At 40.3% G+C, this 144179-nt stretch overlaps 5 protein-coding genes across 14 annotated transcripts in view; 1 reads left to right on the plus strand and 4 right to left on the minus strand.

Moving 5' to 3' along the window:
* Positions 1-22489: 22489 nt before the first annotated feature.
* On the plus strand, positions 22490-77967 carry tnrc6c2 (trinucleotide repeat containing adaptor 6C2). Its single transcript, XM_085161692.1, is given in 32 exon segments — positions 22490-32000; positions 32277-32377; positions 33337-33358; positions 44395-44799; positions 55581-55780; positions 55782-55910; positions 55912-55967; positions 55969-56013; positions 56015-56064; positions 56067-56099; positions 56102-56179; positions 56182-58023; positions 59008-59211; positions 59804-59970; positions 60062-60139; positions 60579-60636; positions 60883-61025; positions 61751-61894; positions 62670-62810; positions 63303-63422; positions 63654-63737; positions 64361-64643; positions 64984-65022; positions 65025-65147; positions 66090-66278; positions 66824-66973; positions 67203-67313; positions 67815-67846; positions 67849-68032; positions 69427-69500; positions 69779-69918; positions 70510-77967. Coding segments are annotated over 31 exon segments (5736 nt in total). The 5' UTR covers positions 22490-32000; positions 32277-32314; the 3' UTR covers positions 70859-77967.
* A 3224-nt stretch (positions 77968-81191) lies between these two features.
* Positions 81192-87471, minus strand: LOC146516717 (uncharacterized). Of its 2 annotated transcripts, none has more exons than XM_085161706.1 (4): positions 86251-87471; positions 85146-85499; positions 83363-83490; positions 81192-82941 (listed from the first exon to the last, which is right to left on the minus strand). In XM_085161706.1, the coding sequence occupies exons 1-4, from the start codon at positions 86309-86311 to the stop codon at positions 82756-82758; spliced, it is 729 nt and encodes a 242-aa protein (XP_085017832.1). In that variant the 5' UTR covers positions 86312-87471; the 3' UTR covers positions 81192-82755. The 2 variants fall into 2 exon arrangements, with proteins under 2 accessions (XP_085017832.1, XP_085017831.1); XM_085161705.1 differs by having other exon boundaries at positions 83363-83466; positions 86251-87470.
* A 7727-nt stretch (positions 87472-95198) lies between these two features.
* LOC146516718 (uncharacterized) lies at positions 95199-102504 on the minus strand. 2 transcript variants are annotated; one of them, XM_085161704.1, is made up of 5 exons: positions 102412-102504; positions 97757-98110; positions 97051-97440; positions 96011-96120; positions 95199-95577 (listed from the first exon to the last, which is right to left on the minus strand). In XM_085161704.1, the coding sequence occupies exons 1-5, from the start codon at positions 102416-102418 to the stop codon at positions 95380-95382; spliced, it is 1059 nt and encodes a 352-aa protein (XP_085017830.1). In that variant the 5' UTR covers positions 102419-102504; the 3' UTR covers positions 95199-95379. The 2 variants fall into 2 exon arrangements, with proteins under 2 accessions (XP_085017830.1, XP_085017829.1); XM_085161703.1 differs by lacking the exon at positions 102412-102504 and adding an exon at positions 99151-101460.
* Positions 101679-109654, minus strand: znf207b (zinc finger protein 207, b). Of its 5 annotated transcripts, XM_085161694.1 has the most exons (12): positions 109477-109653; positions 108872-108998; positions 108606-108744; positions 108266-108448; positions 107330-107405; positions 107123-107175; positions 106880-107007; positions 106298-106396; positions 105268-105513; positions 104726-104882; positions 104183-104359; positions 101679-103908 (listed from the first exon to the last, which is right to left on the minus strand). In XM_085161694.1, the coding sequence occupies exons 1-11, from the start codon at positions 109515-109517 to the stop codon at positions 104208-104210; spliced, it is 1401 nt and encodes a 466-aa protein (XP_085017820.1). In that variant the 5' UTR covers positions 109518-109653; the 3' UTR covers positions 101679-103908; positions 104183-104207. The 5 variants fall into 5 exon arrangements, with proteins under 5 accessions (XP_085017820.1, XP_085017821.1, XP_085017819.1 ...); XM_085161695.1 differs by having other exon boundaries at positions 101679-104359; positions 106880-107004; positions 109477-109654; XM_085161693.1 differs by having other exon boundaries at positions 101679-104359.
* A 7425-nt stretch (positions 109655-117079) lies between these two features.
* Positions 117080-144179, minus strand: part of rhbdl3 (rhomboid, veinlet-like 3 (Drosophila)) — a 51263-nt gene continuing 24163 nt past the window's right edge. For all 4 annotated transcript variants that reach the window (XM_085161700.1, XM_085161699.1, XM_085161702.1 and 1 more), the window contains 7 exons: positions 143403-143561; positions 138383-138607; positions 136809-136957; positions 127983-128095; positions 120301-120401; positions 119527-119587; positions 117080-118561 (listed from right to left, as the gene is read on the minus strand). In XM_085161700.1, coding sequence (XP_085017826.1) covers positions 118290-118561; positions 119527-119587; positions 120301-120401; positions 127983-128095; positions 136809-136957; positions 138383-138607; positions 143403-143561 — 1080 coding nt within the window. In that variant the 3' untranslated portion in view covers positions 117080-118289. The remainder of the gene's footprint in view (positions 118562-119526; positions 119588-120300; positions 120402-127982; positions 128096-136808; positions 136958-138382; positions 138608-143402; positions 143562-144179) is intronic.

A 144179-nucleotide genomic window follows, 5' to 3' on the forward strand; every position in this document is an offset into this window, starting at 1 on the left:
ACATAGTAAGAGGATGAAGATCAATGTGATCAGTGGGATAAAATGTGCTATTGTACTTTTTTTTGTCTGTGTGTGTGTGTGTGCAGCAAAAAATCACACACTGTGTCCTCGGACCAAGTAATGAGAGTCCATAGTAGAGAGAGCTGACATTCAGTAGTTTTTCTTCTTCTTTTAGTCATTATTTTGCTTTTTCTATACAATTCCAGAGATTTTATTTGGAGTCTCATTCTTTCAGTCACTATGAGCTCATAACAGAGATCAAGATCAACTGCTAGAAGGTTTAACTTTTTCCTCAGCTCGCTCTTCACCACATTTCAGTGCACTACATTCCTCCTAATGTCACACCAACGAATCCACCTGTCAGTCTTTTGTTACATTTTCCTTCACATGTGAACAAGGTTCAGAGATACTTTAACTGCCTCACTTCGAGCAGCGACTCAGTCCCGACCCTGAAGAAGCAATACAGCATGTTTCTCACAGAATGTAGCCTCTTGGCTAATTTATAATACTGCTTTTGTGTCCATCTATGGAAGGCCTGTGCAGAGGATGTTATAGTCTACAAACATACAAAACACCAACAGCGTGTATCTCCACCTGGACGATGATGCGTATAGGTCAACAGCTGATAAAATTATCATAACAATCCTCGAGACACCTGTTGTGATTTGGAGCTATATAGAGATAAAATTGAATTGAAGTGAATAAGAAAAAAATACATCTTGAGAAGTTTTAACACTCTTTAGCTCGTTGTTATGCTTTAACTTTGTTCTTCTCCGTAGCTGGCTGAAGGACTTGTAACAGCACGAACAAGAGTAGCCCACAGACTGATTGTTTGTCACACTGCCCCCTAGTGACTGTAAGCTGCTATAATGGCCTGTAAAATTGTCAGAAAAGTTTGTTTTATGGTACCACAAATGTGTCGATTCTGGTCAGGTTTTCACCCACCCCAGTGCACCCCACCCTTCTGCACAGTCCTCCAATATCCTGACTGCACATTGCTGGAAGCGGATGATGTTAACATCTGCCAGATTTTGTTTGGAAAAGTGGGCCGAAGAGCGGGCATTCTACCTTTGCAGGACCATAAAACCAACTTAAGCTGTGCATAGAACTGCAGCATCTTCCCACTCAGCTAAAAGCTGAACATCTTGGTTTGAAGCCAGCAGAATTGCATCCTCTGCAAAAAGTAGAAGGGCATTTCTAGGGTAGGAATAAGTGACAAATGGCACCCTTGGCTGAGAAACGCATAGACTGGAGACGTGACTTCTTGATGAGATTATGAAACCTCAACCATACAGAACCATCTGTCCTCAATGACAAGAAGACCAAGCAGTGCAAATTCTATGGTTCTCACAGCACTCAAAGGCAGGGGGTGGTTACACTAAATATTGATGGAACAGTGTGCACTGTGTTTGAAGTTTGCAAATTACTTTACTAACTTTACTTTTAGTTTCCAAAGAATTTGCTCGATAATGTGTATCTGATTCATGCTGAACACATGTTCTCGGTCATTACTAAGTAGAATATAAATCATATTCTGCTGTGAAATTTCTAGAAGTAGCCATTTACAGCGTCAGTAATAATCATAGGTTGTCACACATGTACTGTTCTTGACAGAGCTGCATATAAAAATGCCTGAATTTGTCGGATTAGACATTCATTGGTCTTTTCCCTGCCAGCTCCCTACTACAAAGTATGTGTGATGTGTAATTGAGCCCATGCAAGAAAAGAGCAGGTAACTATGCAGAGAACTCAAAGAAAGCAAGTGGGAGTTGTGTGTCATGTATTCCGCCTCCTGCATTCACTACACAGGTGCTAAACCGAACAGAGTTTTTCCATTAGTGTGAATTTCCTGTTGTGTGCTCTATGCTTGAGACAGTCTGTAAACGGCTTTAGTGTTTGAAACATCACCAAAAACCTCAGACTTCTGTCAGAAGTACAAGACAGAAATCAAACTTGTACTCTTAAAAGTTACTTCAAAATTGTGCTACTGTCTCTCATACTGTGAGATGTGGGCTTCCCTACCATCATATGGAGACGTGGGAGCTCAGAGTAATGTGTGTGTTGGAAGGTGGGGCGGTGGGGGTGTTACAAGATCGCAAAAGCAGATTATCAGCACGACCGGAAATACGCTTCGTAAACCGCAACAATGGCTTTATTGAAGACCCGCGTGATCTCAGTTAGTATTGGGCTTTATATTGCAGCCAGCGGAGATGCATGAGATATGGACGAAGTCTTCAATAAAACAACATGCAAAAGAAATGACGTACATCCACAATCTAGTCTCCATCAGATTCATCCAACACATATCTAGTATGTCTTGTCATTAAAAATGCATCTATTTGGCTTCCCTGCAACGCAGTCTTATAACTAGGTTGTTGGCATGGCAAAAGTACAGCCAAGAATTATTTTCTCCGCTTCCATTTTTATACAACAAGAGACTCAGTCAGCAGCTCCAGGACACTGCTACCTTTTTTTACACGCATCCTCGAGCCACGGAGAAAAAGCTCCTTCCAGATAAATTGCTCCATTATTTTACTTCTTCGTCCAAACTCCTGTTTCTATCCACACACATTGGTTTCCTGCCTGCTTCGAGGTTCAGGCTTCCTCCCTTGATGAGCAGCTAAATTATTTCAATTAAAGTGTCACCTGTCAGTCTTACAGCTTCAGGTGATGCTTTGTAATGTTGAGCCAACATCAGAGATCCCAAGCCAAACCAAACTGCCGGCGGAATTCATTTCAATCATCTCCACAGCGAGCGGCAGAACCCAGGGACTGAGACAATCCCCCTGCCTCCACTGCTACACACACCTCCTGTACTGTCTCACCTCCGCCACCTCCTCCACCCATCCTCCCCCTCTTCCTAACATCCCCCCTCCCTCCTGTCCCCTCACTTTAATTAGCTGCAGATTAAATTAAAAGCTATATGTTGGCGTTAATAGATTTATTTTGAGACAGGGTCTATAATTACAGGTTCTCAATGGAGAGATCGACGCTGTGAGGCTAGAGGCTTCCCTCACTTCATTGTCTGGCTCTCTCTCTATGCGTGTGTATGCATGTGTGTCTGTGTGTGTGTGCGTGTGCATGCATGCACTGCCCGTGTTTGTTGTTTCCGTGTGTGTAATCACCACCCTAAGCATAATAAGCATTGTTTAAGACAGCCAGAGGTTAGTGAGCAGGCACCACTCACCGAGCATGGGAATAAAAGATGATGCAAATAGATGTCGTCTCGCCATAATGAAACACAATTACAGCTTTATTAGAAGATGTAATTGCTTTGTTAGAGCATCTCAATTTGTCCTTGTTGTGCGCCGTTTACTCCTGCCATTATACAATGCACATGCTCATCCATACTTGACCTGCTATGTAATACGTGACATCCCCCTTCAGTTATTATTCTACAAGCATGGAGAGAGTTGTCTTTATTGTTTTCACGGAGAGTAGTGAGCTCTCACTGGTAATGGGAGGCTTGCTATGAAATACACTGAGCGAGTCTGAAGGCTTTGGCTGTATCACTGGCTTTTGGTATTCTGCATCATAACACACACACTCACATATGCACAAAGGTAGACACAATCTGACAAAAACGCTTCCACAAAACACACTTCAGCATTTCTAGGTGCACAATTTTTAAGACTCACTCAAACACTGGACCCACTCTGCTTTACACGCACATGCTCACCCTTCTCCCACCCAATTCATTTAATGGGGGGAAAATTAACCTGCCACACTCCAGTATTTCTTTCACCCCCCATTTTTTCCCTTTCAGTCCACTGTATGCATCCTAATCAGGGCCAGTAGAGTGCCAAGAGCCGTCTGTCTGTCAGTTGTAACACCACAAGCGGCTGACTGGCTGGCATCATGCCCAGAGGTGTGAAATGAGCCCACTGGGGGCTATAGTCTGGCGTGAGCACTAGTCAAACCGCTCAGGACATCATAAGAGAGGAAAAGGGATGGGTTAGAGGCAGAGTGAGCGCAGTGAGATGGAGGCAAAAAGAAGAAGCGGATGAGAGGAGAGAGAACAAAGGAGTGAGGGAGAAAGAAAAATATAGAGCCAACTCATCTGGAGAATGAGGGAGAGGGGAAAAGAAGGGAGGAAGATGGATAAAGGGGGGAATGAGAGATGGAGAGACATGGCTCATCTGCTTCTGTTTTCTGGCTTCTGAGAGATTGCAGGATTTCCTAGATCAGCCAGCTGTGGAAGTGAATTTTTCCCCCTGCTTGTCTCCTCTCACTGCCTCTCTTTCTCCACCTCTCACTCACACTTTCTCCCAATCCCTCATCACACACTGCCTCTCACTGACCAGTGGATTCAATTCCAATTTCTCTTTCAATCCTACTGTGATGTTACATTATGCTTCTGTATCCCCTGTCTGTATGTAACCATATTTTTATACCTACAGTACATAATTCCTAAGAGCCCATTTTCATAATTAAAGCCTTTCAAAATAAATGAAATGATATCTTTCCAGTGGTGCTGATCTCAACTTACATTATGATGTTCGTTAATGTCATTTTTTTGTCCTTCAAAAGAGGCCAAAGAACACTAAGAGTTGTCTGGTTAGTTCACCAGTTCATTTGTTCATCCAACAGTTCATCATTAGACAGACTGATGTAATGAATTAGGTCTTTTTTTCACCTTTTAGGTAGAAAATGTTTGCAGCACACACTTCTAAAGCATCTGAGATGTTTATTTCCTTAAGAGGTGTCCAGTCAGAGAACATTTTTGTCTCTGTAGGTATCATTAGTAACCCTTCATGACAACTATACCAGGCATGGATATTTTTATAACCCATCCACTTGGATATTAGACACAGGGAGCTCTTTTCCATGAACTCTGTGGGTTTTTGTCCTTTCTAGATTATTCTAGTGGAATTGTCTGATGTATAACTTGTCATTTGTCAATGAGTAATGACTAATGAGTTTGCTATGAATGTAGTAGCCATGTGCCTTTGAAACCCACATAAATATTGACCTCGTTGGTGTAAGGTTTAATGACTAAAATCCTTCTAGAAAGAACTTCTTTTTGTCATCACAGCTGTATTTTTAAATTTGAAAGTTTAAACAATTATCATGTCATATAGGTCATTGCCGGTTTTGGACAATATGTAGCTTAATCAGAACTTGAAGAGAGTATTAATATAGTTATAATAATACTGTTGCTTCCCTTAATTAATTCTTTGATTTGGCTACATGTTGTCAAAGCAGCATCATTAGTAACTAGACTATGCAATTTTTGGAGAAATCACAGTATTATTGTTGCTACTGGCCAACTCAGTCTGTAGTTTGCCTCTGGTGCAGTTAAAAACTTGGAGGTAAAAAGGTTGGCTTGCAAAGTTGAAGGGAAATGGCTCATAGACACATAAACACACGGGCAGCTACTTTAATGAGCCACAAGTGTGCTGTACCTGAAATATCAGCTACTCTGTATCTAATGGAATTGCTCTGAGTGGTTGAAATAATTTTTGTCATACAAGTTTTTGTATTTGAAGTGTAGCCACCCTCACTGTTCAGGAACATTTACCTCACTTTAGTGAAGCTGTTCCTCTGCGTATGACGAAATGTTGGAAGTTTCTGAGTTCATAAGGAGAAAAAAACATTTATAAAAACTGTGTTGATGTGCAATTCACAATCAATCCATCCATCCATCCATCATCCATCCATCCATCCATCATCCATCCATCCATCCATCATCCATCCATCCAGTTCAATTCAATACAATATAATTCAATTTTACTAATATAGCACATTAACAGTTAAAGCCCATACACACCCATCCATCTAGCCATCCAATTGACAATAATGACAAAAAGTGTCATTGTGAAAAATTCCATGTTGTACTTTAACTCACAACCTTGAACGTACAGCAGACGAGGTCAGCAAGTGGTGACTTTGCCACTGACCCACTAAAGACAAGGTGAACGAGGCCTTGCTCTCCAATCAAAATCAATGGGATTTTATCACAAGAAAAAATTGAACGTTTCAGAAGTGATCATTTTGAGAATCTGAATAGAAGCCAGTCAAGCTGTTCATTATGAGGTATGAATGGTCTGTCTACGATAAATGGCGTGAGACTAACTAGGTGGCGACAAATAAGAAAAATGGCTGACGAGAATAACCCGTGCTGGGATTGCTGCTTTGTAGCAGTCCCACCAAATAATTGCCAAGAGCTAAAAAATACTGACTGATTTAAATTGGGGCTGAGTTAAGTGGGAGGAGTTAGAAAAACGTGATCAAAGTCACCACAGTCCTGATCATCATCGCTAACATCTGTCCTGAGAGGAGTTCAGTAGGCAGGAGGCTAGGAGAATGCACTGTGCAAACTAATATTTGTCTTTAAGTACAAAAAAAGCAAATATCAGGTTGTAAATGTTATCATTGCAGAGAGTTTAAACTCTCTGCTCAGAATAAGTGATGATGCATAAATTTTCCTGTAGTTGAAGCAGATACTTCCTTAATTTATCCTTGTTGTAGATTTATTATCAGAGTGCTAACTGGCCTGTGACCATTTCTGGTCAATGAATGCCATTCTGATTATCACGCAGGCTACATGTCATCTGTCAACACTGGTGAACTGGATAGTAAAGGTTAATATCTGTCATAAACATTAAATCTCCGCTGAAGTCATTAAAACGTCTGATCATGTTCTGTTTTATTGCTCACGGCACTCCCATGAGGTAAGCGCAGCGATCACTAAAAAAAACAACACGGATAAACAGAAATGAGACTTGTGTTCTGTTTTTGCTTTGTTCTGTTGTTTCTTTATTAGTTTACCCACTTTTAGATTAAACTGGAAAACAGCCATTTTAGTCTTTGACAATGAAAATGAAAAAACTGTCAGAGTGAACATACAAGGCTAACAGTAATCTGCTAAAGTGATGGCATTAGCTTACAACACCATTGGTTCCAGACCTTTATGCATTTGAAAAATGGATTTGCAGTGTGTCTGGGACAATGGCTTCTCAGGGGTAGGTAGTTACCTGCATCATTGTTGAACTCAATGCCATTCTGTGTGAAATTCATCAGCTTGGCTCTATTTGAAGCCACAGCCTAGACAAACAAAGCCTCCCCAAGGCGCTCTACCTTTTGTGTGGGTTCTTCAGACAGGAATAAGTGCCTCTGAAAGCTGAGGTAGGCTCTACAAAGAGTCATCAGTAAACGAGAGTATGTCGTGATATAGCATTTCTGCCAGTGGTAAATCTAAATTAAGCAGCAGAAGCATTGCCAGACGTACCTGGAAGTCTGAGTACTCAAGGAAAACTTACCTAAATATGGAGAGAATACAAACTACCGCCAGGAATTTTTATCCTTAGTCTGTCAATAACTGAACCATTCAGTTACCTCTCCCACAATACTACAGACTAGCCAAATGGGATTCTGTTCATCAGTAATGTCACAAGAAATCATATTTTTTCTTCATGAGGAAAAATGCTTATCTGTATTAATTTGAAAAAGCCTTTGATAAGTAGCTAGCCTCTATCTTTCCATGCTGGCCAGCTGTCAAAAACTCTAACCAGCTATCCTTCGAGATTGCAGTTTGCCAGCCTTCCTCCATCTATCTTTCTCTTCTTCTGGACGGATGGACAGCAGATTAGGCCTGCCTTCACTGCAGTCCCCATACCCCATCCTGCGCTAAGTGACCTATGATTAATTGCACATTATTAACTTAACTGAGATAGTTCTCCAGATACATAGGCGTCGATAATGTCTGATTCCTCTTTAATAGGCCACTACTGACAGTATTCATAATGTGCCATTTGCCCTGATCTCTCCCTAATGTATTCCCGCTTTGTGAAATTTCAACTAATTTAGGGGTGGGGGAAATGGGCCAAAGGGAACAGCAGATCAGGAGTGGGATGATACTCCCATCGGTTAGTTAGCCCACAGGCACAGACTCATGCCTTTTGGGGATGGAGGGAAAAAGCAAAGTTTGCTCATGTGTGAAATCCTCATTCTGGGGTTTTTTTTCATGAAGGAGATGAAGATCAGCAGGTTTACTGAATACAGCTTCTCCATGTTTTACAATAATGTATTTAGAAATTATTGCTCAATTTGCATCTCTCTTTGGTGTTTTTATTTAACTGGATGAATCGTTTCCTTTTCAGTGTTAATCAAGCTAATAATTTAGACTGATGAGCAGCTGCTGCACAGTCTTATACATTTGTGTCGAATCGATGTTGATTGCTTTATTTTGAAAATATTGTACTTGACATTTTTTTGCACCATAGGTATTTTTGCTCAGTGATTATTCTGCTCTATCCAACTTGTAATCATGCCATGACTGCGCACGCGCGCGCACACACACACACAGACACCCCCCATATCTCCAAATTGCTGTCCTTACAGCTGTCAAAAACACTCCAGTCAAACACTTCAGCTGACCATCTTCTTTTCCACTTTTGTTAATCTTCTTCTCTCCAATCTGCTGTGTTCATCAACCCGCACAGGTTATATCTTCAAATAAGGTGTCCACACAAGAGTGACTTCATGTCTGTCTAGCACTCACACACACACACAGACACACACGCATCTTAACCAACACTTTCCAGTCATTCTAGCAGTATCTCTTGAATTCCTCATCACTGTTAGACATATATGTGTGTTTCTGTGCACATCTGTCTCTATTATTTTTTTCCTATATATCAGCATTTATATGTGTTGCAAAAGAGCAGCAGGGTTTATCTTTCTGCCTGTATGTAATGGGGCACTAACAAAGGTGTCGTCCACACGGCCCCAGACTGCTCTGCAGCAGGTCTGTAAACATTGTGCCACTACAAAGGGAAAACCCTTGCCTCCTGCGTGCCTGTGTAAATCCCACTGCTTTCACCAATTAAAACCCAGTGATGAAACAAATGGCTGATATTTGCCACTAGAAAAAGAGAGAGAGAGACACAACACACACACAGGGAGAGAGAGAGCGAAAACATATTACTTAGTTGTACGGCAACTGTGGGTGGTACAGTATGCATGAGATGACGTTTATGACTGTTTAGATAACCATAACCACAGCAGGCGGTGATGGTAATAATGCTATGTTAACAATAGCCCAGGTGGGAATATTACACATTGAAATGCTACCATCTAATTGCCACTTCTATTGTTTTGTAATTAATGCTTAATTAGCAAGCTTGCTTCAATCAGCGGTGGGGTCGTTAAGAGGGGTGTCATACATGCGATAAACAAATGTTACCTCTGCGAATGCAAATTGAGTTGTTTTTTTTTTTTTCTTTCTCGTGCCCTCTTTCTGTCCTTGTGCTGCCAAGCATGAGAAGTGAATGCACCAAGGCATCCATCTTGAGAGCTGGATGTGAGTGCTGAAGGGCTGAGTTGAGACAAGGTTTCTCATGTGGTGCTTTACTCTACTGGTGATTTAGTTTTTTTCCTACCTTGTTTATTTCTAAGGGAACTCTGTTTTTGTCAAGATTTGCGGGTGGCAGATAGTGTGGAGTGGAGAGTGAGGACCCAAATGCAGCGGAGGCAGGAATTAACTTAAACAAAAGGCGAGCCCTTTATTCAGGCTGATTCTCAAAACAGAGCGAAATAAGAAAACCAAACTAAACGAGAAACTAATTGTCAAAACTTAAACTGTGAACACTAGGGAACTTGGCCCACTAGGACTAGAGAGACACAGGAGTCGGTGAACAGTTGCTCTGACAAAGGACCGAGGAAAACAGAGACGATATATAAACTGAGGGATGATTAGGGAAGTGGAAACACATGAGAGCACAGCAGGAACAAATTAGATATAACGAGACAGGGGAAGCAAACCTTGAATACAATGCACATGAGACAAGGACTATCAAAATAAGACAGGAAGTAGCACGAACACCGAGACACAAGCTTAAAACTAAGACGGGAATAAACAAACATGCAAACACACAACAGACTGGGGAGACAAAGGATGAAACACAGAGAAGAACATGGCAACCGGTAAGGAAGACAGAACACCGAGACACAGGGGAAGAGGGTGGAGAGGCACAGGTAGGTAAATAAACATAGACAAGACACTGACTTCCACAGGAGACACTGAGGAAAAAGAAACGGAGAAAGGGAAACACTAAAGGGAACTCAACCAGAACCACAAGAGATAAAGACAATAATCAGAAAACCCATAAATGCAAGAAAACAAAACTAGGAAAGTAAAGTCACTCTAAGAATGCAACAGTAATGATTAAATAACATTCAAAACACCGGGTCTGCAGAACCATGACAGTTTTGGTCTTTTCTGTTCTCTGGGTTATTATTTAGACAAGCATCCCCTAAGCAACTGGGCTGTCATACTCCAACCTAAGCAGAGAGGCTGGCGGGAGCAAGGGAGGATGGATGGAATGGGTGGTGCAGGCGTTGGAGAAAAGGCTGTGTGCATAGGTTTATAGATGGGGGGAAGCAGAGAGTTGAGGTAGGGAGAAGAAGGAGCATACAGCATGCAGCTGAAAGAGGCAGAGAGGAGTGGAGGCGTGAAATTGGCACTGCACTGTCCACCACCCACGGCCCCCACCCCTCAGTCTCAACCTACTTGCCCCCTCCATTCTGTTCCACCAAGGAAGGGACAACTGTGGTGTGTGTGTGTGTGCTGGAAGGAGGGGAGACCTATGAGTATAGGTCCTATACATGCTCACCCTGAAGCATCAACAACATAAAAAACGCAGGCAAAACCCTCCAACACCTGCACATTTACCTGACGTGGTATTCATATTATTAGTTGTTCCTGCATGCATTTGTATATGAAAGAGCTCTTCTCCTTTATTCAACCTTTCCTCAGCTGTTTGTTCATTCTGACCTTGAGACATCCCAGTGAGATATATGGAACTTCACATGCATCAGTATCATTAGTATCTTTTTTTTTTCTCCTTACATGCTTATCTATCTGCAGCATGATTTCAGTGATATGCACGGAGACAGCCGTATTTGCAAACACATGTCTACACACATGCACGAGCCACCTTTTTGTCTTCTACAGCCTTATTAATCAGTGTCAAATTAAATCAGGGTCATGGGGTGTGAAGGTTGGGGGGCATAATAAGCTCATCAGGCCAGTGAGAAGGTGCTCACCGCTGCTGTGTTGACTGTCATCTCAGGTAATTATTGCAACATCCACAACTATGCTGTCCAGTCTCTATGATTTCTCCATTGTCACTCCATTAGGAACTTACCGAGACAACCTGCAGTCGGGTTGACTCACTCCAAAGCAAGCCAATATGAAGCTGATAAACTGTGGTGGGAGTTTATTGCAGGGACTAATATGGTGTATTTATTAGAACACATCCTAAAGCTTGAGATGAAAAAGGATGGCAAACAAGAAATGGCTTTCATAACACAAGAGGAGGTGGAAAAAACGCTGTCTATCATCCCATGTGTTAGGGTAAGCAAACTGTCTATTGTGAGTATGCTGTTGTTATATCATAAAGCGCGTAGCAGGCAGGGAATTTATGTGTTAACAATAAAGATTCGTTCATCAAAAAATATCATATTAGGAAACTTGCAAGATGTCCAACTGATGAACACCCTGTTGTCATTTAAGCCATTTTTATTTGATAGCATCTCAGTCTTTTTCATATATTGGGTTTGATGATATTTTTCTTGAGAGTGAACTAAAGAAAAAACTGGACTTTGAAGAAACTTTATGATGACCTTGGTCTTTGTATGTTGGGGGAAAGGGACTATAATAACAGATTTCAACATCTCATTCCTTTTTTGTCTGTGTTTCTCTCTCAGTTGTCTACCACTGCAGAGTTTCTTATAGGAGGACATCATTTTCTCTTTTTTAGTGGGTTTGGCTTTTCTTGCGTTAAGAAACTGAACAAGATCAAATTACACTGATTCTGTGGTAAAAGCAGAAATAAATAGGCTGGTTAAGTTTGATATTTTCATATAAAAATTGTAGAGCTTTATTTCTCATGTTCAGATTGAATTTCAAATATAGTTTGGAAATTCATATTTGGTTTATGTTAAGTGTAAAGTTACATTTTATTGCACAGCCTTAAATGGATTAAACTGTAAATGTAGCATGTGTAAGTGTGGTCATCACATAGTACTTACAGCTAGCTGTGAGTCATTGTGTCTACAGTTAGCTGGTGTTTGGATGAGCGATGTTCCTTTATCTTTGCAATGTTTCCTATACCGCCGCTGCCACATAACCACAAGCAGAGTATTTACACCTGCATGCTGAACAGTTTGCTAGGTGTTCTGATAAATAAATGCTGCTCTAAACATTTTCTCATCCACAGAAGTTGTTTTTGTTTTTTTCAAAACCATTTCTGGCGTACGCAGATGTTGCTTTGCAGAGCCGTGTCGTCAACTTTTGTGATTCGGGTGCAGGTAAGGTTAGTTTCAGATGATTTTTCCATGTAGGCTGTCTTTGTGCATCATTGCTGCGCACGATATGTTGAAGCGGCACTGCCAGTCCTGTCTCAGCTAAAGCTTCCTGTGGATTCTCTGCAGTTTTTAGCTTTGCCTTTCTGCCCAGCAGGCAGAAAGTCAAACTTATCTGAAGTTTGACTTGGTCTTCTAGATCATTCCATGACTGCAACACTGTGCACCCTCTTAAGCTTCAATATTCTCACAAAGGCTAGAACATTTCAATAAACAGGCTCTATTTCTTGCTTGTGTCTGATAGTGTGCAATTTTTTCCCCCTTTGTGCCTTTAGCACCTATTTTTTTTTCTTGACGACTCCAAATGTACCCACTGTTTTTTTTTATTAAAGACAATTTTTGAAGAGTGCCATTTTCAAGATGGAAGTGCTTTAAATTTCTTTTGATAGACTCACCCAGCTTTTTAAACATCATTTAATTTTCATGTTCCAATTAGTTGTTTAGAGGAGCCCATGGCTGTTGAGTGTTAGCATAAGGTTAAAGAGTATCAGGCTCTGAATTGTCATCTGTTGACAATTCCCAATGAATTCTTAATTCTTCAGCTGCCTGGCAACTTCTGAAAAGTCAACTGAGGTCAAACTAGTTAATCAAACTGCAACAATAATTGTTTTTTAGCCCATGAAATTAACACAAAATGTGCATTAAGAATACTGTTTTTTGGGGTGCCTAAACTTTTCCATTCAACAAGGTGTATTGTAACAAATGTGTATGTACACTGTATGTATGCATGGATGTGGCCTGTGTCTATATAATGTGGGCATCTATTTTAAAGGCAGTTTAGAAGACATATAGATCCCGATGCCATCCATTTTTCAGTTTCCATTGTGCTTCCATCAGACAAAGATTTGAAATGATACACTTTGACTTTCCAGTGCTGCCTTCAGCACCCAAGACGAAAGAGAACCAACCTCCCATTGTTATCTCTCTTCTTTTATTCCTCCCTCAGTGGTCAAAAGAAGGGAGGTAATTCCAGCCAGGTCCTACTTAACACCTTCAATTTGTCTTTTGCTTCTCACACCCTTGCACTCCCTCCTCCTTCTCATCCTCCTCCTCATCCTTTCCTCTCCCCACTTCACTCCCCCCCCCCCCCCCTTCCATGTCTCTCCATCTATCTTTCGATCTCCATCCCTCGCCTTCTCTCTCACTCTGTCTCTTTCCCTCATTCCCAGTGATGGCTTTCCCTCTCTCAAGGTGATGGAGGCGGGTGTGTATGGGTCTCAGAGAGCACGCCTCAGGGATTATACAGCCCGCTCGCATGAAAGATTCATGATGCTCAGGAGTGTGTGTGTGTGTGTGTGTGTGTGTGTGTGTGTGTGTGTCGCTCACGCTTAGGCACTGACTGGAAAAAGGGAACATGGAGAGACAGAGAAAAAAGGAAAGGAGGTGGGGGGATGGAGGGTACAGAGTGTGAGACAAATTGATGGTGCACACCAGGGCTAGCTCTCCAGGCTGTGATTATACTGCTGGCTTCTTTGTACACACTTTTGGATGCCATCTTAGTCAGGTCTGTCTTACAGATGACAAAAGTTTTGAACAGAAATAAACTGCATTGACTGGACTGGTGGAAAATACCCAAACATGAGCTACATGAATGAATTTTCAACAGGAGAAACGTGATTGGAATAAAACCCTATCACAGTCAGTGCCAATGTGAATACATGTAATAACTGTCTAAAAACGAGACCTTATCCAAAATGCTATTTGTTTGAACGGACCGAGAGAGAGCTGCGCGATGAACTATCAATTAAGAAGCAGCCATAGTCAGAAAGTGCATTAACTGGATTATTATAAACTAAGAAACAGGTATTATGTATTCATTATGTATTCAAAAACATATTTACATAAATCCATGAAAAGTCTAGTGTTTCATCAAAGAATCAAATATTCTCTAGACAACTGAACAATTAATAGACAAAAATTAATATTTTTCAAACCAATTCAGTACCTTGCAATGCAAAAGTCATCATTTTATACAATAAATCTCATCAACGCCTGATGATTTCCTATGATGTGGAATCTGCTTACCTTTTTTTGGACCTACTGACTTATTTGATAGCCCATGCCTATTGAACAAGATCCTACCCAGCCTAATAAGAAAAAAATTGGGCCCAATCTAGCTTTAAAGTCATCAGTCAGGTCTTGGACTGAACCAGTAAAGACATCTGATATACATTTTTACAAAGAACTGCCATGTAGTGCACACAGACAATTTAAAAGACCTGTAAATCAAATGCCAAGTTTCCTTTTCACAGAGCTGTGCAGGTGCTCGGTCTGAAAATAGCACTGTGGTAAAAAGCAAGCATTTTGTTTGGGTAGTTGCACTGTTACATGAGATGAAATGCAATCTGGAGGTTCAGTTTGACCCATACATCCACAAGAACACTAAACATAGGTTTATAATACAATGGAAAAAGAAATGGCTTCCAAGAAAAAACACCTAGAAGAGCCCTGTGCATCGGGACTCCCCACTGTGCCAACCCACAGGTTTCACAGAAACAAATGAACAGGCTATGTTTCAAGCAAGTAAAGCTGATCTGAACAAAGCTCACACAGAGACCGACACGAATACATATTGTGTACTGTCCAGAGGATAAGTGTTTACAACATATATATATATATATATATATATATACATGTGTGTGTGTGTGTATATATATATGTGTGTGTGTGTGTGTGTGTGTGTGTCTATATATATATATGTGTGTGTGTGTGTGTATATATATGTGTGTGTGTGTGTGTGTATATATATATATGTGTGTGTGTGTGTGTGTGTGTGTGTGTGTGTATATATATATATATGTGTATATATATATATATATATATATACACAAAAAAGGGCAAAAGGAGATTAGTAATAAAAAACTGGAAGAAAAAGCTGGGAAATCATCAGGTTAATCAGGGACTAACAAAAAACGTACAACTGATAGAGTTGGGGAGTTGAGTAGAAAGAAAACTAACTTTTTCACTGCCCTCCTCATGTCTCAGCCTTCGTCTTTCTGTCTTCCTCTCTTTGTATGTACATGGCTCCCTTCTTGTCAGGTTCATGCCAGGAAAGGCCGTCTGGCACAATAAGTAGCATTTGCTATGAGCGTCTCTGCCAGAGGAAGTGTGTCAGTGCCAAGTGTCTATTGGTGTAGGACAACTCTATTCATATGCCTTCACCTTGGCAGTCTTTCTGTGAACGGAGAGAGGGGAGGAAGTGGTGGTTGTGTGGCGGTGAGTATGTGTGAGAAATATGAATGTGTTTATCTAAACCTCTTTCGGTGGCCTAATGGCCCTTTCCCGGCCTGTTCTCTCTCCCTCTCACCAGCATCTTCAAACACATTGCATTATTGCCACTTTTGATTGCATTTCAGATTAGAGAGTGCTGGTGGCGAGCACATAAGAGTCAAACAGAGGGAAAGAGAAATGGTGGCAGAGAGAAAGAGATGGATGAGGACCAGAATGAGAGAGCCCGAAGAGAGGCGGGACAGAACGAGGGTGGGGAGGGAAAAAAGAGATAGACAGACAGACGGCGAGGATGAGAGAGAGAGATAGAGCTTAAATGAGGGACAGAGAGAAAAGTGGAAACAGGAAAAACAGAGGAAACTCTGGTGGAGCATATTATATGGCCCTTACCCCCCTCTGGTAAAGCAGCAAATGGGAGCGGCTGAGTACCCACTATTCCAGTGACCTTGGAGGTCAGTTGGAGGAAAGCAGCATTAATCAAACTGACGCCCAGGCTCAGGCGGATGATAGCAGGCAGCAATGCTCACAACAACTATGCACACATACACACTCAGCCGACTGCCATCCCCAGCACCCCCACCACACCATCCCTGCTTATATATACATCTACCTCCCTCCACATTTATTTGTATTTTTCCTCTCATTCTTTCTTCTCTTTGCATTATACCCTCTTTTCTTTCACCTCTCTTTCCCTCCCATTATCCATTTCTCTCCTCCTTCTTCTTTGTATGCCCTAAACTCCCTCCGGATCTCCAGCTACACACGGTGAATTAACCCATCTCCACCCTGTGTTAATGGACTTCTAAATATCAGCTCTTGCCTGTAGATATGCCACCAACATTTACATTGGTTCTGGGATTAAGTCAGTTGCCTTCTGGCCACTTGCAGACATATAGATATCAATTTGCTTGTGTTGCTCATTGGTACATATTCCATGTAAATGGCTGGTGGGGTGTCAAATATGCATATTCTTCTCTGTGTCTGGAAATGTAATGTTTGTATAGAGGTGTGTGAAAAATGATATCCAGTGCCAGACCTCAGACTTGTATATCCATATGGGCTTTATTCTGCCCTTTTCCATAATGTCAAACACGCATGTAAATACAGAAACAGTCATTCATATAATATTACATTGACAAGCAAGTCAGTTATTTTTTTATTTTTTTTAATTGCAACATGTTTGCAATCATAACAAGATGGGTAGATCGCCCTCTCCCCTTCCTGTAGCTGGATACAGCTACATTAGGACCCCTTCACTCTTTACACTGTGCAATAAAAGCCAGCCAGAAAAGTATAGTCAACAAGCACGTACGTGTGGTGTTTCTGCGTGTCAGTCAGTACAAACCAGTCAATACACCCAGGGCCCTGCTAAAAAAGATGCGTGTGTGTTTGTTGTTGTGTATGGGAGAGAAAAGTGTGTGCGCACGCGTTTGCGTTGAGAGCTGGGGGTTGGTTAGAGGAGTCTGGGTTAATCTGTGACCGCTTGTCTGTGCCGATGATAGTATTGATCTGATGAAGATCATCTGAAGGTCAGGATATGTTGTCTTTGTTCAGGGGGCGCCTGGATCGTGAGGCGCTGGCTGTCTTTTCGCTGTCTGTATAACTGCTTATAATACTTCATTTTTTAGTAGACATTTTTTAAACAGAAAGTGAAAAGTGAAGAAAAATAAATCTCCAGCTTTGGGCCAATACTAGTATGAGATTAAGTGGAAAACGTGCTTGTATCGGTGTTTTGACAGCATTATTATGATCAGTAGATTACACAGGCTGAAAAGCAAATATTGTTATGTTGGCATTTTGTGATTGACACTTCTACTACCTTCCCTTTCTGTGGGTCATTATCATCATTTCAGAATGATGAAACAGAAACTAGGCTTGTTAGTACTTAATTATTCATTTGAATCCATAAAGGCAATCAATTAAGCTTAAGTGTGCAATAAATCTGATTAACCAGTCAGTTCCCAAAACACCATAAAATCCATGCAGGTCTTATATGCTGGTAATGAGTTTGCAAGTAGGGAGGGGGAAGGGGCTAATAAGTGAGAGTGCTCACCCACAAACACACACACACAAACCTTGGTGCGTAAAGCACAATTGTGCTTGATGCATTTTTTTTTTCGGGTGATAATTTGATGTATTAGCTTTTGGGGATGAAAGATAAGCAGGGCTTAATGTATGCTAATATTAAGGTCTGCAGCTTGTAACAAAATAAAGCAAGGTCATCAGAAAACGGCGCATGTGTAATTAATAGATGAATTCATTACAAAAACAATGACTCAGTTTAGAAACACTCATTAACAAGATAAGGCATTTGAAATGGAAATACAAATGTTAACGGTAATGTGTTGACAATCAGAGCGGCTAAATTCAACCTTGAAACGTTTTTAATGCAGTCCGTGCCCATTCGATTGGGCGAATGTGCTGCCCTCTTTTCTGCCACTGCTGTATCATTCCTTATTATTTCTCTGACATACTTGCTTGCTGATGCTCTCCCTCCCTCCCTTTTATCCCAGCCTTCATCTATCCTTCTCTCCCTCCCTCCCTCTTTTGCTGGCCTTTACCTGCTCGCTTGTCTCGGGGGAAATTACCACAGCTCAGAAACGCTGTCCTACTGCCTGCACTGCAACGCTCTGCTCTGCTCTGCCTCCCTCCCTCCACGCATACAGCACACATATGGACACACGCAAATGCATACACACACACGTGCACCGCAGACACACAGTCAAATACAGGCATGCACTTAAAAGCACCAGCACATACACATAAAGACTGCATAACCCCTTTTCCACCCCAAGCATAACCCCTTTACCAGATGCTGCTTTCTGTTTATTCTTGCTATTATGCTACCCAAAGCAGTACACGGGTACAGAGCAGTACAGAGGATTAGAGACACTTGCTGCCAGTGCTGAATAGACTGAATTTGCGTGTCTTCATGAACTTCATACATGCTGTACGTGGCTACAGCTAAAAAGAGCACGACTTTTGTACATCAGACCTCTTCTCACACTAATTCGCTCTTTAGTCTTAATGAAAGTTAATGAAAAGGATCCCTCCTCCTCTTCTCCTGCACTAGCATGCCTTTAGCTACTAGCAGTCTTCCTTATCTCCCAATGCAATGCTGCAGACCTTGGAGATGAGCAATGAGCAACTCAGCAGGGTTTTCCACTCTGTGCTGGTATTTAATGGATAGGCACTTCAATCAGCACTGCTAATCAGAGTGAGAAAAGCTTCCCATGAATGTTTCAGTTCAACCACAAAGCAACCCACTTGCAAATTTCTGCCTTGAAGTGGCAGAACTGGAGGAGTCACTGTGCAACATTCTTCTTTTATGAGCAGTTAGGAGATGGTCTCTTCCTGTCAGAATTATCATCATGACGGCCCTTTTGCATATGTCAAGTCATGCCTTTGGAAATGTCACTTTGAGAGAAGCGACAGTAGCTCGCTGTCTGCATTTTGATTTCTCACATACATAGAGTCCAGACTGATGCAGAGGATTGTGTATTCATAATCAATACCAAAATACTGACATCACCAAGTCATCAGTTACCCCACACCATACACCAAACTGTAAATCTCTTTTTCTGCATTATGTAGTGAGTGAGGTTTTAACACCGAGACCTGCTTTTGGACTTGGTAAATCCTCAGATCATGTTTAGCTAATTCCACAAAATGAAAGCTCTTGGTAGTACCTTTGAAGAGGTGCTTTGTATTTTTGAGTAAGGCAAAGAAACATAGACTGTAAGTGCTATGAATTCATTTAATGATCCCATAAATCTACCCGATCTTTCATAAACTAGATTTTGATCTCAGAAGGAAAAATACAGTTCGGGATTCTGGTTATGTAATTTGTCTGATGCGCCTGCGTTTTATTAATGTGTGTGTGTGCGCATATTAAAGTCTCAAGTAGGAGATACTTTGTCTCGATAAGACGCAGCCAGAGAGCACGTGCATTAAATTTGCATGTCGCCTTGTAACATACAAGTGTGTATGCATGCTTGTGATGTGAGTAAGTGTGCGCGGTAAGCATAGGAATTTGTGGTTTGGTGTATACACATGCATACTTGGGTGAATATGCGCATGTGTGTGTGTGTGCGCGCGTGTGGCAGACTCTGGCAGCAGGCTTGAAATTAAAACCTTATGCGGAACAGAGCTCGTGATTGAACTGGAATTAAAACAAAAGGCAGAAGAGCACGGAGTAAAAAAAAAAAAAAGAAACGGGGAGAGGAGAAGGAGATGGCGAGAGCAGCAGGAGGAGGAGAGGTGTATTGTCTAAGAAGAGAAGAAGTGAGTGATTGTCACCACTGCAGTACTACAGCTCGTCTGGGTTGTTTCTTATCAGAATGTCAGGCAGACCTTTCCCATTGACTCGCTTCTGTCAGCAGTCTTCTTAAATGTGAAAGCAATTAGGGAAATTGGCGAAGTCAAAGAAACATCTCAAAGACACCTAAAAGAATAGCTGTGATGAGTTGGAGAGCGCATGTGGAACAGGGAGGGATGAGCGCACACTCACATAAAATACATGTGAATGTCTGCACTCAGGGAGAGACACACTCCCTGTCTTTTTTTTTTTTCTTAATACACATACACCTGAGTATCTCTTGCCTTTGATGGCTGAGATCATGTCGAACCACAGTCTTCGTCTCAAGTCTGAGCTGTCCTTTGTGGCGCATGCATTTCTGTGTCTCTTTGATATCTCCTAAGTAATGCACTTTAGTTTTCTTGACCTAATAAATCACTGAATTGACGCTTCAAGTAAGCGTATTATATTAATTCTGGGACAAAATGATTACTAGGAACACAGCTTATTCAAATGGCACACATTACAAGCGAATTCCTGCATTTTCCCTTTTAATAGCCTGAACTACACTTCCCTTAAGGCGTTTCTGAAGGCATTCCCCTCTGCTCTCACCTCTCTTAACCCCTGAGCATGGAGCATCTGCTTTCTCCATTCAGTTGGAGCTTGCTGATTTAATAGCTCTGGGCATATTGCCTTGAAAAGGAGGAAGAAAAAAAACTTTTGGCCAGGGCCCCTGGCTTTCTCATTAGTAGTCTCTCCTTGCGATGTATAGGAGCATTCTCACTGGTCAGCCCTCCTCTTTGTGGAACACAGTCTTGACCTGTTCCCACCACACATTGTCTGTGTGTGTGTGTGCATGGAGCGGTCATTTCCATGAGAAAGGAGTGCAGAGAATGGACAGGGGCTGCGTTTTCTTTCTGTGAGATGGCTGCAGACGCGACTGAGGGTGCACAAGGGCGACCTCATCCATCATGTTGTGAATAGCCTAAAATTATCGCCCAGTGTTTCTGGACATCATGTGATGAAGAGATTCTTGACAAAGGTCATCTTGGGTAAGAGCAACCCGGGGCTGGCTCTCTGACCCCAGTTTTGGGGCGGGGGGTTATTTTCACTTGCTTAAATAAAGTTCACAGTGTAACTGCCAGTTGCTTATGGAATTTATGCACATTTACCATTTTAGTTATGCATCACATAATGTATTGTACTAGATAAAATATGAAATCTTATGTAAAATATGTGGCCCTTTAAACAAAAACTATAGGTTAAAAGGAGGCTAAAAATGATCACACATGGTTACTAACAAAAGTAGGTTTGCAACTATAAACATTGTCTTTGCTATTATATTGAGTAATTTGATCCATTCTTAAAATTAACTGATTGGAGCAACTTTAAGACTTAAATAGCTAATCTGCTGGGTATATAATTCAAAATGCCTGTACTTTCTTCATGTATGTTCTTTCCACAGCATGACATGTCTCACATTTGTTTCTTTTTTTAAGCACACAGTGTTTGCTGCACGCTTCAGCAATTACCCTGGAAATATGAGCTGGCTGCCTCTGTCCCTTTTTTGTTTTTTTCCTGGTTGTCCGTCGCATGGTTGTATTAAAAAGGTCCATCCTCGGTGGCCAGTCGGGAGGTTTGAAGACCGGAGGAAGGCGGGGCGAGTGGGCGGAGTTAGTGTTTTGGTTGGTCGGGAGAGACGTATCCAGAGCGACTTCCTGGTCTGTCTGCTCCCTGGGAGGAGGAGACGGAGACTGCAGCGTTGTTAGTTTGAACAAAATGGCTGCGAGACCACTGTCAAGGAGAGCTCACTGAACGCCTACCATGAGTGTCCGCTCCGCCGTCTGGATCAACACAGAATGTATTTCCCCGGAGTCGCTACTCATTTTGCATTTGCGGTAGCCAGTCCGTCGCTAGTCGTCCAACAGACGACTTAAACAACAACAACAACAAAAATCTTTTGCACTTTAAAACAAGTTGGGTGGCTGGCTGACGGCCGTCGGCTTGCTCCGCGAGAAGTCATCGGCGATTTTTTTTTTTTTTTTTTAACAAAAACTGCCTGATTTCTCTGGTTTGCAAAACCTAGCAACGGTCGACGACTTACGACGCCAACCAGCTAACGTTAGCTTAAATAATTTAGCTGCTTTTAAAAGTCATTTTAATCGTGTTCGTATTTTTTTTGTTTTTGTTATTAGTGGTGCTTCGTCCGCTTCCCCGCCCCCTCCCCCCGTTAAATTGTGACGTTTTAACAAATTGTTTTTGGTAAAAAAAATAATTTCACAGCGTATGTGTTTTGGGTTTTATTTTTTAATCTTTTTTCTTCTTGCTCAAAGCATAAATTACCGTACTTGCTGTGTATATATCTGGCTGAGTAGCCGTTGTTTACCTCGGTATCTTGTCACCAAGCTGCTACAGCAGCAGTCGGCTTATCTACCAAGTCTGACTTTAATTACGACTAAATCTCTGCTCCATCTCTTTACGGGTAACTTTAGAAAAGACATCGGAGAATGCTTTTATGCATTTCCCCCCCCTGCCATGCATCGACTCTTAACTGAAAGCTGCCAAAGCTGTGATTAAAGCAAGGTAAGTTTATACATTTAATTTATTTATATATATTTTTAGATTCTTGGCAAACTGATGAATAGTGTTAATCAACGTTTGACAATCAAAAATCGTAGCGGCAGCCGAAAAATGAAAATCGCCGTGTTCCTCTATAATTAAGCTAAAGTATATCACTCAGCTCTAGTCTCATTGACATACAGACTAAGCCCGGTTAACAACAGCGGTAATGCCCCGGCAAACGCTCAACTACTACATCATTAAAACATCCATTAACAGTTTACTAAGCGTGTTTGTTTTGCCCAGATTTCTGCTCACATTGTTTATGCAGGGCATTCTTCGGCAAAGGAAAAACACTGATTGAGCCGAGGTATTCTTCCATGTGCCTTTAGACACGGGTTTGATGACTAATTTTAGTGTATTTATTTGAAGGGTCTTGAATATGTTGGGAACTTTTGTGTTATATCATAGCCCTTTTATGATTGGCTATGTGCGCTGGAGCACACTCTGTACATGTGAGTGTGTAATGTGATGGTTTCTTGGAGCCACTGGGAGAATTGCTTTGCCTTTTCCAATGTCTGTGTGGTTATTAGAAGGTAATGGGGCGCTAATTTTATAGTTATAGTTTGATTGCAGATAGCACAGAGTTGCATTAGGGCTGTAACACCTTTTTTATATTTTCGTTAAATGTTTTAATTCGTGCCTATCCGATGTAGTTACACTTTTCTTAAATGTGGCAAAGGCACAGTCCCATTTGTTCCCAATTTTCGCTACGCTTCGGTCTGTGGTTCAACTGTATCACGTTATGTATCTTGTACACCATTGTACATTCCACTACACTAATTCTTAGTACATTATTAAACATAGCTGTCCTGTCTCTCTTCCCTCCACACCCCTCCTTCCCAACTCGGATTGAACTGTCGCTTTCCATTGCTTCCCCCCTTCGTGCATCCTGTCCCCAGGCGCTGGAGTATAGCTTTTAATATCTCCACCGCGTGTCTTAATTGAAGTACATAATTTCCTGTTCAATTTCAAACCCCCTTTTCCTCCACCCCTCCTCTGACATCTCTGTCACCACTGTCTTATCTCTACCGTCACACATCAGTGAGGTGATGAAATGAAAAATGTGCCCAAGCTGTAGTGGCACACCTTACATTTGCAGTCAGATGGGGATGGTTTATTTTTATGTATGATGGATATATGCACTGTCTGTGAATGTAAATATTTTTGTGGCATATTCAGCCAGTGTCTGCACATGTGCAATGCCTTTCATTTTTTGCCATGGGACTGTGTGACTATTTATGTCTAGCTCAATACCTTTGCCATTAAGTAATGCCCTCCAGTCGTTAATCAGGTCTTGAGCGCACCCTAGACGGCCAGCTGACAGACAGGCAAAAACACACAGCCCTTTTTTGCCCAGAGCTAAGGGTCCTTCAAGGCTGATGAGCATGCAGTAAGGGATAGCTCTGAAAAGATTTTTCAGGGGGTGTCCAAAATGAGTGGAGAGAATAGGATGCACTTCACCGTGGAACAAAAAGGAGGAGGGAGTTTAGTTTTTCTCAAATACCATGCAATTACCTTTACCATTACCAGACACAACTGTAACTAGCACTTAAACCACAGCAAGTGGCTCATCTTGAAGGCAGTTGGGTAAATTTGGGATTGCACATGGACCTTAGATCATCATTGATGGCGTCACTCTTTAGGCAGTGCATGTTATGCTGCAATAAAGGTGCAGGTTTTCTGCCAGGAGCAGTGTGGAGTATCTGGGGGTGTAGCACTGATTTTGCATGCCACTGTCCACCTGCCCTACTGTGATACTGAGGGAGCAGTGCAGTAGTCTCTGTGTACATGCAACTCTAGCAACTGTTGCTAATGAAAGCAGACAGAGATTGACACTCTGGGGAGTTTATTCCCTACTTCCAGCATGAAGAGAAAGTACTATACCAACAGTATCGAAACATGTATCGAAATACGCTTAATGTCATTCACATGCAGCAGTAAATTAGGTAGTTTGCCCTGCTGTAATTAGTCAACATAAGCAAAGCATTATAAGTTGAACTGCCAATGGGCAAACAGTATTAAAGATTTGCTTGGTTCCTTTTTATTTTTAACTTAAAAAAAAAAACAACTTCATTTGAACTGTATTTATGTGTGGAAAGTGGTTAGCCACCGTCACTGTTAATGTAACAGTTGTAGTATAAAAATAACTGAAATGTATTAAATGTGCAGAAAGTCTGGCATAAATATTGGTATATGTCATATTGTCATTAAAACATTTCTGAATTAAATTAGCTCAGTCTTGTGACGTTTACCTTAGTCCCAAAATGCAAAAGGATTCAAAATGAGAAATTTCGTCTCACAGAGGCTCAGACTCAATGAATTGTATTACTTCTTTTGCCTTTTTGGCAGCATTGTAGGCAGGAAACACATTACCCATGTTGGCTCTGAATCTAACCAGGCTTTAGGCTGTTGGCATCTAGACACTGTTTTGATTAGAGTGTATTGTAACAATGCCGGGAGGACAAATCTTGGCAGTAACTCCATCTGCAGCCCCTTATCACTAAAGGGGCAGGATCATTTATTTGAAAGGAAACCCAAGGCTTGCTTATCCTTAGTTGACCCTTTGCAGACAAAACATGAACACTAGTGTAAGTTACTATCATTAGCCTTGTTTTCACTGCAGGGCCAAGTGTAAATATACTGTATCCACCATGATTTTTCTGTACAGTGGTAAAATAGTTTATTTTCCTTGTCAGATATTTTGTTGTGGCCCTGGTGAAGCCCCCTGTAGTTGGACTTGTGTGTGGCTTCTGTTGTCAGTCCTCTCCCCCTGTCATTGACCCTATCCCAGGCTTTAGTGTGGTAGTCACTGAGCCTGTGATTATGAGGCTTTTCAAACAACTGGCACAGTCGCGATAGATAACACGCTTAACACCGCCGCAGGGTGCTCCTCAAGTAAGGGTACATTGACAGTAGAATCAGCTGGATTGAATAGGGGGCTGCCAAAAGCCATTAACCTCTTCCTCTGCTCACTGTATTGCTATTTTAATGTCAAGGGGGGCAGGATCTAGATTTACCAAGCAATGGTGTTTGGTTTGGCCATTGTACCAAATGAGTAGTGTTTATGTGGGCACACCCCTAAGGGGGGAGTGTGTCTGTACTTTGTGTTTGCAGTTGTAATAACAGAGCACCAGAAAGCCATAAATGGTTACAGTGTCCTTTGATGGATGTAAACTAGAAAACAAAGCTTTTTAGGTTACATCCATCCATCGTGTAGACCAGGCTTTACTGTTGTTTTGGTATAAGATGGTGATCTCATGTTATGATAGATGTGATCTCCACGTCTTACACTCTCATACCCATATCTGGCATTTCTTGATTGTGAATTTGCAAAAATTGAAGATGCACTCTAAATAGGCAAGGATGAAATTAGTTTAAGTTGTCAGTAAAAGGTGGCAGTTTAAGGAATCTTCTTGTGATTAGTAGCCGCACATACAAACTAAAGGGAGGTGGATGTGTAATTGTCCCCTCCTCCTTATCTAACTTCTGTGCCAATTGAGGGGGCAGGGGCTTTAGGGGCCCACCAAGGGTAAGCTAGGACTGGGTGGAAGCAGGGGGATGGGGGAAGCGAAGCTGAAACCCATCGAGCTGCTGCCTGAGAGTCTTGGCAGGGGTCCAGGGGAATGTTCAATGTGCCGAGGTTTGGTTGGGGCCCCGGTCCCTCCCTCTACTTCATGTTAGCTAATTGGAGAGACGTGGACAGGAGATTGGCATCAGATAGAAACTGACAGAGAATATGCAGCACAAGCAACCATATAATATTCCCATTTCCTTCTCAAAATCAACAGACATCCTTACTCATTATGTAACAGGACTTGGTCCCTACAGCACTAACAAAGCTTGCAGTTATGGCAGTGTAAATCGCACTAGCATGCACTAGCTCTCCCTTCGCTGGGGTCATGGCTTTGGTTGATAATCCACGTCAATTCTTACCCCTGAACACGAACTTGAATACAATCAATGAACTTTATCCGTCTGCTTTTACTTTTATTGATGTATGGATGTAAAGTGGTTTTCACAGCTCAATTTGCACTTCAATATATGACAAATGATAACAATTGGAAATAAAAATAAATCATGTTTGTTGGTGGGAAATCAGGCCACCTTACAACACAAAAACAACAAGAACAGTATTAAAAGGTAGGAAGAATAAAAATAAACATATAAAACAAGATAATAGCTGATATGCAAATTAGCATAGTACAGTAGGCACAAACCATTTAAGGCAGCAGGAATGTCATTTTGCAAGTATTTTTCATATTTAAATATCTTTATTAGTAGTTTTCTCAGTTCTTTTTTTTTTTCTTTTCTTCAACCAATAGCTGCAAGACATTTCTGAGGATTGTTATTGGCCACATAGACTTAGGGTGGGTATTTATTCTTATTAGACCAGTTAAGCCAATTTTTACTTTAAATTAAAAAAATGGTCTAATGTTTTATTTCACTTTGATAGATGTAGGTTTTTTTTGTGTCAGAATATCTGTATCTCATCTGCTGTCCAAACAGAAGGCACTGTTGTGGCTTTTTCTGCCTTTATTCTTTTTCTCTAGGCATTGTTCCTACATCTCTTTGCAGGCTTGCTTTGCTCACTTTCAGAGACTGACTGATTGCTTATACTGCTGGCAGTCAGTAAATTGTTGATGGGACATTGTGTATGCCCATGTGCTTAAACATCAATCTTTTCTGAGTAGAACCTTGTCTTTTCAGCCTTGGGTGTGTGATCATTTGGTGGAAAGTAGGGAAATTTTGGTTAGTCCTCACTTCCTGATATACCTTCAAAGGACTCTTTGATGGTTAAGTCTCAGTTTATGACTCAGGTTAGAATAACATTTAGGTGTGGGTAAGGTAGCCAGATGTACTAGCTGACAGAGACAAAGTGCCACTGGCAATGGTAGAATTGCTGGCACGCCGACAGTGCAGTCAAGCTATAGAAGGCACTCAAAAATAAACACATACACCAACACATTCAGCTTGACAGCTTCTTCTTGAATTCACTAAGCTTTAGCAGTGGCGATGGCAAGGACCAGGCTTTGCTTAGTCTTGTGTATTGTGCTGTTTTTCAGTTTAATGAGCTGCCACTGTGTTAAAGTTTCATATCTGCTTGGCAGAGGCAGCAGCCAAGACTGTGAGAGAGTTTTCTGGAAGCAAACCTCAAAGCTGTTATTTATAGCACAACTGACTCCTAATATGTGGTTGTTTGACTTTTCTTCCTCCCCAGTATTTCCCCCACCGAACCAAAACACTGCTCTCCAGGGGCCATCTCTTCTTTACAGGTTTTACCAACATACAATATGTATTCCACAATTCACTGAGCAAGCCTAGTCTAATAGCAATAAAGTGCACTGTATATTTTCATAGACCATTTTGACCACCGGCTGTAAGCAAAGCCAATATGCACTGTATGCACAGGATGCTTACAAACCGAGCACTCACTGAGACTGAAGGATGGAAAACACAAGAAGATTGTTATTAGCACTTACCAACCGTGGAATTTACAGGCTTGTTTTCCCCAAGCTGTTCAGGTTGAGAAAACACAAATGCACTCCCACACACATTTGTGGAGATTAGTTGGGGTGTGTTGCAGTATTAGCAGGTATTGAGGAATTATTCCCCAGGTAAAGGCTGCCTAAAATGTTCCATGTAATAAGGCTCTGGAGAGTCTCATAGCTTCCATAATACGACAGGAATGGGTGGTTTTCTGAATGGCAGCGGTGGCAGATTTACCACAATCTGTGGTCACGAGTCTTGACTCTGTTATTCTCCCCCTGCCCCAAGAGAGGAAACTCCTCTTCCTACTCTTGTGTTTGTGGTGTTGTCTGTAGCCATTCCAAATACGATTCTCCATGTTTTGATTGCTCTTCTTTTTCGTTTGAAGTCCTGTGTCTCCCTTTCGTTTTAACGCAGAGAATAACATTAGCACAGTTATCCTCCATTTTTCCCATTCTCTTCCAGCCTTGCATTATTTTTTGCCCTCAACCTTATTTTCGCTGTCTGGCTCTTTTGACACTAGTGATCAAGGTGTACGAATATTTCAGCCCCCCCCCCCCCCCCCCCCCCCCCCCAAACTCCACCCCTGTCCTCCAGTCTCTCCTTGGTCTGCCAGCCTCAATAGAGCTTCATTCAGTTTTGTTTCCAACTCCTCTCCAGTGAGGATTCTTTTGGTCTTTGCCCTTTTCCAGCAGTATTTTTTTCTTTCGCTGTGTGCCCTGTCTAGTTCTCTGGCGGCTGTCGTTCTTAATTGGTATTGCTCTGCGTCTGCTTTCATCCTCCGCCTGCTCCCTTTCCTCCATCCCCCCTCCCTCTTTTCTGCATCCCTGGCGGAAGAAGACAGGCATCAGACTGTCTGCTCCCGTGTGTGTGTCTGTGCTTTTATGCATGGTTGGTGTGTGTGTAGTGAGTTTCTAACCCCTTTCCTGTATAATAACATGTTTCTTGTCATGTCTCCTCCTCTGTAACTTATCCCCACATATAGAGATATTAAGCAGTTGTATTTAGCATAGTAAGAAAGGGGCATCCTGCTTGGATATGAAATCATGAGTTTCCAGTGGTCAGTTTGGTCAGTAGTCAGTTATAATAGTTCTAATACACAATTGAGCTCTGTAGTTACAACATGGAGACACATTTCTTTTTCTTTTTCTTTTTGTTGGGTTAAATGCACCTTTGCTTTGATTTTTGTCTTTTTATCTGCAAATCTCCATATGTCATTTAACCATACCTTTTAAGGGCAAGAATATGAGCTGATTGCTGGTTATTGGCTGTGGTGTTGCAAGTCCCTTTAATTTAAGAGAACCTTAAGTGACACACGCTGGCTTTGTAGGTCATTAATGTCAAAATGGGAAATGTTTCCCTAATTGCAGAGTCTTACTGCCAGAGGGGGTAAACCTGATGCTGGGGAGTGTGGCAGAGAGCGATACAGCCCAGAATCACTGCTGAAGAAGTGCTGCTGTCAGCAGTACTGAGGAAGGGGGAGAGAGGCAGGTAATGCAATATGTAGGGTCAACAGAGGTCAGGAGGGAAGCTAACTTTGACGATGACTACATAAGCTCAAAAGTCAACTGCCCGCTCTCTGATTTCACATTCACATGCTGTTAGGACATTACCGTAAATGATATTACAGAATGTGACACATAGGAAATCAGGATAATAACTTTGTTGTTTTAATACTTGGAACTGTTTTTGTCCAACCCTCATCGTGACAGCAGTACTTGTAAACAGACACTAGTGCAATCTTTTGTGTATAAAGACTATCAGGATCAGCTGTAGTGGAAGAGGCTCTGTCACTAGCAAATGAAAGGAAAACAAAAATAGTTTCTGTCACCTAAAACTCCTTTGTCCAATTTTTTCTTCCAGTCGCTCCAATTTGTTCCATTGGCAAAGCTTTTCATTCACTTTTTTCCTATTCCTATTCTAGATGTTTATAGCAGTGCAGCATTTTATATTATTTTCTTGTTAGGTGGCCAGAAAAAGACTTAATACTATATTTAATAATGGTCTCAAATACTGAAGAGCATTAATAAAGAGTAAGATTACTTCACATGCAGTATACTGTTGTCAAAATAGAATTTTTTTGTTGCACATTTATTTGAAGTGGTTTCAGTGGTCATTTTTCACAGTATCGATGCAGCATCATCAACAGCGTTCAGTGGGGCTGTTCGATATATATCGGATGACGATATAAAAACGTCTATCGTTTCATTTTATGCTATTGTTTGTTTCGTGGTGTCGGAAAATAAACTGTTTCCGGCAATATTTTTTTCATCGTTTTGATGGTCACTGTAGTGGCTATATTAATTTCTTAAAGTTCTCTCTTTCTCTTATATGTAATATAACCACACTACTGATGGACAAGCGCCTGTTTTTATGCGTTGTCATTAGCAACAACGACGGTAACACCTTCGCGTGTCCGCTTGTTTATGTTCCACATAAACCTTTCACAATAAAGCTCAAGATCCTGTTGAGACTTTTCAAAATAAACTGAATCACGTGATAGAGCAGATTATTTACGGATGAGAAGTAAAAAAGAGCCGCCAGGTGCTAAAAAATAAACCTTAGACTTAAACGTTAGAAGCTTTTACCCGCAGCACGCCGTGTAATAAATACAAAGAAAACGGCGGCCGTTACAACTTATGTCTAAAAATGTATAGTTTCATGCATCGGTTAAAACACTCGACTCCAGGTAAAGGACGCACAGCTGGAAACACTTCACGCAAGTCGAGCTGCCCGAGATTCACAGAATTTACAGAAAATGTTAAATTTTTGTGATTTATATCGTTATCGGGACGATAGAATTCTTATATCGGGATATGAGATTTTGGTCATATCGCACAGCCCTAGCGTTCAGTGAGCTGCTGAGATAGCACAATGAAAAATAGGATTGTGTTGAGTGTATGCGTGAATGTAGGGGAGAAAGGAAGAACAATGAAGCAGGAAAAGGAACAAGGAAGCTAAAATACAGTTGGAGGAGCAGTAATGCAAGATCTGTATGTTTGCCCAAACCCCTTTATATGATTCCTCTTCCGTTGCTGCCATAGAGACATTACTGCACCATCAGACTGTCTCATTGAAGCCTCTCCTGTCTTTGTGATTGACAGCTCCCTCCCACTGCCAGTGGGCAACACAGTGGGAGACAGGCCTTCTATTAGTCTTCTGTTAGGAGAGTTATGATTCATTCATATATTCAGACTTTGATTCATATCCATGCTTTGTGTAGGCACTTTTTTTTGTTCAGTTGTGGTAGATAACACACATTTATCAACATTGGGATTTTAACTAATGATTTTTCATCATATTGATTATTATTGTGCTAATTGTTTCACTAAACCAGATATAATGTCAGTCTTATGTATGTATGTATGAATGTGGAAAAATGCATTATTCCCTTCACTGGATATGACACATGCATTGATGTCCATTGCACTTGGTGAAGCCTAAAAGCATGCACACAGTCACTGCCTGTGTCCTAGCTCATGCCTTTAATAGTTTCCAGGAGCTGTCACTAAAGCTGAGCCAAAGCAAATGGAGACTGAAATGAAGTACTTAGTTTCCCCTGAGCCCTCAGGCTAGCTATCTAGCTAGTTTGGAACCACACTCCCACTAAAAGGAGATCTTCGTTAGAAGAACTCGTGCTTTATTTTGTCTGTTGGCCTTCATGTTTTCTTCCTTTTGCTCTTTTAAATCCTTTCCTCTTTTTCCCCTTGAAAAAATTTGACTCATTTGTTGTTTTTAAGCCAACCTTTTTATGCTAACCTTCGTTCTTCTTGTTCACACTCACTTCATCTCCCCCTCTGTCCCTTTCCTTTTTGTACTTGAGTAGTCCTCCTCTTTACCTTCTACATTTTAGTTTCTGATCATGAGGGAAAGTGTTTATCACAAGTTCCTGGAATGATTTTTGTATGCAGTGATGCTTGTAGATGGAAATGGGTTTTTTTTTTTAATGTTCTCTGAGTGCACGTTGGCCCTGACTTATAAATGGCTCATAAGGAAGGTACTACAAGTTAATGTGTGCTTTTGAACATGCTTGAAATCCCCTGAAATTAAAAAAAAGTAACAGTAATATTGCATTACCATTTAAGTTCATTTAAAGTTTAAAAATGAACAAAATAAACAATTTACAGTGTGGGACCAAGATGTTTCTGTATAACTCTTGATGTCCAAAGTCTGCAATGCAGATCATACCAGTTATAATGTGTAGAAGTATTCCTTAATTGTGCTCTTCTTTTTTTTTCTTTTTTACTCATTCTTTCCCCTTCTTGTTGAACAGCTGAGAGAAGCTAGCAACAGAAGAAAGAGAACCATTTGATGGAAGAAAAGAAAAAGAAAAAACAAGAAGAAAAGACCAAGAAGGAAATTGCTCAGAAAAAGGTGAATGTAAAACCCCTATTAAGGCTTTGCAGACATTTGAGTGCTAATCGAGTGATGCTGACTTGTCCACCATTTTTAGACATGTGACAATCATTGTGATGGTCAAGTTAATAACCGGCAAGTCAGACAGGCCTTTGGACCAGTCAGTGACCCCCTGTCACTAGGGAAACGTGTATTCCCCAACCTCTTGGTAAAAACCTCCTTGTGGTTGCTAGCATATTGCTGCAGTCTTGTTTTGAGTGGAAGTGGCAGCCTTGTAGCCTTGTAGCCTGACCAGCTACTCTCTGAGCTGTGCTGAAACCGTAAAAGTGTGATGCACAATGGAAATGGACAGTTTGCCCTCACAGTAAAAGTTGCACACTTTGAAACATGTTGGCTGCAACGCCGAAGTACAGCTTTTACTGTGAGGATGAACCCTCTCCATTTCTGGTATATAAAGTACTTCCACTTCTAGCTGGCAAGTATTTGCAGACGAACATGAAAAACTCTAGGCAACCGTGGCCATCTGTGAGCAACCAAAGTACCACCTTAGTTATGACCGATTTCACCAAGCAAAAGCCCAAACATCCAGCGACCTAACAAACAGTGATTGTATCATGTCTGATATGTCTCGCACAGTGTGCGCATGACGTCACGTGAGAAACCTTAGTGCTATCCATTACACACACTTTTCTGTTATTAAAATAGATAGGATACTAGCCTTCACTTAAGTTGCCCCTGTGCATGGAGTGGTTTTATTGTAAGTGCTTAATAGTAATAAAATAAATGGAATCAGCCTTGGTTGATTTGTTGAAATGTAGGCAGCAAATTTCCATTAAAGGACCAAATGACTACTTCTATTCACTGATGTCTTGAAACGATAGGCTCACTTTATTCGGTAGCACTAGTCGTTTGATTTATTTGTGAACATCATACTTTAACTATTCATTTCCTAAATCAGTTTCTCTTCTCCTCTGCAGGCTGCTGATCAGAAACCCAAAGGTGAGTGTCATGAGCAGACAAACTACACCCTCTCATATACTTCATTTTATAACACTACATTCCAGCCACTGATGTACATTAATCAGCTCTGATTAATACATAAAGGCACACACATTATTTATGCATTATACACACGTAGCATTTAGCATTCTTGTACACAGATGGACACACACATTTTGCACATGCATGCACAATTGTGCACAATCGGCACGCACACATGCAGACGCTCATTAGAGCAAATACAGGGGCGTTTTAATGCAGAGTGACGCTCAGTATGCCAGGAGCACCAGGCAGTGAGGCGTGAGGGGACCCAGACAGCTCACTGAGTGTGCTGTAGGTAAAGCGATGGGGGGATGGGCTATAGAAAGAAGGGAGAGGATGAGTGGGATAAAAGAAGGCTAATGGTGTTCAGCTGAAATGCAAAACTAAAGGAACAGTGTCCTCATATCCCCTCTGCAATTTCTTAAGATGTTAAAATAGTTTCTCAGTGTTCTTGTTCCTGTGATAAGTTTGTAATTTGGATTGTTTAAGTAAGACATGTGTAAGGATCTGTACAGACAATAGATTTGCATGCTTTTGTTTTATAAATAGATTTCTAAATAGAGTTCTACTTTAATGCAGTAGCTTACATCCATATGCATACTGGCATAAAATTAAATATGGAAGCGTTGTGTCCCAGCTGTCTGCATTAAAAGGAATGAACAATTGTTAGTTAAGAACATCTAAAATGCTCCATTGCCTCTATAATTTGCGATCGTCATATCTGCTTTCAAACCTGAATCTTCATACATCATGGACGAGGATAATTATCAAGCACACCCTCTCGCTTTGTTGTCACTTAGCAACACAGTGAGGTTATTCCTGTGTTGACACTTAAAAAAATGCTGTTAATGCTAAATACCTAAACTAAAGGTTTCTGTTAATGCATGGTAGTGTTGGATTGAAGATGGCAGAAGATTTCATCCTGTCTGGGTTTTTTTTCTTAGTGTGTCTCTTAGCACCTGCACTTTGCCAGTTTGAGCAGCAGTTTGGCCATCTGGGTGAAACTGTGAGGCTTTAACAAAGGTCACCACAGCTTGCCTGGGACTCTGACCTGCCTATTTAATTACCCTCCCTGTGTTTCACTGCACTGCCTGTGAGTTTGACCTATTAACCAAGTTTCAAAGCTGCCTACAAAGCTGAATGCATCCAATTTCAATAAGCATTTAATGCCACTGTTCTTCTGCTTCAGTGAGAGATTAAAATATCAGACTCCTCCAGGGCTACAATTCAATTCAACATTTGTATGACTTCTGCTTGCATAGTACTCAGATGGGGGCTTGTCACAAATATTAACAAAGAACATCAGGAGTGAAGAGGCACATTTTATAGTGGGTTTTCTTTTCTCCAATGTGATTGTACACAGGACATATTCACTGAGATCTTTTCCAGAAACAGTTTGTACTAATATACGTTACTTTCGCACATGTATGCTGGCATTTACAACAGAAAATGTATGTTTTGGTCACCGATGACGCATTAAAGGCAAGCAGGACTGCTGCACGTTTATTTGTTTTCTCAAACTTTACCAATGACCCGCATAATGCATTAGACAAGGAGCACAGAAAAGATTATGTTGATGTTAGGCTGTAGCCGTCCACCTAACCACAGGATGTGGCCAACAATACGTGTCACAGGCTGTTTTGTGTTGTGAAAGCCTGCGTTGTTTCTTTGTGCATCTTCCTATTTGTCTTCAGAGATCTTGTATTTAAATATGAGGCAATACCTTTTGACCAGTAATGTGTTTTGGCCCTGCAAATCTGCAGCTGTTGCCATTTATTTTTTTTAAACCAAACCTTCCTATTTAGTGCACTGAAAGTAATTGGATGCATTATATACATGAGCAGAAATGTGCTATAGCCACCGGTGGTGCTCTGAAAAGCATGTTTATAGCCATCTTCACTGTGCTGCTTAGTTCAGGAGCCCTTTTAATAACTTGCTTTAAAATGTAGGCACTATATATAAAGCACATCCTGCTACACTAATGTTTCCATTGTTAGATTTGAAAGCCAGTGTGCCAAATAAATGTCTAAATAATGAAAAGCATAGCACAGTCTTCATATTTTCTTGCTGCGCTGTATGAACTGTGTATGTTGGATGTGTGATGCAGCAATTGAAATGCCAAGAAGGGAAGGGGGAAAAACTCTTTTTAGGAGAGAACCCCATGGATTAGGGCACAGTTACGAAGGGAAAAAAAGGGAGCAAGAGAGAAGAAATAGGAAGTGTAACGAGCTGTTTTGGTTCCACATAAAAGCAAAAATGAAGAAAGGAAAAGAGTAATGAAGCAGCGAGCAGCAGACAAGTGCCAAAAATGACCGTCAAGAGTCAATGACGACACTAATATAGCAGAGGACTAATGACATGGAGATTTATTTTATGGTGTGTTTAATGAGATAGAGAGGGAAAAGGACATGGGATGAGAAACTGATTGCGTTTATGTAGTGGGTAGTCATGCAAACAGACAGATAAAGAAAGTAGGTGAAAGAAGACTAATCGAGAAATCAGGACTTCTGTGAGTTTGCTTATAACCTCCCATCTGCAATAGCTTTTAAAAGGAACGTGGCATCGACTAGAATGAGATGGGTTTTCATGCATGACACTAAATAATAGAGGTGTAAGTGTGTGTGTGTCTGCTCGCGTGTGTGCACGCAAGACGAGGGAAATCGGTATGCGGTAGTGATTTGTGTCTTTCCATCCATATCAGTGCATTCTGTCTTCCTTATACACTTTCAGAAATTCATAGTCACATACACACTACCACTCCCCACCCTCTCTGCCTTTTTCTGCTTTCCTCTCTGCAGGCCACCCTGGTCCCAGGCATTTCAATTTGTTTGCGGTAATCGATCTCGGCCTGGCGCGTTCATATGTATGAAAATGAGATAAAGCTTCGGCGCACTGGAATTAACTTCTCTGCCCCCTATTAGGCATGGAGCTTCACAGAATGCAAGGTTCCAGGAGGCAGTGTCCCATTGCCCCAACCCACCCCCACTCCCTCCTACACGCACGCACGCACAGACAGGCTGGACCTCTGCCTATACAGAGGCTTTCCATCCTCCCCCCTCTTGGTCCCCATTACCTCAGAGACGCTGATTATTCACCCCCAGCACAAACGCACCTTCATCACAATCTTTGCTCCTGCTGCAATCACAATCAGTCGATTTGACTGCTACACATATCTACTAACCTTGACAAAAGCATGTGCACATACACAGACAGAGACACAGGGTACATAGTGAGTTTGATACCCACAGCCATCAAAACGTGCTCATTGCAGCGACTTGGAGCCTTTCAATATGTTTTTAGTGAAGGAAGCTTACATTGTTTAACTGCAAAACTGTCAAGATAATAATGTCCTTGCCAAGATTGCTCTTAGCATGCACAAACACATGTGTGGACATACTCACAAATATGATTGAATTTGTAAGAAAACATGGCCCAAACAGGAAGTTAGACAAACGGAACTGAAAAATACAACAAATTTTTTTTTTGAAAACTACATTTAGAAACAAAAAGCCACAAGTACCACCACGCTGTGTCTCTTACATTCCTACTCTCCGATAATCAGAAAATCTGCAGTCTCTGTTTCTCCTGCTTGTGTGCTTTTCACTGATGAAAGGTTGGAAATTTAATGTGCTGTCTGTCAGTACCTCGTTCCTCACTCTCCTCTTTGACCATGCTGCTACTTCCGCCTGTTTCATTACCCTCTACGTGTCCCAGCGACCGCATCCGAGGAGAAACATATTTACACGGTGTCACCATGGTGGTAACAGCATTATGTTTTCAAAGTGGCAACAGACACACATAAACACAAGTGTGTCCTTTTAATACCGCATTGGATTCATTCGCAATTTCACATGCTATTAATTGCGTCAACACAGCTCAAATGGAATTTCATGAATTGCAATCTAATTAGAGGCTAATTTACTTTAACATTTGGGCTGCTTTTTTCCGCTGTTAAACACATTTCTAAACACTGAATGAATTAATAGTGAATAGCTTGTGAATTACGTCCTGTGGATTTATGACTGCCAAGCATAATTGTTTTTCCTTTACCCCCTGTGTGCTCACCCCATATGAATGTCAAGTGTTAGGGGAAAGTGAGGGATGTAGGAATGGACCAAGGGAAGCGATAAAGGAAAACAAGGGGGACGCTCAGACTTAAACAATGCTCTCCTCCCTCCGTATTCATGTTGTATGATCACTCACAAGCTGCTGACAAGAGAGCCTCACACACCTCCCCCATCACCTTGTTCTCCCCCACCGGAGAGCTGCTTTATGTCAAATACCAGGCAGATTAATAGGATGTAGCGAGAAGGATATGAATGACACTTAAGCCTGTTTTTGAAGCGCAAGGTCTATGCCAATTTGTTTGTTTAATGTTCTAAAACTGTCTGGTCTCCCCCTCATATGGCAGCTTGCTCCCCCAAAAAGGTGATCTTGTCCATATGGCAAATTATACTTGTAGCTGACTTACAGTTCAAGTTCAATGATGTCCATAATCACCGTGACCCATAGGTTTGGGAAGCCCAGTTTTAAGTCCTCAGCCTTTTGGCCCTCCCATTTTGGTTTTTTTGAAGAAAAAGTGACCATCAGCAGCCAATACTTCATCCAAAGACTTTATGGGTGCCTCCCATGTATGCAGAATTAATAATTAAGGGTTCTGTACTTGATTGTTTAGATAGTTGGGCATAGAAGTCTATGGGGATTGACTTGTTTTTCACCCATGTAAGTGGTCTTTTGTATAAAATGTAAGGCAATAATGTCTAGGACCTGTAGTCATAAAATACCTATGTATGAAAATATTCTTTTGTAGACCCCCAATGAGTTCTGCTCAGATTGTTAAACTGATACTCAAATTGAGCTCCCTTGACTCTAATAACACTAACATTATAACTGGGGCAAACTTTGTTCCTCATTTATGTATCAGCCTTTAAAAGTTTACCAACCTTGAATCACACTATGGAGCTATCAGAGCCAGAAGGATTCACAGCCGATCGTTGCACTCAGGCACTGACCTCGGAGAGAGGTGTAGTGCGATCTCGTTAAGGCTTTTTCCCCGTTTGAAGTTGGCTGGTTTTGGGGTTAAAAAGCAAAACGGGGGTTCTTGAGGCCACTCTGTAATAATACTAACAAGCAGGTGAGACACGGCTGAGATGAACCTGGCACAGCCAGAATATGGCGGCACTAATTATGGAGAGAGTGTAGAAGAGGCGTGGTGGGAGAAGGGGTCACAACAGGCACATGGAGGTGCATTAGGCAACTGTCAGTCTCTATAGTAGTGGTCCTTTTATAGGATGGGTGAGGGGTGAGAATTTTCTCTCTCTCTCTGTGGGTTTTTTTTTTTCCTTTTCTTATACAGACAGATGGGGCTCTCTATAGACACACCCACTTGACCATTTGAGTGCAAAATCGGACACACACACATACATTTGCCTGTAAGCGAAGAGTCATCTCATCGAAACAGCCAAACCTAATTTCTTTGTAGAACCAACGTCTCTTTGCAGAACATTGCCATCTGCTTTATACTCACAATGCTTGTTGATTATATTTAGACATTTATTACACTTGCTATAGAAAGTAACAAATTACAGCAACTGGCATCTCCAGGTAAACAAGAATATTGTGCCAATTGTGAGAATTGTAGATGAAATGCACAGAGCAGTGTAATGAAAGGAGTCCAGATCAGATTTCTGGGGAGGGACTTGACTCTGATGATGTGGTGATTGTGGTGTTAGTGCCTCTGCTTACATATTGCCTGCAAATTTAGTCTGTGTTCCACTACTTTTGCTAGGGTATAGACATGCTTTCTTTCTTTGCCTTGTTTACATATGCAAAGAGGAAGCACTGCAGCACACACAGTCGAACACAGCTTGTAAAAAGTTATTGTGTGTAATGCACTTTGTAACCTTCCAGGGGTTTTCTTTACCTTTTCTGCTTCTTGGGTGCTGTTACATTGTTACATAAATTTAGCGCCGTGTAGGGCATAGAAGCCTGTGCGTTGCGTCTGTCCCTCCCCCCTCTATAAACATGGCTGCATAATAAAGTGGCTCAGCAGACAATAGAAGAGATGCGTGAACCTGCACTGCCTGGCACTAAGCTCAAGGAGCAAATCAGTTCTTTATAATAGCAGATACCCTCTTTTTTTGTGCTTCATTCGTGGATTTTCAGTTCTATATGTGATTTTGTTATATACTTCAGTTTGCTGCTGAAGTTTTTTGTTTTTTTTAAATGTTTTTTTGCAGACTATTCTTAAGCCACTGATCCTTTTGATTGTGTAATTAACCATTTAGTGAAAAGAATGGCTTTAATTAAAACTTTGGTGCGAGGTTGCAGAGAGTCCTTGAGCTGGAGGGTTTAATGGAATTTGCAGGGCACTTGATACAGATGCTTACTTAATTGGCTCTCATTTTCAGGTTCAGTTAGAGGCACTAAGGGCCAGACCACCACATCATAAAAGCCTAAATTTGGTTTTCACAGCACTAGTTGAAGATTCAGATAGTTTTGTATTTACAATTGCTAGTAAAACAGTTATTTCCAATAGTCCATTTGTCTTTCCTTGCAGTTTTAAAAATTAGTTTCTTATCGAGATATTGTCAAAAAGTTGTAGTTTGATTTTGAATGCCCAGTAAATATGTCTTCAGATTCTTTTAAATCCTGCTTGTGAGTGAATATTTATAAAATGTTGTTTGTTTGTTTTTTGCTTTTGTTTTTTTTTAAATCTGAGTTAGAATCTCTAAGAAAAGATACTGGACCTTTTAGAAGAGCTTAATAAACAATGAATTCCTGTTTATGCAAAGCTGAATTAAAATGTATTATGAATTTATTCAGTAAATTTCATTGCTATTCCCAGTGAACCAGCATATGCTTCACTTTCCTCTTTTAATCTTTTATACTTATACACTTATCAAAGGGACCCCCTCCACCTTCCACACACACACCTCTTATTTTTCTTTTTTTCTCCTTGGCTCTCTTTTTCTGTAAACCCCACCCCCACCTCTTCAAAAGCACTTAACCATCCATCATGGATTAGGAATCTCTCTGAGCAAAATGAAAGACGTGTCTCATTAAATGTATTTATGTTTGTGCAGTGTAGAGGGGAACAGTGTCTGTACTATTTTTCTCACCTCTTACGCACTCAGACAGCCATTTTTGCTGTCTCATTTTTGTCTGTCTACACACACACACACACACGCACATTACTTCCCTCTCAGGAGAGCATTAATTCTCATTCTCAATTCTGATGTACTTATTAAATACAGATTACACTGAGGGTGGTTACACATTATCCAGTTTGGAAGTGTTATAGAAGAGATGTTTTTAAGCTTCCCTGTAAGGAAGTTTTGACAGCATGATTTAAAAAAAAAAAAGTTTAATAGTTATTGTATATGTGTGAAAGACACATACCCTTGTTACTACCACAACAAACAGATTGTATTGTGTGTGTGCGTGTGTGTGTAGCTGATCAGACAAAAAAAAAAGATTTTCCTTTTTGTAACAGAAATGTGGAGAACTGGAAGCAAAAGATGTATAGTAGAAACTTTGGGCTGGATTTTGAAGAGACACCAAAGAGAGAAGAAAGAAGGTATAAAGGCAGGTTGTATGAAAGGGTGAGATTTGGAGTGGAAGGATAAGGAAGTGGAAACAAGAACATGGCAAGGAAAAAAGACAGAAACAAGACATGGGTGAAAAGAGACAGAAAGGCTAGAGATGAGGGATCAAGATGGATAAAGGCCCTGAGGGAGAATAACATAGTGAGCAGTGAAAGACAAGGAGACATGGAAAAAAGGAATGGCAAGAGAGTGAGTGAGCACTGGGGCTACGAAGCAACCTGCTGGTGGGAAGATGAGGGGAGAAACAGGGGTGGAAACAGTGGGTAGAACAGAAAGGGAAGGGGGCAGGGCGGCGTGTATTCACCATACCGACGTACGATTGGCTGAGACAATGTCAGGCGGGCAGCGCTGAATTAAATCAGATGTGCGTCACCAGCTGCAGTTCCAAGCCAACAGCCAACCACATACTGCTGGAAGGGGGAAGGCTCTTCTTATCCCTGTCTCTCTCACAGTCTCCCTCTTTCTCTCTTTCTAAAAACTCAATTGAATTGGATGAAAACAACTATGAAAGTGTCTTTTTGCCTGTATGTGTCAAATGCTATGCAAAATATAAAATTCTTACCTTAAATGTGCGTTTGTATGCCTGTGGAATAACACTCTTTGTGTATGGGAAGTGGATTTTTTAAAATTTATTTTTTAAAGATCATTATGTTTTGATTTCAAATAAAAAGAATACAAATACTTAAAATACTTTCTACAGGAAAAAAACATATATTAGTGAGTGGTTGTAATTTGTATTTCTTTCTGATACAGATCAATGCAAATTCCCCTGCTGTTAGTGTGTTTCAGCAGGTAGGCACCCTGAGAGGGCCTCTGTTTTCAGCTGTGCTTTTGGACAAGCTTTTGGCAGCCACAGCGAATACCTCTGCACTCTGATTTATTTTAACCTCCTATGCGGTAATGTTGGCTGGTGTGTGCATGTCACTGTGTGGTTAATTACTACCACTGCAGTATAGGCCTGCTGTAGGAGTAGTTTAGACTCTCATACCAGAGAGACTGAACCCCTAAATATAGTTGCAAGCAACTATGGTCAAAGGGCAATAACCTTCAAGCGTTTGGTGATCTCAGTGGGCAGTTTGACCCCATCTTATCTGAATGACCTTATAGTACCATCTCACCTCACTGGAGCGCTTCCCCCTCAGACTCTCAGAGTAAAATTGAATTGAAATTGAATCTAATTTAATTTTAAATTGAAGTTGAACATATTCAACCCATTCACACGTGTAGTATTTTGGCAAACAGGACCTTGAATCTTTTTATCACTATAGAAAATGCTTATTAATTACCAATGCAAAAACATGGTTATCAACACACCCAATAAGGTGAGCGTATTGCATTATATTTTATTTTAGGTTTATTTGTGTATTTAAATTTATAATGTTTAAATATTGAAAATGTAGGTCTTAAATGGTTCTCTTCTGCAAATATATTATTTGCTAAGTACTTTTTGACATGTAACTGAGTAATAAAAGCAGTCGCCTCTGTGGATGACCTCCATTTTCACCTGGTTAGACTGCACCTGCAAACTGGTAAGCCTTGTTCTGCTCTGCCACCAAAGTGAGCTTTGGTTGGAGCACTGGCCTTCTAGTTCACAGCAAATCTCAGTAGCAGAACAACTACTAGAGTCTGTCCAACTAAGGGACGAGACCCTCTTTGGGCAAAGAGCTGAGTGATATTGGGGAATTCCCCAGCAGTGCCCTGACTAGAGAGAATGCAAAGGTAGGGAAGGACACAGCATTTTTTTTTTTTTAGTTTTATGGCAAGTGAACTTTTAAAGGGACATGCCAGGGTGTTGTCCGTTAGTAAGTCAATCACATGGGTTTGTTCTCTTTGACGAATATAAAAATATAACATTAGTTGCCAAGTATACATCTCAGATAATGACTTGCAGCCACAGCTCTGGCCTAATATAACTAAAATGAGCATTTTTCTTTTTGTTTTATTTCCTCCTGTTAAATTCTAAACTTGGGAGGTACACCGGATAGTTAAAAGAAAAATGGATTGAAAAATTGGATGCAAATATTATTGTAAAGTTTTTCTTAGCTTGGTTGCACTATAAGAAGTTGAGATCACTCAATTATTTTTAAGTGGATAGGCATTTGCAGCCAATAAGAATAAGAAATTAATAACTAAGTTAATTAACTAAGTAATAAAGAAAGAGAATGTAAATACAGATAATAGGATATTTGCAGCTTGGACTAATTAATTTCTATTCCATTTATTTTTCAATCGAACAAACTGGCCATCCTACCTCTACAAATACAAGAACTGTCTTTCTGTCCCTCTCCCACTCCCGTGAGTCAAGGCAGTCTCAGCTGTTGTGTAGAATGGTTGTGTCTATCCAGGGACTATAGAAAATAACATCATCAACTATTCATCATGTATTTTCCCTTGGACCAAAAAACTGTAATTCACAGCAGCTATTGAGTTACAAGCTATTGATGTCAGTATGAAAGCAAATATTTCTGTGCAGCAGGAAATTGTGAGGTAGAGTACTTATACATGCTACAGCCACAGACTCACACCAACATGCTGCTCAGTTCCCATGACGATAAAGAAGTGTGTAATCTTACAGCACCCTGTAGAGAAAACTTTAGCAAAGCCAATCTGTTTGGTTGCTGGCTATCCAAGTCCTACTAATAATAACACCTTTCAGGCTAACACTCAATTAGATGGCTGGATGGTCAGTGTAACCACAGGGAAAGGTTCAGACTGAGGCCAAACCAGCAGGGAAGGGAAAACGTGTGTAAGTGTGCGTGTCTGTGCTGGGAAAGGAAGAGATAGAGAGGCGAGTTTAATTAGGAGAAAAGGAGGTATCTCCACGTGTTTGTACGTTGGTGTTCTTTCAGCAGAAAAAATCTGACCTTTTCATAGATTGCATCTGGGTCAGTAACATATGCTCAACAACAGGCTACATGAGGCAGTTAACTTCAGGTGATAGTTCACAGGAGCAGTGCAGAGAAAAGGTTAGATTGCTCAATACCTGGATAGTACCATAAATAAAATGAAATGCACTGAATTTACAGAAACTGCATGAACATCTATTTTTAGTAAACTGTCTTTAAAGCTTTTTTCATCAGACTTCAAGTGTCATTAATTGTAGTTAAGACCATTAAATATGGTAGGATATAATTTGATTTGAGTTTTATGTGCTGGCATGCTGTGGGCTATACATATGGCTCTGTTAAAAAGGTTGACAGCTCTCCTATAAAAAAAGAATAGCTCTATATTTTCAGCCTTTTTCAGTGTTGGTACTGCCCAGACAAATACATATCTTCTGCTCTGTGTAGTATTAATAGTGACTTAACCCCGACATTAATACCTTGCTACCTGCATCTGTCTTTCTGTGTGTGAATGCTTGTGTGCCCATGTATTGTATCTGTCCAGTGCCAGAGCCTGCTCCCACTAAGCCCAGTCCCGGCCCATCCCACCACCCCGCCAGCCCCACGCTGCCCCTCTCCTCCTCCTCCTCTTCTTCTGGCAATGGCAAGCGCGCCTCCTGCAGTAGCCAGCTCCTGACTCAGACTCCCCCTCAGCAACAGTGCCAGTTGTCCTCTGCCAGTGCTCGCTACCCACCCAGAGAGGTGCCCCCGCGCTTCCGTCAGCAGGAGCACAAGCAGCTACTGAAGAGAGGCCAGCCACTGCCAGCAGGAGCCCTCAGCGCTCTCACTCTCTCCTCCTCCTCTTGCTCCTCTTCCTCCTCTTCACCCTCAGCATCTTACTCTTCTTCTACGAGTACCAGCAGCACTACCACAAACTCTGCCACGTCCACTGCGAGCAAACACCACCAAGGTTTGTGTCAGTCTAGTAAAAAACATTGCGGCCAAATGGCTTTTTCATATAAATATATATATATTTTAGTGGTTGCTTTAGGGTGATGTTGTGACTTTTGTCCTTGTTAGATGTGCATTTTAGTGAGTTTAAATAATATAATACATATACATGATATACAAAAACCCTCCTAAAGCATTCAGGAACCATTATCCGTCTTGGGATGGATAATGAGAGAGAGATGTTTGCATTTGTAGATGTAACTTCATTTGAAACTTTGCATCATTTTTTCTTCTTAGAGACGCATAAGAAAAGCAGTACTGGCAATACAGTAAAAACAGTGATTATAATTGCACTTTCTCTGTCAGCAAATGTAATGACAAGACTCGCCACCTAAAATTTTGTGGGTAGACTGACAGTATTAAAATGGGCCTCAGACTTTTTTAGTTGATTGCTGCTTTTTCCCCCCCATTTCCCTTTGTGGCTTTTCTGAAAGGTTTCTGGTACTTGGATGCATGTTTTCAAAGCATGTCTGTGTTTTCTACATGTATTAGTGTGAATAATGATACTTATAATGGTGACAATTATGTCTTTTTTTTTTTCCTTTTTTTTCTAATCAAAGGCCATCTGGGATATTTTAGTGTTTAAAGAACTTGGTTAAGTAGTTTTAGCCTGTTTTTAAAATCACAAGAACACTAACCCCTCTATAGCCAGCGGTAGGCTTTTAACGAACTCTTTGTTGGCCCTGAAGTTCACTAATGTTGAACCTGCCTTGAGGGGGCTCATTATACAGTGGTTTGTGTGTATTTGTAAGCAAGTCATGTGTTGTTAAATCATGGCCATTTATATCAATATTACAACTATATTTCTCTGGTTTTGGACATGAGCATTTTTCATACAGACACTCATGATTATAGCTTCCTGAAGATATCCTTGAATTCCTTTTAAATGTTTTTATTTCTATTCTGTTTATTAAAGGAATCTTAACCATCTGTTTAATGTACACAGATGCAAAAGTGAGGGTACTTCTCATCCTCCAACGTAACACGCCGTAGCTTTGAAGACACAGATGTGAGGCTACCTCTGTAGAACACCACACATTGTTTGAGCAGGATCTAGCGCGAGCATCTGCTTGCATCTTTGTTGAGCTTCTTCTCCTGTCTCTTTTTTTTCCACTCTAGCTTTTGATCATGCTGCTCTGTGCTGCTTTTCATTATTGTCTCTAAATTTGCTGTGCGAACACGGATACTCAGTAAACAAATCTGCAGCTGCTGCGGTGTATGGTTAGCTAGCCAGGAGGCTACAGTCCTCTGCATTACAGTCAGCTGGTCTTTCTATGCTCTGCTGCTGTTGTTGTTGTAGTCAAGTCTGTGCCACCAGTCACAGCATCAAACAAAGGCTTTAAGCCTATGCAGCCACCCAGTGACAGTCTCTTTGCCACAAATTGTGCTTTTCAGTCTATTTAGTCAATTTACTATGTTTGGATGTTATTTTTCACTATGTAGCCATTTGATGATGTTTCACAAATATGTGTATCCTGCATAGTATTATTAGTTTTTTTAAAACTTATTTTTTTTAATGTATTTGATAGGTTTGTAGCTTAAACCTATTCGCTGGAATGTTGAAGACAATATAATTACACAGCAAAGCAAGACACGAAGTAGGCAAAGTTCTTCATGTTTCTCGTGCACGGGAGAGAACCGGACAAACGCCGTTCCTTCGCTTGACCCCAGTTGCTCTCGTCCGCTCCCCCGTAACACTGCTCCTTTATTGAGGTTACATGAATATGCATAGGTTCATTAACATACGCCGCCTATATACAAACAAAGAGTACCTTGCCTGTGTGTGTGTGTGTGTGTGTGTGTGTGTGTGTGTGTGTGTGTGTGTGTGGTCAGAGTGTGACCCCATAAATGACTTCCCTAAACCTACTGATCTGGAAAGTCTAGCACTTAGCCTAAAACAGATATAGCCACGTTTATCCTACCATAAAACAATAAAACAAGGTACGACCTCTTCCCATGCTCCCAGGATGTAGGTGTGGATTCCAGAACACTCTGGAATGCACACCAAGCCTTTGCAGACTATTAAGGATCACACATCCTATCACTACACAATTATTTAAACACCTCTACCAATCTAAGACTAATTATAAAACTCTAAGCATATATAAGTAGATATTTCTAAGCATAAATGACAATCAACATTACAAAACCTAACAGTATTGTTTTTAAAAATATAATAATAGAGCTAATTGATTTAAAAAAAGAAAATAAGAAGCTCCAAAAATAATTCTAATATTATGACATCATATAAAACACAGAATCTATATAAAATGCATTCATTTTAATATTGTCTAAAGAATTTTCAGAAAATTCACAGGAAGTAAATTCAAGGCAACTGCATCACTGTATTCTTTTAAATTCAGTAAATATATTAAATTGGTGGCAAAAATTCAACAGATTCAATCTGTCAGCAGAAATTTCTTTTTTATTACATTGGTAATAATGTTTTTTCTCTATGCACAGCTATTTACTGCAGTGGTTCTTTGGTTGTGGGCCAAGAAAAGATTTAGCTGCAGGCGTAACTCTCTTAAGAGAAACATTAAGTCAAAACCTTCAGATATGAAAGCATATGTTTCTTCTTTGAGCTCTGGACACGTTAGGATGCCCTGGCTGAGTGTGTTACGTTGTAATGCTGTATTATCGTCCTAGTCCAGCACTTGTTGTACTAATTGGCCTTTACCTACCTCTGGTTTCCCCTGGAGTCTCTCTGTACAACAGCCTGTGGCAGAAGTAGCCATTGGCTGGGTTTTCACCTCCTTTTCCACTCATGTTCTTGTCCTGAGGGCATCCAGTCCACAACATATTCTTTCCTATCTGCACAGCCAGTAGCCTGAAGCCAGTAACCAGTTGTTGCAGTGCGTCTGCGATACATAATTTAGGGATTGGACACTGAAGTTAAGTCTACAATGCAGAGCAATTATTTAAGCCTGTGGCTTCTTTCATTTCAAACATGACTTTTGCTGCAGAAAATTCTGAAAAACTTTTCACCTAAAAATGTAAATCCAACAAATGTATGTTTGGAGTCAAGTTAATACTTGACTGTGATAGATTTAATATGAAGTTTTTCCTGATCATGAATACATCTTTTTTTTTTTTCTTCCTTTTTTTAAAAGTCAAAATGCTTATATCTCAAAGACATTGTCTGCAAATATAGAGGTAAAGTTTCATTTCATTTTGCAAGTTACAGATGAACTTTGTTCCGAGGACAGTGTTTCTATTTTGTTTTCGAGGACAGTGTTTCTGACCTCTGGTGAGGTTACTGAGGCCCTAAGGGTGGCAGTGATGTGATGGTTCACTTTTGTAGTTGCACACATGCAAACACTAACACATGTATATAGATATAATGAATGTGCAGCAGAGAGAGTACTCTAGTCTGACCTAGTTGTGTCCCCTCAGATATGCGTCTCCTTTGCAATCTGCCTCACACTTTAAAGAGGAGTGTACTCACACTGTAGTTTTAGTTAGTAGCAGTACACTGTAAAGATGTTAAATTTATTTCTTTGACACATTTTTGATCACTCCACGTTTGGCTTGGAAAGACAAGTTTATTTATTGTAGAATCTATATGAATTTTGTGTAAATCTGTAACGCTTGAGATTCCAACAGGCTATCCAAGCACCCCATCCCCAGTGTCTAAAATGCAGTCTGCTCTCGACACACCACCCTCCCACACAACCTCTTTTCCCAACCCATTCAATTGTCCCACCAGACAGAGACCCCCTGTCCCATTTCCATCCCCCTGTCACACCCACCATTCCCATCTCTCCAGCTGACTGGGGACCATTTAAGTAGTCCGGAGCATCCAGCAGCCAGACAGACTCCCAAGTAGCAGGTGCTGGAATGGGGTCTCTTAAGACTGTGGGAACTGTAGCCCAACAGCTGTTTGCCGGTCACCCAGACAGCACGCGTAGCCAGAAGGCACTCTGCTGGGTGCGGTTTAAAACACTTGGCCCTTTCATAACGTTTCCTTTGATTTTTAGGTAAATTAGCTTAGATTTTGAACACATCTTAAGTAAACTGTTTGGTGTTGGTGTTGCTTTATTTAAAAAACAAAACACGTTTAGAACACTTGCGCATTTTTACATTCTTTAGATATAGTCTTATAAAAATGTTGTTTACCTCTTCTGACATCATCAAAAAATAAATCTCAGTTATTTCTATGTTTTTTAAAATCAAATGAAAAGATCACTTGGCCCCAAAGAAGCCACGGAGGTATAGATTGGCCCATATGCTCAAGCTGTGACACACACATTGGCACGCACAAGTGAGAGAACCCCTTAGTGGCTTCATTAATGCAGCCTCGCTCAGGGAAACCAGAGAAGTCACTATGGTCTCGCTCTTCTATTTTCTCTCTTCTCTCAGCAGAGGTAAACAGACATGAATGATGAGCTTTTTAAACCCCATGGAGACCGTCCCCTCTGTTTTTCTTTTTCTCTATGTTTCCGGAAAAAAACATGTGCATGCCGTCCTCGATGTGAGTGGGCGTAAAGTTCTCCTCAAAGAGAGATGGAGAGGGTCAGTATGGTGACAAAAGACTAGTAAATGTTACCTCCTCCTTTGATTCTAGGTTTATGTCATCCCATAGTTTTAACCGAGAAGCCGAGCTGCCTCTGTTGCTCACACTCAAGCTAAAAGAATCACTTTGTCGCTACAGTTATTCTCATTCTGTTCATGCTTTCTCTTTCGCTGTCTCCCTTTCTTTTCCCTCGCCACTGTATGTACCGACCTCTCCCTACCCCCACCCCAGACTGTCTTCCATCTCTCTCTACCGCACTCTTCTTCTTTCTTTCTGTCACCCAGCCCTTTATTTCATTCAAATGGGGAAGAAAGGCATTTAATTCTTGGCTTATTGCCCATTTCCATGATGGCAGCTAGTGTCATTAGCAGGAATTCACCTCTTGCTTATTTGTGCTTCAACTCTGGCTGGTATCACACAGCTCCACTGCAGTGTTGATGCTGCTTGTCTGTGTTTTGTAGTAAGCACTGTCGGTGTACCTACATTAGGATGTTTTTATTATTAAACTGATGTCCACCATTTCTGCAGTTCAGTGCAGGTGAGAATAAGCTAGACTCCACATACACACATACAAAAAGGCTGTCTTTCTGTCCGTTTGAAACACGAAGAGCCACAGAGATGCTACTTTTTTTTTCTTTCCGTTTTTGACCCTTTTCATTCACAAGGAATAATCATAGACTGCCCTCCTAATTGCAACCAGAATGAAAGCAACACATTACTGACATATGATTGCAAATGGTAGATGGAAATAATTCTCCCCTTGCCTTTGTTTTTCATATTCAGCTTGCTTTAACGCCCCTCCCGCAAATCAATGATTTGCCAAGAATCAGCAGTACCTTTTTCTGGAATGCCTGGAAAGGGAGTTGAAAGGGGAACAATGGAGGCACATTAAGGTGAAAAGAAAGGAAGGCTGTTTTGCATTAGTCCACTCGTACATGTTGGCAAAGACGCACCAGCATTAAAACCTTTGCAATGTAATGCAACCCTGTAATCCTGTTGTAAACACTCCTTTTGTGGAGCTAATAATGATCCGGTTTTGTTGAGGTAGATGTCCACATGTGCTGCCTCTGCAAAAGGATTTTTTTTTGTTTTGCTTCACTGACTAACCTGTTGCAGATGTACTAAGATGATGTCTGCTGTTTCTTATTCTTGCGTGGATCTGTGTAAGCACTCTTAAGACTAAGGCTGCTGTACTTCTCCTCAGGTATTTTTCCATTCTCTCGCTCTCTGACCTCCTTTCTTTTATCATGTGCATGAGATTCACCTTTTCTTTCATATTTTTTTATGTGTGTGGTTTGGGGCTTGTTCAAAATTAGCTTTGTACATTTCCTCTATTCAATTCAATTCAATTTTATTTATATAGCGCCAAATCACAACAAATGTCGCCTCAAGGCGCTTCATAGATACAGAGAAAAGCCCAACAATCATATGACCCCCTATGAGCAAGCACTTTGGCGACAGTGGGAAGGAAAAACTCCCTTTTAACAGGAAGAAACCTCCGGCAGAACCAGGCTCAGGGAGGGGCGGCCATCTGCTGCGACCGGTTGGGGTGAGAGAAGGAAGACAGGATAAAGACATGCTGTGGAAGAGAGACAGAGATTAATAACAGATACGATTCAATACAGAGAGGTCTGTTAATACATAGTGAGTGAGAAAGGTGACTGGAAAGGAAAAACTCAATGCATCATGGGAATCCCCCGGCAGCCTACATCTATTGCAGCATAACTAAGGGAGGATTCAGGGTCACCTGGTCCAGCCCTAACTATATGCTTTAGCAAAAAGGAAGGTTTTAAGCCTAATCTTAAAAGTAGAGATAGTGTCTGTCTCCTGAATCCAAACTGGAAGCTGGTTCCACAGAAGAGGGGCCTGAAACTGAAGGCTCTCCCTCCCATTCTACTTTTAAATACTCTAGGAACAACAAGTAGGCCTGCAGAGCGGGAGCGAAGTGCTCTAATAGGGTGATATGGTACTACAAGGTCATTAAGATAAGATGGGGCCTGATTATTTAAGACCTTGTATGTGAGGAGCAGGATTTTGAATTCAATTCTGGATTTAACAGGAAGCCAATGAAGGGAAGCCAAAACAGGAGAAATATGCTCTCTCCTTCTAGTCCCTGTCAGTACTCTTGCTGCAGCATTTTGGATTAACTGAAGGCTTTTCAGTGAGTTTTTTGGACATCCTGATAATAATGAATTGCAGTAGTCTAGCCTGGAAGTAATAAATGCATGAACTAGTTTTTCAGCGTCACTCTGAGACAGGATATTTCTAATTTTAGAGATGTTGCGCAAATGGAAGAACGCAGTCTTACATATTTGTTTAATATGTGCGTTGAAGGACATATCCTGGTCAAAAATGACTCCAAGGTTCCTCACAGTGTTACTGGAGGCCAAGGTAATGCCATCCAGAGTAAGAATCTGGTTAGATACCATATTTCTAAGCTTTTCAGCGCCGAGTACAATGACCTCAGTTTTATCTGAGTTAAGAAGCAGAAAGTTAGTGGCCATCCAAGTCTTTATGTCTTTAAGACATTCCTGCAGTTTAACTAATTGGTGTGTGTTATCTGGCTTCATGGACAGATAGAGCTGGGTGTCATCTGCATAGCAGTGAAAATGTATGCTATGTCTTCTAATGATGCTGCCTAGGGGAAGCATGTATAATGTAAACAGAATTGGTCCCTAGCACCGAACCCTGTGGAACTCCATAATTAACCTCAGTGTGTGACGAGGACTCTCCATTTACATGCACAAATTGGAGTCTATTAGATAGATATGATACAAACCACTGCAGTGCAATACCTGTAATACCTACAGCATGTTCTAATCGCTCTAATAGAATATTATGGTCAACAGTATCGAATGCTGCACTAAGGTCAAGAAGGACAAGCACAGAGATGAGTCACTGTCAGAGGCCATAAGAAGATCATTTGTAACCTTCAATAAAGCTGTTTCTGTGCTGTGATGAACTCTGAAACCTGACTGAAACTCTTCAAATAAACCATTCCTCTGCAGATGATCTGTTAGCTGTTTGACAACTACTCTTTCAAGGATTTTGATATGAAAGGAAGGTTGGAGATTGGCCTATAATTAGCTAAGACTGCTGGGTCTAGAGATGGCTTTTTGAGTAAAGGTTTAACTGCAGCCACCTTGAAGCCTGTGGTACATAGCCGATTATTAGAGATAGGTTGATCATATATAAGATCGAAGAATTAATCAATGGCAGGACTTCTTTGAGCAGTTTTGTAGGAATGGGGTCTAAAAGACACGTTGATGGTTTGGAGGAAGTAATTATTGAAGTTAACTCAGAAAGATCGATTGGAAAAAAGAGTCTAACTTAACATCAATGAAACTAAGAGTAGCTGTAGATAATATTACATCTGTGGGATGATTATTGGTAATTTTTTCTCTAATGATAAAAATTTTATTTGTGAAGAAGTTCATGAAGTCATCACTAGTTAACGTTAAAGGGATGGTTGGCTCAAAAGAGCTCTGACTTTTTGTCAGCCTGGCTACAGTGCTGAAGAGAAACCTGGGGTTGTTCTTATTTTCTTCAATCAGTGATGAGTAGTAAGCTGTTCTGGCTTTGCGGAGGGCTTTCTTATAAAGCAACAAACTATTTCTCCAGGCTAAATGATGATCCTCTAAATTTGTGACACGCCATTTCCTCTCCAGATTACGAGTCATCTGCTTTAGGGTACGTGTTTGAGAATTATACCACGGGGTCAGGTACTTCTGATTAGAGACCTTAGTTTTCACTGGAGCTACAGTATCCAGAGTCGTACGTAGTGAGGAGGTGAAATTATTAACAAGATAATCGACCTCTGTTGGGGTAGCGTTCAGATAGCTGCTCTGCTCTGTGTTGGTACAGGGCATTGACGATGATAACAGTGGCTGGATTATATTCTTAAACTTAGTTACAGCGCTTTCAGAAAGACATCTACTTTGATAAAGTCCACTCTCCACTGCTGCGTAATCAATTATTGTAATAAATGACAAAGGTGTTGAGTGTGATAAAGGAGGACTGCCTTGCAGAGTTTACATTAGTCAAGTAATCTTTTATTTTCAAACTGTGTAGGAGGAAGATATGCTGGGTGGTGAGAAACTGACTGATGTTGCATTAATGAATCAAAGCCACAGTTTTTGGCTTTCCCTATATTCCAAAAGTGCTTTTGTCTCTTTGCTATTACTGTCGCCCGGCATAATTTGCAGATGATGTTGTTTGCAGCCACTGCAATGCTTTCGACCAAAATAGGTGCAGCTTGATGACACCATCAACATGCGCTATCGCGGTAGAGCGGTATAGTCAAAATCTCTACCGTTGGCCAAATTTTATCGTTTCTACCGTATACCGTTCATACCGCCCACCCCTAATACCAAGCTGTTGTCAGAAGTCAGAAAACCCATGGCAAGTGTAATTTAAAAACTTTCTGATGATAGGCACACATGGCTTTTTTCCAGCATCTTTTAATTGAACTTAAAAAGAAAAGTACACTTACAGCAAATATGGGGATTACTTTCGTTGTGATGTTTCATTAGTTATTTCTGTTTTCAGCAGATTGCAAACTGACTGTAGATTAATGTTGGTGTGCATGTGTGTGTCATCAGTCTGATGACCCTGAACGATAAGGCTGCCTGGGGAGTGGAGATAAGTGAAAATGTAATTCACAGCCTCTGTGGCACGTTCAAAGTATCTAAAAGTCAGAATATTTGTCTTTGTCTTCACACCTCAAATAGATGGACTTTTCCTTCTATATCTTGTGCTGTGTAACGTCTTGTTAGTATGGCAACAATTTGATAGGATCTTCTTTTTCGGTCTTAAGGTTCTATCTTAAGCTATACAGTTTTACTTTAGAAACACATTACATTTAGTGTGGACTTTTGAAAAAACAAACTCAGATGTCTAGTTTTCATGTGCAAATGTTTATTATTATCAATTATTAATAAGGTTAGTTGGTCTGCGCAATGGTGATATTTGTAGCTCCTACTTCTCATTAGCTTTTCTGCCTGAAGCTACCCTATTGGTTAGAGTGTTTGGATGCTGGATCAATAACCTCTCTGCTCTCACCCACTAACATTAATAAGATTATTGATTAGCTGCCTCCCACAGATTGATTACCCCTTTGCAGCATCAACCCAGTCTATTATTAGTTCACCATTTGATGGTGGCTGCTTTTGTGCCTAACGAATCTGCTTGTGCGTGATTGCATCTTGATCAGAGTTGTAAAAAGCTGCGATTTGGTAGCTTGGTGAGGGACTTGTAGATCATAGATCATAAGTAGAAGAACAAAATCTATGGACAATCCCTCATTTTCAGTTTTGTCATACAGATAATTCCTAGATATACAGAATCGCATGTGCACTATTATGTATATGCAGGTAGTGAGAAGCAAATAGACACACACTTATTCACACAAGCTTGGGGAACTGTTATGTAGTTTCTTATTGCAGTGCAGTTGAAGGAGGAGTAGGCCCAGTAAAGCGTAAGGAGTGATGGATGAGACTCGGTCCTGGTTTCATTCCAATAAATGAACGGCGTTCCACTTGGGCTTCCCTTCACAGTCCCAGCCAGTGAAGCCACGATGGAGACGGATGGGTCTCTCGCTGCCGGGTGTTGGAGGAGTGCAGAAGGGAGAGAGGGACAGGGTGAAGAAAGTGGTGGGGGGAAAAATGGAGGAGGGAGACATGAGTATAATAGGACATAGGTGAGAGGTGGTATAATAATAAATAAATGACTTTAGAGAGTGAAAAGGGAGTAAATCAGTAAACCTCTGTTTAAGAAGTGGAAATGGAAGTTAAGTAAAAACTGGGGAGAAAAAGGGAAGGAAAGAACGATGTAAAAAGAAAGCAAAGGCTCCATCTCAGTGTTTCTGTTTCGCTGACTGCACCAGAGCAAGGATATATGGATATCCTGAAGCTGATATGACAAGAAGCACGCTTGGCTGTGCATTCTGATTGTGTTTTAAATCCTGAAACATGCAAGTCTGACCATCTCATCCTGCCAAGTCTGATAGCTAGCGTTAACTAACCAAGAAGATAAAATTGGTTCAGGAAGCTAACTGTAGCCTGGTTGTGAACATGCATTACATGATTTTCCTTACTCTAAACTTATGATTTTTTTTCTTTCTCCCCTCCTCCTTGTCCTCCCTCTACTTTCACTCATCTCTATCTGTCTCTCTCCCCCCCCCCCCCCCCCCCCCACCCCCACACACACACTTGTTTTCTCTTTAGACATATCCCTCCAGTGTGGCCCTGGTGCCCAGTATGAGATCTCTTATTGGGGAGCCTCTCTACCAGTTGACAGCCCATCAAGTGCCAACAGCTGGGACAAAGTGATTATTGACAAGAGTGATACAGAAGCTTGGCCCTCCATCAGTCGCAGTAGTGACCCCAGCAACCCTGTAACACCAGAATGCCCCTCGGGCTCCACACAGCTCTAACCTAGACACCAGTACTGTCACTACTACCAGTAGGAGTAGTTTTGTGAGTATGGCCACAGGCGCAGCAGGCCAGCAGGCCCACTACCCCTCTCTCAAAGCTAACAATAACATGATGACAGGACTCTGGATCAACCACGCAATTAGTAGGTAATAGAGGCTGGGTTTCAGATGGTAACAAGATGTATGAATAGTGGCAGAGTTGGAGCACCCAATAACTGGGGCTCTTCAATTTAACTTGAATCTCAACCCAAATGCCAACCCTTCAGCCTGGCCTGTTCTGGGCATGAGAGTGTTGGAGGTGGTACCAGTGGGTGTCCAGCTCTTCATCCCTTCCACCAGGCATAAATGGCAATGGAAATTTAGGAAATGGGAACATGGGAGGTGCTGATAACGGTGGGGAAGTTGGGTTGGCATGATGAGTGCTACAGAAAATGAGCAACAGCACCCTTCAACCAACACAAACTTGTCCTTCAATATAGAGCCTGTTAACCTTAACACTGATGGACCAAACCACACTAAACAACAACAAGCTCAGGAGCCTATGAGCCCTATCCATGGTTTAACTGGTTGGGGAGGCCAGTCACCCACTGAGTCATCCCAGCTCAATGGGGATACAACCGGCAGCTCTGTATGGGGTAGTGGAGAAACCAAGGCAGCTGACTCCCCCAAGGACTCCAGCTGGGACTCAACAACATCTGGAGGCCTCTCTGCTTGGGGTCGCCAAGGCAGTGGTGGTGGGAGTAGTGGAAGTGGTGGCTGGGGTGACTGGGGAAAGTCCTCTGGCGGTGGAGAAGCAACTAAAGGTTGGGACAACATAGATGCTGGTAGTTCTGGCTCAGGCCAAGACCAGCAACTGAGCTCTTGGGGCCAGCAGCTTGGAACAGCCCCAGCAAGTGAGGACAGCGGAGACAGCAGTGAAGGTCGATCCCAGCGTAGAGACAGATCCTCCAGCATGGAATTTGCCCCTTTGCTACCACGGCAAGACCTTGACCCTAGAGTCCTGAGTAACACAGGTTGGGGACAGACCCCCGTCCGGCAGAACACTGTATGGGAGATGGAAGAAGCAAACTCTGATGATGGAAAGAGCAGTAGCAGCTCAGACACCATAGGAGCCTCCAGCTCCAATGGCGGACCCTCATCTACCAATGGCACCATAACTCCTACCATTGCTCAGAGGCCTGGATCTGGAGGGAAAAGTGACAGTGAAGGATCTTCATCTTCTGGGTGGGGAGCTCCAGCATCTCAGCCAGTCCAGACAGGATCAGGATGGGGTGACCCCCCACAGTCACTCAGTAAAGCTCCAAATGGCACTACTAGTGGCTGGGGAGATCCTTTGCCTTCCAGTGGTCCCAAGAATGGGGGTACCTCATCCTGGGGATCAGAGGACAAGTCATCCAGCTGGGACAATGGCCCAGTGAAAAGCCAGCCTACTAGCTGGGGAGAAGGCCCCAAAAATGCCCATAAGTGGGGCAACAATAATGGTGGTTCTAATGGCTCCAACACAGGGGAATGGGGAGAGCCAGACATCAAGAATAATGGTTCCTCTAGCAGCATGTGGGAAGGAGAAGGAAGTAACGGAGGAAATGGTGGATGGAAGGAAAGTCCTCGAGGAGCAAATGGAGGAGGCTGGGGGAAAACTCCTGCTGTGAGTAATAGCAGCTGGGGGGAGACCTCACGTGCCAATGGACCAGTGCAAGGTGGCTGGGGCTCCTCCAAGCCACAAGAAAGCAGCAGCAGCAGCACTGGTAGTGGAGGAGGTGGAAGTATTGGTTCTTGGGGAGGTCCCAGTTCTGTGAAGCAGAACAACTCTAGCTGGGGTAATGTCAGCAAACAGGACCAAGGTATGGAGCCTACTGGCTGGGAAGAGCCCTCTCCTCCCTCCATTCGTAGGAAGATGGAGATTGACGATGGAACATCTACCTGGGGGGATCCCAGTGCCTACAACAAGACAGTCAACATGTGGGATCGTAACAATCCTAGTAGTAACCCAGGCAACAGCGGCCCCCCTCCAAGTAAGAATGGTGGAATGATTATTCCCAACAATAACAACAACAATCACTCCGTTGGACCTGGCAACAACAATCACTCTCACCCTCACCATATGCACCACCATACTCATCATGGCCAGCCCCCAACTCACCTGCAACACCATCTAAACAACAATGGGTCGCCCAACAATGCTGCATCACATCCAAGTGTGGGGCCCCAAGGCAGACCCACCCTCTCCAACCCAGGTATTTAAAAGACTTAAAGACATTAATGACCTAAAATCTTATTTTGCTTAACATTCAAGTAGTAGTTGAAATTCAAAAATGAATTAAAATTTGGTTTCTGATCTTGTAGTCTCCCACCATACTATATTCAATGAAATGTTAAAAAATTTCAAACTGACTTTTACAAAAGAGGGTATTTCTTTCTAACAGCATATGTGTGTTTTATTCAAGGGATACTGATTTTCGTGTCTGTTAACAAGCCAGGGAGACAAAGAGATTTTGTTTTCACCTGTTCCCATAAAATGAGAAAATTATAACAAGCTTGGGAACTATGGTCCTTCCTTTTAAAAATAATTTCTTTGAAGAATTTACAAAGTGACTGTTTTTGCTCTCAGAGAAGTTAAAATCTTCACAGTTGTCATCAGCATTTAATAGTAGATTTAAGTTTGCACTTTCACAAGATCTAGTAAGTATTTGAAAAACAAAAGCCATGTGAAGCATAGATATTTGCCAAAGCTTTAATGGCAAACAGTTTTAATTGTGAATGAGACCACTGCCATCTGCTGTCTGCAATTTGTGCTGCAGTGACTAAGGAGCATCATGAACACTTCCAAAACACATTTAAGCCAAATAGCTGCCCATTTCTGCTGATGTCATTAACTTAGGCCTTTCCTAATCTGCTGCTTTGCTTTGTCTTGTCTCATTTGCCTACACATTCATAGACACAGCTTGTCAGGCTGGGGTGGTGAAAGGCATATAATTATAAAAAACCACAGCATACAATAGAAAAGGTTACTATCACTTATTGATATGTCACTAAAGCTTAGCATGAAGGTCTAAAGAGACTATGTGATGCTGGCCTTGATGGGAACAGTGGTATTATTCCATTTGTTTTCAGTGAAGCACATAAGAGGATTAACTAATGATGTTTTAAAATTGATGAAAATTTCTGCTGTAAAGAAGCTGATTTCATTCTTTTAACTAATTAGTTGCCCTTTCTTCCAGGCTGGGGGGAGATTCCAAGTGTTCAGCCCAAGTCAGAACCTGCTTGGGGAGAGCCAGCAGCTCCAACATCAGCTGTGGACAATGGTACCTCAGCCTGGGGCAAGCCCCCAGGTGGGGTAGGAGGATGGGGAGACGGTGGCCATGAGTCCTCAGGCCCCTATGGCAGGGGAAGTGGACCCCCAGGTTCTGCACCTTGCAAGCCAGGTAACACTCAGAATTTATTGTTAATGCTGGATGTTAATAATAGGAGTTGATTAACTGATACCACCAGTGTTATATTCAGTGCCATCAATTAGTTCAGACTTATAAAATTACTGTTTTTCTGCTTTAACCTGTGAACACGATTGTCAACTTAGGCACTGGTTTGCTTTGGGTTCACTATTTTGTTTATGGCAGTAGCTCCATAATATGTTTGCACAGCACACTTCAGTTAGGGAACACAAACGGGAAGTTTCTACAGAACTGTACCGTTTGTGCCAGTTTTGAAAGTTTTTGTTAGTGCTGCTGGAGTGTTGCTTGGATTAAAGCAATTCCACGCCTCAGTGGAGCTTGGTTATTTGTGCTGTTGGTTTTAAATGTTGGAAACGATAGAGGGGAGGTGTAGGGAGAAAGTGCAGACTGGCATGTAGCAACAGTGGCACCAAGTGGCTGTGTTTAAAGTTACCTGCTGCTCAGCTTCTGAAATGGTATTGTGAATATAGAAGACACATAACATCGAGTAATGCACTGAAGAGTTTTTTTTTTTTTCTTTTATTCCTCACAACTTAATCCTATATTTCCCATCCCTTTCTTTCAGGCCCCAAACCTATGCAAGATGGCTGGGGAAATGGAGGGGAAGAGATGGGCATGTCTACCAGCCAATGGGACACTGAGGATGGGGATGTATGGAACAGCCCAACCCCCCAGGAGAGCAGCTCTTCTTGTAACTCCTGGAGCAATGGACCCAAGAAGTGCCCAAACAAGGTCAGTGAACTCGGCTGTCACAGTGGCATTTATGACCTTGGAAACATCATGTAATGTTGAATTCATAATATTTTTGCTTCTTTGTTTTCAGGGGAAGATGGGCAACAAGCCAGATGAGGCCTGGATTATGAACCGTCTCATCAAGCAACTCACTGACATGGGCTTTCCGGTATGAACCCTGCATATTTAGAATTAAGTGTCAATGCAGACTCAAAGCACTCGCAAGCTTTCTTCTGGAATTTTTGCTTTAATGCCTCTGCGCTGGTGACAGATTTAGCTGCGAGGCATCATTTATTTAGGTTATCAGTTCTGAAAGTGATACTCAGAGATGAAGGTCACTATGACCTCTAACCAGGAATTTGATATTTATTCAACACAGAAAGAAATTTCTTACGATTTAGCACAAGCATGCACTAGCGCTGTGGAATGAACTAATTGGATTTCAATGGTCAAAGGTTATTGTGACCTTAAACAAAAATTTCGGGGCATTATAAATGAAACCTTTTCAGGGTGGAAAAACTATCAAGTGATGAAATATCAGCTCTTCTGTCAAATTAATCCCAGTCTGGTTATGCTAATTACAAGTTTTTTGTAATTATGTGTCACAGAGAGACCCTGCTGAGGAGGCATTGAAGAGCAACAATATGAACCTTGACCAGGCTATGAGTAAGTACACCAGCATTTTCATGTGTCGACCTTGTCTTTACGCTTGCCGTTCTGAGATGTTTGTTTTTATTTGAATCAATCAGTTCATTCTCTTCAGTTCCGCTTGGTTGAATACTGAGGGACCTTTTTCTTTAAAATATATATTTTTACCACTAATGAGATTAAATAAAACTCTTTTATAGTGACACAATATATTAATTTGGCTAGATTTCACAACCTCTGCAATCACCTCTTCTCCTTCTATAGCTGCTCTTTTAGAGAAGAAAACAGACCTGGACAAGCGGGGCATGGGCATGTCTGATTACAGCAATGGCATGAACAAGCCTTTGGTGTGTCGGCCTTCCGCACTCTCCAAAGACCCCTCCGAACGCACCGCCTTCCTCGACAAGGTACGTCGGGTGTAAATGCATGGTGGTATTCAATTCAATTCAGTTTTATGGATACAGCACCAAATCATGACAACAGTCGCCTAAAGGCACTTTATATTGTAAGGTAGACCCTACAATAATATGTACAGAGAAAACCATATGACTCCCTATGAGCAAGCACTTTGGTGACAGTGGGAAGGAAAGATTCCCTTTTATCAGGTAGAAACCTCCGGCACAACCAGGCTCAGGGAAGGGCGGCCATCTGCTGCGACCAACTAGGGTGAGAGAAGGAAGACAGGATAAAGACATGCTGTGGAAGAGAGCCAGAGATGAATAACAAGTATGATTCAGTGCAGAGAGGTCTATTAACACATAGTGAGTGAGAAAGGTGACTGAAGAAAAAACACTCAATGCATCATGGGACTCTCCAAGCAGCCTACACCTATTGCAGCATAACTAAGGGAGGATTCAGGGTCATGTGATCCAGCCCTAACTATATGCTTTAGCAAAAGGAAAGGTTTAAGCCCTTACTGTAACTTTAGGCTTTTCTCTAATTATATGCTTAGATTGTGGCTTTTATGATATGTTAACACATCACATTGGAAGGTTTTTAGATTAGATTATGTCTTGTTAGTACAAGAAATGTTTTTACACACATATAATTAACATTGTCAACGTGTATTGTTTGATGTTGCGCTCATCTGCCTTTATTCCCCTCATTAACTGTTTATTTTTCTCTGGTCTAGGATGGTGTCCTGTCAGATGACACCCCCCCATCACCGTTTTTGCCTTCCCCCAGCCTGAAGCTCCCCCTGGCCAATAGTAGCCTTCCTGGGCAGGGTCTGGGACAGGGCAACCCGGGGCTGGCCATGCAAAACTTGAACAGACAGGTAAAGCAGGTTTTCTTGTCTTTTTTTTAAAATATATATGTAGTATAAAATACTACATATGTAGTATGGGGGGGGCTTTGTACACTTGGACAGCTGATACAGACAGTATCACTGTGTTCATCACAGTGCAGATGCACAACCACTAATTTGCAGTGCTCTCTGTGGGATTTCCATATACAGATTGCAGTAGCAGCAACAAAAGATGTGTTAAATTGTTTTGTACACATCTCTCTATTCACATGCTCTCCCACATCTCCCTTTTTCTGTTGCTCACTTTTGTGTATAACCTTGCCTGAAGAGCCCATTGAAACCAGATAGTTATGCTCTATCAAATATCACCCCTAGAGGCAGGCATGGCCCAGAAAAACTACAGGATGTCCTTGAAGTCCAAACAAAGGCACTGCAAGCAGCCTTTTTTCAAACTGAAAGGAAAGCCCTCTTCAGCAGTATGGGGTTAGAAATTTGAACAAGTGGCTTTTACAGGCTGATTGTTTTTTGTCAATTTAAAAAATGCAATTTCTGACATTTTTATGATCAAACAAACAGTTGCTCTCACCTTTTTCCCTCAATATATGCTCTGCTGTAAATGTGTGAATGTGATCTAGACCTAATCAAATTTTGCAATATTGCAGACACTTCACCTTTTCTTTTTTTTTTTCTTCATTTCAGATTTTTTTTTATTTATGTATTTATTTATGTATTTTTTTGTTTGTACTGCCATTACATGGCAGTACTCTTGAATATTTAATTGTACCATTGTGATTCCTGCATACAGATACCCAGTGGAATGTTTGGCAGTAATGGAGCAGCACAAACCCGGGCCATGCAGCAGCAGCCTCCTCAGCCACCAGTGCCACCTCTCAGCTCCTCCCAGCCTAGTCTACGTGCTCAAGTGCCTCCGTTTCTCTCCCCTCAGGTAGTCAAACACATGATAACGCATATTAGATTTATTATGTGCTACTATGTCAAGTGCTAACACATATAAACCAATCGCTTAAAGCTTGAAGATTTTGTGATATGGCTGAGGAACATGATTTTTTTCTTCCCCCACGTGGATATTTTGTATATTTTGGGCTTTTTAACTCGTTTTAATTCTGTTGAATATGTCGTATTTCTCCTCTTAAAATCTCCACAGCGTAGATCGCTTTTTACCTTCTTTTTTTTTTAATCACACTTAAAAACTCATGTGCAGTTTCAGTGATGTGGTTGACATACTGTGGCCATAACTCTTGAAATTGCAAGATTGCCTCCCAGACCTTTCACCTCCCTTCTTTTCTATCCTGCACAAATGCAGCGATGGCTAGTTTCATCTTGCCAGAAGGTGCTTTTATGTACAGTTATTGTGATGTGCAGTGACTAACTTGTCATCTCTCTTTTGTTCCACCTCCATTTTTTCTATTCGCTTCAGGTCCAAGCACAGCTCTTGCAGTTTGCAGCAAAAAACATTGGTCTGAACCCTGCACTTTTAACTTCACCAATAAACCCTCAACAAATGACCCTGTTGTACCAACTTCAGCAACTGCAAATGGTGAGGTGCCATCGCTCTTTGCATTGCATTTGCAGCGCAGCTTTAACTTTTACAGCTTGAGCGAGAGAATATGTCTTCTGACCTTATTTCATTTTTGATTTTACTTGATTTTACTTCCTATGAATATGTCATTTTTAAAAATGGCGATATCTAACAATGCATGAGAAAGTGAGTGTAGATTTTTTTATTGTTTACATCAACGTATTTCTTTATTTGTCTTCATCGATTCAGGCGTACCAGCGTTTACAAATCCAGCACCAGATGATGCAGGCGCAGCGCAATGTTTCCGGCCCTATTAGACAACAAGAGCAGCAAGTGAGTCAATAAATGTGTCATTACAAATAAAGTATGACCGTGAAGGTCTTTTAAAATTTCATGTGTGTGACTACATGTGGGCCATGAGTCATCGTACTGTGACCCAACTTCATTTATTCCTTTTTTTTTTCCACTTATTTTTTGTCACATCATTACTACAGCGAAAAGAATATGCTTTGTAACAACAGGAGTTGCTGAAACGTTTAGATAACACAGGAACTTGTTACTTCCCATTATCTGACAACTTCTCCATTTTGCAAAAGGCGATAGTTTGTTCTCCTTTTTGTAAAAAAATTGTTTTGTTAGAAATAACCTACAAGATACATAAGATATAGGTAAATCTTATCTAACATTTTCTGTTTAAGCTTATCTTTGCAAACCACCCCTGCATGTTCTTTTACTTTGTTTTTGCTTGCATATCTTTATCTATAACACATTTTGAAACATTTTATTTCCTCTTGCTTTTCCTTTCTATTCTCCTCTGTCTCGACTTCCTCTTTGTTTTTCTTTTGTTTCATTATTTCCATCCATAATTTGATTAATGTTGTTGCTCTCCTGGCCTATATTTCCCAGTGCTTTCTTTTGAAATACATAATTATGACAGTCCTCCTTTTTTCTCCCAGGTTGCACGTACAATCACCAACATGCAGCAGCAGATCCAGCAGCACCAGCGTCAGCTGTACCAAGCGCTGCTGATGAAGCAGCAACAACTTCCCTCTCATTCCTCTTCTTCTTCCTCCTCCTCCACTGGTCTGCATCCCCCCGGTGGCCCTGCCGGAGGCCCCGGCTCTGGCAAATCAACCCTGGACCCCTTCACAGGCACTCACCAGGCTCCGAGCCTTGCCGATACACTGCACACCAAAGAGCCGCCGTCGTCGCCCAGCGCCTACAGCACCTACCCTCTCTGTGAGTCTGCTCTAGCAACAACACAGGGCTGAAAGAACAACAATATGGTTACTTTGTTTAAAACTCAAATTTTCCCATGACACAGAAATAAAAGAAGAACCCTCATTGTGTATTGCAGCCTGTGTAGCACCTGATTTTGTGTCATGTGAAGTAAAATAAATCAACAACTCTTTAAGAAAACAAAAAAACATCATGCAATTGCCGAAATGCTTGCATCTTGTGTCTTATATTTGTATGTGCAACACCATGTATCAAACAGTGTATTGCTGTGTTGTGTGTTTGAAATATTTTTTTTTATTTGTGCAAATATTAACAAAAGATTCCTGTGTTTTGTGTTCAGCTGGACTGAATCCAAACATGAATGTAAACTGCATGGAGGTTGGGGTCTGTCCCTTAAGGAGCCCCCTCAGCCCCAATCCCGCCTGTCCCAGTGGACACACTCCAACTCCATGGACAACCTCTCTGGCAACTCTTCAAATCTGGAGAACAACCTCAATAAGCACGGTACTTTGCACAATAACACAGACAAGCATGCTCACATAATGCAGAGGCTTTGAGAAAATTGTTAGATGAAACCAGCCTGACACCTGTTAAGTTGTTTTTTTGCATAAATACTTTCCAACGCCTTTTTAAAAATAATCTGATGAAAAATGAAGACATGCTTCACTTGTTGAGGAGTGATTATAAGGCACTATTGCAAACACCACACCTCCTAACACGCTTAGGACTCGTTGACTTGTTTCCCAATGAGTAACTCAACAACTGGCAGTAGCTTTTTGCCACTTGTATCATGCAAGACTTTCGACTGTGCGTTAGTTTTTTTTCACATGTTCTGTTTGCAAGCTCATTAAGAATCCCTGAGTCTGAGGTGTCATAATTCCACCCAATAACAATGACAGGTGTTGCAGTCACATCCTTGAATATAATTGTGACATTTCTGTGATTTTCGAGAAGACAAATGCAGTCTTATATTTGTGTCAGTTTGAAACCACTGAAGTACACAAAGCACTCAGAAATGATGTCAGTTATTTTCCATAAAAACAATTTCTGTAATGTTTTGAGAAACTAGTTAACTGACGCAGACTTGTCAACTACTGCATTACTTTCATTTTAGCATTTAAGATTTCGTCAGGTTCTGCATTTCATACACATGATCTGTTTTCCAGCTTATACGTAGATAACAATCTGTGGACTGCAAACAGTTATTCTTAGCTCATAGTTTCATCTTTTTCCTCCCACTATGGAAATGTTTATTGAAGATCTTAATCTTATGTCTACTGAAGCTCAATAGGAGCATCAGTAGACTTAAAAATAGACTTAATGTAGACACCATTTTTAGGGTGGTGTTAAATGTGCATTTATAATATTAATACTTGCAAAAATGTGTATATTTTCCTACTAGGTTGGACTAGGTTCACTTTCTTACTTTTTCCTTGTGTGTTTCAGGTGCCATATCTGCTGCCTCTACCCTGGTCCCTCCTGGGAAGCCTCCTCAGCTGGAGGACTCATACAGCCCTTACAATCTAATCTCCAGCTCTGAGTCTCCCACCAGCCCCCTCGTGCCCCCTGACTGGGGCCAGGGCAAGAGTCCCAGTGAAAAGATCTCCAATGGGACCAACATTAACTGGCCCCCAGGTGAGAATGAGATGCAGAGGTATAAAGGTGTAGAACAGACAGGTGTTTTTCTTTAAATTGCATGAAAAAGTCTCTGAATCTTTGGATACAAAGGCATTTATGAACGTGTCTGATGTTTATCTAGAACGCAGTACAATCTCACTGGACTAATAAAATACAAACAGTACTTTTCTTATGTCGTAATTGCTTAATTGCATCAATTAAGGCTGCTGCTAAGGAAGCAGCTATTCAGTCTACAAAATTCAGAGGAAGATTTAAATACGAAGCATAGCATTAGATCAGTTTGGTTCACCACAATACCATTTTACACATTTACATGGCAGCTCTTATATAAAGTAGGCTGAACAGTATTGCTGCTAAACTTAGCCTGTCCAGAGTGGACTTCTATCTGCAAGCCCTCGGGCAATTCATCTCACGCACCCCAGTTGCAGCAGTTGCAGTGCACCAAGTATAATTCAGCGTAACACCTCGCTTCACACCTTTGTTTACATCTAACCTTCAAGTTTTAGCAGTCCTTTATTGTGTGCGTGTGTTTTGTGTTTTAGAGTTCTGCCCAGGGGTGCCATGGAAAGGCCTTCAGAACATCGACCCTGAGAATGACCCCAATATGACCCCTGGCAGCGTCCCCAGCGGTCCCACCATCAACACCAACATCCACGACGTCAACCGTTACCTGCTGCGAGACAGGAATGGAGGTATGACAACAGACAAGGGCCCAAATATCAGTACGACCGATAGCCCCACCGAAAAGTCGCGCTTTGTAAAGTTCGATGAATATACGTTAGTAACCACTTCCACAAGCCTACCCATGCTACCATATCTCCTTCACTACAGACCCCCACCATCATGGTGCACAGCATATATGAAATTACCCTTTTTGGGGGTTTGTGTCTGCTTACCACACTGTTCTCTACAACCATATAGCCACAGCTTCTCCACTTCAGAATGGCTCTTTACCTCCAATCAGCAGCGACTTGCCCGTCAGTGGCTACTCTAGATCTTTCAGTCTGTCGTCCTGTGATGGAGATGCCTCAGGTACAAATCCCACGTATTCCCACTCATGTGTTGACTTGCTGACCTTTCCTTGCCCAAATGGAGAAAAGATTCTCCTTATCTTCAACCTTACTTAACCTCTGAACTTTATTTATACATGTCCTTACCTCAGTCACACCTAAAAACCTGTTCCTTCAGCGCCTTAAACATCCTTTACCAAAACTCTTTGACCAAACCCACAAAAAAAACAAGCCTCACCTAACTGGTCGTGACATTGGTACACACCCTACGTGTTCATGAATCTTAAAAAAAGATATTTGAAGTTTTTAGTTGTAGACATTTTTGCAAAGTATGGTGTAATTGAAGACAGGTGGGTTTGTGGCTTGTTTTGCTGTTCATTTCTACATTTTGAAGCTACTATAAAGAAGTTCCAGATGATCCAGTTGAACGGTCATATTACATATAAAAAAATAAATACATTAAAAAAAACATTTTTTAACAGTCTCCTCTGTCTCTTTCTCTGTTTCTGCTCTCCATGTACAGGTAAACTGTCTGACATGAAATCCACTTGGTCCCCCAGGGCACCATCTCTCAGAGCCAAGCTTCTCTGTCCCACGAGCTTTGGAAAGTCCCACAGGGGCCACGCAGCACCACAGCCCCATCACGGCCTCCGCCAGGCCTTACTAACACCAAGCCCTCCTCCACCTGGGGAGGCAATTCGCTGGGTCTGTCTCAAGGCTGGAGTGGCTCATACTCCTCTGGTGAGCACTCAATTTCTTTTTATCAGAAATAGTGATGTGAAACTATCTGATACGGCATCACTTATGAGTTTTTATTGAAAATAAGCATACTATTGGAAAAAGAGAAAAAAAACACAAGTATTGACAGTTTAGTGTGCGATTCAGGCACTTCAGGTGTGTGATTACTCCACTTTACATTTTTCTTCAGTTCTTGTTTTTATTTTGCGTCGTTCTGTTTTGAATTGACTTTAGTTTCAATGAGTTTCCTGAGTGAGATTTCTCATTTCAGTATCTATTGTGTCTAGTTTTAGTTTTGTTTTTACTACACGAGGAAGAGTCAGATTGTGTGATTTAGAGAGTTTATAACGATGTGATGTTTCTTTTAAAGCTATACAAACACAGTCATGTAGACAGTCTCAATAACCAGATTCACCAAAGCGTGCTCAGACTGGTTGCGTTTATAAATTTGATTATAGTAACATAAAGTAAAGACATTATTCCTTTTTTATTTTTTAATAACACACTTTACAAGTAATTTTCTTATTTTCTTTTTTTTCTGACGTCTCATTTATATATATTTCAGGTGGCTAAAATGGTTTTTAATGCCTAGTTTTAGTTTTAATTTTCATTTCAGCTTTAGTTAACGATCATCATGTGGGTTAAACTGCTTTTTTAAAGAACAGTGTATCATCATAACTGCAATATTGGCTATTTACTTCATGAACAAATAAATATCAGGTTGCTTCTAACAATTTCTCTGAAATTGCTGAGCTTGAGCCGTGTACAGTGCCTGCAATTTACAGAGGACAAATCAGGACATTTGAGCAGATTGCCGTGACCACGAATACAGGCGAATACATCTCTATGATGTATTACACGCAAGCCACAGACATGGTTGCCTATGCATAGGTGTGGTGTTCACAGCTGCGACTCTGCATAACCCAACTCTTGGTATTGTAAAGGTTGCCTGAACACACCCTGCCAAACTGACATCTTGAGGTTTACCAGCTTTCGTGTGACCTCGTTTTGACATGACAGATCTATACTTTATGCAGCAAAGAGGAAATAAATTTAGTGTGTGGAATAGATAGCAACTGGTGTCACGTTTTCCTTAGTTGTTGAGCTCTTAGACCTCAAGGCCCAGAGTCTCAGGGCTCTGGAAAAAGTCTCATAATATCAGAGGGTGCTGTATGTTGAATACAGCTCTTTTTCTCTTTCTGTTAGAAGGGCACTGTCACTTTGATACACACTCACTTTATCTTTCTTTAGAAAGAAGGCATCTAGGCTTCTTCTTCTTCTTCCAAGATTCAGTTTTGACATTGAGTCAAATAACTTGTAATGAAAGTATTTCTGCAAATCATTATTCCAAGAAAACTCTTAATCTTTTTTTAACTCTGTCTGCATCCGTGTTACAGAGGGAACCACATGGAGTACAGACAGCTCCAACAGAACCAGCAGCTGGCTGGTGCTGAGGAATCTCACCCCACAAGTGCGTATGCTTTTCTTTTTTTTCTTTTCCTTTCCTTTTCTTTTGCTAGTTTTTCACTGATACCTTCGGCCATTATGAGGAATTCGAGTTTAGTCTGCTCAAATTTGAATCTGCAGTTGTAGATTTCTGCTGGTGTAACCTTTTGTATAGTTGCAATGACAAAATACAAAAGAAACAAAGAAAAAGGAATAAAAACAGAAGGTAGACTGTTCGAGATAAAATGGTAAGATAGTTGTGACTGCAACTTTTGTGTGCTAATGTCTTGTTCTTTGCTTCAGATTGATGGTTCAACTCTGCGGACCCTGTGTATGCAGCACGGCCCCTTGATCACATTCCATCTCAACCTGACCCAGGGGAATGCTGTGGTGCGCTACAGCTCCAAGGACGAGGCTGCCAAGGCCCAGAAGTCCCTGCACATGTAAGCGTTAGCACAAGTCTCTTACATCAGCAAAAGTGGACTTAAAAACAGGGGAAAAAGGGCACTTTTTGCTGAGCCAATATAATGGTGAAAAAAAAAAGACAAATGCTTGGGGAAAACACAGTGTTCCTGATTTCTTTAGTATCTTTTCTCATGAATAGAACAGTTCAACATTCTCAATAATTCCAAGCAATGTTATTTTTGTGTCTGGGACAGTCACATGGGGGTGGGGAGTCACACCGTGGTCAGATGTATTGCAAAATTACAGAGATTGTTGTGATAATTAGTTCATCATGGGAAAAGAGGAGTGTGGAGATGCGTGTTTAGGCTGCACGCTCGCGTTGTTATTTCTGTGAGTCTCATGAGAGTTCCCTGATTCGGTTTAGCTAATAGCTTGTTGCCATGGAAACAAAATACAAGACTTGTGACCCACTTTTCATTATCAGCAGCATTAAATGTGGTTACAGTGTAATGTTGGCATTAAGCACAAAAACAATTGAATAACATTAAAAGCAATCATCTGTCATGTCTGGTTTGCTCCTGATCGTAAAAACCATTCATATTTTTCTTCTTCTTCTTCTATGCGTTAAGGTGCGTGCTCGGAAATACCACAATCCTGGCGGAGTTTGCTGGCGAGGAGGAAGTGAACCGCTTTTTTGCACAAGGCCAGTCGCTGGGGGCAAACACCACGAGCTGGCAGGCCAACCCGGGAACCAATCAAAACCGAATGGGCGGGGCAGCGCAGTCCCACTCAATTGGCCAGTGGAGCAGCAGCACCGGCGGAGGCAAGGCCAGCGGAGGCGACCTGCTGTGGGGCGGTGTGCCTCAGTACTCCAGCCTGTGGGGTCCGCCCAGTGGAGAGGACGCACGCGTGATTGGGAGCCCCACCCCTATTAACACCCTGCTGCCTGGAGATCTGCTGAGTGGGGAGTCCATGTAGGATGATGCCACAACACACTAACCAACCAACTAACTCACCGCCACCATGTCATGTAAGCCATTGGTGGAGGGTGGGGTGGAGTAAGAAAAGAAAAAAAAAAAATCAATGTGAACAGGAGCAAAACCCAAGCAAATCATGTGGTGATAATCAGTATCAATTTGAACTGTTTGAACTGTGAATTGTAAATCAGAAGGTTGGGGTCATTACCACAGACTGCAGACCCCAGTCCTTTTGTTTTACTTTGGTCCCTTTCTCATTTGGTTTGCCGTTTTTTGTTTTTTGTTTTTGAGGGAAAACAGCCCTTTTTGTCCTCTTGGTATTTTTTAAAATACATTATATTAAAAAAAAAAAAACTGAAGTGAGACACAACACAAAGAAACCTTTTAACTGTTTTATTAGTTTTTCCATAAGTATTCATGGCATTCTGTGGGAGGATTTCTTTTTAGGAGAAGCAATCAAAGCTGCCATCTGAGACTTTCCTTTTCCCTCCTAAAAACAAATTTAAAAAAAATCATCCCAAAATAAGACTTACAACAACCATTCCCAGCATATCCATGGCCAATGATGTTGTTCAAAGACCTTTACTAGTTATGTTAATGTTTGTTTCTCAGCACTAATATTAGCCTTAAGTGCTCTCTGGCCCAGGTCCTTCCCAAGCCGTCTTTGTTTTTTGTTCTTTTTTTTTTTTTGTTTTGTAACTGAAGAAAAAGCTGAAATCTTGCACAGTTTCACCTCTGAGCCAGCGAGCGGCACAGGACACAACTGGTGACTGACTTTGTCGCCGGGCAGTAAGAAGGCCTGGCCACGCCACGTGACTGGCACTACCAATCATCTACGTATTATTTTAATTTGTCTTAAAGGGATTGACACAGTTGTTTTTTTGTTGTTTTTGTTTTGTTTTTTTGGTAGGCCTAAATCCAAGCAAATGTTTTGACACCCATCACAAGGAATAAGCTGAGAGAAGATTATTTGTCAGCCTTGCTGCGTTTGTCCGTTTCCTTATGAATATGTATGTCCGGTGGCACCTAATCATTGACCTCTGTGAGCCCGGATCCTTCTGGTCACCTTTAAAATCGGAACCCAGTTGCTTTCTGGTGCTTTGTCGAATTTTCTAATGACAGATTTGTTATGAAGCCCAGCGGCCTTTATGGTCGGCCAATTTTCGGAGGAAAAAAACCTCAATTCTACTTTCAAGTGACAGTTACATTGTGCAATATACACCATAGACCTTTCTTCCGTCCACAGTCGATGTCCACCGGAGCTGGTTTGTCTAATATTTTTGTTTTCTTGTTTGTCTTTTATGTTTTGAATGTTGCTGATTTCAGCAAAAAGACTTTGGAACTTCAAAAAAAAAACAAAAAAACCCACCTTACCCCCATTTTTCAAAACTTGGATTCCCTCCAGACCACCAGTCCCCTTGAAACTGTTGGGAAAATTCTGCAAAGAGGAAGAAGCAGCTGTTGAACTGTGCATGCAGCAAATTGTACTAAAAAGTGACACTGGGGTACACAACAATGCACACTTCCTCTCTGCGTGCCACAGCCACACCCAACAGAGACTGAAACCACAGCGGGATTGGATGGTTCTGGGCATCTGGCACAATACCAAATAAGAGGGGTTTCTCCTAATGCAGTAGACCTACGAGTGTTCCTTGCGTTTGGTACTGTACAAACAGAAGAGACTAAGATTTTTTTTGAGTTCTAAGGGTTTTATCATAGCACTTATGAAGAGCAAATCGCTTCAACTGCAATCCAATAAATCAAAAAGGAGCAGCAAAAACGATGAAAACAACACAAAAAAAGTACTGCTCTTTTATGTACTGTATCTATTCCATGGAAACGTGTCTGGCGTTGTTCCTCTGGTAGCAGGCTGAAGGGAAACAAAACTGAACTGTACCATTGGACTTTTGGGGGAAAAAAACTTCACTCTTGGTTTTTTCCCCTTTTTTGAACTATATCAACGTGATTATCACTGTTACTCCAAAAATTGTTATCCTTGCTCTCTTTGGAGGCTCTAGACTTTGCAGTGTCAGTGGTCTCTGACACCCGCTGGACAGCCAATCCGGTCAGTCAGTGGTTGAGTCAGAGTGGGGTGAGGTGGGGGAGTGTCCACTGAGTGCCTCTTTGCTGTGGTCCTCTGGATGTCGAGCGGCAGCCCCACAGCGCAGCACTTCCTCCTGGGCTCCACTTGACCGTCTCTCAGTCTGGCGTGAAAAACAGATCCTCCGGGACTGGCCAATCACGGCTCTCTGCCGCACACACGGCATCTCCAACAGGGGCCCACTACCACTCGACCCTGCTGTCATCCTGCCCTCTCCCCCACCTCCCATCTCTCAGTTCTTTGACACAAAGATCACTTTAGCTGGAAGATGTAATAGTCATATTTCTGGAATTTTTGCCAGTGTACTTTGTATTTTTTGGAAAAGATCATTTGACTTTTTTTTTTTCCAGTGTGTTATATTGTTATTTTTATCTACATGCAGTGGTCTACAAAGTACTGGCTGCTGAACTAGCCCTTCACTGTTCATATGCAGAAACACTTTGGTCAGAGGTGCCTCTGTATGTTCATCCTGTGTATTGAATGCAAAATGAGGATCAATACTACAGACCGTTAATGATTGTCTATTTGTTTTTAACTGATCATGCTTTCTTCGTTTGACAGTATTCTGTAGTACTTCCAGGTAGTATCTTGAGATGTGTAAGAAAAAAAAAAAAGGTGTCTCAGACGGGGATGTGGGTGTTTGCCGCTCCAAGCTGCTCCACCTGCCCGCAGGCTGTCCCCCCTTGCCCTTTGCCTAGCTGCTATGCTATGACCTCCTCTCCTCCTCCTCCACCACCACAAGAAGACCCAGTAGCCCTCCCCTGACCAGGCACCTACAGGCCCTCATATCTGTTTCTATGCAAAAAGACGAGAGGCTGGGGCCCTTTACAGCACGCCAAAGCTGTCTTGGGAATGAGCACTCCTCCCAGAGCTTGGCATATCCTAACAATTGTCCCCCACGCGCTCCTGTCAGCACTTCAAACTGGCCGCAGTTTCTGTAAAGTCAGGCTCAGCCACCAGAACACTGTCATGTATCTAAAAGTTAGAACACTTTATCAAAAGGTCGGCCTTTCTCTCTGAGCTGAAGACGCTTCTGTCCAGCTTGATCTCAGGGTAGGGGAGTTGATGATACAAAGTATGAGATGCAGCTCTCCGTATCTGTCCTTTCTACTGTGAGAGCAAAGTCTAAAACTTCGAAGGCCATCTGCACGCAGCAGGACGTACAGACCTCATGCCTCGAAACTGAATCCTTATTGTAGGGGGGAAGAGGCTCGCATTGAATCCTCTTCCCAAAAAGATGGCCTCTTGTTATTGTTTGGGGAGACATTATTGCATGTAAAAAGATGCCAATGTATTGTGCCAATATAAATTTGCTGTGTCATACTGTATATTTATAGAGAGCACTTCTGTTCCCTGTTTGGAGGAGCTTTGATGACCTTTGCAGAGGGTGTAGGGGGGGACAGGAGGGATCAAACAAAAGGGCGGCAGCATCACACCCTGAAGCAACTGAGATTTTTTTTTATGCTTTTGTGGGGAATGCCCCAAGCTAAGGAGAAAATCTTTACTCAGTTGGGGGTTCCGGTTTGCTACAGTGCACAGTTGATGATGGGTAATCCCGGGTACATATTTTTTTAAAACCAAAAATGAAATTGCATTTTAACGTCATTTTTATGAAGTTTGACATAAAAATCTTAAAAATGCTAAAAAATCTAAATGGAAAAAAAGATCTATAATATGTTAAAAGCTCTGCACTTCTAGCTGAAACGTCTCTGGTCATCAGCCTCTGCTACCAACATCTAAAGGAGCAGAGCGGTGGCTGGGGTGCCTTTTTTTGTGGATGCTGTATTTATCTCGTTTTACGTTTGTGCCCTGCTCAAAGCAGGCCCACTGAACTGTACATTTCCACAGACCCAGGTGGCTTGGGCCCACTGTATCAGCCTCACTCTCTGATTCTGCATCAGCAGGAGCAGAGAGGCACATTTCAAGAGGTAACAAAGTCTTAAAAATGAAACAAAAAAGCAAAAAAAAAAAGCTTAAAAAATATATATTAAAAAAAAAATAAAAAATAAGAAAACGGGAAAAGGCTACCTTTCAGGACTTGCAGTCCTGCAGCACACAAGCAAAAATCACTATTGCCTGTTTCTGTAACTGCCTTGATCCAAGCTCAGACAGACCCAATAGCCGAGGACCTCCCAGCATCCTGTACTAACTGGAGAACCCTGACAGTGAAGGGGGTTTCCCATGCTGCACCAGCATCGAGAGGCTCTCCTCTCTACAGCTCTGTTCTAGATAGCAGTATATGTATACACTACATATAAATATATATATCTATATATATATATATACTGTGAGTACGGTGTGTGGTATCACCTCTTCAGACTTCTTGGATCGTAACCTCTGAAACTTTAATTTTAGTTTGAAAGGTCTTGGTTTAACACAGCTGAAAATGAGCAATATGTATTTTCCCCGCAAATAAGTGAGACAAAGGAAAGAATTTGAGTCGGGTATAAACTGATACTTGACTGATCGAAAGCAAAGTCTTTCTTGTACGGAGTCAGATATGCACGTTCTGGTTTTGATGACATATTACAGTACTATGAAGTGTTTGTACTGTATATGTGTGTTATTTGTTTGTTAATTAGGCTGCCTAAAAGCCCAACCTGAATCACCTGGTTTAATGCATATTTTACCTAGTTGATTAAAAAAAAAAAAAAAAAAAAAGAAATCACAAACATATCAAAACAAAACAAAACATTGAACAGAAATACTTGAATCATTGAACGCCAATAACATAATGTGAAGTCAGTAATTATTATTTTTTTGTTCTTTCCATCTGACAGGTACACTTAGGGGCTTTTAGAGAACATCAGATGTGTATTGCATTAAGTTACAAATACAAAATCTTTGAAAAAAAAAAAACAAAGTCATCTTAGATGTGTGCTTGAAAGTCAGATGTTTGTATGAATGTGTGCTCAAGAAACTGTGTGTACAGGGCACGTGGCCTGCTGTTATGTTCCACTCAGTACGTTATATTTTGTGTCTGTTTATATCTTCTTTTTTTCGTTGTTGTTATTGTTGATGATCTGTCAAAAACTATTCTGATAGACGTTGTTATCTTCTAACGTTGCACTGAGTGTCTTCTACCCCTCACTCAGCTAATCGTAGTTAAACGAGTCTAAGTACGGAGGGGCGATGGTGACAATTCATGTGTACATGTTTACTCAAGGACTTTGTTTTTCCATTCTGTAAAAAGTTTATCTACCTTATAGTGGCTTTTATTGTGGAATAATCCAATACAAGGATTATCTTGAGTATTGCACCATTTTGTTCCAATTATATATAAAAAAATAAAAATAAAAAAAAAGGAAAAAAAATTAAAAAAGGAAAATGTGCAAAAAAAAATGATAAAAGAAAAAAAAAAGAGTAACAAAAAAAAACAAAGAACTGTGGCCATAGATAGCTGTAGAAGGACTAGTAATCCCGATTTTAACTTCATGGAGAGACAGAAAGGGATAAAGTGTGGGAGGTGAGTTTGTTATAAGACTCATTTCAGAGGTGCCTATCTTTTCTTTTTTTATTTTGCAAAAGCCACCTGTCGTTTACAAAGCATTTCATTTATCTGAGTTCAAGGAAACAGGAATGTTTTTTGGTTTTGTTTTGTTTTGTTTTTTTTAAGGACAAATTTCATCTTCCATCAAATATGGACATGAAAATCTTGCAAAATGAAGATTTATGCTACTTTCAGAACTCTGGGATTGATCAGTGTTGTCATATTTCAATTTTTAATTTCTCTTTTAGTATCGATGGACTATCTCTGTATGTGTTACGTGGTGATTTTATGTTTTCTGTAATACTGCAACGCAGTTTACTCACTATCTTGCACACTCATTAAAAAAAAAAAAAAAGATGTGGATTTTGTCTCAGGAAGGCCAGGGTTCCAGATACCAACTCCATCATTTCTAGGTTTGATGTTCGTGTGAAAATAAGCAACTGAGAACTATTAAACTCCAAGAAAGCACTGAAGTTTATGAGTTTAACAGAATATAGAGAGTACCATTGTTTCTTTAAAACAACAAAAAATGTTCGTAGCAAGTCACATATTTACCAAATAAGACTAAGAATCAACTTTGAGAAAAGTGGAGCGCTTTACATGTGAAATTTGAAGTAGAAATTGCTTTACATTTAAACGCGATCAGTGGTTTGATTGTCATTATGACAGTGACAGGAAAATGCATTTGTATGTTTTGACTTTGAGTTTCCATCCTGTAGTTCAGGAGCACGTGCAAGACACTTTTTGTTTGCTTGTTTTAAAATCATCTCTCCTGCCTGTTAACATGTCAGTTCCTGTGACAGGTATTGAATAGCTGAGAGATTTCTTAACATGTAACAGATGGTTTTCAGAGGCATGTTGAAGAGGAGGAATAAAGCTGGTTTTTAATGGATCATGATCTATGCACAAGTGGGAGGGAGGAGTCCAAACCCTGCTGCTGTACTGCGGGCGTTTGTCGACTCAGACTCTGGGGTTCAGGGTTTGATGGAGGGTTTTCATTTTTTTGTGTGTGTTTTTTTGCTGAAATTTCTTCCACTCCCATCCCACCCATTGTCATCTAATGTTTTAGCAAAATTTTACATTGCGTCGTCATGCTGTGTAATCCTTAACCAATGAGCGCTTATCCTTCTGCTAAAGCACTGTGGGTTGTACTGAGGAAAAAACAAAAAGAAGCCCGTTACTTTTAAGGCTGTCTGGGTTTTTTTAAGGGGAGGACGGCGGGTGGGTTGTGGGAGTGGGGGTACTTTGCCTTTGCCTTTCTCTTTACTTTGAAGGAAAAAAAAGTAAAATTGTCTGTAACTGAAATACAAAGTTGTGGCTTTTAATGTTGTTCTTTTTTTCTCCTCATAGAATGTGATTGTTAAAGACATGCACCGAAAAAAAAAATGTTTCCATGGATTATGGAACTTCTTTCGGACTATATTAATAAACTGCAAATTTTCTTGTCTGTTATTTTGTATCTTGTCCTGTTTTTTTTTCTTCTTTGTTTGATTGTATGTTTTTTAATAGTAGAAGGGGGGGGGAAAAAAAGCTTTTTGGGGGGCAACTAAAATCAAACTTTTAAAGCTGATTTTAGCATATTTTACTTGTAATTCCATACGTGCAGATTTTATGGTCTGGTGAACATTTTTATAATTCTCCAAAGTAACAGCCAAGAGGTATGTTGAAGGTACAATGTGTAAAATCTCAGCACCTTTAGATTGCAGCCAACTGAATTCTGGTTTCTTACCCCTTCCAATTTAATTGCATAATCCTAGTTACAGTGGCTGCTGTAGGGAAAAGCACACTGTGGTAGTTTTGGTAGTTTATCTGTAGTAAATGCAGGCTGTCTGCTGTTTACCTCAGCTGGCAATGCCAGGTGAAATGCGTGAAAACTAATAAGTCGCAGAAGCTCACTTCTGCTTTTGATGGTATCCTGAACGTTTGTTAGTAAGCGCTGCTGTTGGCTGGTATTAGTGAAATTTTCTTTGAAGTGGATCTAACATTGGACATTCAATTCAGTTCAGTTAAATTCAATTTTATTTCTGTAGCACCAATAACAATAACTTAAAACCAGCTGTTTCAAGTTATTGTCTAGCCCACTTGTCAGCTGTCCAGAGGTGGAAGGGTGGCATGTCTCACAGTAAGTAATAATAATGTTTAGGCATGTTTTGATGTGTTACAGCTCTGATGATGAGGATGAAAATAAGCATGTACAATTTTTAAATGATCATACATAGTTTGAAAGCAGTTTAAAAAAACTTATAAGGTGTACAATAGGTCTATAAGTGGTCGATCTCTTGCTAGATACATAAAACAAGATCAGGCAAAACGTGTCCGTCTCAGCTGCTGTATTTAAAATAGCGGGACAACATAGCAGCTTCCACAAACCGGCGCTCTTTCCTGTGTATTTTAAATGGATTCTTTTTCTTTCTTTCTTTTAGTTTATGAGCACATCAATTTGTTGTAGCACATAATCACACACTAATCATTGTATAGTTATGAGTAGGGGAGACCGGGGATAGTTGTAACGTGGGTCAGTTGTAACACTTCCAATTTCTCCAATCAGGGCTAAGTTTCAAATGATGTGATTCATCCTGTACATGTCCAAATTCAGTTCTGCTATCACATGTGAAAAATCAGCATATTTTGTCAAACACAGACAATTTAACACGAAAAAAAGTAATTTGTATGCCAAAAAGTAAGTTTTTCTACTTTATTTAAATTTCTAATAGCATTATCTGCTTTGCAGTTAAACTCATCAAACTTAAATTATGTTATTTGTATGCCTATGAGGATATATTCTGTGTAGGTCTTTAGTGCTAATGTTTTAGCCGTTGGCTGTAATGTTAGCTAGTTCATGGCTATAGGAGTCTGGGTCAGTTGTAACAGCAACAGTCTGGGTTAGTTGTAACAATAATGCAGATGTTAAAACTTACCACACTATTACTTTAACTTATATTAAACAAGTTGGGGCAATGATATCAGCAGAGAGGTTCACTGGTCACCTTTGTATATGCGGTTAATGCCATTGGCAACACAATTCCTCCACTGTTTGTGTTCCTACACATACATTATGCAGACCACTGTGTCAGAGATGGACCAGTAGGAAGTATTGGTAGTGGAAATAAATCAGGATGGGTGCAAGAAACAGATTTCCTCATCTTTCTGAAGCACTTTGCAAACCACACCAAGGTAAGCCATGATAAAAAGTAATGGAATTGCGATGCTGGTGCACAACTACATTTTTTCAGTTACATTGTTATGTTCAAAAGTTGGTGCAAGAGTTGTAGGTTATAATGCCCACTGAGCCAATGAGGCCAAACTCAAGGAAGACCAACCAAAATTAATGAAATATTCAGTTGCAGAAAATTCCATAATTTGTCTTTTTTGGGGGGTTGGAATATGTTCAAAATCTAGATTTCTGCATTCTGTCACACACACACATAGCTACATAAATGGCTCTAAGTGCATTCATGTGTTGAATAAAAAAGATTACATGTTAATGTTTTGTTAGTACCCTTATTTCATTGTGTTACATTTCACCCCAGGATATGTTACAACTAACCCAGACTATGGGGTTAATTGTAACATTTCACTCTTTGTGTTTGAGACCATACCATGCAATGGGTAATTGTGCTGCAGAGAAAATAGCTGCACTATTTAATAGCCGAGACATGTAAATACTTTGCATTACATTTTGAATCCACTACCTTAAAAGAGCTCTAATTTACAGACAGAAATGTCAAAAATGTTACAACTATCCCCGGTCTCCCCTACATCAGTTTTTTTCTATTACATAATCTCAAAATATTACTTACTGTATCTTTAAGATTTTTTATTATTATTATTATTATTTATTTATTTATTTATTTTATTTACTTTTTTTTAAACCAATAATGCTATCTTAAAACTGCAGGGTTGGCTGTAGCTTACGAGGTAGAGCAGGTCATCTACTAATTGGAGGTTTGGTGGTTGTCTGTTCACTCTGATACGTTCATTGGAGTATGGATGTCTGAAAATGTTAGAACTTAGGTGCAGACAAAACATACTTGTATGAATAAGTGAATGAGGCATGTTGTTTAAGGCACTATACAAGAACCAGCCCATCTTTGCTTTACAGTATAAAACACTTTGAGATAACTGTTGTGGTTTGACACCATATAAATAAACTTGATTATTCTTTTCTTAGTTAATTTGGTTCAGTTCTTGACTGAAAGGCAAGGTTGTCAAAGGGATGTAAAATCCTTCAGAACATTTAATTTATGTACGACTTCACGGAGTGTGATGGGTTAGACAGACTCACCAAACATTTTGAGTTCCCAGAGGTGAGCGTTGTACATGAAGTGAAACTAAGACCAAAATAACTCATTGTAACTGAAAACAAACACACTCTGGGCACTACCGCCTCACTTCACTTCTCCTGATCTGAGGAAACCACTGACTGTGTGTTTATAGGGCTGTCTGTGCACACACAGTTAGTTTAGCTGGTGCCAGTATAGCTAAAGCCAGTAAATCTCCAATTACATAACACTCACTAACTGATGACTGCTACGTAACTTAATAGCACCATACATAGACAAATGTTCATAGCAAAGTATTTTTTAAGTGATAAAACAAAAGAAAAAAGCCCACCTCCACTTGATTTAGCCCAACTGCTATTAAAAAAGAAAGCAGGCTTTGGAGTCTCAGAACAAATGTATGATCAAAGGAATAAACAATATTTAAACCTGCAACATTGTAAAAAAAAAAACTGAGACTGCATTTGCTTTAAAATGAGTTTAATGCAAACTGCAACACAATGCTCACACAAACAAATCTGGGATAGTAAGTGAAACAGTGGTAGCTACAGTAAACCACAGCAAATAAACACATTTAGAAAACAGTACGATGCAGCATGTAAAAAAATGACATATTAACACATGACACAATTGGTGAGAATTGAGTATTCACCAACCTTGTCCCAACGACGGTAAAATTTCTGATTCGTTGTTAGAATTTCCTTTCATCGCAAGTTTCCTCAATCCTATAAACAGTACAGTTGTGTAGATGAAGTTGCAAAACAATCAAAATCAGCACAACTGCCAAATATTGAGCCACAGCAGTTTCTCATTGTTAACAGGTAATTTGCCATGACTGTTTGCATGAACTATATTTATTATATTTAACTATATTGATGACAACACTAACGGTCATGACAGTTTCAAATTAATGAAAGCAAAACCGATCTTATGGCTTATTGTTAGGCAATGATGCTAGTTTTGAATGTTATGCAACTGCTTGGTTTATAAAGCTGGGAAACCTGCGGTCAACTGAGACTGAAGAAATCAGTTGGATGAGTGATGAAACATTTCTCCCATTTCTCCCTGCAACAAGTACAGATTTCTATCTTTTCTATCTTTTTTCAGAGCTAACTGAAATATAATAATTTTGTGCTGTTCAAAGGTTCAAAGTACTAAGCAGTTTGGTACATTTTGCTTTAGGATAAACTGCTTAGTTTTCTGTGTTGTGGTGATGTTTACAGCCCTCTGTGCTGGACTGGTGCAGGGCCAGGTGTGGTGTTCATTTTAGATGAAACCCTGCCAGATTCAATTCACGTCTGATTATTTTCCATTAACATTTTCTTACTGGTTTCCTTCAAAATGTTACATTGTATTATCGTATGGTTACATTGTAATGCTGGTTCTCTGAGTGAAGAGACTCACTCACATTCCATATGTAACCGCTTACTTCCACCTATACTGGCTAGTCTACTTACTCAAAGAACCAGTGTTACAATGTAACCATGCATTCTTTATTCCTTCTTCCTGTTACATAACCCAAATGTTCAGTTTAACGTGTAAAAAGGTGGGTGAATGCACTACAAGATAAGTTCAGTATATCTTTGTGTTATCTGTTTTCACAAAACCTAAAAACCTCAGTTAGAGATAACGAGTACTGCAAAACTGATTATCTACTTCCTTTGTCAACTCAGACTTTCTGCTGAGTTGAGTCACCGCACACCAGAACGAAGCCCTTTGACAGATTATTTGTCTGCTAAAACGGATCAACTTACCACCATCTACTCAAATCTGAGACAACTGCTAAGTATCTGGAAAGAATATGTATATTGGGATATGTAACGGAGTGCAGAATAAAATTCAGTAATGTACAGACCATTTAATCACTATGATCCCAGCAAAAGAAGCCAAAGTTATTTTATAATAAGGTAAAAAAAAATGTCAGAATACAAGCTGTCTAGCAATATGCAAGAGATTTAAAAGATATAAGATGTACTGAAAAGAATTCTGCACACTAACTGGAGTTCAGTGTTTTTGGACACTCTAGTTTATGATGTTGATGAGAGCACCTCTTGAAATTCATATGGGATCCCCAGGTGAAGTTTACTTTGTTGGGAAGCTTCTGTTATTTCCCTCTGATGGGCAGGTGCTTGTGTTTGACTGGGAGGTGTTGCCCCACCCATTTCCTCGTAGACATCGGCTTCATGTGACTTCATACTCTGAGATCCTTTGCACTGACAGTCATTGTGAAAAGAGGAGAAAAAAGACAGAATTAACATACACTCACAATTTCCTGTGTTGAAATCAAAATGTATCATTTTCTCTCAATGCAGCATCCTCGGTGGAAATTTAAGAGCAAGTGTTAACCTAACTCAGACATGACTTATAGTTAGAAAAGGCTAGAAAAGTCCTGTGATAACATTTTATTAGCGCTCAAATAAACTGAAATAAACTAGCAAGAAGAGGAGGGGGTTTAACTCAAAGGTGGCAACTGGCTGCACAAAGTTTTGAAACCAGTGGGGGTTTCTGTGGTTAGCTGCAGAGGATCTTGACGGCAACAAACAGGCAGTGTAGGTGGAAATACTTGTGACACATTTCCACCTCTTGCCTCGTGTATATATGTATATTCAAAGTGGCACATAAAAAGCTACTCACTTTAGAAATCACCACAAATCCAGTGAAGAGCAGAAGGAGAAAAACCACAGCTGATGACAAAGCGTACACCAGAAAGAAGTAACTGGAGCCACCAAACTGAGCACCTGTAGGCACAAGGTCAAAGCATCATACAAGGAACCAGACAGAGACGTTCAGCACCTCTGACCCTGTGCTAACATCATACTTATTGCACAGTTGGCACAATTCTTGATTGATACTCCAAGTCTCAACACGACACAAACTCCTTCACAAACATTTGACTTGTGAATACGTTACAGATAATTTCTCATTCATTATTGCCATCTGCAAAAATGTAATAACATTAAGAAAAATGGTGAGTGCATCTTTGAACAATTATTGAATGTTTATTTCTTTACAATCCAAAAAGTCTATTGCATTATTTATAATTAGGTTAACTGTCACACATCACTGATACAAAAATCCCTGACTACTGTATACTATTCGAGACAATGAGTCATACATCCCCATTTATATCAGCAGTGTCACCAGACGTATTTGTACAGTTACTTATTTAAGCCGTCTCTCACATGCAACACTGGCTCATTTGATGTCATTTACAGACTTTGTTTTGTCAGTTGTCCACATGCCCACAGACTAACTTGTAAAAAGGCGAACGGTGCTGTTGTAATACAGAGGTTATGTTTTAGAGCCTTTAAGTGCTCCGTAGCACCTGATCTAATCAATGAAAAGTCATCCAGGACCCTCTGGGAACTAAAAAGAGGAGAAGGACTGCCTCTTTAGAGTCATCCCTCCCAAGCCAAGTCTTCATCCATGTTTGGGGAGGCAGGGGAGCATGATTGAACCCCAGGCACATATCGCTGTCACCTCCATGTCCGCTGACCTCTGTCCTCAGCTCCATCTCCAGAGGGAAAGGCAAACAACATGAAGTAACAGACATGGGTACCAACGGTAAGGATTTTTCCTAAACTTTTTAAAAGCGAGGTTTACACTTTAATTCATCTTTTGATATTGTTGCTTTGTGTATGAATCTGGCACCATGTGTTAATGAGCAAATTTATCTTTGATTTCAAATTCTTATGCAAAAGGTTGATAAAAACTGCATCTATGAAAAGAGAAGAAACTTGGGCAACTCAAATATTAAAATCAGACCTGAACTTTCAAGATGTTTGAGACACCGTCTTATGCTTTGTACTCCAAGAGACGGGTACTATAAATCAAATTGGCCAAAAAGAAAGTTGATGGTGGTTGTGTGTAGACCAGTCAGAGTGCCCCTGTCGACTGCTGAAATCACTAAAGCATCATAACTGGACACAATGGAAGAAGGTGACCTGGTCTGATGAATCACATTTTCATTTACATCACATGGCACTAGGATGAAGTATTCGAAGAAAGCAGAGACGATGTGATGCTTTGGGCAATGTTCTGCTGAGAAACCTTGGGTCATGGCATCCATGAGGATGTTACTTTGACACATGCCACCTGCCTAAGCGGTTTTGCAGACCATGAACAGCTTTTCATGGACATTCCCTGGTGGCTATGGCTTCTTTCAAAAGGATAAAGTGCCGTTGCCACACAGCAAAAATGGTTTAGGAAAGGCTTGGATGAGGATGAGCACAACAACGAAGCTGACGAGTCGACTTGGTTTGATGTGCTAGACAAACAAGTCCAATTCCCAATACAACAGCACCACATACTTCCTTTGGAAAAGAGTAGAGAGATTTTTGCCTTTATACTCAACAGTTTTGGAAATAAACAAAAAAAAAACCCCTCTAGTTTGAATAAAAAACAAAATTGCACTCACCAGCACCAACAAGGAGGAAGAATTCCGTCTTTCCACGTATGCGGTCATCTGCAGAGGAAGGATTTTCCACAACAAACTCGTAGTAGTAGCGGTCTGTGTCGCTGGCCTTCAGCTGAGAGATGGTGATATTCACAGAATGAAGGCTCGGGTCTCCACTGACGATAATGCGGCTTTTGTCAGCAGAATTTTTAACTGTAAACTCTTCCTTGGTGTACTTGAACAGCACTCCTTCTTCAACCAGCCAGGATTGTTTGAGTGAGACTCCCAGGGGCGCTGGGTACCTCTGTTCAATCTCACAGGGAAGAACAACGGATTCACCCTCATACTGCTTCAAGAAGTGAATCTCACTGCAAACTTGATGAAAATTTTAAAAAAGGAAAAAAAGAAAGGCATCAAAAACAGAGAAGAACCACACGTGATTTATATTTAGCCCAAATATATTTGTCATTTATCTCTGTTTTAATCTCCTCTTGCTTTTTTATTACTCGTCTGACCTAAGCTAGCTGGGTTCTTAGGCCCTCAGATAGGGTCCTTCTTGTGATTCTACATACAGGGATGAAACTTCACTCAAGAACTTTAAAACAACTTACCACTCATGCTTTGCACCCGTGACTGTGTGGCCTCTTTTGAAAAGTAGCTTAAAACTTTTGTTCAATAGACATTTGGGTTGTGGTTGTGTTTTGTGACCTTTTGCACAGTTTGTGTGTGTTCATTTCGCTTTCCTGAGGGATTTTTACTGATACCTATGCAAAACACTTTGTAACTGTTCCTCATCTTGAAAAGGACTATATAAATAAACTCTCTGTTTACTTACTTAAATACAAAGCGCATTTCCAAAAAAGTTGGTCTTGTGTGTAACAGGAATGGCAGTAATAGCATACAATGGTATACACTCAGTACATATAAATAAACAGTAAACAGCAGTGAAAAGTGTATATTCTAACATCATATTATAACAAATGTAAGAGATTATCCACCGGGACTTTTAAAAAGTGGCTTAGCCCAGAAATGATTCAGTGACTTTTCGGTTCAGCCTCACAGAAAAAAGCAAACGATCAAACTGCCAGCCTGAGCTGTGAAAAAAAAAAAAAAAAAAAAAACTTACCAAAACCAGTCTGTGTGATGACAAAAGCCCACGAGTAAGCCAGGTACTGAATCCCAGACATCTGGTCCACTACCACAAAGCAGTAAATAAGATCTGGAGAGAATTATGAGATTATAGATGGCAGGACTCATAAATGGATTTCAAAACTAGATTCATTGAAAATGAAACCATGTGAAACTTCATTAGCCCCACCTTCAAGCCTCAAGACACAAACAAAAGGAAGTCAAAAAAAGAAAGAAGAGGAAATTCTTTGGACAGTGGCTGCTTGTTCATTCACTTTCAGTCCAGTACAGATCATTTTCATTGACCACTAATTCTTTTTTTTTTTAATTTGCTTGTTTGTTTGTTAGCGACTCTGTCCTACACTATATTGCAGAAAGTATTCTCTCGGCTTTCTAATTCATTGTATTCATGTGTTCCAATTACCCCGAAGGCCACAGGTGTATAAAATGAAGCACCTAGGCATGCAGACTGCTTCTACAAACATTTGTGAAACAATGGGTCACTCTCAGGAACTCAGTGAATTCCAGCTTGGAACAGAATTATAACAAAATGGAAGTGATTGGGAACGACAGCACTGCAGCTATGAGCAGTTGTAAAGCCACAGAGTGGGGTAAACGGATCCGAGGCAGAAGTTGCCAACTTTCTGCAGAGTCAGTCGCTACAGGGGCTTGTTTTTCAGGAGCTGAGCTCAGCCATAACAAGAGTACTTACAGAGAGCAACCCCTGCACCAAAGGGCAAGCTTTCTCCGTGTCCTTTCATGTGATATGTTATACTCGCAGGCCTTGTTTAATGTTGTGAAATTTGATGACTGATAATATAATGTTTTGACTAATTTTCATTTTTGGTGTAACAACCAAAACTGAATTAGCTCAAGCTTCTATTAATATCTACCGTCGCACAAAATTTGATAAAGATTTTATTCAAACAGTAGATCTCACACTCTTATAACAGAACCAGCCTCAGCTGTCGACTGGTCTGATAAACCTCATTGTGTGGGACTCCAGCAGCTGTTATAAAGTGGGGTGTTTACTAAAGCACAATGGAAAAAATAAAAAAATAAAAATGAGGAAGACATGGGTGCAGTAAGACGAGAGGAGGGGAGAAGACGTTTCCTGTTGCAGCAGCAGCAGAGACGGCCTCAGATACAAACTGAGGTTGTTGCTTCTCCACGTGTGGGCTGACTTGACCACAATTTGAAACTGAGGCCCTTAATATTTCTTAAATATGTGTTATGAGAAGGTAGGACTGTCATCATATATTTAGCAAGAGATTGCCAAACTGTCTCGCACGTCTATTTTTAATCAACTGAAAAGCTTACATCAGACGATATCACAAAATACCCACAACTCTATTGCATTACAAATATAAAACCATGCACAATGTTCAGTAATGCTTGAACAACAGCATGCAAGTGTGTTGAGCTATGTACGTCTGTGCATTTACTTTCTGAATCTTAGCCCCATACTCATGTAACAGTGATAGCTTCTGCAATAGCCAAACGTAACCTGTATCAACATCAAATGTAGAAACTTCAATTCCTCAATGAAAAGAAAGTTCATGCTTTATTAGAATAGAATAGAATAGAATAGAATTAAACTTTATTGTCATTGCACATGTCACAGGTACAAGGCAACGAAATGCCTTGTTTGTAGCCAAACCCACAGAAATGCGGCAACACCAATAAGTCCATGATGTCTTCCTGACAGTCCAAAAAGACTCGTATAGATTGAAATTCTTTATTTTTACATTCATCAGAGTCCAGCGTGCCCAAATATCAAAGAGAAATTAAAAATGCATGCCATGGAAGAGTTCGGGTCTTAGGAGGTTGAAGAAATAGACTCATGTCACCCACAGAAGATAAAGATCAATTGAAAAGAATTGGAATATTGGAATATTTCAATTCCAAAATGAATGTTATACGTTTGTCTATGAGCCTGGGAGTAGGGATGGGAATCTACAAGAATTGGTTCTTCTAGATTAGGCTAGGGATTTGTGTTGGTGATAAATTCAGGAGTGGGACCTCGCCTCCAAACACACCCCTTCCAGGTCTTATCTATATATATCACCCAGCCAGTTCTACAAGCTGTTGAACTGGGTTCAACAGCTTGTAGAACTGGCCTTCCCCAAACCCCAGCTCAATTCTTGATTAAGCCATTCGCCTTTATCTCTTAAAAAAAACGCTGCCCGCCTAAAATGAAGACATGGGCCCAGCTAGTGAGTTGGTTTGTATTGATAAACGGTAATTTTGAGACAATGCGTTTCAGCTATTTTACAGTAACATGAAAGTAATGTAACGAGTAATGTAATTAATTACTTTCTCCTGGGAGTAATTAAATAAATTTTTTGAGTAATTATTGTAATTCTGTGTAACTGTATATATATGTATGTTTGGGCTCGCTAAAGTTGTTTGAGTTCATCCAAGCTGGTGAGAGACGGTGTCGGGGTTTCACAGGAGTTCTTCGACGAGGATTTCTTTGCTATTTACAGGACTCCACTTCCTTTAACTTGAGAGGGGCTCGGTTTTGGGTTGGGACATTTCTCTTTGATCACCTGCTGGTAAATCGAGGGTTCAGGATGTAACTCTGCACGGTGGTGAGCTTCACGCTTACAGTCATTGAGAGAGGAAGGGTGGAGGAAAATCAAAAATCAGTGAAGGGTACAAACAGAGTTAACACACGCTCTTGATTTCCTGTGTTAAAATCAAAGTTTGTCATATTTTCTCAAGACCACATCCTCAACAGAAACTCTTCGGAAAAGCTTAACCTGAGTCTGACCTGACCCTGAAAAAAAAAGACTGCATTTCATCACTAATATGAATGTAATAAACAAGCAAGAAGAGGAGGGTTTCAAAATATGCCTCACTGAACTTTAAGAAAACATGCTGATAACTGCATGCACATGAAACCTGTGTGGTTTTTGTGGTGAGCTGCCGAGCAGGCATGACCGTAACAAGCAGGTACTTATTACACTTCCACTGTGCATTCTCATGTATATTCAAAGCAGCACATTGTAATCAGAAAGCCACTTATTGCATACATCACCAAAAATCTAACGAGGAACAGGAGAAGGAGAACTCCCACAGCTGATGACAAAGTGCACAGCAGAGAGGAGAAACTGGAACAACTATTAGACGCACGGCCAGAACATCCTGCAAGATTCAGTTTCTCGGACACTGTGCTGCTGTCAGTTGCTTCAGCTCAATTCTTAATAGTTAGTTAACCTAGTAAAAAATTTTCAAATCCTGCAAAACATTTCATTTATGAATGACATATGATTTCTCATTCATTTGCGAACATTTAATCACATCAAGACAAATCATGAGTAACAGTTAATGGCTGCATATACTGTCATGACCTAAAAAATATTGTAGTTATTAGTTATTATAGACTATTCCATCTCATTTGACTTCTTTAACCCTTACATGGCATCGCTGCTACTACTCCTCACTATCAGATACCATTCCCCATCTCCCAATTTATATCACCAGTACCATTAGGTGTTTCTATCTCATTAAACTTACACATAAAATCTAAAAACATACGTAAAACTTGAATTTTATCTGCTTTTAATGTGTCTTATTTTGATCATGTTAATTGACTGCACAGCCAAATAAGGTGATATGGGAACATGATGCATAGCATGTGCTTCAGAGCCTCAGAGCACCGAGTCCAATCAATCAAAAGTCATCCAGTGATAATGATAGTGTTCGGAAAAGCTAGACATTGTGGTGTGACCCACCTTGTACAGAAATAAACAATGCTAGTCTCTCTAGGTTGGTACTGCTATCGGGTTGACTGTGCAGGATCAGCTGGCAGCATCACTGTTACCTGTGAATCTCTCCTGGTGTGCCCTAACTAATCAGAAGGATTGGCCATAGAGACAGAAACAGAAACAGACTTCATCCTCCAAGCAACATCCTCTGGGGCAATCGTGGCTCAAGAGTTGGCAGTTTGTCTTGTAATCGGAAGGTTGCTGGTTCGAGCCCCGGCTCAGACAGTCTTGGTCGTTGTGTCTTTGGGCAAGACAGAGGGCCCGGTGGTGCCAGTGCCCAGCAGCCTCGCCTCTGTCAGTGCGCCCCAGCTGCAATGTAGCTTGCCATCACCAGTGTGTGAATGTATGGGTGGATGACTGAATGTGTAAAGCGCTTTGGGGTCCTTAGGGACTAAGTAAAGCGCTATACAAGTACAGGCCATGCCATTACCATTTACTCTGTTAGGCCCTATACCCACTGCCCTACATAGTGGACCCTGCACGGATAATAAGCAGAAGGGGAGCAAGAAGTGGCTGATATTAAAAAATAAAAAAACATAACAGCAGAGTGCAAGATGCTAGGATGCAGGCATAGATGGAACGTCAAAACCAAGTGGCCAGCAGTTATCTGCTGGATTGTCTCAGGGACAGCTTGCATGTAGCAGAGGGCTGCTGTGGTCAAGAAATGACCGCAATCACTCTTCAGCTTCACAAAACATTTAAACTAAAAGAAGAAATCAAATTGTCGTATTACTAGCCTGAGCTGCAAACAAAGTTAGTCCACGGGTAAAGCAAGTAATCAATCCTGGATATCTTTTACACCACCACAAAGCACTGATTAAGCTCTGGAGGAAATCCACTGATCTAAACTATCACAGTATAAATAGTAAATGCATCAGGACTCAGAAGTTAAACCAAGTGAAAATTAATTTGCCTTGTATTCAAACCTAAAGATGCAAATAAGAGGAAGCATGCACTAACATTACAAGCTAAGCTCTTTAAACATTAACACAATGAAGATGTTAAAAAGTTACTAACACCTAGAACATAACAAGAAGATCCTGAAGGAAACCCAGAAAGGTTCTTCAGTGTTCCTTTACGCTTTTGCTTTTGCTTGCAGGTTTGCTATTGAAATGATTATAGTAGCAGCCACAGTAGCGCTGACATTGAGTGCTTTTTCACATTCTTTATTTTATTTAGCCAGACCTAGGAAGCAGTCACATACATTATTCTGCAATAGCCCTTTTTGGTCTTAAAAAACACAAGGGAAATCTTTATTAAGGTTCCTTCAATGTACAAGAATTTCATTTGTATTTCTTTTGTTTATCAGCAACATTTTCATTTTATTTTTTCTTCTGAGAGTCATCGGAAATGTGTTACTTTAACATACTGCAGTAATACTTCAATTCAATTCAGTTTTATTTGTATAGTGCTATGTCACAACAGTTACCTCAAGGCGCTTTATATTGTAAGGTAAAGACACTAGAATAATACAAAGAAAACAGAAAATCGTGACAACCATATGACCCCCTATGAGCAAAGAAACTTCCAGCAGAACCAGGCTCAGGAAAGGGTGGCCTTCTGTTGCTACCGTTTGGGAGTGAGCGGAGGAAGACGGGACAAAGACATGCTGTCACTACAATAGAAACTTTGATTCATTTTGCTCACTGGTCATGTATAATAAAGTCTTTACAGAAATACCCAAATGCAAACATGTTTACAAACTGGCAATATGCACCAGATTCAAAACATATTATATATAATGAAAAGATTCTGCGTGCTAACTGGAGTCAAATTTGTTTGGACCAGATGAGTTGGCAAGTTGTTGTAGTTTATGATGGTGTTGAGATGAGGGGCACTCTCTGGGTTTTGTAGTTTCAATTTATATTTCTTCACTTCACTTCTGAACTCAGAGCACACCATTTCCTCCAGATGGAGGGGGGTCTGCTGTTTGACTGGGAGACTTCATCTCCTTTTAGGTGTGAGGATGTAACTTCACATGGTGGCGCACTTTCCACTTTCATTGAAAGAAGAGGAAAACAGAGTTAACGCGCACTCTCGATTTCCCATATCTAAGTTTGTCTCAAGATGACGTCCTCAACAGGAACTCTTACTTGACGCTGACGTGACTTACCTGGGAAAAAATACTGTATTTCAGCACTAATAAAAATGTATTAAACAAACAAGAAGAAGAGGATTTTCAAAGTGTTTCTGACTGAACTTTAAGACAAACATCCTCGTAACTGACTGAAACCACGTCATGAAACCAAGCTTTGTTTTTAATGTCTCCTGTCTTCGTCAGTGACAGGTATCTTCGTCATTAGACACTTGTACACAAACATGCAACGAAAGGTTCATAGCTGTTGTGAAACTGATGTAAAGCATATGCTTCAGAACCTGTAAGAGCCATGAAGAAGCCAGAGGTTGGCTGATGGTCAAGGTGGTGGTAAGCCTTGAGAGCTGCTCTTCTGCATGCATTGGTTGTAAAAATTGTTCCAGCTCGAGTAGTCTGGCCTCTTACCTCCAACATTTTCACTGACCGTAAACCTCGTCGACACCCACGCACATCTGAAAATCAATAACGCTTTCAGTTATATATGTATGTTTGGTTTATATCGTTTTACAATCATCACAGTCTTGCTTTCTTTAACTTTTTAAAACTAAAACAGGTTTCAATTTTATAACAATTTCACAGCTGGTTATTGCTGTGGTGATCAAAAAAAGTTTGGACGGTCGTTCGTGTGTGTGAATACTTACGACGCTATGGCCGTTGGGCTTCAGGGTATATTTTGAAATCATATCATATTATAAGAAATGTTAGAAAATATCTACTAGCTCTTTAAGAAAGTGACTTCCTGTGGCTCAGCTCAGAAATTACCACAGCTGCACGTACAGTTCCCACTGAAAGTTGAAACCAAAATATCGAAATACCGGCCTGAGCTGCACAAAAAAATTTACCAACCCACTTTGTGTGATGACAAAAGCCCACAGTTATGCCAGGCACTGTTACACCACCGCAAAGCACTAATTGAAGCCTAGAAGGTAATCTACTGACATAAACTGCGAGTATACAGCAAATGGATCAGGACTTTGAACATTTGAGGCAAAGTGAAACTTCGTTGGTCCCACGTTCAAACCTCAAGACACGAACAAAAGGAAATGTGTAACTAACCAACATCACAAACGTTGAAAAACACTCATGTGTTGAACATAACTGCAAGAACTTAATGGAAGAGTTTCACCACCAATTCTTGACTTTGTTGTGTAATCATTATTAAAATGGTTCTAAGTAGAAGTAGTAGGAGTAGTAGTAGCATACCCAGAAAGGTTCTTGAGGGGTTCTTCAGTGACTCACTTTGTGATATCAGGGGTTTGCTAGTAGCATTGACATTAAGTCTTTTCTCTCATTTGTTATTTTATTTAACCACACATAGGGAGCATTAGCACCATATCCATATTGGTATGATATTCATATGTAATACATGGGCCTATCACCCAAATGCAGAGGATGGACTCACACAATAATGGCAAGAAAATACTGTGCCACGTCAAGTACTTCTTTTACTACCATTATTTTTAATCTATATGTGCAGTACACACTCAGAAATGCACACTTCTTGCATTTGTCTTTCCACTGGTTGATTTATACACAGCAATCACCAACACAGAATTACCACAGATGACTGATAATTATGCAAAGTTCAGAATATAGCATGAGCAAGACAAAACCACCCAACAATAAAAACCAGCACTATGGTAAAAAGCTGTTTACAGGTCATGATCACTTCTTGTTGTATTATTTTTCTATAGAAAAGACGGTACTAGTCATTCTGAGAACGGCAGGCAGGAAGAGACCACAGAAATAAATAAGCAGTACACTGCACCGTTGGTGTCTGCAGACACAGTGGTTAACACTATAGTAGTCCAGACTTTAAAGAACAAAATGTTAACTCAGTTTCACAAAGTTGGCTTTTAATCCAGAGCTGCTGCAGTTTGCTTTGTGTTGCTTTCCCTCTTTAATGCATTAGACAGAGATTACTGAGACATGTGACCACACTTCACTTCTATGAACCTGAGTGAAACCTAAGTTTCACTAAATATCTGTCTTCACCACCATGGGTCTTTATGCTCTTTGCTTTTCTGTGTCAGTTGCACCCAGCCAGAGACATGACATACTTGTTGGAGTGCCTCTCTGGTAAGGGGGCCTCTTCTCACAAAAAAACATCCCTTCAGGTGATGAGGAAGAGCACCATTCAGACCCACAGAAAAAGAAGAACGGTGTGTTTTAATGCTACGGTTCAAAAGGACACATGAGGTACAGATTATCTGATGAACCCCTCCACCTGGCTGTCCTTTCAGCCTTTTTGTGCGGCATGTCTCTTTGCAGATGTCCATGAGGTGGTGTGGCTTGTTTTCAGTGACAGTGACACTGGTCACAGCTGGGTCACAGCTGCTCTATCAAAGCCCTCAGAGCTTGATTGAATTTCAGCTGTTTCTTTGCATAGTTAATTTGAGTTGTGCACCTGCAATTGTGGTGTGTGTTGACACCTGGGCAGGTGTGAGATATTATCAGTTTTGGTCTGTGTGGAGTTTCTCTCTCTCTGCAAGTATAATAACATAGTCAGTTCATGGGGGGTTTGTGTGAGTGTTGTGTGCTTGCTTTGGGCCTAATTTGGTTACTGAGTTGAATGTTTAAACAGCCAACCGCTAAGCTTCTTAAAGTAGATAAGTAAAGCGAGGATTCCACTTTAGTTGAGGTACATGTTTGTCTTTTTGCACTAAATGACCTGAGGCCGTGCTGGGTTTTCCCCCCTTCCTGGGCCTCATAGCAGCGATAGAGGAATTTGTTGCGGTGCCATGTGAACGCTTTCTGGAAGGGGAACTAGTCAGACATCAACACTGCCAATTGTGGTTTCACCAGGAAACTTGACTAAGAGCTAATTTTGTTGTTAATATTGTATGAAAAGGAAAAAGAAAAGTTGAAGCAAGGCAAAGCATAGACATGGAATAAAGAATGCTAAATATGGAGATGCCATGAAGGAAGAAATGAGGAAAGCCTCAGATGACTCAGTATACTGAAAGGAGGATACTAGTGATCCACTGTGGAGACCCCCTAAAGGGTGATGGATGGACTCAACAAAAACAAGATGACAAATGAAATGAAACCTCCGCACGCACATCACGACAAACCAGCTTTGAATTTCAAGATGGATTTTATTACAGCAGATCAATAAAATATTACAAAGGATGCACATAGCCAGAAAAATATTTACGCCAAACCAGAAAGTGAACTGACCCCCACCAGCCAAGTTCAGACACAAATGTCCAACTGCAACATTTTCTTCTGTGTGTTAACTGGAGTTGCGAGTGTCGCTCTAGGTTCTGATGCTGTTGAGAGCTGCTCTTGGAGATTCATAGTGGTTCTCTGATGAGGACCTCTTCGCTGGGCTGTCTCTGTACTCGGAGCACCCCATGTCCTTCAGACGGAGAGGGGCCTCTTTTTGACTGGGAGACTTCATCTCCTCGTAGATAGGGGCCGGACTATGTGACTTCGCATTGTGGCGTGCTTTGCCCTGACAATCATTGAGCAAGGAAGAGAAGTAAAACAAAGACTTAACACACATTCTCAATTTCCTGTGTCAAAATCAAAGTTTGTCATTTTCTCTCAAGGCGACATCCTTAGTGGGAACTCTTAACCTGACCCTTGCTTGGAAAAAATAAAGGCCAATTTAAGCACATAATGTAAGCAAATAATACAAATTTGTTAAACTAAGAAGAAGAAGAGGGTTTTTGAAAGTGTTCTTCACTGAACTTTAAGACAAACATGTTGATAACTGGCTGCACAAAGTTGTGAAACCAGCGCGGTTTCTGTGGTGAGCTGCAGATCAGCCATGATCTTAACAAACAGGTGCTGTTTGTGCTAATGCTTCAGTTAGATTTCACTCTCTTGCCCCTGTGTACGAGCATACTCAAAGTAGCACATCACAATCAAAAAAAGACACTCACTTTACATAAGACACATCCAGTGAGGAGCAGGAGGAGGAGGAGAACGCCCACAGCTGATGACAAAACGTAGAGCAGAGAGGAGTAACTGGAGCAACCGCACCAATGACCACCTGTGGAGAAGCAGAAAGAGGAAGACGTGTTGAAAATGTGAAACTCCCTACCATTCCCCTTTCTTCAACATACACACAATCAGAATCAGAAGTCATTTCCTTCTTAGTTTTAAGCTGCAGTTCGAATAATATATCTCAAAAGGATATCAGACAGTGTGGAAACTTCTGCAAACTTTAGGATAAACAGCTCCAAAAAAAAAAAAAATCCCCTAAATGTTCATAAATAGGCAAATGTTATCAAACATCTGATAAGATTTGGTTTGCACATTAAAAGCAGGAGATATGCTAAGCAGCACAATGACCTTTAAAGCCTTAAAAACAAAGTGTACACATCCCTAAACCTGCTGAAGATTAGAGGATATCTGTTTACAGAGGGGGAAATGTAGAACATCATGACACAAATGATTACAACTTTAAAATAAGACTTCATTAGAATAAAAAACAAAAAGCTTTCAGTTGTTTCCAAATTGAAGATAAGCTTAAAGGATATAGTTCACACTACATTCAGAAACAACCCCTCAATACCAGATACCATCAAAGCAAATGAGTCAGAAATATTCCTGTTCTCATCACTAGCGCTATCAGATTGATTTGGTTAGCACCTTATTAAACTTATCTCACATGCACAACATATTAATTTCTGCTATTGTCTTTGTGTTATCAGTTTTTCACATGCCTACAGAGAAAAAAAAAGTGCAAAAGAAATTGGAACATTGTTGATGTGAAACTAATACAGACCATAAGCTTTGCTGGCTGTAAAAGCCCCACAGTAACACAGTGTTACTGATTACATCATCAGTGGCAGCTTTGTTAGTAAAAGCTAGAAATTTTCACAATTAGTATGGAAAGAAGTTTTTCTTTCATCTTGAACAGCAAATGCCAGTCAGCTGAAGTCACCTGGTGAGAAACCCTCACTGTGATGTGACCCACCTTGTACAGAAATAAAGAATACACGTCTCCCTAGGCTGGTACTGCTATCGGGTTGACCGTGCAGAAGCAGCTGGCAGCTGTACAAAGCACTGTCTTCTGGCTGCAGCTGCTGCAGGGTGAGGTTGTAGGTGATGCCGCCGGGGCCGGGCGCAGAGGACAACAGGACCCTCTCAACAGGGAACTGAGAGGAGGAGGAAGAACGGCTGCCGCTGTGGTGCTGCTTTGAGTTGTACAGCAGCTCTACAGGTCCCCGACCCTTCTGCCTCTTTAGAATCACCCCCTCCACGGCCAAGCCTTCCCCACGTTGAGGGAGGCAGGGGAGTACCGCTGAACCCCCAGCACATCTCTCTATCACGTACTCTGGATAAGTGTCCACTGACTCAGGGACATCTCCAAAGGGAAAGGGAATAAAAACAATATAATGGATATGGGTGCCACTAGTAAGGATCAAGTTCCAAATCTGATTTTATTATGTGCATGAGTCTGGCATGATATGTTAAGGAGGAAATGTGCCATACTTAGGAAAAAACAAACAACCATAACTGCTCTGTTAAACTTTTAAGATGTTTGAGGCACTGCTGAGACGCTATGTTACGCTTTTTACATCCCCAAAGAAAAAAAGCTTTGTCTTAGCACTGTAATACGGTTTGGAAAGTGTAAGTGTAGTTTAATGCTAAACCTAAAATAAATCAAAAAGTACACTCACCAGCACCAACAAGGAGGAAGAATTCCGTCTTTGATGGTATCTTTTCATCTGCAGAGGAAAGATTTTCCACGACAAACTCGCAGTAGTAGCGGTCTGTGTCGCTGGCGTTCAGCTCAGAGATGGTGATATTCAGAGAATGAAGGCTCGGGTCTCCACTGACGCTAATGCGGCTTTTGTCAGCAGAATTGTCAGCTGTAAAGTCTTCCTTGGTGTACTTGAACAGCACTTCTTTATGATTCAGCCAGGTGCGTTTCAGGTAGACTCCCAGGGGCGCTGGGTCCCTCTGTTCAATCTCACAGGGAAGAACGACAGATTCACCCTCATGCCGCTTCAAGAAGCGAATCTCACTGTGAGCTTTAGATGAAATTAAAATGACAAAAAAAGAAGCACATCACAAACAGAGAAGAACTAAACATAATTTATTTTTAGCCCAAATTTCCATAAAACTGGGGTATGCAAAATGTAAATACCAGCAATGAAGGTGTATGTGTTTGTATATGTATACAGACGGTATGCACCTAAACAAATGTTTCTAGCGAAAGATAAGCTCTTTAATGCGCCGCTCTGTTGTACTACATGCAAAATGTGGTTTGGCATTTATTAAAATAAGGAAGATATTCACTGAAAAGGATGTTATTCTCAAACCAAACGGCATTATGTGACAGATTTTCAGGTTACCAGTTGCACCAACTGGCACTCTACGCCAAGATCACAAAGCGGTGAACCACTTCCCATCTTTACTTTTGAAAGAGTATGCCTCTGACTCATGATAGTATTGTATAACATAATAAGTTTCACCACTCGTTTTTTTTTTTTAAAGGTTTTAGCTGTTACATGTTAAAAATTCAAAATCTGTTCATAAAATCTCTCTACATTTTTTTCCGTTAAATGTATTGTTCAAATGATTTGCAAACCATTCTAGTTGCTTTTTAATTTCCATTTTAGATAAGCATGTTTTAAAGTGTTGGAAAAATAAAGATAATTTTCACATATTTTTTAAAACATTTCACAGATAATTACTGCAGTGGGGGGCAACAAATATATTAAATATGAAGAGTATTGTTTAGCAGAATGTAAAACAAATTGTATGTTTGAAGTCTAGATTACAATCTATCATTGTAATAGACATTAGACTTGCCTAGTGACTATATTTCAATTTCACACTATAACAAAAGGCAAAAAAGTTCAATAAATCTGACCAGACTATTTTCACAGATTTCCAGTTCGCTCTTTTTTGCTTCTATCATTTTATCCACCAGCACTCCAAGTGACTTCAGATTCCTTCGCACAGAAATTACCCCAACCACTGTGCCGCATGCACAATTCACATTGAAAGAAAAACCAGTGATCAAACCACCACCAGCCACCAGCCTGAGGAACACAACCAAACTTACCAAACCCAATCTGCGTGATGACTAGAGCCCACAAAAAAGCAAGGTATTGGATCCAAATCATCTTTTACATCACACACTTAAGATCTTGTGGGAAGCCACTGATGGAAACCATAACAGCAGAGATGCAAGTGTAAAAAACTGAATTTCAAGTGTGTCTTACAGTAAATGAAACCAAGAGGAACTCCATTAGCTCCACCTTCAAACCTCAAGACATGCACAAGAGGAAGCGCGAACAAATGAACATCACGACTGTTGGATCAGCTCCTCCTACAGCCATGAATTAAAGCATTTAACACCTCAGCTGAAACAGTTTAGGATCATATTGTGTATTTGCTGAGCATTGGCTCTAAAGAAAGAAGCAGCACATGCTCTCTTTTGTCTTAGCTTCAATTAACTTCAATAGCAGAGCTTCATTTGCATTAATTGGGTTTCACATGTTTTGGAAAAAAACTTTCCTCACATAGTATTTCTGTATGTCCCAGAGGAAATGATGCTGAAGACTCGTCCGTGAACAGGATGTGTCTGCTTTTTGATGATAATTTGCATCATTGGAGAGAGACTAGAAAATAGGTCCGGTGACTGAAGGGAGCTAAAAAGATATTTTATTGCTGAAAAATTAATCAAGAAACTCAAGAAAGTACTCTGAAAACATTCAGATCTCAAGTTTTTACTGAAGAATGTAACAGAGATTGAGAGATATCCTTTTTTGGGCTTTTCACAGCTTCAGCACATGTTAAATAAACTTGGTCGCAGCTATAAGACAATTGGATCATTCTTCAATATTAGCGATTCACCTTCTAACTACAGACAAAACTACAGAGTATTTCGTTAATCTAGATAAGAATCCTCATCGTTTCTGACTTATGGGGAATTCCAGTTATCAAAACATTCATAATGCTATTGTTCACATTCCAATTAGCAGATATAAGAAAAACAGAACTAGCACAGCAGTGTGATGTTATTTGAATGCATCAACAACTGAAACATGGTAGAAAAAAGTGCATTTCGTGCAACCTCGACCTGCACAAACTAATTTCGTGCTCTAGATTTGTATCAGGAAAACCACAATTAGGTGTCAGAGGTGGCTTTATAGCATTTTTCTGAATAATGAGTCACAGTTTGAGAACTCGCTTTATTTTTGAACTGTTATCTTTACTTCAGTGGCTGAATGTAGATGCATTCAAATAAAAATCTATTAAGTAAAACTATTAAAGACACTCTCGTGATACTTCTGCAAACTACTGGTGCAAGTCCACTGTTTTCATGCTTACAACCATAAAATCAGGTTTAATAAATGCATCACTAATTCCTCTAGATGTTAACACACAGCCACAGGGTTTATTAATACTGTATTGTACACAGACTACTCGATGGCAAGTGAAACAAATACCTTGATGAAGTTTTGCACCTATGTGCAATAATGTGCAAAAACATGTTTTACTTTAGGAGCCTTTTCAAAACATTCAAGGTCACGTGACACAGAAGAGTTAAAAACAGTAAGAACAAAAGTACCTAACAAGTCAAAACAAATTTGCATGTAAAATAACTATGAACAGAGGATTCATGTGACAGGTGAGGAGCAGAAACAATACAATATTTAACCGGAAGCCAACAGAACTGCTGAAGGCCTAGTGTGACGTGACTAACGGAAGGACTTGAAGTACATTTTATTTTATTTTTAAATGGGGATTAAAAAAAAGCCATAGCAGCTCAGCCATCACATATCAGATTATTGCAATATGTGAAGTACAGGAAATAGATGTTAAATTTTGTAACTTATTACACTAACAGAAATTAGATTCCACTGAAAGTCAAGGTTTTCACTGTTTCACTATTAATCATATCTGTTAATCAGCAGTAAATCACAATTCTGACCTTAACTTGGGTTAACATGCATTTAGTGATCATGAAGTTGGGGTTAAAATCTGACTAATACTCTGTGACGGAGCAGTGACTCGTAGAGGGGCAGATAGTTTCTGAATGCCTACAAGCATGAACACGTGGATGTTATAAACCAGAATGTATTTTTTTTTTTTAGACCCGTTAAAGAAAACAAGTGTCAACAGAAAATTTCAATTATTTTTATTAAATTGACATATTATTTCTGTACTTTATATGACAGCTTATATTTATTTTACTATCTGGAGAGAGAAATAAAGCATCCGATACAGAAAACCGTTATGACATGAATAAGAAGCACATGTTAGACAGGCTCATAGCTATGCACAAAGAACATATTCATCTAAAATCCAACAGCTTGGTCTAAACATGAGCCTGATGCTAACCCCCCCCCCCCCCCTCCTTTAAAAAAAAAAAAAAAAAAAAAACACACCCAAAAAGCTGAAAAAACAAAACAAAACACACACACAAAAAAAAAAAAAACACCTAACCAGTATCAATACTTTCACTTTACGTATTACAGACATTAGCTCTTATGTCAGAATTTAAGAGTTAGTTCACCCAAGTTTAAAACAAACTTTCCCCTCGGCTCTCACCTGTGGTGTCCTGTTTTGCTTCTTTTTGGTTCAGATATTCTCGCTACAATTTTATGTTCAGGAAAAAATGTGATATTGTTTTGGAGAATGTGTAAGACAGCAAGGAGAAGAAAAAATAAATAAATTCAAGTTTAGCCTTATTTTTACTGCTATATAAGACTAATCCTGAAATCATGGTGCTTTTACCAAAAACACTTCAGGGGAAATGCATATGATCATTTTACTTATTACAAGGAACAAAAACAGTGATGATTCTTGGGACTGAAGGGAACTTCCCAGAGGAGAACAATCACGTTGGTGTGAAACATTTGACAGAAATTCTTTAATGTCAATGTGCAAAGTTAGTATGATGCTGGAATTTACCTAGCAAGCACAAAAACTAAGCGTTAGACACCACTTGCGAAATCAGGGTGAACTGACCCTTTGGCAGAAGCCCCAGTGACACTGGCGGCCCATCCCACGACTACTTACCATGTTTGTAATTTTCAAACTCAGACAGGACAAGAGAGACAAACTCAGTGCACATTTTAATGTCACTTCAGGCACAGCTCTTCTGACATCACACTAATGAGCCACAACCTTGAAACCACTCACAGATGAAGTGACACTAATCATCTTAAAATCTGCTGCTGGGAGACGCGTAGTCCAAGTGTTCATGTGCTGTGGCTGATTGGTGTGAAATTTAATAATACAAGGCCTAACATCCACATGTAGAGGATGAAGCCACACTAGAACATCATCAGGTACTTACTGAGTTTTAACTGACCTGTCATGCCAGCTGATTGGGTTTTAAGGCTGAAAAGCTGATATGGATGGGCTACAGACAAAAACAAATACAAAGCAGTAAGTGATATGGGCAGAGGAAACACTGTGCCACATCAAATACCTACAAGAACTTCTTTAAAAAAAAAAAAAAACTGCCATTTTTTGTTTTTAATCCATATATGCACTACACTCAGATTTGCACACCTGTGGTGTCTGTTCTTTCATGGATTGCTTTATAGACAGCAATCTGTAACAGGATAACCGCAGATGTCCGACAACTATGATACGTCTAGGATTTAAAAGCACGAACAAAACCACGCAACACAGGCCAGCACTGTGGTAAAGACCAGCCAAACAAAGTGCTTTTGAAAATTATAAGAGACATTGATTTACTATCATTTTAGAAATATAATATTAAGGGGTTAGCAGTGGTCACAAGAAGACCCTCAGGTGTCTGTTCTTGCATTTTATCTTTCCTATAGAAATGACAGTGCTAGTTACTCTTAACAAAAAAAACTGCAGGGAGAAAGAGACTGCAGAAATAAGGACTACGCTGCAGACAGTGATTAACACTATAATGAAGTCTAAAGTAAATAGCAAAGTCCTCACCTTAAAAAACAAATATGGTAAACTCAGAGCTGCTGCTGTTGGCTTTGTTTTGCTTTCCCTCTTCAATGCATAATAGAGAGATGACCACGACAGACACCAATGTTATTAAAGCAGTCAACCGTGTGTGTGTGTGTGTAGGAGTTAATGGGTCAGAAATGAAACTTAGCTTTTCCTTCATTGCAGACTGGGTGTACTGCAACTGTATTGCTTAATATGCAGTTAATTCCATCATATCACAGGTACCATGCAGTATTTTGGAACAAAAAGTTAGCCAACATCTCAGTTTTTGGCTGGAAGTACACAAACTTAAAGCATGTAAAATCTTTATTAGGCTACTGAATTTATGTAAAGGATTTTTTTAAAATTTATTTTTAATAATCAGTCTATTATTAAGGCAATGATGGATGCACTCAACAAAAAACAGATGATGGCAAACTTGGTCTTTGTCTACTTGATAAGATTCTGCCATTAAACAAATCCCTAAGCTGTGCAGAAAAACAAAAGACATCAGTACAAACCTTCATGACTCACCTCCACGCACGTCAGGACAAACCAGCATTGGATTTCAAGATGGATTTTATTACAACAGATTGATAAAACATTACAAAGGATGCATACAAGTAGACTTAGGACCAGGAAATATTTAAATCAAACCTGAAAAAAGAATAAAACTAGAGCCTGATGAGTCATGGAGTTTATAGACTACGTAACTGGAACCAGTTTCTGAGACCCTCACCAACCAAGGTTGGGGACGAATGTCCAACAGCATCTAAGCATGCTGTGAGGGCCTCAATCATTCCACCAAAAGAAATAAACAAAAATATGATTAAATGTTTACAAGAGAAACTTGCCTTTGTAAGGAGTTGGTACGTTCATGAAACTCCAGCAGCTTCAAAAGAAATATGAATCATTTAAACACACTTCACTTCTATGAACCTGAGTGAAACCTAAGGGGAAAAATATATCCTCACATGTAATTAGTTAACAACGTTATAGTTGTTAAAAACTTATGTGGTGTTTGGCTCTTTTCAAATAAAGATGTTACGTTAAATGTCCATGTGTTCTAACAAATATTTGTCTTCACCACCGTTGGTCTTTATGCTCTTTGCTTGCAGCTAGGTTTGAAAAAGCACAAGGGTGATAGAAAGGTGTTAACCTCAAACCTAATGTGCAGGTTGCTTTGCTGCTTCAGTAGCGTCCAGCCGGAGACATGACAGGAGGCCTCATACCCATGGGAGGGCCTCCCTGGTAAGGGGGCACCATGGGAGGCCCCTGCCCATATGGAGGCATCCCTCCAGGCATGTAGCCTGGCATGCCCTGAGGAGGGGCACCATACTGACCTACAGAGAGAAGAGCACGGAGTGTTTTAATGCTACTGTTCAAAAGGACATCTGATCTCACCTGCTGTGCACCATACACCTTCCTGTCCAAATCTACAAAATTCAATTAATTATATTTTTAAAACAGCCAAATATACTTGTTTTTTTCTGTTGCTGTTTCTTTTTTTAATTAAACACCTACTTGACAGAGACATCTGAGAAAAAGCTAAGCTTTCAATGAAATGTGAACTAAGATGATCCACAGACAGGTAATGAGCACAAGCTGGTAGAACAGTGAGTTACACAAAAAAAAGGAGTTTGCTAGAACAGAGAAACAACTTTGTACACTGCCAACAGGAAAAAAAAAAAAAAAAAGCATTTTCTTACCATGTATGGGATGCCTCATGCCTGGCTGCTGTGGTGGCAAGCCTTGCTGTGGGGGCATTATACCACCCACAGCTGCCACTGGGGGAGCAGCCACATGGGCCTGACCAGGTCTTGGTGCAAGACGCTGGTAACGAGGAAGTTGGGCCTTCATCTCTTCCTGTTGGCAGGGACAACGCACAGAACAAACATTCAGACTAAAGAAACTTTGTTATGCCCCTTTACAGTACAAAAAAATGATGAGGAACTTGTACCAATGTTGACGTGCCCTGATTTCAGACTGAGGATGTTCAAGTTCAGAATCATCCTTTAACATAACCACAAAAGAAGAACTACTAAGTAGTATTAAGGATGTGCAACCAAAGTGTTTCGCTTCAAACATATTCTGAATATATAGCTGAATTACGATCAAGATATATAGAATCAAGCTGGTGGTCAAATACTGCACCAGTCTATTATTGTCTATTGCCCAATGTGCTATTATAAATATGTATCAGTCATTACTTACTGTGAAAAGGGCAAAATAGAAAGCTCAAGCAACTTACCAGTGAGATATCCTCATCAGGGTGGATCAACTTACTAGTTGCACTCGTGGTGGTGAGGGTAGCAGGCTTACTGGTCACTGTGGCTGGGGGTTTGGCCACAGTGCTGCTAGAGGGATTAGAAGAAGTGGAAGAAGAAGAGACAGAGGGCTGGGTGTAGGCAGGGAATGTTGCTTTGGGTGGGTCAGTGGAGGCAGCTGTGCTGAGGGAACTTGAAGCTCCTGCGACTCCTGGAACAGTCTGCTGGGCCTGTGCAAAGACACCATACATATAACTGATTTTTTTTAATTAATAATAAGATACTAGCTTAATGTTGCAATATGCAAAAAAGGAATGAAAATAACCCCCAAATAAATTAATTTTAAAAATTACAGTGAAAAGATGACATCTCAGTAACAACATTAAAAAAAATGAAAAAGTTAACTAATCATTTGATTTAAGCTTTACATTTTAAAGCACTGTAATGTACAAGTGTATTCATGACTTGGTTACTCTGAAGCTTAAATACACAAATTACACATTAATTACCCAATTAATTTGTTTCCATTTTATTTTAATTGGAACAAAGCTGTTGCACTATTTTGTCTCAACCATAGTGCAAATTTTACATTAAATGGAGAAGAACTAGAAGTATTTATAGCACTTCAGATGGGAAGAACTCGGGTTAAGGGAGAAAAACAAAAATCTTGCAAAATTTGTTAAGTACTAAGTGGATCATGCTCCTGAGGTTGAGAGAGAGTGGAAGATTCTTAATAAAGTTAATGTAAATCTCGTCTTAGGCCTATTTTAACTAAAGCGCATGCACACTAATGAAGCTCACAAACAAAACATGTCAGTTCTTGTCAGAGATGCCCATCCTGTGACACCAACATCATGGCCAGCATGGCTATTTTGGTGCACAAGTAGACTTATGAAGCAAATATGGTTAGTATCCAGCCATGTTTAAGTTTGCAAATTCAGAATTTACAGGCAGTGTTAATAAATATTCAACATGCAGCTGCCACAGAGCACAGAATCCTGTCTGTGAGCATACTTGTAGCATATTAGGAAAGGGAGGCTGGGGAGACGCAGACTGAGGGTCTGCAGATGGAGAGGAGACAGCTGCTGTGCTGCTGTGAACACCAGAGCCCATCTGCAGCATGGTGGAAAGGAAACCACAGCGTTGGCATGTAACATGTCTACAATGTTTTTTATTCTGAATTTTACCCTTTACAATATACCCTAAACAAGGTTAGAAAAGCGAAGGGACACATCAGAAACAAGAACAAATGGGAAATAAAATATGAGGGGTTTTCTTCCCCCTGGTATACAAGACTAATTTTAACCAGCTTATCTGAGTGGGGTTTCTTTTATGTTCTACTTCTGACGATTTGTTTATCAATCAACCAGAAATGTAGCAAATATGAGCAAGTGACACAGATTCCAAGCCTAAATTTTGAGCCTGGAAAAATCCTGTTATGTATACAACGTCATCATAAAACACGCTGTTGACGGTTTAATTTCAGATAAAGTAAACTACATTAACAACATGAGACCTAAGAAAACAATAACATCTATTTGAGGCAAATGTCTAAAGAAGTCACTGCATGTGTGTTAGTGGGGTTACAATGCCCACCTGTGCTGCACTGGGGAAGAGAGGTTTGGTGACAGCTGGCTGGGCCGCTGGTGCGGCTGGTCGAGTGACTGCAGGGGCTGGGGCCATGTGAGGAATTCCTGGCCTTGGGGGTATGTGGGGTGGGACTGCTGTAGGATGAACCGGAACCAGAATCAGAAGTGTTTACATGATCACATTTGTCAAATTTAGTTCTTTGTGTAATATAAGTTCAATGGTTGTTTTTGAAATGCAAGCACAACTCACCCGGAGGTATCCCTGGCATCATTGGGGGCATCATCCCTCCCATTGGCATCATACTGCAAAAAGTAGAGACCCACAGAAAATTGGACACACTGATCTGACTGTGACAGTAAAACTGCATTTCAGTTAGCGCCATGATTGTATTATCCCTACAGACAAAACACTGGATAGTAAAGTTACTATTAAATCAAAAGTTAGTAAATGAATTACCCTGGTGGCATTCCAGGCATTGCAGGAGGCATGCCATGCATCATGTGAGGAACACCGGGCATCATAGGAGGCATTCCTGTAACAACGGGTTAGAGAAGATTTATTTAGCAATAACTCATCATGCCACACAAACAATCAAACAAGTAGGCAAATAAACACAGCAAAAGGATACACATACATAAACTACATTTACACAGGCTCCATTTAGTTTCTTGAATGATTTCAGTCATATATTTAGATATTTGTGGCAAAAAATTGAAGGAGTGTGTTAAAAGCATACATGACAGATCCTCTATAGGGTTAAAATAGATACAACCGCTGAACAAAAATTATTTGTTGGTGCTCTCTGGTGGACAAACTGCATTAATACTGTCAACTTTTTAAGAAGGTAGCTAAAAACTTACAAAAATACTAAGATATATATACTGAGATGGATTTGTTGGTTAATTACGGGTCATGCGTGCCCAACAATTACACCAATTATCTGAGATTGTGGATGAATTTAGAGACACATCCAGCAGGAATGTGTTACGTAATGTGCTACAGAAATCAAATTCCCATGTCTCCTTAAATGCAGCTGTGATTCAGCAGTAAAATCCATCTAGCATAAACATTTAAAAATATCATGAATTTGTGGATGCTAGTGGATTCCTAGCATTAGAATTACAATTCAATTGGAAAGAAAAAGAATACTTTTAAACTGAAATAAACCTGGAATGAACTTGAACTTCTATTGACTGGCAAAAGGAAATGAAAAGGATGTGAAGAACGGCGACATGAGTAAACTACTGCAAAACAATTCAACACAATAACGGTTTTAGTTAAAAAGCAGAACTGCAACTGGAATTAAAAGTTGATCAGCTGCTAAGCCTGTTTCATATGTGTAGTTGATGCATAGATTTTTAAGTTTGTAAAAAAATAAATTAAAATCCTTGCCTTGATATCCTGCAGGAGGAATCACTGGTGCTCCAGCCACAGGAGGGATCCCAGGTTGTGCCATTTGAGCAGCATAGCCTGCCTGGGCCTGGACCACAGTGACCTGCTGAACTGACGGTCCAGCTTCATCATCATCAGACTCATCAGAGTCATCCTGATTGTTTGATTTCTTCTTTTGACTCTCTGAAAATAGAAAATGTTGACACTTAAGCAAAATCTTATGTAACCCATACCATAACACTATATTAGATTACTAAGACTCATGCATCATATTACAAACCCTATAATATAAACCAGGTTTTAGTCAACATAAGCACAGCCCTTGCATAGGTGAACAAACCTTGTGATTTCTGTTCTAACGTTCGCCTTCGTTCCTGCATGTCTTTATCTGGAATTCCTTCCATGCCGTAGATTTCCAGCTCGATGTCTGTTCTTCCTGGAATTGCATTTGGTACGCTGTCAATCGTCTCTTTGTGCACCTGAAAAATATGCAAAGTGAGTCACCACAAACTCGAATAACTACTCGATTACCTGTAACTAATGTGTTTTTTTAAACAAAGATGCTACAAATATTAATAAGGTTATTAATAATTAAAAAACCCATACCTGCATGCAATGAATAGCCAAGCCAGGGCCAGTGTACAACTTCTTGTGGCAAATGTGGCATTTAAAATGTTTTGCCTTTTGATGCTGAATGAGGATCTTTTCATCGTCGAAATCTCGATTACAGTACCTGGAAACTGAAGTTAAGGACTGCCCACTGTACAAGATCAAAATTCAGCGACCATACAAGCCGGCAAAATAACATAAGAACTGCTTAAAATAACCATCACTCTCAGCGACTAAGTAGCGCAAATCGGCTGGTTACACAAATCTAAAGACGGATCAGTCCTGACGATTGAATCATAAACGAAGCTAAATGCTAACAGAGCCGTTAATATCCAAGGTATTATTCGCTTCCTGTAACCAGCACCACGAACCCAAACTCTACTAAAAATGAAATACAACCGATACCGAGTATTTTACAGCTTTAAAATATCTCATTAAGTAAAAATCAACCAGCAAAACTCTTAAGTTCGTGAGTGCCAGTCGATACGCTAACGCAAGCTTTAGGGCGTCAAGAGGCTAGTTTGGGCCTTCCCTTTGTCGAGCTAACATGTAGCCCCTCGTCTTTCCACAGCGGCATTTTGTCGTCGAAACAAAAAGGATACCAGCACCATGGCTTCATCTGCTTCTTCTTTTTTCGCCCCATTTTATGAAATACTGGAAAACCGGTATCAAAACTCTAAACACTTGTCTTATTATCTGTTTGAGAACAGCATGCTGTAATCCCGTGACAAGGCCGAAAATGGCGCTTCAATGGAGGAAGTTGTAACGAACGTATTCTCGCGCGAATACGAAATGAGCGTCACAGACACGCCCAGAGGTTGAAAACAGGAAGCACGGTAGGCAGGATAGCCGACAGGTGAAGTAATTAACTGATTTCACTGCAATGCAATATTTTGGCGAACCTTGGGTGCTGAATAGCACTTGGAGACATAAAATGAAGTGTGTCTCATTCCATCATTCCTTTATAGCAAAAACACTCCCCGATGGACAGACCTCCCAAAGCCAGCTCGCCATGCAACATGCAACTGTCTTGATCATGGCCAACACACCGATGTCTCACGAAAACGTTCATGACTCACGAAGTCTTAAAACAAGAATAGTAGCAGATTGGGCTGATAGTCAATGATGTCTTATTTGGAACTTAACTTACATGACGGTTTTTCTCTTTACATATTATTTATTCTAACAGATCAGTTTACTGAAATAACTGCTGACATTTTCTTGTATTGCTATAACCATTGTTAGAAGCGTTTATCCACCAACATATTTAAAAGCTTTATGGACACTAAAACATAATTCATGATTGACTGGCAACTGTAACCCAATAAATGTGCAAACATCTACTTTCACCAGAAAGATGAACTAAAGTTATCATCATGATAGGTATTACATGTTTTATATTTTTTAACAAGATTAAAAACAAGAAGTAATGATATAGGTGTATGGGCACAGATTACAGCAGGGGGATTATATCATCAATAAATAGCTGCCACATTATCCATATTTCTCTTTTAACCAGTGTTGATTTTTTTCTAGTTGCGTGGAGTCTAGAGGTTTCCATCATATATATGGAAAAAATATATACTAGATGTAAAAACTACAGTTTTGTTGATAACAAAACTGGCTTTTGTGTGCCGCTTTTGCATCTGAGGGTGGTTTTTATTTAAAAAATGTTTTTACTATAATGTAATTTAATATACTTATATTAATATAAGTTCTGTGGGACTATTTTGATGTAGTTCTAAAGTTTTGTCACAGGATGGTGGTGTTTTCTCCTGCATAAAATGCAGTCACTCCAGTAAAACCTATACAGAACCAAAAAAAACTGCTTTATCTTCAGGATTATGTTCACGTAGCCAGACAGCTAAATATCTATACCTTTTGCTATTAAGTTGTTGCAATGCCAGGTGTATTTACAGCTAGGTCCATATATATTTGGACACAATACAAATACAATTATTGTTATATAATGGACATGGGCATAATGTGTAGAGCTTTCATTTGAGGGTATCCACATTCAAATTGGATGAAGGATTTAGGAGTTTCAGCTCCTTAACATGTGCCACCCTCTTTTTAAAGGGAACAAAAGTAATTGGATTAATTGGCCCATGTATTTCATGGGCGGGTGTGTGCATTCCTTCATTATGCCATTAATGTGGTGCTTGCATTTGGAAGAGTTCGTTGTCAACAGACAAGCGAACATGGAAGAGCTCATGATCCAAAGCATACCACATCATCTGTAAAACACGGTGGAGGCACTGTTGTGGCTTGGGCATGCATGGCTGCCAGTGGCACTCTGACACTAGTTTTTATTGATCATGTGACACAGGACAAAAACAGACGAATGAATTCTGAGGTGTTCAACGACGTGTACAAAGACATGCTCAAATCCAGCTAAATGCAGTCAAATTGATTGGGCGTCATAATACAGATGGACAATGACCCAAAACATATAGCCAAAGCAACCCAGGAGTTTATTAAAGCAAAAAAGTGGAATATTCTTCAAATGCATTTCACTTGATCAAGACTAAACTTCAGACAGAAAGGCCCACAAACAAGCTGCTGCAGTAAAGGCCTGACAATGTTAAAGACATTCTCTCAGCAGCCTCAAGACATCAGGCTGTCATTAGCAGCAATCTCTTGTTCAACCCACTGAATTAAAGCTGAAAATCTGCACTTTAACTGCATCTGAGTGGTTTCATTTAAAATTCTTTGTGGTAATGTGCAGAACCAAAATTATAAAATAAACATTTGTCTCTGTCCAAATATATATGGACCTAACTGCAGTTACTAAGTAAAAGGGAAAATGGGGTTTAGGAAGAGAGACTTACTTTTCTGTCTTTCTGCTTTCCTCCTTCTTTTCGTTTATATCTCTCCTTATTTTTTGTTGTTTCTTTTTCTATTTTTGCATTCCTGTTATGTTGCTCTTTCTTCAACTTTTTTCCCTTTATGTTCATGCTTTCTTAATCTCTTCTGTTTATCTACTACTTCCATTTCTCGCCTTCTCCATTTTCATCTCGGCTTTGCCTTTACCTCAGTTTATAAGGTAAGCTCCTAAAAAGACACACAAAGCATTTTATTTTCATTTTGAAAAGAAAAAATCTTACAATCCATCATATTATCATGTAACTCAAACGATTAGGTAAAATGGCATTAGCTCAGCGTTTTGCATGGCTCATGAGCCTGATCTCCTCCTCCAGCTTTCTCACCATGTTGACAAACTCCTCACCATGGAAAGCTGCTTCTCTTTATTGTCTCTTCTCTGTTTCTGAAGCCTTTTCTCTTTCTTTCTTTCTTTCTTGCTGCCAGCTCACATCTGAGACAGTCCTCCAAAGCTTTGAAATTTTTCTGGCATTCAGTTTTGCTCTGGTGGTGTTTCGGCTTAATTGTTTTCAGCTTGGCCAAATGTTTTCCTACCAGTGCCATCATTTCAAGTTTGAAAATTCAGCTGTCTTGGATGAAGTTTTTCCACAGTGCTCCTACAGAGTTTTAAACTCAATGGTTCCCCCCCTCTGCCAGCTTTGCTGTTGTGTTTAGTGACAGCTTCACCTCATTGCCTTGTTTGCACTCTGTCGCTTGGTGTTTTTTGACCTTCTCACTCTCACTCGGCTGGATGCTCAGATTTTCTTTTAAGATCCAACCTTACTTCTCCTTTTCTTTCCGTTTTCTGTCAGTCTCCTCGCACATAGTGTCAAACTGTTTTTGAATGCTTTTACAAAGCTTTCCAAGTCCTGTCTGGCCATTAAGTGTCGACACTTTCTTGAGCTCCTTTCCAAATACCTCCCCACACAGCAGCATTTTTTTCTCCTGTCAGCTCCTTGGATTTTTGTTGTTGTTGTTTGTCTTTTTAAGTCCAAAAGGGGTTTGTAGCAAGATGTGCCGCAATTTGCTGGGGTATGTGCATGTAGGTATGCGATTTCCTTAGCCTAAAAAGTTAAAAAATGAAGTAAAATGTTCACAGTCAAATGCAATAAAACTATTTACATTTTGATGAGACCTAACAAGAATCTGTGAACTATGAATGAATATGAACTTTTATCCAGCTAAACATTCATCATTTATCTTATAAATAATTTCTAAAAGTTAATTATCACAAGAGTTTACTTACATGCACAAAATACACAGAGGATTTAATGTCAGAGAAATTTTCCATCATTCACAGATTTTTTCACTTTCAGTCCAGTCGCCAACAGTGTCTTCAGCCCTTCAGATTCAAAATGTAATGCCATGTCATGTATTTGATATCTGTCTGAATTTCCAACTTAGTTATAACTAAAAATATATTTTGCAAGGTCACAGTGACCATTAAATTTGAACCCATATTGTGGACGCGGCGGATTTTTGTCCCAGATGTAATAAATTCCCTCCAAGGCATCCTGATAGATAACATTTACAAGAAATTGACAGATTTTTGACCGGTGTAGCTGGAAGCTCAAGTAACACTGATAGATGAAATAGAACGGCGCACAACTTGTTTTGTCCACTAGGTGGCAATAGTACTTCAAGAACAGTACATTGGGGGTTTCAGGCTGTGGAAATTGGGTGGAAAGGCTTTCCAGAACAGCTGTTAGTAATGGTTTATATATACATTTCATTAGGAAACGCTCTCATTAGAAAACGTTCGATGGTTACTCTATCTGTACCAACATACAGTGTCGATTACGCTTATGGTCATTACAATTTAGAGCCAAATATACATATATTTGAGAGGTTTAGTAACCGTTATCAACCCAAACACAGGAAAATAAGGTGTAACAACATTGACAATTTTTTTTTTTTGTGTGTGTGTCCCGTTTGGATCTTTAGCCATCAGAATTGTTGTCTTAAGGCCAAGAAAGATGCCAAGCGGATTTATTTTACCAAGTGGATCATCATGGCCTTGCCATATTGGTCCATTTGATTGACCTTTATTATAATTATGTATTTATTTGCAAACGGGACAGACATGACTGGGGGATAGGACAGGGAGAAAGAATGAAAGAAAGAGAGGGAGAGAAAGAAAACCGAGACGGTCAGAAAGGGGGGAAGAAAGAAAGAAAAACAAACAAAACACCTGGATCACCTGTATGGAGAAAAAAAAAACAGAAGAGAAAGCAAACAAAAAAAAGAGCAACATACTAAAAACAGCACCATCACAATAAACTAGCTAGCAGTAGATAACAGTAGATACTAAATATTAAACGATATTGTGCTGCACGCAAGATAGACAGCGCACAATGTGCTTTGAGGCAGCAGCCAAGAAAGGTGTAGTCCGCGTCTGTGAACACCTGTGTGTACACCTGTGTGCACACCTGTGTGGATCAGCATGCTTGTATTCCAAAGGTTTCTCCATGTAACGATCTGCTAGGGAGTGTGGGGAGCCATAGCCCCGTCCGCCAGGGCATGAAGCAGGTATGGAGGAGATCCAGGCCCCAGATATCCAGAGGCCCCAGAGGACCACCAAAAGGGGGGGGGGGGGGGGGGGGGGGGGGAACTGTGCCACCCTCCTGGGAAGAGCTGAGTAGAGCCCCAAACAACAACATTGGCAATTTTAATGTATTACAATACCCAGTATTTAAAATCTAGTCCAGACTGACCCACTGCAATGTAATAGTGATATTTTTTTATCACCCCTCATTACTTTTGGTCCTTTAAGTGTACTTTGTACTTGTCTCTGTGTGCACATTCATGTTTAAACAAGGATAAATAAGTAACAAGTGTTTCTCTCAGCAGGCTGCATGAATGTTGAGATGCAACAAATGTTTCCAGACAGATTTTCCTTTCCTGCGGCCTCTCGTTTTCTTCATCAAGGTGAATGATTACCTCTGAAAGGGAAGATTTATGAAGGGGAAACACAACTGAGGCGGCTTTCCTTGGCTGCATAATGAGTTTTTCATTGTAGCCCTTCAAAACTGCTACTCCACGGTTGTACCGGCTAGACAGAGAAGATGTTCAGTGACAGCTTAAGGGGTCCCTTCTCTGAATGAATTATAGCTGATTCTTGTATTCTCACACATTTCATTGATCACTCTGCTTTTTTTCACAAAGGCTCTTACCCCAGCTCTCTACTCTTTGTATGGCCCTATAATCGCTTCCTCCAACTTTTAAGTTTACATTTTACACATAATCCTGTTTTAAAGCTGCTTAGTTTGAGCACTTTTTTCTTTGATGTTGGACAATATCCTCTGTCCTTCCTTTCTTGATACTGAATCAACCGACATTAATGTTTCCAAAGAAAGTTGTTTAAATACAATCATCATAGGCATGAATATCATGGTCATTTTTAATTTATTTGAACTGTTCTTTCCCCAGGAAGGAAGGAAGGAAGGAAGGAAGGAAGGAAGGAAGGAAGGATGGATGGATGGATGGATGGATGGATGGATGGATGGATGGATGGATGGATGGATGGATGGATAGATAGATAGATAGATAGATAGATAGATAGATAGATAGATAGATGTTCAAAGGAATCATTAAAAGCCCAAAATTACAATATATTTATGCCCATGATGGGTGTGCATGTATGTAAACGTCTGACTACACCTGTAAGAACTGCAGTGATGTCATTTAAAACTTGTATTTGTCTGAATATAACATAAATTATAATATTGAAACATACATTTATATATTTTTATTAATTACTCGGTTTGAATTTGATGCCAGTAAAATGTTTCAGTAACAAAAATGTCACAGGGCAGTGACGTTCCTTAATGTGTTTGGGAACTGCTTCTTTTAACAGACTTTAAATGTTTGGGAACTGAGAAAACCACTTGCTGCATTTCTGAAAGCCAAATGTTTCCCCCATTCCTACTGAACAGCTGTTCAACACTTCAGGGCCTCCTTTGTTGTAATTTATATTTCATAATGTGTGCAGTGAAGCTCCTCTTTATTACTTCACAAAACAGCATTTACTCGTGGATAAATTGTACACATTGTACAGATAAATGATTACACACGCGCGCAAAGATTGAGGTTATGGTGTTTTATTGATTAGTGTTGTTGGCAGGGTCCAAGCTGGGAGTCACAAAAGTAAAGATTAGATTGGAAATCTTGGTTATGCCAAATAAACAAAATAATTTTAACTGATGTTGCTGAAGTGAAATAAAGGATAGAAGTTAATGAGTGCAATAACTAACCCTTCTATCTGTGTTTCCTTTCCCTGGTGTAAGTATACAAGTATAATAAGTATACAAACTTATATTTTCAATGACAGCTTGTCGGTGAATTGTTTTCTATTTAAATAAAGTTCACAATATTTGTACATTTATCTAATACTAATGAAGTTTAATATTAGTAATCTGATTGTGTAATCCATTAGTTTAGCTGACTTTTTAATAGCAGTCCACAGAAGTTCAGCCAGTTCACATCAGAGGATGGTAAACCCACATGCCACCTCAGATCAGAAGTGGGGTTTTCTTAGTGTAGTGGTTTGTGATGTTTGTCTAAAAAGGCTCTATAGAAATAACATTTTACTTAATTACTTTTTAGTTTGCTTTTTTATGTTGTGTCCAAATTTATTGAAGCCATCCACAGGAGGGGCCACAAGCCAGTGTCCTCCTACTGTCAGTCCTACACCCAGATAAATAAATAAATAAATCCATACGTCATCTTAACCACTTTTCTAGTTCAGGGTCAGAGGTGGACTGGGGCTTGTCTCAGGTGTTACAGAGCGAGAGGCGGGGTCCACTCTGGTCAGGTTGTCAGTCTATCACAGAGATTGCAAAAATCCAATACATCAGTATTTGTTTCTGTATAAAACTGTTTAATGCACTCCAGTATTTACATATCAAATCTAGAAAATATGCACAATGTTAAAATAGCAGTGATTTGCCCCTCATTCAGTTTTGTGCCATAGCCCTTATTATATACAATCCCAGGCCATTAATAATCAATCTTTAAATAGGACACATATAGTATATAGCTAACATATCACAATGCAGACCGACCAGACGATTTACACAACATACCAATATCACAATCTTCTTTTAAAAAATCAACAGCAAACACATGTTAAAATATTAATCTGTATGTAATTACATTATGTTTGTGCCAAGCAGTTACCAGTGTAACATGAGGTTAGAATACAGTACAGTTTAAGACTTACAGCTTGGGGCTGGGGTCGCTTTCTGTCTCGGTTCAATCAATTAACAAATTAAGTTGTGTCAGGAACTAATGAGAGACCATTGATTTCTTTGCCCAGTTGATCCTGAACTGAGAGGGAAACAACTCCAGCCCAGATGTATTCGAGGTCAGGCATGTGTGTTTGTCTACATTTGGTAATGAGGAAAAAGGAAAAAAAGATGTATTCAGAATGGCCTGGATGTCTTTACTGCTGTGTGTATTTATTACATTTCATTAAATAAACTTCTTTTAACTCTTTGCAGATTTTTATTTTCACCTTTGCAAAAACCACTTAAAACGAAAATAACTTTACTCTTCTTGGTGTCAGTAAAACATTTGTTAGAGAAAATATAGCATCCAACTGAAAAAATTAGACCTATTTCACGTCAAAAAAAGCAACACTTGTTACGGGCTGTGCTATTAACAATGTTTTGGCATATTTTTTTTATGCAAAAAGCCTGAATGGCACTTCCGCTTCTTTTCTTTTCGCACACACAATGATACATTTGTTGCACTCCTTCCAAACACACGAAAGACACAAGTTTGAGGTTGAAATTGTGCCGAACACAAATTGACTGAACCCTGAACCCACAGTCTCCTTCAAAAGGTAAATTCATAATAACCTCTGAAGGTAAACTGTGCCTACACACTCCTCCGTTTCCTGTGAAACTTGGGGAAGATTGACTATCCTGTTGCCTGTTATATCCTCTCATGCTCACGGGGTGCTTGTAATGATGACAAAACACCAGCTTAGACTAACTTCTGATATACTCTCCTTCATTTAGAGGAGTTTCAGAGACTTCTCCCTTCAGAAAATGGTCGTAGGATTTTACTGCTGTCACCCTACACTACAGGCAATTGTGCAGAAATACTTTCATCAGGCTGATGTCTCCATGAATAGGCACCATTGGATCGAGGGAAAAGAGGCAGAGAAGGTCAGGCCATGCAGACAGGTCTGCTTCTGCCTTCTGTCCCACTGGTTGATACTCTTGACACCAACATCCAGCAGACATGGAGACAAAGAACGAGTGGAGATTAGCTTGTATGGTGAGTGTGAGCCAATGTAAGGCTTAACCAGAAAACGTAGCACACGTGTCCAAAAAAGTTTAGTGTAACACAGAGGGCTTCTGCATGCCAAGTATCATTGCATCGGAGCACTGGATGTATGAATAAAGTGGCTGTCAGAGAACTCTGACTGCCTCAAGATGAGGCTCGGTTAGTGAAGGCCCGGGTGACTCATCCAGCCGGGCGGTCAGGCGTCTACCAAGAGAGGAATAAAAGGGATACAGTGTCTTCTATGCCTCTAATAAGCAACTCATGGTGGTGGGGGCAGTCGCACATCAAGCAGGCTGTAGGCAAAAATGTTCCAGAAAACAGCGCAGAGCACAAACAAGGTGTAGACACAGAAAAATATCCAAAACAGGGACTGCTCCTGGAGCCGCTGCTCATAGTTCTGCAGAACAACCACACCAAGCGTCAGGCCAACCACCACTCCTCCCAGGTGAGCTACAAAGCTGGGATTCGGGCATGGAGGAAAGGCCGGAGGGTAGAACCGGAGCCATACTGCTCGACCAAACTCTACACTCACTGTGGACAGAAAGGAGAAAGGAAGACATAATGGCAGCGAGATGTGAGCATGTAGGTGAAAACAGCAGCACTTTATTAAAAATAAACAGTCCTGACTTTGAGGTAGATGAGCTATGATAAAAAAAAAAAAGGATGTCGAGATTTCTTAAAATAAGACATAAAGCAACAGTGAACCTTTGTTATACAAGTTTCAATTGCTCTCATCCTTTCTCCTGTGTATTTGACTTGATCTGCTCCTAACAACCTTCTAGTGGAACTGGGGGTGAAAAATTCGACAGTCCTTGTGCTGCTGCAAAATTACATTCTGAAGTTTTATGCAAAGTTATTATGAGGCTTCAGCTTCAATAGCCAGGATTATGCAAATCAAGTGGATGAGCATGTTACACACTCAAAGTCAATATTAGTGCAACTTTCCCTCTCGGGGTTTCACAGACATATTTTGCTACTGCGTTTATGTGGCAGGATAGTAACAGAAAGAGGGAGGATTTTTATTTGATTTAAGACTGACTGGAAGCAACTCACCCAGCTATTTGGATGGAGTGTGTCAAAGGTTACGAGCAACAGAGGAAATTTATTAGTGAATCTGGCACGACTACAGTCTTTGATTCACTGCTTGTTTTGTTGTTGTTTTCTGTTTTTGGAGAAAATCACTTTGAACTTGTCAGATCTGGGTTGCCTGGAATCCCATCTAGCCTTGCAATGCAGTTTGCTCACATCACCCAATTGCAGTGCATCACAACAATCATAGTGTCTTAGCAGCGAGAAATCCTTCATGTGCTGAAGCTCCAAAGCCAGAAAGCTTATTATTGTAGCATTTGGAGAAAATAAACACTTTTTTTTTTCAAGAACAGGAACATTTGTTTTGACATAATTAATTTCTGGTGCTGAAGTAGTAACACAGCAAAACTTTTCTGTTGAACGAGAAGTGTTAAGAGTGGGAGTGGGGCATATTTATTCAGACTTACTGCAAACCAGAGCCATGGCCATCCGAAATAACTTAAACTGACACTTCATTCCTGACCAATTCTGCAAAGAAGAGAAAGAGAGAGAGTGGAGAAATCATAATGAAACACATTTCTGATGATAAAGACAGAACAAACACTGCTAGAAGAGAAAGTCCTCCTTACATACACACTCACACACACACAAACAGACATGCATGACTACCTGAAATGACCTTAGATTGTACCCTTTGTCTGAATTCACGTCAATTTTAAAGGCTCCAGAGACACTGTGACCCCCAGTCTGTTCTTGCTGTGTTAGATAATAAGATTTCGATGGAGAGGAGGAACACAAACTCCTCCATACTGACCTCAAGAATGCTGTGAAGGATGTGGCAGGATACATAATGAGAACCCCACTGCACATAATAGAGGTTCACCTTGACTGATATTTGCTACATGTGTCTAATGACCTGCTGAATGGGTTAGACCAAACAGAGTAGGCATAGAAGTCAAAGGACAGCAGAGTGCATTGAGATGGGATGCATTTTATTCGCACTCTGTCACGTAAACATGTGCACACGCTCAGATGCTTTTCTGATCTTTGAAGGAATGGGAGAAAACTGACGGTGAGGAATGTATGGCATCTGTAGATAAAGCGGCACCTGTCGAGGGGCCACTGTAGACTACTTTGATGATACGACAATGATGTGTAGAGACAGGAACACTGAGTGATGTGGTAATCACTGATACACGTTGTGCACACACATAGCATGTGCATGTAAATGGAAAACTTACCATTACTACATTGGCTAAATGTGCAGAGACCAGGGCGTAGACTCCCCCAGACGAGCCAACCACCGGAGCCGTCATATCTGTGACAGACACGGCCAGAGACCCTGCAGTGATGATAAAGGCCACATGTCAGTGAAAATTTATAAATAAATGATGCCATCATTTTACTGTCTGATAATTCATTGAAGAATTATCTTTTCAGTCAATCTTTGTTAAAACCTTTGTTTAAAAAAAAAAAACGCTGGGGGTTTTCTTTCTTTTTTAAAGCTGCCACTGAAATTTGAAGTAATGATCAAAGCCTAGGGGATATTTAAAAGCTGAAATTAGACAAGTATCCAAAATAGTGAAATATATAGGATTTCATTCAACCACACCTAAGAAAACATTCAAGAGATTCAACTCCCTGACTTTCCTTAGGATTAATTCAGTTTAACTCTATTTAACAAATCTATCAATTATATACTTTCTGTTGAAAAAAAAAGTCACAAAAACTACTTTATTACTAGAGGAAAGACAAACTTAACCAAACCACTGACTGTATCACCGGCAACCTTTGGGGTCAGTGTGAAAGCACAAAAAACTGCAATTACCCATAAGGCCACTTGAGGACGGCTTCAAAAGCAACTCAGTCAGACCCCCACAAACTCCTCTGTAAAAATCCCAAGTTCAAAGCAAAAAGAAACATGTCTACAGTCTAAATGTTTTGGTCTCTGTAGCCTCTGTTCCTTTCCCTTGAGAAAACTATACGAGAGGATTTTTTGTTTTTTTGTTTTTTTACAATTTTCCTCCCTTTAAAAACTATTTTAAAGTTGCCACTTTGAATCATAGGTATGTGCATGCTGTTGCTTCTTGTGGCGGAGGTGTGGTCCCTGGCTCAGCTGCAAGGGAGGAGCGGTGCAGTGAGCTCAATGGGGCGGTGCTGGGGAGGCAGGTGAGAACACAGCTGGTGGCGTTTGGACTGATGATGGTCTTTTTTCCCCTTTTAGACGAGAGAACTGGTTGTTGGAAAAGCTGAGACCAGCGCTGACCAGACTGTGGGTTGTTGCACAAAGAGCCCTGAATAAACATGACATCTGGGAGCATAAACAGTGTCTGTGCAGAGTGCATTCTACACTTTTTAGCATCTGGCTAGGTATAACAACCTAATGCCAGCAACTGCATTGACCAGCTCAGCAACACCAAAAGGCCTGAAAAGTTGATGATTGCAGAATTGTTCCCTTCTAGAGAGATTGTCAAGGTCTACAATCCAAACACCTTTATGAGTGTAAATAACTGGTACTTATAGACTCTTTCTACTCAATTTGAGCACTCAAAGCACTTTCTACTGCAAGTCTCATTCAGTCAGTCACAAACATTCATACAGTGTTTTAACCTATCTATGACTAAGCGTCTTATCTAACAGTGCACACGCTGAGGGCAGCTCTTGCTCAAGGATGCTTTGACATGGGAACTGGAGGAGCCGGGGATTGATCTACCAACCTTCTGATTGGTAAACAACCACTACCAATGTACTGTAACGACAGAACATATTGCAAACTACTGGTTACACTCAAGAGCAGGAAGATCATATTAGACTTCCTAAAATAGCCCTGCACAGTTCTGGAAAAAAAAAAATATTTGGACAGATGAAAACCAAGCTGGTGGTGGAAGCGGAACAGCTCATGATCCAAAACATACCAGACATTATTTGTTAAACATAGTGGGGGCAATGTTATGGTTTGTGCATGTATACTTGCTAACTAGTGTTTCTGATGTGACTGCTGATAGAAGCAGGAAGATGGATTCTAATGTGTAGAGGCCTATATCATCTACTCAGCTAAATGCTGCAACGCTGATTGAGCTACAGAGCACAAATGGATAATGACCCAAAAGCAAAAGCAATCCATAAGTGTTTCAAGACAAAGAAATAAAATCACATCAGTCACCTGATCTCAACCCAAAAGAGCATGGTTTTAAGTTGAAGATAGAAAACTGAAGTTAGAAAGTCCGACAAACAAGTGAGGGTGGCTGCAGTAAAGGCTTGGGATAAGTCCTCAAGGAAGGAAACACAGCATCTGGTGATGTCCATGGGCTCTAGACTTCAGGAAGTCATTGATTATAAAGGAGTTTCATCGAAGTACTTAAAAAATCTTTATATTTGAAATTATGTTAGTTTTGTCCAATTACTCAAAATTACAAACATTATGTCATCTTAGAAATGGACCAAACTGTACATATGCTGCAAACTTTCTATAATATGACAGAATGCTACATGGTACAAGACTTTCTTTATTTTTGTGTCACATATTACAGTCTTGAGTTTTAATTTATTCAGGAGGAAATACTACTTTAAACTGCTTTCACACAAGCTGTGACCATTCGTGTACTGAATATCTATTGTGAATAGCATAAAGGCAGCTTTGCTATTAGCTATTTAATGTGGGTGTATTATATACAGACCTCCGTGAACTGAGGCTTACTCATACCATAACAGCACACGCTATAATTTAATGTAAGACAAAAGCAATTCAAGCAAATTGGGCAGCAGCAAGGAGCTGCTCTCTGTTGTGCAACTGGTGGCAATTCATTGCATACACAAAAGATCCAATCACGCATAGCAAAGTTTAAACATGCGGACATTCAGAGGGTGAGACACATTTGTTCTCACAGCACTCACTTTACAAGAGATGGAATAAAAGGAAACAAAAAAGGCAGACATGTTTAGCTGGGCTATTCAAATGTCCAAACACTTACAGTATCTGTTATCGTCCCTTTCCTCTCACTCATTTCCTTTCTTCATTTACACTTTGCTTCTCTTTTCCTTTCCTTCACTTTTTGGCACTGAATGTTTACTGTATTGATGCAAAGTACATAACACACAATTGCCCACACTATGAAAAAGAGCACAAGGAGATGCAGATAAATATTCTCACATTCACTCTATGTTCTTCCACTCTTGTTCTCAAAGTACAAATATGGATGCATATTACATATTTCTCCTTTAAGCAATACACAATAAAATGTGCATCATATATTTAAACGCATAGAAAATCTAATAGGGTTATTCTCCACCGCTTCTCTTCACCATCTTGATTTTGATTCAGATGCTTTATTAACTTTCTATAGATGAAGATTCAATTTTTTTAATGTCTGGTACTGGTACCAATAAATTCAAATTAAATTTTTAAAATGGAATGGAAACTCTTGAACTGGATATTTTCTATAATTCTGCACCTTTGGCCAATCCCATAATGTTTAAATTAATGTTAAAACCCGGTTTAATCAATGCTCAGTTTTACTTCTTTTTCTGCCTAAAGCTATTTCTCCTTCATGTACAGAATTTATTACACCATACTTTATCATTCATACATGCCTTATTCCAAAAATGTTGTAAAATGTGAATAAAAAATAAAAAAAAATAAAAGGAGCATCTTAGAGAAGCAGATGTTCACCAGTTTGTTGAACAACTTTAGATTGATGCCCCTCAACATGAAATTGTGAAGATTTTGAATATCTCATCATCTACAGTACATAATATCATCAAAAATCTGGAGAAATCCCTGTCCACAATGGATAAGGCCAAACATTGGTATTTGATGGGAAAAGCATGGGGCAATGCATGAAAAACATGCAATATTCTCTCACTGAAATCACTGCATGGACTCAAGAATTACTTCCAGTAATTTCCACAAATGTTATACTATCCACAAATGCAGGTTCAAGCTCTCGCATGCAAAAAAGAAGCCATATGTAACATGATCCAGAAAAGTCACTGTCCTGTTTGGGCTAAAGGTCATTAAAAATGCATTGAAGCAAAGTAGAAACCAACAAAAATGTGACATTCTTTTTAGAAAACATGGATGCCATCGTTCAGACTAAAGAGGAGATGGACCAGCTTGTTATCACCGCTCTGTTCAGAAGCCTATATCTCTGATTTTATAGGAGAACATTAGTGCCTATGAAATTGGCAGCTTGCACATCTGGAAATTCATCTTTTTCAGAGAAGATCTTGCATATTTTAGCAATGTAATACTTAACCACATATGACATCTATTACAACAGCATGGTATTGTATTAGAAGAGTCTGGCTACTGGCCTGCCTGCAGTCCATCACATATACCACACTTGTACATCATGAAATGAAAAACACAGTGACGATGACCCACTATTTAGCCGCTAGAATCCTTTATAAGACAAGAATGGGATTCTGTTGAAAAATGAACTACCATAATCTGCCACTCAAACATAGTTAATCCTTTACTCTTAAACACTGACACCCAAACTATCAAACAAAAAAAGAACAAATAAAAAAAGGACAATTAAAAAACAAGATAATCAGATTCCTACCCTAACAGATCTCTCTTTCACACACACAAACAAATACACACACACACACACACACACACACACCTACACACACACACACACACACACACACACACACACACACACACACACACACACACACACACACACACACAAAGAGCAACTCCACCTTCTAGTTCCTGTGTTTTGGAAGTGTGTCTCTGCAGGGTGACCTCCATCTCTGTAATTACCTTGGTTTAATAACATTATTTTAGCAATGTGCTTCTGTGTGCACATAATCTCACACACACAAACACACACACAGACAAGGACACGGTCTCTCATAGTCATTCAGCAGGCCCCAGGAGGCCTGTAGGTTTTACAGTTGAAAGTGGCAGCTCATTTTTCTTGGCTCTTCTTCCAAACTGCAGCGAAACAGCCAGGCACATGAGGAGAAATAATAACGCACATCAGTGCTCATAATGAGAAAAATCAACAGCTTGGCTGCATGTTGAGCCAACTGAACATACCGAGCCTTTACAGTAGTGTTTTATGTGTGTGCCCTTTGTAAGTGACCCCCATGTGCCCATAGTCAAGTCTTTGACTTTGTGTAGCTGCTTTATTGTCTGTGTGTCTGTTTTGTCTCGTCTGAGCCTTAGTTATCATTGTCCACTGCTGCACCTGTCTTATATCCTTTGCTCTGAAAAGCCACTTCTTGTCTGTTTTCCATAAGGGGAGCTTTGAATGTTTCCATTAAAGTGTCAGAGTGTGTGTGAGCCCTAAAGGGTCAGACACCCTTTTCTGAGTCATTACTTGACCTCTGAACTATGCCTTAACCTCTGTATGTGCCAGCTGAGCCCTTTTCTGTTTGATGCAATATTTCCTCACATAGTAACCTAATAGTGTCATTATGCAGCAACAGAGTAGCTGTTTGTCCCCTATATATAAGGATTAAGCTAAAATGTTTAAATGGCCTCAAATCAAACAAAACATGTAGGGAATTCAAAGTTTTTTGTTAATATTCATTATATTTGCCTCCCCAGAACCCAGACCTCAACATTTATGGAAGCAGTGTCCATGACAGAACAGAGAAGAAACAAAGATATAGAGTTATCACGTGTTCTTCAAAAAATCTGGAGAACTGTTCCTCCAGAGTACTTAAAGAAACTTGCAAGAAAGCTTTTCTAAGAGAGGCCAGACTACGTGGAAGAATTCAGTTCAGTTCAGTGCAAATTACAACAACAGTTGCCTCAAGATGCTTTATATTGTAACACAATATAACCAAGAAAACAAAGAAAACCTCAACAATCCAACGACCCACTATGAGCAAGCACTAAATAAATAAAGGTGGGCTTACCAAATATTGATTTAAAGCTTGTTAAAATTGTACACTCTGTTGTTCTGAAGAGAATTGGTCGTAGAGTTGTGATACAAACAAAACCAAAAATAGAAAAACTGAAAACACTTTTATATACACATGTATGTCTATATTGAGTTGAATTGAAACAGACTCAGAAACTTTATTGTCATTGTAGCAATGAGAAATTAAACAATGCAAAAGAAGAATAAAAATTAGAATAAAAATAGTCAATTACTCATTCACTTCAAATGAAAATATCATGAGAGAAAAAATTACTTGCTATTGTGCCTTTGGTTAACTCCTCATATCTAAACCAGTCTATTATTATTCCTAATGAGTTATGCATGAGGCGCTATATTGCAGGCCATAACTCACTAGAGTCTCTTCAGAGTAAAATCCACCTTAAGTCTCAAATGCTGATTCATGTCAATTTTTATTGTACCGTTTTAAAAGTAAATAAATACATAGAAATTGAGGTCCAGAGCTTGATGACCTCATAGATGTTTATGGCCATGTGTCCCTGTGCACAAGTTCAAATTGTGCCCCTCCAATGACCAATGACTCTAATGAAAAGATTAATATAATTTAGGCTAAAAGGGGCAAAAACTAAACATTAAACCTGAGTGAAAACTACCTTTTTTAAAATTTAATTTACTGTTTACTATTAGAAGGTTTCTGTTAAAGATAATCATAAATCTACAGTCTACACAATACATGTGCTGTATATGTGACACATACACAAACATCCGGTTCTTGTTAAATATTGCAGATTTTTGTTTGAGTCTTTCTGCTGCCCAATTTTACCTGCTGAGCTCAGTCAGACACAAGAAATGCAAACATGGCAGCCGTCACAACAAAACTGCAACTCCCCTCTTCCTCTTGGTGGTCGATATCTAATTAACAGACATTTGTGTGTGTGTGTGTGTGTGTGTGTGTGTGTGTGTGTGTCTGTGTGCATATGTAAGTGTGAGTGATTTATGTGCTCCGTCCTCATTTCACTGTGAGGTTAATGCTACAGGCCGCAGCTGGTATCCCCAGGGGTGTTTGTCAGTGACCCTTGTGTGCGTGCACGCACAGACACACACTCTCTTACACACAATGGGGGCTCGCAGACGTGTAGAGAGAAATGTTCATGAATATTAAACAAAACCTCAACGGCTGCACAATCTTTTTTTTTTTTCCAGTCTATCAGTAAAAACCCTCATTTCCTGCCACGAGGCATCATGTTTCTAAGTCTCGTCTCAAAAAGTAGCCCAATATTTCCACTCCAGTTGTTTTGCTAAAAATGACACCCCAGGGTACCAAAAAAAAAAATGGGGGGGAAAAAAAACAGGAAAACAGCACTGGGGTTGATCACTGTGCTGGAGATCACAGATTCAGTGAAGAAAAACAGTGCTTATGAGCTCACACATACACATGCTTTGTCTCAGCTGAATGGGCCTGAACACTCAAATTGCACCAGTGCTTGAGGTTGATAGGGGAGTAGGAAGGGAGCAGTGACATTTTGTTCAAAGCTGTGTCCGCTTTTGCTTTCTCATTGGTAGTTCCTCTCCTAATTCTCGCCCAGCTCTGCTTCACATCCATTTCTGCATTTCTCATATCCCGGCTCTCCTCTTCAGACTCTGTGTTATTAGCGTTTAAGAATTCATCACGTTTCTCTTTCTTCATTCCCCCCAATTTCATTATTACTGTGTGTGTTTCTCTGATTGAGCTTTATTTGAGATGACTCTCTTTGCTCTGCCCTTTACTGAATGAATATGGAGCACGCGGGGGCTTAAATAGGGGCTCTGAGAACCCCCTGCATCCCACCATGTCTGGTAGGAGGACAGAAACAGAAGACCATCTGTCCTGAACATGCCACACACATATGCACAATTCTCTCCCTGACCAGTATCCACCAACACACGATGAAATCTGATAGGTGATTAAATGCATAAAACAAGCAGATGGAACAACGACGAAGCTGAAAGGGAAAACCCCGCCATGTCTGTTTGTGTTTTCGTCCCTGGGTAGCAGAGAGACAGTGAAGCCACACACCTACCTGCTAACACACCACACACATAGACCAGTCCAATTCTCAGGGCACCGTGGACCATTTCTAGAGGGACGCCCACCAACAGCTGCATGGCCATGTTCAGGCTCAGGTGTTCAATCCTGTAACATGAAAAATATATAACCCTGCACTTAATACAGTAGCAATATAAAAAGGTCATTGCAGAAATGTGAGTGGCACATGAGCTATTGAGGTCACACTGTGAGGCCTCAAAGTTTTACTATTTGTGTTTTCATTGTTTTGAAACAGGATTTTGAAGACCACAGCTTTGTCCTCCTTTTTAAATCAAACAAGGACCATGTTTTACAAAATGAACCTTATGTTACGTTAAATAAAACTTAAAACAAGCATCTGAGGAATTTAAAGTCATCAGGGAAGTGTTCTCTCATTAGAAAGTACAGCTTTTATACATTTCTACATCAATTTCAGATGTGGATGCTACATTCACCCTCTATACGGCCTATACATTCAGAGCAGGATACAACAAATGGAGCTCAGACTCCCCAGTTTATAGTGTAGTGTGATTTATTTTGGAAAAAGGTAATGTGTCATTCCAGAAACATTCTTCCCTAGAAACAGCCCCTTGTCATTTTGACAAGTTTCTTGAATCTAAACTGGAAGCTGGTTCCACAGAAGAGGGGCCTGAAAACTAATATGTGCATTGAAGGACATATCCTGGTCAATACTGACTCCAAGGTTCCTCACAGTGTTACTGGAGGCCAAAGTAATGCCATCCAGAGTAAGAGTCTGGTTAGATACCATATTTCTAAGATTTTTAAGGCCGAGTACAATAACCTCAGTTTGATCTGAATTTAAATGCAGAAAATTTGAAGTCATCAAGGTCTTTGTGAGACATTCCTGCAGTTTAACAAATTGGTGTGTATTATTTGGTTTCATGGATAGATAAAGTTAGATGTCATCTGCATAGCAGTGAAAATGTATGCTATGCCTTCTGATGATACTGCCTAAGGGAAGCATGTAAACAGAATTGGTCCTAGAACAGAACCCTGTGGAACTCCATAATTAACCTTAGTGCAGGGGTGTCGAACTCCAGGCCTGGAGGGCCGGTGTCCTGCAGGCTTTAGATCTCACCCTGTTTCAACACACCTGAATCAAATGATTAGTTAATTTCCAGGCTTCTGGAGAACTTCAAGACATGTTTAGGAGGCAATTTAGCCACTTAAATCAGCTGTGTTGGATCAAGGACACATCTAAAACCTGCAGGACACCAGCCTACGAGGCCTGGAGTTCGACACCTGTGCCTTATTGTGTAAAGAGTACTCTCCATTTACATGAACAAATTGGACTCTATTAAATAGATATGTTACAAACCACTGCAGCACAGTACCTGTAATACACACAGAATGCTCTAATTGTTCTAATAGAATATTATGGTCAACAATATCGAACGCTGCACTGAGATCTAGCATGACAAGCACAGAGATGAGTCCACTGTCAGAGGCCATAAGAAGATCATTTGTAACATTCACTAAAGCTGTTTCTGTGCTGTGATGAGCTCTGAAACCCGACTGAAAATCTTCAAATAAGCCATTCCTTTGTAGATGATCTGTTAGCTGTTTGACAACTACTCTTTCAAGAATTTTTGAAGAGTATCTAGAATTTAAATTTTTGAATTTATGTCGTCACAGATGTTGTCAAATGTTATTTTGAATTAAAACACACACACACACACACACACACACACACACACACACACACACACACACACACACACACATTTTCTGCTGATTAACATAGCTCCTGGATTTGTTTTTGTCTTTAAGGCTTAAAAACATTTCCATAAAAATTAATATTCCTCCTCTATCTGCACAAAAAGAAAGAAAGATGGGGAAGAAATGGAGGTTGGTCAGTTTGCATACTTCTCCATTGAGGTTTATTTCTGAAGCCAATATTTGCAGTCAGTTTATGACTTAAGAATCTGTGCTGCTGAGCTGTTGACAGGATTACATGCTTTGTTAATGTGTGTGCACGCATCTATTAAGTGTCTCATAATTAACAACTAAATTTCTTACTATATTGTTTATTAGTGGTTCAAAGCAGTTTTTTTTCCACTGCAGCTTTTAAACACTGCATAATGTCATAAACACACAAATCCACCTTTAGTGTATCTAAATAAGCATGATATATCATCGCATATGATACATTTATAATGATTTTTACCCAAATTTGCAATGAAAGAAACTTGAATATCAACAATTTTCCAGCCAGAAAACCCATGTGGCCTTATCACTCACTTATGAATGTGTAACACAACATAGCATTGCACTCAATTCCAAATCTTAAACATGTATCATCTGCCTAATCTTGACAAATATGAAAACAGACATGAAAGTTTTGGGTTTTGCATTTCTCTCAAGCGACATGCTGTTTGATCATATTTAATTAGTTTTAATGTCGCATTAAAAGTGCACAAATGACCACTTTCATGACAAATTCCTTGTATGAGACATATAAGTCTTTAACAGGCAACTTTTTTCTCCTGTTTCTCTTCTGTATACTTTAAAAGTGAAGACATGAAAGTGATAAAAATTCTGTGATGGCAAAACACTTCTTTTTCCTCCAGCGGATGATTGGCAGGAAACGTACTGAATTCTGGCACGAAGAAGTAGTGAAACAGAAACTCTGATAAGAATCAAATTCTGGGTTCATGTTTACTGGGATGGAAAATGTTTTTCACACTGTGTAAAAGTCAATGGGAGCTACCTCCTCAAAGAAGAAGAAAACATGATTTCATGAACGATACAGAGCTTGGAAAGGCATTATCAGAAAAAAAGGGCAACTTGAATGTCACAAAGAAAGGAAAAAAGCCATATAGGAAGGGAAAAAAAATATGTCCCCAAGAGTAAATGTTTATGTTTTATATCAAAGTCTTACATGACTCATGTCTCATAATTTAATCACAAAAGTGATTAATTAACTTTTCACTTAATTCTTATGTTTTATGACACAACAGCAAAAGAAGCTAAACAGCATAATGTGAGATATGAGTCCTTTGAGATATACAGTACAATATATATAGAAGACAAACGCTTGAATTTTAGACAAAAAAGAGAGTGGCCTCAGGGGGAAAAAAAATCTCTCATTATTTTTATGTTTTTTTTAATAGCATTTCCTTTGTAACTGTCCACTTTGGCCTCATTATTCCAAAACTTTCATCAAAAGGCTGAGGTCATACATTGTTAAGCTGTCAGCGAGGCAAAGGGAGGTGAAAGGATAAACAGCCCGAAAACAAGTCCAAAAAGTCACACACACACAGACCTATTAGACACGAGGAATACACAGAAGACAAGAAACTTTTCCTCATCTGACAGTGTGCGCATGTTTATGTAAGCTATATCCTAATTAAAATCAAACAAACAAACAAAAACCCAAACAATCTCTGTATATAAATGGAGATAAAGTCTACTTGACGCCAAGCTGACTCTCATTTAATAAACGTATCACTACCATAGCTCAACAGGAAACAAAATGCTTATAATTGCTTATAACCAGAAAAAAACACAAGTACCAAATTTAGTTTTTTTACAGGTAATTTCAGGGTTAACACTTCTTAGTGAGGTACATCATGATGGAAACTTGCACTGCCCGTATTCAGGTTATCTTCAGGTTTGATGATCACAATTTAAAAAATACATTCTTTTGTTTTTTAACTTTGCAACCCTAATTCCAAATAAGTTGACGTAAAATGTAAATCCAGTAAATCCATATTTTATTCACAACAGACCACAGAAAACATGCTTAAATGTTTCAAATGAAACATTTGACTATTTCATGAAAAATAACAGCTCTTGAATTTGATGGCAGCAGAACATCTCAGAAAAAGTTGGGACAGGGAGAATAAAAAGGCTGGAAAAGTAAGTAGTAGAGATAGCACGATACAACTTTTTTATGTCCGATACCGATACCGATATCATAAATTTGGATATCGGCCGATACCAATATGAATCCATTTAGTGTATTTTGTAATCAATACATTTTTTTTATAAATATCTTGCTGCATTTTGTATAAGTTCATACTCAAGTTTTAAAAAACAAAACACTAAAACTATTCTGTTATACCTGTAGGCAAAAAATACACTGCACCCAAAATATTTTCTAGTTCAGCTACACCATCAATCTAACTAACTTAAACCTACACCATCCTACTTTGACTGTTACCTCAGAGCCCAGACTCAGTCTCCCAGCTATGATGCTTTGAAAGAAGAGAAAAAGAGTCTTTGGTCAACTAGAAAGGGTAAAGCCTATTCATCTGCTTGGAAATACTTTTTATTCAAGGGAACCAATGAGGAACAACAAATATAGAATAAATTCAAACAAACGCACAATGTTTCAGAAGCCACTAAATCTCCGTGACCTCAGTAGTGACCAAAATGATTACAGTGTCAGCCATGATTAAGCAGCTCTATCACAGAGTCGCAGAGACATGCACCCAGCATTTAAATATTTCAAAAACAACAAAAGATAAAAGAGGTGTGCGGCTGCCATAAATGGACCCTAATCTGCTCACAGCTTGTGGTTCAATGTGATGACTGTAAGCAAATGATAGCTTTGCACACAAATACGTACACCCACACACACAAACGCACACACCCTGTGCCCTTCACAGCTAGAGAGTCCTTCCAGCCAAACCTCAGTCAGCAGCTCAGGCACGTTCGGGTGTCACAGCAGAATCCAAAAGGAAAGCAGCTAGCATAATCTGGCCTCTCAGCCTCTCTCTGCGTCTCGGCTTTGATAACTCTCTCTCGCTCTCTTCAATCACTTGGTGTGTTTTTCTGTTTCTAAATAATCCTGACGTCTCTTTTTCAGCGAATGTGTGAGAGCGCTGACAGAAACGAAGAGAAAGACATGGCGATGACTCTTGTATGTCTGTGAAGGTTCTCAGTCATCCAGGTCATCCTACTCTTGTAGGAGTCCCGTTTTTCCCCTGTTTGACAGGTTGACAGAGGGTTCCAGTAAATGCTGCGTTTACAGACAGACTCAAACAAACAAAAATAAACAAAAACTTTCCTAAAACAAATAACCTCTCTGTGTCTGACACACACACATGCTATTCCTTCAACTCAGGCGAGCCCAGTAATCTAGTTAGCTTGAAACAACGCAGCCACCTCAACTACAACGGCGACATAAAGCATCGCTCAGCGATCAGAAAGACAATGGGGATATTGATTGACTGGGAGAAGCCTGTTCAGAGAACAACTCCCCTCCAGATAACAGCAGCTATATATTTCTATACCACTAATGAGGCTGTGAGGAACAGGCTGCACTGTCAGGCAGATCCGTGGATACCCATGAGAAGCCCTATTGTGTCGAGATAACCGTGGCCTTTCAGGGCACTCAACAAAAGCACTGTTGAATCTTACTGTCTTTATCGCTGCTTCACCAAACTACAGAAAACCTTCTTGTTAGTTCACGTTAATGGCACAACTTTAGCGCTGAACTGAGTGCAATCTCTTGCCAGTTTTCCACAAATTATTACACTGTCATCACTTGCTCAGGCTCCTCTGATTGTAGGTTATATCTTCCCACATTAGACTGAGAACTAGAGAAACACAACCGGGCAGAAACTTGTCCTGGTTTAATCTCAAAAAGCACTAATCTTTCTGAAGGCTTCACACTTGCTACAGACATCCTTCGTGTGCTTGTGATGGAAAGTGAGAGCGAGGGGAGAGAGAGCAGAGAAGGCTCTGTCTGTCTGAGAGTCTGCTCTGCTGAGGGATGTTTTGGGGCCAATATTTACATTTTGTTTTAGTGTTGGGAACTGGAGGGATCCGTGGTACTGAGCTGTTGACAGGATTACATGGTTTGTAGATGTGTGTGAGACTCTCACTCTCTGTTTCTGTGTGTTTGTGTGTGAGTGAGTGAGAGAGAGACACAGGGAAACAAGAAGAGAAAGCGGGCAAAATTCAAATATGGAAATATTGGTATCAGTCAGTTGCAAAGCTTTGTCAGTGCCACTTTTAATGTGAGCGCCGAGTATTATCTTGCAATACACATCAAAGTTCGTCTGCACCATTGGATAAATGAATCAGAAAACCAGCTTTGACTTTTGTTAAAGGGCACTCCATTTCTGTGTCTGTGCTCTCTGTCAGTGTTAAATCAATTACAGCTAAATAAAGAAAGACAAGACTTGTGCACTTTACACTCGATGATGCATGAGTCTATCTGAAGTGACCTGAATTGGGTTACTTTGTCTCTAAAATCTATAAAAACTGAATGTATTTCAACATTATTTAAAGATCCAGAGTGAATCAGTGATTAAAGGTTTATATTCTCTGAATAAATAAGAATATTGATTTTCAGTCTGTAGGCGTTAGAATATTTTTGACAAAACACGATCCATACAAGCTGAAGAAGTTCTGTTGCAGTGTGATATAAACGATCATTCTCTGCATCAAAAAGACCAGCATCATGGATTTCACACAGCTACTTGTTCAGCTATTAGCGATTAAATTATGTGGACTATCATCAAGTGTGACCTGGGCTACTGCTGCTGAAAGCAAACAGCACAAATCAGCAGCTTGATTGCAAATATGCAATATATCTGTTTAGGTGAGAGCAGCCAGCTACAGATGATGGAACATTTAAGGATTAAATTATGCAATCATAGTAATGCTTTTAAAATATGTTTGTTTTTTCTTTGTGATTAATCAATGAACTGTTCGTGCAAAAACTCACACATTCATAGGTCTCCGCTATGAAAAGCAGCTGGTCCATGTTTTCTCCATTATACAGTAGCCGAAGTCCTAAAAGCAAATCTTGTCACCCAGCAGCCATCTTGAATCTATATTAACTTTTAATCAGGATTCTTTGAGCTCTTTCTCTTCTGACAACGCATAACAGGGTTCCTGCATACATTACATGACCGCGTGAAGCTGAATATCGTGATCATCTTTCAAACTTTTTTAAGGGCACTGTGCTGAATTCATGTCACTTTGTGTGATTGTACATATGTCTGTGAAGGTTCTCATCCAGATCATCGTAGTCTAAGGAGCTTGGAAAGAAAAGCGCCTGGACTTCTTTAAGTTGCTTGAAGACGTTTCACCTCTCATCCGAGAAGCTTCTTCAGTTCTAAGAGTCAAATGGTGGAGAGTCCCAGATTTAAACGACACGACATCCCGGTGCATTTCCGACCCAGCAACGCACTCAGACGAAAGCTGGTTCTCCCGAAAGACAAAACGCCAAAACACAAACTTAACAATGTGGTGTATGCTGTACAGTGTAGCGAGGAATGCCCAGACCTCTACATCGGAGAGACCAAACAGCCACTTCACAAGCGCATGGCACAACATAGAAGAGCCACCTCCACAGGACAAGACTTGGCAGTCCATCTGCATCTAAAGGACAAAGGTCACTCTTTCGAGGATGCCAATGTTCACATTTTGGACAGAGAGGACAGATGGTTTGAAAGAGGAGTGAAAGAAGCCATTTATGTCCACTGTGAACGACCATCTTTGAACAGAGGCGGTGGTTTACGACACCAACTCTCTGCCATCTATAATCCAGTTTTGAGATCCCTTCCCAGACGCCTTAACGGCCACTCACATCCTGGGCCATCTGACCTCAGGAAATCACATGATAGGGTGGGGCTAGGTTTCACAATGAGCTCACCTGAAACCCTGGCTAATTGTGACCTACACCCGTCTTCACACCTTGGCTCATGTGACTAGGCAGAGGATCATCAGGGGGTCCTTTTGTCCATCTTTTGGGGGGATACTCCCACTGGGTTTAAACCTGGGACTCTCCACCATTTGACTCTTAGAACTGAAGAAGCTTCTCGGATGAAAGGTGAAACGTCTTCAAGCAACTTAAAGAAGTCCAGACGCTTTTCTTTCCAAGTGATTATACATAGTTTCCTCAGTCAGACTGTTTAAATCCCAACAGTCCCTTTTCCCCCCAGCCACTTTCCTTGAGAACCGTAATCATTTCAGTGAGTTCCTCTGTGATTGGGGTGTGTTAAACTCCATCCTTTCCAGTTTATCTTCTCACCGTGCACGAGCCCTGCCCTCGCACTGAACCAGGTTCTCTTAACTAAATTACCATTTTATTAGTTCTCTTTATCGCCTGAAACTACATTTAGCCAGAAGAGTAATTAAACCTGGATGACCTGGCCTGAGCTGAACAGATAATAATATAGTCAGAGAGGAGAGGAGCGGAGGAGGGAAGGAGAGGAGGAGACTGAAGAAATGTAGAGGTGGTTTTATTAAATCTGTCAAGTTGATATTTGGTGTTTTCTCTTTTTTTGTGAAGAGTACCTGTAAAGATACAACTGTTTTCTATACTCAAATGTGAGCACACATAACACACGTTACAATAATCCAACTACAAACAGTTGTTAGAGGACCCGTTTCTTTCAGTATCCCACATGATTATTAGTCTGCGTTCATTTGTTTTGTGACTTCACAGACACTGAATTGACAACATTAATGGCTACATCCATCGACTACGTTTCTCATCTCTTACTTCTTTGTCCTGCTCGGTGTGTTTGAACGAAAAATCACTGCTGTATATTTCTGTTGATGAATCTGTTGCGTAACTTGTGCTGATTCACTTCAGCACATCACATGCCTTAGGTAACACGACCCCCAGGCATCACAGTTATGCAGCACTTCAAATTAGTGTTCATCAATATGTCATATCCCACCTAAAATGCTACAAGCATACCTCCTTGATCTAAAGGCTGACATGAACACACTGTAGCAGATAACTTCATCTAAAATATGTCATCAAGTTGTTTCCAAGATCAGAAAATCTGAATGGTGGCAAAGTTATGAAAAGCACTAGATTTGAACTCACCCAGTGTGCATGAAAATGTAGCTGAGATACCTCCAGGCCTGGGCTCGTAGCTGAGGATGGTAAGGTAGGGGACTTTTTAGGAAGGATGGACTGGACACTTGCAGGACCAAGCGGTCCATCTGGCACCCATAGTACATGAACACAGCTACCTGGGAGAGCAGAGAACAAACAATAAGTGACTTGCTGTAGTATTTATGATAAGAATAACAAATACACAAATCCATTCATAGATTATTATAGAAACAATGCAAATAAATTACTTCAGTAATTTCACAGGAGTTGAGCAAAAGCTTCTGATTTAATATTGTTTCAATCAAATTAACCTGGAAAAATCAGTGGTGGCATCAACATCAAATACTATTGTTTTTTTAGGGGATTTTGGGGGGCAGAGCCATCCCTTTCTCACAAAGCTTTGAATGTTTTGCATTTTGTGTTTTGTTGTTTTTTTTCTAATTTTTTAATTTGAGGATATGAAACATTAAAGTGTAAAAAACATACAAAAAACAGGAAACCAGGAAGGCGGCAAACACTTTTTCACACCACTGTATGTTTATCCTATTATTAAATGTTTTATATACGCCTTATATGGGCAAACTATTATATCACCACCACCACTGACACAAAGCCGGATGGATCCATGCTTTTATGTTCTTTATGCCAAATTCTGACCCCACCATCCCAATATCACAGCAGAAAAAGAGACTTCTCAAATAGGTAACATGTTATTCAGTCTTCCATTGTACAGTTTTGGTGAGTCTCTTTTTCTCAGCTGACATCAGTAAAAAAAATATATATATGTGAAGAAATAATAATTTAAACAAATTTATCCTCTCCCGGTTACATCTCCCATCCATTGTCCATCCTCCCACCCACTACCCCCCTGCGTGTGCAGTGATTTTTCTCCCTTTGTTTGGTAGAAGGGGCAAAAAGTGTTCTTTTGACCCTAAAAGTTGCAAACCACTCAGCAAGAAAGATGAAACCTGGACACATTTGGGTGTCCCAACAGAACAATGATTGCAAACACACAAAAACTGAATGGTTTAGGAATAGATAAAGCAGGCTAACATTAAACTTCTGGAATGATCTTCCCAAAACCCAAACAGATTTAAATATAGAAGAGTGTCCAAATACCCAACGAAAATCATGCCAGGAGCTTGTTGATGGCTAGTTCAGGGACATCTTGCTGAGGGACATTTAACCAAATATTAGTGGCTGTGTTTGTATTTATTTGCACCTTTATTTATAATTTTAACCCTGTGTGAATTAGAGAAAATCCAAATTAAATTCAAAATTGTGCAGTCAATTAAAGATTACATTATACTAAAGAATATGTCGTACAGTCATTCCACCTGGAAAAAGAACAGCTCAGAGAAATCAATAGCTCAAAATTACTACAACGATCATGTCCATGATGAGTGTAAGTAAACGTCTGACCACAACTGTATAACAGGCACACACACTGACATCATACTAGAGGTGCATGAGAGGGCACCGTTGAAAAGCATCATGGTCAATTCATATTAAAATGTACTATTACTAAAAGATTCATCACATTTTATGTTCCATCAACTTACCTCTGCGATGGTGATAGCCAGGATGAACCAGGGAGGGGGACAGTAGGTATAGCTGTCAAAGTACCACTTGCGGTCGACCTCACGGGGTAGCGTCTCATAGGCAACGTGGCGGACCAACCGCTGGGACAGTCCTAAGCCTGCCTCGTCTCTGAGACTGCAGCCTTTTAGCTGCCTGCTGCCCTGCAGAATGGCCCTCCGGAAACTGTTGGAGCGCTTGTTGCTCATCTATCGAAACAAACATAAAAAGAGGAAGAAGAAATATTAAGAATGGAAGAAAACTGAAGAGGACATGCGCAGTCTAACTATAACCATCATTATTAAAACTCACTATCAGAGAGTTTTTTCAACTGCTGTATCTGTGAGAGCAGATACCGCCGATATGGTCATCACAAGTACACAGCTCAGAAACCCACCGGCTGATCAAATCTTTTGTTTACAAGGGGCAGCCAATCGAAATAAAGTTGCTTCAAAGGCAATGACAAGGGAGATAAAACGGCTTGTTTCATGCAGTCGATGAACTGAGGGACTGCTCCAAGGCCCAGGATAAAAAAAAAAGGATTATATTGAACCGTGAATCATTCAAAACTACCCAGGCTGAGAGTCGAAGGACAAAAAAAATGAAGCAGGAATGTGTATGATTTGGTGCTGTTGGCTGAACAAAGGCATTTTTCACACTTTTATGATATCCAATAGGTCAAACGATTAACTGACTAAGAAAATAATCTGCAGTGAACTGATAATGAACACTGCCAGCCACCCTACATTAAACAGTACAGACACGTACATGCATTAAAAGCTAACACATCTTTTGCTGAACAAACATGTCCATCACAAACCCGTTCACGGAAAAAAGGTGCAAAATTCACAAGAAATTAGGGTTTCCAGGCTTTATCGCATTTGTAAATGTTTCGCCATTTTCAGCAGCCTTTGTTTGAGCGTAACAGTACATCAGAAACGTGAGAATAATAATAGGAATGTGTTTTAGCTGCCACTTAATTATCTTTACATTTTCCACAAATAACCAGACGAAAAAATATTTGCACAAATCTTAAGAGTAACTGAGTAAGGCCCTTTGTTTTGCATAGATGGCAAAAGAAATGCTAGTTTATCCTTTCCAGCTCTCTGCCTAAATCACAGCCGTCTCTATGCCGTTTATTGCACTTGCTGTGTGTTTCATAAGATTCTTGTCCCACATCTCCATCCTTCTCTCACTCTGGCTATCGGTCCCAGTCTTTCCCTCCTCCCCCAATCTGTTTCCAGCTCCGCTCTGTTTATGTGACACTCCATAACTCAATTTTACGGCTATGTCTGTGTCTCTAGAACTGCAGGAAGCCCAGATGTGTCAGTTAGCAGATGCTACTTTAAGGCAATAAGGATGAGTGTTATTGTTTTCAGCAAGGGCAGAGAATGGGGAAAAAAACATAAATGTGATGTGGCAGCGGAGCTGTTGGCAATAGAGGTAGATGTGGACGGTAATACTGGATCTTCAAAAGCTACAACTTTAAATTGGCTTCAAAATTGCGATGTGTAAGAAAGCTTCAATTGATGTTTATTCAAGTACGAGCACTGGCTTATCAGAAGGAACATTTTAGTTTAAAGCCAGCAGGCTTATCTTCTTGTTTACATCTTGAAAGCAAAGACACTTATCACAGCTAAGCTCAGTTTAACAGAAACGGCACGAGAAATAAAGATAAGAAGAAATACACGAAATCAGAAAAACAATAAAATCTCTGAACAGTTGTCTGATAGTTCTTCTGACGCTTTTTAATGAGACTTTTAGAGTCTCAGGACTCATTGTTTGGAGACAAACTTCAAAAAAAGCCAATTATTTCAGCCTTTATATCAGTCACAGAGAACTGTGGGAAAATGATTACAGGTTACCATGGCCACTTCGAGACCGCACACCGAAGCAAGCGCTCTCACAGACATCCCCCCCAGGCAGCCATGCCCCATAAAGACAGACAATTCTTCGTGTGAAGCAACTGTGATTCCTCTCGTCTTTGCGAGGCACAAAAGAAAGAATAATGTTCTGTCTGTTTTCTCGCTGCCAAGAGGAGAAGGGAGAGGGGCAGAGAAGAGGTGAGAGGCACTGATGAGCGTTCGGCTAGGAAGAGACAATTTCTCTGTTTGATCAGTGGAAAATACAATCAGAGAAAAGAGACGGAAGAAGAGGCAGAGGAAGAAACAAGTACAACAAGAAGGGGACAGAGAAGGACAAAGAAATATGATGAAGGCTGAAAAGAGACTATAGTAGTGTGCAGTTTATGCCTTAATGCCTCCGTTAGCCCCACCAGGTCAGCCCTCAGTTTCATCTGTTTTGTTGGATTACCCTCAGTTTTTTGGCAGAGCGCACAATGTTGGCATCAACAGAGCGGCTTTTAAAAAAGCACAGACAAAGACACACACGCACACAAGGTGGTCACACAAAAAAAAAGTTCAACCAGGCTTAACTTTTACCGCAACACACAAAACAACATCATCCGTCCACATTCCTGGTGGACTACTTTCCAAGCCAAGTGAAACAATTAAAACAACTTCCACTGTCATAACAGAAAATCCTTTCTCATATGCCACTGTGTGTTTTGGCATTTCCACAATGTGTCTTGGATTGCGTTTCACTGTCTCCACGTGTTTTCCTGCCTGAATGTCGACGATTGTGTCGAATCAAAAAAAAAAAGAAAAGATGTTGGGAGATCTTACACCAGCATAAACAAACGTCCACATAAAAGAAGAAAAAAACTAACATAAAGCTCATGCTCTCTCAGGTATACATAACACAAAACAGGACATGTGAGCACGCATCATAGGTTATAAACATTACCTGAATTTATTCCACTCGGGCAAGAAACAGAGTGGTTAAAAGTGTAGATATTTTGTAAAGTATAAACACATTACGTAGCTATTTTCTGCCCAGGAAAGCTGTAAAAAAATGCAACACATCAGAGTGATGTATGAGAGAGTTAAATACAAGGAGAAAAATGTAAAGGAGAATGTAATAAGCATACAAAATAAAGAAAGAAATAAAGAGCTGGAACCTGCTGGTTTATTCAATGCAAGAAAGGCAGATGGAAAGGTAAAGAGTTAGAGAGGATGAAGAAAGCGAGCGAGCAGTGATATGAAAGCTAACTGTGATGGAGCAGTGAGCAGGCAATTACTGACAATCACGCTGATGGAAGAGCTGTGGTGCAAGGGAGAGATGGCGCAACAAACAAAACCCTCACAGTTTGTCTCTGTCTGTCCTTTCCTTTGCCTCCTTTTCTACTATTCCTCCCTACTCCTCTACTCTGCTCTTTCTTTGCTGCAGTCCTTCCTTCTCTGCCTCAAGCTCCCAGTTTGCAGTTGGTACTTTTGAGCATCGTGACTGCGTGTTTACATACCACGCATTTCTTCAGATAGTCATATAATGTTTCACAAGCCTTTTCACAGAGCTGTGGGTTCACATGTGAAGGATCCCACCAACAACATTTTTACTGTTGACCAATCGAAACAGTTCAATGTTAGTGTTAAGGTAATCGAAATTCAACTGCTGCATACTGGTTTGATCGTCAACACACAAAGTGTTGACATCTTCAAATTGTTCATTCAAAAGAGAGCAAGGTAACACATTCTAACATTTTAGCAAGTGAAAACAGTAAAAGGTAAAGTTTTCTTTACAAACCTCTTCTTAAAAAAACTTACTATGTTTTTTACAAAGCTCAGGAAATGTCTAAAGATGGTCAACCTTTGTAATCCACCAGTGCAAAGCAGGAAATCTTCACATTTGAGTAACTGGAAGATGATGATAAATGCTTTACAAATCTGAAATTTTTTTACTCAAACATGCACACCTTATTACCATAACCATGAGTCACTCCTTTCTCTCTTATGTGTTTAGCTGCTGTTGGTGCTGCCTCTGTGAATGTATAAACTATACTTCACTATATTGTACACAAAGATCCACACGCACGCAGACCTCCATTCCTTTCTGTCCCACTTCCAGTTGCACACCATGACCCACAGGCTCTCACGTGACATGAATGCACCAAATAGAAAATGTCCTTTTGACATTTTTCCAAGCTTCCTACAGGCCTCATTCCTCACCCACTGTATGGCACAATAAACAGCTCCGAAGAACTAGAGAGACAGGGAGAGATGGACTCTCTTACAGTCAGAGACAACAATGAATTCCCTACAGTCTGTACAGAGATGTACACCCCCACCGCATCCCTTAGCCACCCAGTAGTTATTGTGTACCACATAACTACTCCTAAGACCACTTCACAGTATCCTGGGTCAGCAGTTGAGTCTCCCACGATGTATAGCAGCAAGAAAAAAGAAAAGAAAAGGTTATGAAGAAGCTAGCAAGGCTGAAGAGACTTGAGTGAGACCTTGGACAATCAGCGGAGGGCTGTGGTTTGAAGGTGAAACTGTAAGTGGAGCAAGGTGAGCCTTAGGAGGGGTAATTCTCACCAGACAGGGAGTTATTTCCTATTAGGAGCAATCTTGTGTAGCTGAGGTGATTTTGGAATATGGTGGATGTAAAGCTGAAAAAGTTCCAGATGTGACAAAAAAAAAATGTTCCACAAGTCACAAATAAATCTCAGTTTCTGCACATTAGGAGACAATTAACGAGTCTTGGCCATACTTCAAACAGTTTTGGCCTCATACAGAGTACTATGAACAATTTTTAATCAGTCTTTTTAATGTCTCTAGTGTTTAGAGTTGTACTCTACTGCTTGCATTCTTTAGCCTTCGGGTTTGTGGAAGCTTTAATGTCATCACAATTAAGTGAAAAGGTGTGACGTCCACATGAAGTCATAAGTATTGAGTCTTTGACACTCACCAGACACTTAAGTATAGTCGTTCAGCTGATCACAAAGCAAATATCCAATCCGTCAATCACATGGCAGTAACTCAAGTAGACATGTCGATGCATATTGGTGCTAGACAGAGTATTTCAGAAACTGCTGATATAGTGGGATTTTCTCACATAACCATCTTTATGGATAATACAGAGTTACAGAAAGTTAAATCATCTCACCAGGTTGACAAAGTCCTGATAACAGATCTTTCCATCAGCATTGCCATCAGCAAGGGCCAACAGGACTTCCAGTTTGTGGGGGTCGAGCTCAGAGCCATGGGTTGCCAGCAGGTCCCTGAACCGCTCTGTACTGATGAAGCCTGAGTTCTCGGGGTCATACTGCAAACAAAAACATATGAAAATGCAAACGATTATTATTGATTCATTATTTGATTGATTATGTGATCACCTGTTTAAAAGTATTATTTAAATAGAACAGACAGAAAAATACTAGACAAGCGAAACATGGTGTCTTTATGGACACAACACTTGCAGTATATCAAACAGGAAAATACACATTTTAAAAAGTCTAGAGTAGTCAGTTTCACCTCGTGCACAGTTTTCTGCAAAGCCAAATATCAATACCCTAAAAACCATCAGCAGCGGTTTAGTCATGGTTTGAAGATCTTGTGTAAAAGAGCTCTAATTGCTCTAAAAGGCCCAACTGTGGAGATGCAGTAACTTATAACAGCTTTGAATTTCACTTTGAAATGACACCCTGCACCGCATTTAGCCACAGGCTGCTTTTTGCTCATGAGAGGAAGCATTCAGACATATCTGAAAAATAACATACCCAAGATTTTCTGACAAATCCAAATATGTCAAAAGACCTTCAGAGCAGTGATTACTAAAGCACTTAAATGGTAAAAGAGCTCTGCTTTTTTCCTCCACTCCTTTCTTTCCTTTGTGCCGTGTGGCTTCAAATCTTAAGTGCCAATTTATAGTGAAGTTGCCACT

Source organism: Neolamprologus multifasciatus, chromosome 6 (assembly GCF_963576455.1).
Source record: "Neolamprologus multifasciatus chromosome 6, fNeoMul1.2, whole genome shotgun sequence".
Lineage (NCBI taxonomy): Eukaryota > Metazoa > Chordata > Actinopteri > Cichliformes > Cichlidae > Neolamprologus > Neolamprologus multifasciatus.

Coding starts and splice junctions, on each gene's coding strand:
- LOC146516717 (XM_085161706.1), bottom strand. CDS start 86,311: ATGTCTGGGATTCAGTACCTGGCTTACTCGTGGGCTTTTGTCATCACA. Junction 85,500..86,250: donor CATCACACAGACTGGTTTTG/GTAAGTTTTTTT, acceptor ATTTTCATCAAG/TTTGCAGTGAGATTCACTTC. Junction 83,491..85,145: donor CTTCCTCCTTGTTGGTGCTG/GTGAGTGCAATT, acceptor GGTTCCTTGTAT/GATGCTTTGACCTTGTGCCT.
- znf207b (XM_085161694.1), bottom strand. CDS start 109,517: ATGGGGCGAAAAAAGAAGAAGCAGATGAAGCCATGGTGCTG. Junction 107,008..107,122: donor GATGCCAGGGATACCTCCGG/GTGAGTTGTGCT, acceptor TTCATCCTACAG/CAGTCCCACCCCACATACCC. Junction 104,360..104,725: donor CATGAGGCATCCCATACATG/GTAAGAAAATGC, acceptor TTCTCTCTGTAG/GTCAGTATGGTGCCCCTCCT.
- LOC146516718 (XM_085161703.1), bottom strand. CDS start 99,211: ATGATTTGGATCCAATACCTTGCTTTTTTGTGGGCTCTAGTCATCACG. Junction 98,111..99,150: donor CATCACGCAGATTGGGTTTG/GTAAGTTTGGTT, acceptor TTTCATCTAAAG/CTCACAGTGAGATTCGCTTC. Junction 95,578..96,010: donor CTGGATGTGTCTTATGTAAA/GTGAGTGTCTTT, acceptor AATGATTGTCAG/GGCAAAGCACGCCACAATGC.